Consider the following 144,179-nt stretch of genomic DNA (forward strand, 5'->3'; position numbering starts at 1 on the left):
CACCAATGGTCCACACCATAAGTTCCAATTACCAAAATGCCCTCAAAAGTCAATTGGTCAACCCCTAGGTCAAAGTCAAAGTTAACGGTCAAAGTCAACAGTCCATGTTGACCAAACTTCCTGAGTGCAGCTTTGCAACTCGTCGAGTTCTTCAGAAATTCGTAAATCCTTATACTTGACTCGCCGAGTTTCCAATAAACTCGTAGAGTCCATACTTGTCCAGATGTAGGGGAAACCCTAGATGACTCATCAAGTCATCTCCCAGACTCGCCGAGTCTGTATTAATGCCAATGACCGCAAACCCTCTTCGACTCGCCAAGTTGGATTATCCAACCCGCCGAGTTCATACCACCCAACACAGGTCCAGACGACCGATTCTAAGCTATTCAAACGTTCCAAACAATGGATCTAACATCCTGGGACATGTTTATCACATAAAGATGCAAGCTTTACGTGCATGCAAGGCCTTAATAGCCAAAATAAGGCTAAGGCAGTAGCTTGAAATAAGAAGAAGGCCATGGATTGACCAGACTGAAACTTTATGAGAATAAAGAGGTAAAGGAGTTCAGATCTGAAGTTGCAACCTCAAATCTGCTCCCAAATCGAAAGCATCACAACAACTCCCCAAAAAGGAACCCAAAACCCTAGATGGAGAGATCTAGCTAAAGGAGAGCCTAGGTAACAACTTGTTACCTCCAAAACGATGCCAAGACGGGATATATTCTAGATTTGAAACAACCCCTTGCTCTAAACTTCTTGAACTCCAACCTCTTTTCTCTAAGATCCTTCTTCTAAGCCAAGAAACACACACAAGTGTGGTGGTTAGGCACGATTTTAGGGTTTCTGAACTCAAGGGAGGTTGTAGGGACTAAGGGAGGACAATGGTTCCTTAAATAGGGTGTAAATCCCAGGAAATTAGGGTTTCACCCTTCACCTCCAACTCTTCGAGTCACTCTTCCAACTCGACGAGTTGGTCAATTAAACGCGTGACTCAATCCCGTTGCTACTCAACGAGTCAGGGCCTCCAACTCGTCGAGTCGACCTTGGAACTTGTAAATTAAGCCCGTAACAACAGTACTTGAGAATCGGGGCATTACAATTCTCCCCCACTTGAATTACACTTCATCCTTGAAGTCCGCTGCAGTAAACAATCCCGGATAGTGCTCCTGGAACTCAGCCTCCGGCTCCTACGTCCATTCGGATCCCCTCCGATGCTCCCACTGCACCGTCACCAAAGGTATTTCCTTGTTCTGCAGAATTTTCATCTTTCTTTCAAGTATGGACACATGCCACTCTACATAATTCAGGCGCTCATCAACCTGAATGTTATCCAGTGATACCACTGCCTCCGGATCCACAATTCAATTTCACAACTGCGACACGTGGAAAGTGCTATGGACTTGACTAAGCTCCTCCGGTAGCTCTAGCCTATATGCCACTTTGCTGACCCTGGCAATGATCCTGAACGACCCAATGTAACGGGGACCCAATTTCCCCCTCTTCCTGAAGCGGATTACACCTTTCCAGGGTGAGACCTTCAGGAGTACCATGTCGCCCACCTGTGTGACAACCCCAAACCTAATTCCGTTAAAAATCCCATTTTCACTAACGGAACGTGTCATTATACGTTATTTTATGTAACATTTGAAATCGTCAATATCCGAATGTATAAATCTAAACATGGCTTGATATTATTATAAGGAATATAACTCGTATGCGTTAACCCCGTTTAACCTAATAAAGTTATATTACCTTTTCAACCACTTCACCCGGGTAAAAAGTTTTAACCCAGTTAACTTTAAACATCGGGTAGCCGTGTATCGGGTGTGATTCCCGAGACATAAGCAATGGGTGTGCCCAACATTTGAACACTCATTTACTACACACCCACTCTCTCTCTACTTTCTCTCTCTAGACTCGAAATCGGCCCCGATTCCGCTAATTTCCGACCTCCAAACGTAAGTACTCATCCTCTATCTTATCCTAGACATGCTTCATTGAATTTGAGGGCCAAAAATCATAGGAATCAAGGACCATAAAGGAGTTTACGGCCTAAGAAGCTCCTTAGGCCGTAAACCCCCAAATTCATGCCCAAGACCATGTTTTTCCTTCCTTTAAGCTAGTACACTAATTAAGGCTTATGACTAGAAGGGTTTGGACATTAAAACACAAGAAAATGGTGCTTAAAAAGGAGTTTACGGCCCAAGCATGTGCTTAGGCCGTAAACACCACAAACACCCCATAAATCCATGTTTAAGGCATCAAAAACTCTTCTAGGGTGTTTAGTAACTTAGACTTGACAACAAGGAAGGCTTAAAGGCATTAAACATCATCATTTGAACATAAAAAGTGGAGTTTACGGCCAAGGCTAAGCTTGGGCTGTAAACACCCAAACTTTTGTGTCAAACAAGCCCCTAAACTACCCTAATGCATGAAAGGAATTTATCTAAGGCCTATGGAAGTGTGTTGTACCATTAAACACTTCATCTTGACACCAAATGAAGAGTTTACGGCCAAGGATGTTCTTGGGCCGTAAACTCCCCTTAAATATGTGCCAAATTGCTCCAAACTCACTATAGGGCCTTCTAGGATTTTTCTAAGCCATTTGGGACCATGTTGTACAAGAAAAACCATCATCTTAAAGGACTTATAGGAGTTTACGGCCCAAGAACAAGCCTTGGCCGTAAACTCCCCAAAAATATCACAAATTTAGATGTTTAATCCTTCCCTCTTGGTCCAAAACACACACCACTAAATTAAGGAAGTGATATAAGGCCTTAAACATACACATTGGGACACCACTTGAGTTTACGGCCAAGCCTAGGGGGCTTACGACTGTAAACTCCCAATAGATGGATTTTAGGCCATAAACTCTAAGGAAGTGAACCCAAGGACCCTCCCGTAAATCATTCATGGCCTTGTACCACTCCCGGGAACCCTTTCTAGGCTTTAAAACCCCGAAAACGACACTAGAATGTCCAAATTCTATAATGAAAAGCATAAGATGATTAACTCTTGCAAAATACATATTTCACATGACATTAGGGTCCTAAAAGGTGCTCAAGTGGTTATTTGGTACCAAACGCTCAATCGACACTATTACCCGATTTACCCGATTCACCCGATTTCCGCGATTTCAGGTGAGTTCATACCCCTTTAATGAACCTTTCAAGTGTTTTACATGTTTTAGGGGGGAGATAGAAGTTGCTTATAAATGTTTATACAAAGTTTTACAGAACGATTTCCGAGTTTCAAGGATTAATCACATGATATTCACTACTCTTAGTTCAAATCACATGTGATTTGTCCCTTTGCCTTAAAAACGGGTTTTACCCTTTTCAAACTATTTTTAAACAGTGAATCAGAATTTAAATGTTCTTTTGGAAAATACTTTTATTAAGTCAATTTGCTTATAAAATGTAACCACTCTGATACATTTATATAAATAAGACTTGGAGGACTTAGGACCGATATCTCGCCTTATTTCCTGTTCTTGTTTGATTGTGGGCTTAGGGTAGTAGTTATCCGTCCGACTGTCGTTGATTTCTTACTTATATAAAATCTGTACATCAGTATGGGATACGAATATTACTGCTTTCACTTAACGCTAAAGTCACTAACGTGCTAAGAAACATCCCCACCAAGATAACCATAATAGGTATGGTTAGGGTCGCTACCGCTACTACTCGCTAAAGTTATTACTATCTACACTATAATACTCACTATTACTCTATGTTACACTAGTAAGAGAATACACTATGACCAATACTAACGGATTATTACACTATAACAATAGAGAAAACACTAAACAAACAATAATACACTAACCCGCTACGAGATACTCTATTCGCTATTCACTACGCCCGGAGTGTTCCAGCAGGAGACGACTCTACATGTATAGATCTATACGGGGCAGACGCTATTACATCCCGACTGTTAATCTCAGTCCGCGCCGTGCAGGCCCAGGGATGCCACTACTTCACTATACTATGCATGGCCGGGAAGGTCATGGGATCCTCTATCATCCTCACTATTGGTAATATACAAGGAATGCCCTATAACTACTCTAAAATACTACATTAAATGCTAAACCGCATCCTGAAGTAAGTAAGTATTTATCACTAAAGGAAGCTCGCACCTCTATCATTGGTCACGGGCTTAATTTATCCTATCACATTTGTTATTTGGAGATTTGCCAAAGTATTTTTACAATAAATTGTTTTCAAAGAGACAAAGAATGCATACTTTTCACAGATTGCCACTTACAATGTATTTCCTGGAAAATATGGGATTTTCTAAGTTTCTATTACTTATGAACATAAATGATACATTTTTAAACACTAATGCTTTGTATACAAAAACTCACACTAAACTCTTATGAACTCACCAGCTTTATGCTGATAATTGTTTTCAAAATAACTTGTATCTTCAGGTCAAAGATAGACAGGTACAGACGCGGCATTTTTGGAGAAGGTGGAGCACACAAGACCCATCTCTTATTTTTGAATTACTTTTGAGTGATTGTTAAACATTACAAAACACGCATGTAATTAAATTCACTATGTAATACTATGGTTGTATGATTCTTGTTTCTACTATTATGCAATTGTGATGATACTGTTCACTACGTCATCCACCCCGAAACGTGTTCCGCCGTTATCGGTTTTGGGGTGTGACAACCTGAAACTCTAACTCAGATCAGCGTCTGTCGGCGTAACTCTTCTGCCGATTTTGAGCGGTCTACAATCGATACCTAATCTGCTGAATCTTCTCGGTAGTCTACAGAACTGCTTCTAGCAGTCCCATCACCCTGTGGCTAACCTCACCCCAACAAACCAGGGTGCGGCATCTCCGCCCATACAACAGCTCAAAAGGCACGTCGTCGATGCTGGAATGATAGTTGTTGTTGTAGGCGAACTCCGCAAGGGACAAGTGGGAATCCTAACTCCCATCGAAGTTGACCACACACGCCCTCAACATATCCTCAAGGGTCTGAATGGTCCGCTCACTCTGAACGTCAGTCTGCGGATGAAAGGCGGTATTAAAATGTAGCTGCGTGCCCAGTTCCTCATGGGACTTCTTCCAAAAACGGGAGGTAAATCTAACATCCCGGTTGAAAAAAATGGAGACCGGAACCCCATGGCGAGCGACAATCTTGCGGACATACATGTCAGCCAACTTCTCAGCCGACGAACTCTCCCATATTGCCAAGAAATGGGCACTCTTGTTCAATTGGTCCATGATGACCCATATAGCATCATATCCCTTCGACGTCCTTGACAACTTGGTAATGAAGTCCATTGTGATCTGCTCCCATTTCCACATGGGAATATCTAGAGGCTACAGCTTACCATGCGGCCTTTGGTGCTCGGCCTTGACCATCCTACAGGTCAAGAACCTCTCGACATACCAAGCGATTTCTCGCTTCATACATGGCCACCAGTAACTCAAACTCAGGTCTCGGTACATCTTGGTGGCCCCCGGGTGTATAGAGAAATGAGACTTATGAGCCTCCTCCATGACTGTTTGCCTGACCCCACCAGACATCGGAACCCAAAGTCGACCGCATCGGGTCAATAATCCCCAACTAACCTGAATAAACTGAGTGCTCTCGCCCTTGATCCTTTCCAACTTCCAGTTCTCCGGTCGCATGCCCTCAACCTGGGCATATCTGATCAAACCCACAAGCGGGGAATCCACCGCTGTCCTCATACACCTCGTTGAGGTGGAAGACGCAGCTGACTTGTGGCTCAAAGCGTCCGCAACCACATTTGCTTTACCGGGGTGGTAAAGGACCTCACAATCGTAGTCCTTGACTACATCCAGCCACATGTGCTGCCTCATGTTCAGTTTCGGCTGATCCATGATGTGTCTCAAGCTCTTGTGATCCGTGTATATGGTAAAACAGAGCCCATATAGGTAATGCCTCCAAATCTTGAGAGCGAATACCACCGATCCCAGCTCAAGATCATGCTTAGGGTATCTTGTCTCATGTGGCTTCAGCTGTCGCGATGCATATGCTATCATTTGTCCCCTATGCATGAGGACCGCCCCTAAACCTATGATGGATGCATCACAGAATACCACAAAATCCTCAACTCCCTTGGGGAGTGTCAACACTGGAGCCTCGCACAAACATTGATGGAGGGTCTCAAATGCCCTCTGCTGCTCAGGGCCCCACCAGAAATCCACCCCCTTCCTCGTTAGACGAGTGAGGGGTACTGCAATCTTGGAGTAATCTTGAATGAATCTCCGGTAGTACCCTGCTAACCCCAGAAAACTCCTGATATCTGAAGGAGATCTCGACACCTCCCACTGCATGACTACCTCAATTTTGGCTAGATCGAACAAAATCCCCTCCTGGTTAACGAGACGTCCAAGGAACTGGACCTCTTCTAACCAAAACTCACACTTCAAGAACTTAGCATACAACTATTCTCGTCTCAGAACTCCTAACAACTCCCTGAGGCGCTCCTCGTGCTGCTCTCGGGTCTTGGAATACACCAAGATATCATCTGTGTACACGATGATCGAGCGATCAAGCATCGGTCTGCAGACCTGATTCATCAGGTCCATGAATACTGCTGGCATGTTGGTAAGCCCAAACGACATCACCACGAACTCGTAATGACCATAACGAGTCCGAAACGCGGTCTTCTCCATGTCCTCCTCTCCGACCCGGACCTGATGATACCCCGACCTCAAGTCAATCTTGGAGAACCAAGATGCATCCTATAGCTGATCGAAGAGGTCTTCTATACTCAAGAGTGGATAACGGTTCTTCACCGCCAACTTGTTTTACTCCCTTTAATCAATGCACATCTGCTGCGATCCGTCCTGCTTCTTGACGAAGAGGATCGGTGCTCCCCATGGAGACCTGCTCGGGCGAATGAACTGCTTGCCTAACAGCTCCTGCAGCTGAGATGACATCTCTTGCATCTCAGGCGGTGCCAAGCGGTACGACACCTTAGCGATAGGGGCCGCACCCGGCACTAGATCGATCCTGAATTCGACCTGCCTCTCCGGAGGCACTCCGGGTAACTCCTCCAGAAACACATCAGTAAATTCTTTAAACACTAGAACCTCCGAAACTGGAGTCTGGTCCACGACCCGCATATCCATCACATACGCTAAATAACCCGCACACCCGTTCTGCGTATACTGCCGAGCCTTGGCAGCCGAACATGAGCCTGATCCCACTCTAGTGCTCTCTCCATATATAATCAGTTCTCCCCCACTTGGGGTTCGAACTACCACCCGCTGGCCCTCGCAATCTATCATTGCTCCAAATCGACTAAGCCAATCCATTCCCACGGTCATACATACCTCCCTCATGGGAATAGGAATCAAGTCTATCGGGAAAGACACCGCGAAGATCTCCAACTCACATCCTCGGTAGACCGAAGAAGCAGAAACCCCGTGTTCGTTGGCGATAGAGACTCGCAGCGGGCACTCTATCTCGCCACCTAGCACACTGAACTCCCTACTAAATGTATGAGAAACGAATGACCGACTCACCCCCGAGACAAATAAAACTAATGCAAGCAAGGAGTTCACTAAAAACGTACCTAATCACATGTACTACAGATAAGCATAACACAAATCAATAAATGAGGTTAGGAATAGAAACATACCAGCAACCACATCCGGTGCTACCTTGGCCTCTTCAGCCGTAAGCTGAAAAGCACGCCCCTGAGCCTTCGGAGGCTCTGCCTTGATTGGCCTCCCATCAACAATCCTCAGAGTAGTCGGTGCTAGAACCGGCGACAGCTTGGCGGTGAGCTGCAGACAGGTGGTCTTCACATGACCAACCTGATGACAGTGGTAGCATATCCTCATATCCGATGCAGGGGCGGACTGGTGACAATCCTTAGCATAGTGCCCCTCCTTGCCACACTTGTGGCACCCACCACCTGCTCGACAACCCCCATAATGACTCTTACCGCACTTCCCAAATGTGCAGCTCTGCTAACCCCAAGTCCTAGAATCAGCGGTCTTAGACCGCTTCGGCGCCGGCTGAGACTGTTTCGGGGCCTGATGTTGCTCTCTCAACTGCAAGTCTATCTCCAACTCATGCTGCCTAGTAGCTTCCTTAGGTCCAAAGAAGTATCATATCACTATGTGGCAACAAACTGACGGTTGTCAGTCTTGAGCATGCTCAGATAACGAGTCATCTGAGCCTGCTCGGAAGCAAACTCTAGGTAGAACATCGCCCTCTCTGTTAACATATGGGTGATCTCCATCATCGACTCTCCATCCTGCCTCAAACTCAAAAACTCCTAAGCCAACTGCTCCCGCTCCACTCGTGGAACATAGCAGGCGCGGAACATATTCTTGAACTGCTCCTAAGTAACAACAACTCTCTGATCATCAGTGTACGATCCGGTCGTCAGTCTCCACCAGTCCTTAGCCCCTAGCCTTAATAGGTTCAGGGCACACCTGACCTGCTGGTTAGTAGGACATGAACACGTGAAGGAACAGCCCTCCACGTCAGATAACCACCTCATGGATCCAATCGCATCCTGAGTACCATCAAATTTCGGGGGCTTTGTGTTATCAAATTCCCAATACTGTAAGCCCCGGCCAGCTCTAGCTCCTCCTGCCGCTGTTACAGCTGATGCATCTGCAATGGAAACCATCTTTGCAAGGACTGCGTAGTGCTCGTCAAAGTACTCAACCATAGCAGTCTTAATAGACCCAAACATCTCCGGTAGCTGTGCCCGAAACAATGTGGCAACCTCATCATGCAGGATCTCTCGAATCCTGGCGTCTAGCTCATTTGTCCCCATCTGTACCATAGGCTTAGGTGCTACAGGCACCTCCTGGCCTCCGTCTCCTGATCCTGATCCCGACCCGGATGCAGTCATAAAATATCTCGTCATAACTATACTGAAAACACACCTATAGATATCAAATGATTCACATAACAACAAGGAACCAACTTCCGACTAAACCATAGGGGTTGTGACTTCCTTGCTATGCGTATGGGTCCTGTGCTTTCAGTAGTACGGGCCCATACTACCTTCCACACCTACCCATATTTGTCTCAAGTATCACCACAATACCCTAACAATATACATAAACATAGGAGTAAATTACACAAATCGTCCCTCGTGTGTGCCAAATAACACGTTCAGTCCCTATTTTCAAAAATTAACTCGAACCGTCCCTTGTTTGATTAAAAGTTACACGTTTCATCCCTTGTTAGCTTAAATTTACATGCTTAATCCCTTGCGAAACATGAAATGACTATAATGCCCTTTTCAATTTTATTTTTCATTTATTTTTAACATTTCTGATTAAAACAAAATAAAATAAAAAGAATAAAATAAAAAAACCCACCCCGTACTATCCACATTTCTTCTCGTCTCTTTCTCCCTCTTCATCTGCTCACCCACCTCAAATTTTCACAAATTCATCTGGGATGCTTAACAGATACCACCAGATCATCCAAGAATGATCTCCTTTAACACATTTCTACAACTACTTCTATCGACATTTTTTTTCTTTTGCAATTACCTACGATATAAAATCCAGAGGAGATGCGGGTGCACACTGCCTGCTTCAATTTCCTCCCTAATGGTAATCTTCGTCTCAGATCATCTGGCAGTCTAATATAGTCGGTCATGGTGTCATAGTAGCTGCACTTAACGATTAGGTAACTTTGTTTTCAACCACCGCCACTAAACGATCTCCATTGAAAATCCACACACAGAGAAATTTACCCTCGCCACACTCCACCCCCGCTTTCAAACTATCTAGGAAAAAGCAAAAACCTAAATCTACTCCGAATCAGGGCAAAATTAGTTTGGTTAAATCCAAACCCTAAAATCATTTTGTTCAAATCTATTGAGAAAAAACACAGCCCCTCAACTAGAGTTTGAATCTAGGTTTACTGTGGAGGATTATTTCGAACGTAGAAAAGAGAAATTGAATCCTCTATCGGAAATCAAAACATAGCCCCTCACATCTTTCGCAAAATTAACTGATATCGTAGGCATTGAGAACAAAGGCAATATCGACTTTAGATTTCCAAGTTTCCGGCAAAGTTAACTACTCCAACGAGGGCTTGATGTGTAGATCGATGGGTTTAAGGCTGAGTTTAAAGGAGATATCAATGGCTTCAGGTCCGCAAGGTAATCGTCACTACGACCTCCTCGTTATCATCTTTCTCGCCAGTCTCATCTTCATGTCCACAATTTTGTTTAACGAGAGAGCTGGGGGAACAAAAGTAATCAGGGGGCAAGGGAAGGGTTGAAGTCTGAGGATGAAGTGGAGATGTTAATTTGTTTTAGATTTCTTTTTTGTTTAATTTAAAGTTTCTAAATAAATAAAAGAAAATTAAAAAATAAATTATTAAGGGCAAAATAGTCTTTTTTTTATCTGGAGGGATGAAGCGTGGAAAGTTACATAAAACGAGGGACGGTCCAAGTTAATTTTTGAAAATAGGGACTGAACGTGTCATTTGGCACATAAACGGGGGATGATTCGTGCAATTTACTCTAAACATAGTGAGCACTCAATTCTCACTCCTAGAGGAATGCTAAACTTTCTCATAACTGACCTCACGACCTCTCACTACCCACCCATCCAAGAAACTTCCACCAACCCTGCAGCACTACTGTATGTTAGCCATACATAACGCTCGACCCTATTGAATTTCGAATATCCAATCCTACCCTTAGGTCAAATTAAATATTCTCAGGCAATAAGATCATGATTATGTACAACCGTAATGCATACACTAGACAACTACAGTAATGATGTCAATTTCATATAAAGGAAAACCTAGGCTAGCAGGCATCATGTAATCAAGCATGTCTATCATGCAATTCCTGAAGATCCCTAGCCTAGCACTAGCATGTTGTTCTAACATATCGCATAATCAAATATTGTATGGTATTTTGGGGCTTACTTACTGGCTCCGGTTGATCGTACACAATGCATCCTCCTTTACTTATTTTGAAAACCATTTTAACTTATTTTATTTTAAAATCCTCTCGATGATTTGAGACCGGATTCACACGAGTGTTCCTCCAATTCCCTCAAACCAAGGCTCTAATACCAACTTGTAACACCCAAAAAATCAAGACAATTTTAACTTTTAAAAACATTCCAATCCATTAGTTATTACACAACCCGTTTTTAAAATGTATCAAATCAGAGTATCCCAGAAACAGAGTCATAAAAGTGAGGAGCGGTACGATCACGCCTTTGTTTTGAAACGATCTCCTGATGTACCTAAAACAATAAACCGAAACTGTAAGCCCGAGAGCTTAATGAGTTACCCCCAAAATGCCAACCCTAGCATACCCATAATCATATCAAGAAGTACAAACCAACATGCATATTGAGCCTTGAGTCTAGCTGGACCACCTTGCGGGTTCTACAGCCTAACTGGACCGCTTCAGAGCCTTCAACATGTCTGGAACGCCTCGCAGGCCTACAGTCTATCCGGACCGCCCACCGGGTATGTTGGCCTACAGCACAATGCAGGACCGCCTCGACCCAACCACGAACCAATCAAACAAGTGCACAAAAATATCATATGTCAACATATACAATAGTCAGACCGATCTAACGGATCACTAAGCATAGCAACAATCCTATAACCAGGATGTTGACCTAACGGTCACTAACATAGCATCATCCTATATACCAGGATACCAACCTAACCAGGTCACTAATCATAGCATATCACCATCCTAACTAACATGATATAAATCAGTAAACATAACATGCAATAATCTGGGCACAGTCCATAAAGGGCCGACCTTGGTACCTTAGACCCTATTGATATAGTGAGAATAACTCACCTCGAAAGTAGCTTGAAGATAATGTAGTCAACTCCTCCAAATACTGCTCCCAAACACCGACACCTAATTCCACCAATGGTCCACACCATAAGTTCCAGTTACCAAAATGCCCTCAAAAGTTAACTGGTCAACACCTAGGTCAAATTCAAAGTTAACGATCGAACTCAACAGTACATGTTGACCCGACTCGCCGAGTGCAGCTTTGCAACTCGTCGAGTTCTTCAGAAATTTGAAAATCCTTATACTTGACTCGCCGAGTATCCAATCAACTCATAGAGTCCATACGTGTCCAGATGTTAGGGAAACCCTAGATGACTCGTCGAGTCATGTCACACCCCGCTAAAGCGGAAACGCAAGGTATGACAACGATAACGGTTTCATTGCAAAAGATAATGATACATCACCATAGCAGTATTTAAAAGTTTACAACCCATAGCTTCAAAAGAAACAAAATACAAGTTTTTCCAAAATAACACTGTTCAAAGAAAACTCCACAAATAACTTCAACACGATGCAGCATGCTCTATGATGATGAATCTTTATATCCACTTACTAATTATTTCCTGAAAAACCATGTAAAACGAGAGTCAACTATGAAAATAGTTGGTGAGATCACAAGTTTATAAAATCGAGCTTGAAATAAGGGTTTTCGTAAATACAAGTACATTGCTTTAATGATAAACAAAGTTGATTGCTATAACGAGAACGAGTTTTGTATGTGTATGAGCAAACAATGAGTCTCAACCAAACCTATGACTGAAGCCCTATCGAGATCTATGCTTATCGTTCCATAGATGAATATGGTATCATGCACTCCAGCAATAGGGCGAGTGAGGAGTTGTCAATTCCTAATAGCGTTATCCATAATGACCATTGGCTCAAAGAGTTAATGGTTAGAGATAAGGGAATGGACTTAGTATAATAAGTTCTCATGTTCCGTGTTGCATAGACATACATAAAGAAACATAGCAATACAATAGCAATCGTGTTTGATACAAATCAATTTAAATACAACATACAAATAATAGTTTTTCTGGACATGCTTTTCCACCCCAAAACATAAAACTAAAAATAGGGGAGTGCGTGAATACTCACAACATTTCGAGTAGGTACTAGTGGTACTTCGGAATACACCAACGTCTTACTACCGGGATCCTACGACATCAAACACACACTAGTGAGTTTCCATGTCGAAATCTAATGCTAATATACTAAACTCTACATATAGTGAAATGCCAATTTATGTTTTAGTATTTGATTTTATATTAATTGGTTACACTTTTTCTGAAATAATGAAATTCTACAAATCGTGCGATTAATTACAACATTGGAATATAAATTTTCCAAATTTGTAAGTCCTTATTACAACATAAATTCACGAAAATAGCATTCAAAGGATAAAAATTCCCAAACTTTTTATTTAACTGTTATTACACAATACTAAGCTGGGAAAATTATAAAAATGGATTTCCAAGCTGTTTAATTATATTTTATGATTTTTGAGCATTTATTCCAATAAAAATTTAAATAAATAGAAAACAGTTTCCAAAATTACCCAAACTTTTTATTTAACTGTTATTATACATCAATAATCTGGTAAAAATATAAAACATATTTTTCAGTGGGTATTTCTATTTTTCCTTGTTTTATTCTTTTAAACAATCTTTAATTGAAGAAATAATATTAAACAGTTAAAATAAATTACCAGAAATTTTTGTAACATCATTTAAAGTATAAATAACCTGAGAAAAATGCCAAAATTGGTTTTCATATTGTATAATCCGGTTTTGGGTATTTATGTGTATTTAAGTGTAATTAACTTTAGAAATTAAGAGAAAAATAGTTTACAGCGGGGAAAAATCCTGAAAATTTTTATGTAACCTCCTAATGTACGACATGATGTGCTGGTAAATTGTCATTAATTTTGGATAATCATAACTATTTTTCCTATTTTTAATCCATTATAATTACCAAAAATTGGGAAAAATAGCAAGGCATGATGAAAAATGTTGACATTATGTTGCTGAGTCATTCATCACAGGTGAGATATGGGAAAATTGGTAGATAAAATTGTTACACACTCTAAGGTGGTTTTGTGATTTATTATATCCTAACAAAAAGAAAATAGGAAATCATACCAAACAGAAACAAAAATTAATGAAATTTAGTGAGGGGTCATTATCCATCATAAGTGTCATCCATGAATTTTTTCCGGATTTATTAACCTCTTGAAGTATTTTATGTGATTTATGGCCTTGGTTTCTAGCAATAATTTCAATAAATCAAAGAAATAATAAAAGCTTTTGGTATTTTACAGATTATCATATGCATGTGAGGGCTTTCAAAAGGAAAAATGTTCAAAATTTATTCAGAAGGGAAATAGGGGTATTGAACCCAAACAAGTTAAGAAATGTTGCATGCAATGGTGCATGAGATATAAATGTGGCTGAAGTTTATGAATTTATGTAGCCCATTCAGTGGGGTTTTAAGTCACGAAATTTCAACCATCATTCAGTGGATATGTTAAGTTTCTAAAGTATTTTTCCCCAGATTTATGGTTGGGTTTAAGGCCATTGATCATGCATGGAAAAAATGGTGATCATAGAAAAAGAGCTGTTTGCGCAACCATTTTGTAAAAATTGCCAAAAATCGGGTATTTAATATTTTACAGTGAGACCAGTTGGGTTTGAAAGTTAACTCATGGAGTTATCCAATGCGAAAAGAATATCATGATTTGGGTAAGTAATGACCGAGATATGGTCGTTCAAAGCTGAATAAAGTAATCTGGCAGATTGCATGTTTGCTTTGAGTGCATCCTTAGGACATTTTGACAAGAACATCATGCATGCCTTTGATAAGGTCCGATTTCTAGCACATGCATGGAGCGAATGAGCATCCAAGATGTACTAGAAATGGTTTAAATGCTTTTGATCATGAAAGAACACAAAAGAAATGGAGAAGAAGATGTAATACTTGTTTTTGAAGTCACATGAACATATATGCATCATTTTCACTCCTTGCATGGGTTTGATCCCGGATTTTCACCATTTCAAACACATGCATTCTGTTATGGTGAGAATCTACAAACCACAAGGGAAAAATAAATATTTATATCCATGGAAAGGCATAGAATCCGAAAAGAAGAGAAAACTAAGAAGAAGAGGAAGTAGAATCATGAAACTATAGGAGAAGATGTTGTTGTTTACCTTGGTTTTGATCTTGAGGGAAGTAAGAAGACTACAAGTCTTCTAAATCTCGAAATTTGGCAGAGGAATGAGGGGAATTTCGTGAGTTAGAGAGAGAGAGGAAAGAGTTTGTGTGTTAGGAGGGTGGAGTGTGAGGGAGTGAAGAGAGAAGAGGTAGAGTGAGGGAGAAGTTCTAATGATTAAGTTTTGGAAAGAGAGAGCATGGGGAGAGGGGAGATGGCCGGTTTTTGAGTGGATTAGTAGCCCTCTCTCTCCAAAAATTCAAATTAATAATTTCCCTCTTCATTTTATTATAAAAATCTAATTTTTATACAAGTGATTCTTTAAGAAATTTTTGATTTATTTAAAAATCTTGTTTTTAACTAATTAGTTATGATTAATGCATGATAATTTATAATTCTATTTCATTGGTATAATCCATAATTTGATTAATAAAATTTGATATTTGGAAGTTTATAGCCAAATTTTATAAAGTTTTTAAGCTTTAAGATTTATAAATTTGGATTTTGGGCTCTTTAGGGTTTTTGGAATATTGTTTGATGTTCATCATCATAATGAAGTATAATTAGAATATTTTAATTTATTTTTAGGGTTTTATACCATTTTCAATTATAACAAAGCTTGAAAGTTTCATTCAAATTATAGCATTGGCATTTCCTATTGTAGTTAAGCAACTTACTAGAATCGTAAGTGTCAAGTATATTAGTCCTAGGTCTTAGATGGATCCTAGTTTATGCAAGATTTTGACCTAATTTATACTACTAGGCCATGGCATGATGTGCATGAATGGTTATTATAAAGATGCATGAGTCCGAGAATGACCTAAATTGACAGTTGTCACAGTATCCCCCACTTTAAAAGAATTTCTTCCCGAAATTTATTCTATGTCATCGCTTGTCGTCGCATGGGAAAAGTTGTGGATACTTTTCCTTCATGAAGTCCTCACGCTCCCAGGTGTACTCCGGCCCGCGTTTTGAGTTCCATCGTACTTTCACAATTGGAATCTTACTCCGCTTAAGTTGTTTTACCTCCCTGCCAAGGATTTCTATCGGTTCCTCAACAAAGTTTAGCTTATCATTGATCTTAATTTCCTCCAGGGGTACTATCAATGTTTCGTCGGCTAGAAATTTCTTAAGATTGGAGATGTGGAATGTGTCATGAATGGCGCTTAACTCTTGGGGCAAATGGAGTTTATAAGCTACCGAACCAATCCTTTCAATGACCTCAAAGGGTCCAACATATCTCGGGCTTAGTTTTCCTTTCTTACCAAAGCGCACAAGCCCTTTTCAAGGCGACACTTTTAAAAGTACCTTGTCTCCTACTTGGAATTCTAATGGTTTTCGACGATTATCCGCATAACTTTTCTGACGATCTCTAGCAGCTTTAAGCCTATCCTTGATGATAACAATCTTGTCAGATGTTTCCTGGATAAGTTCGACTTTAGTCAACTGTCTGTCTCCGATTTCTGTCCAGCATAAGGGCGAACGACACTTGCGTCCATACAATGCTTCATACGGAGCACATTGGATACTCGTGTGGTAACTGTTATTGTAGGAAAAGTCAATTAGAGGCAAATGAGTATCCCAATTTCCTTTGAACTCAATGACACACGCTCGTAGCATGTCTTCCAATGTTTGTATTGTTCTCTCTGTTTGCCCATATGTCTGAGGGTGGTAAGCTGTGCTCAAATCTATCTTGGTTCCTAGTGACTTCTGTAACATCCACCAAAATCGAGATGTGAAACGAGTATCTCTATCAGAAATGATAGACAGGGGTACACCATGCAGAGAAACAATTTTGTCGATGTAGATTTGGGCCAATTTTTCCATCTTGAAATCTTCCCGAATGGGGAGAAAGTGAGCAGATTTCGTCAGTCGATCCACTATGACCCAAATTGAGTCATGACCTTTAGCAGTTCTAGGAAGTTTGGTAACGAAATCCATAGATATTTGCTCCAATTTCCATTGGGGAATTTCAGGCTGTTGCAACAACCCAGATGGTTTTTGATGTTCAGCTTTGACTATTGAGCATGTCAAACACTTCCCAACATACAAGGCAATATCCTTTTTCATTCCAGGCCACCAATAGTACTTTTTAAGATCCTTGTACATCTTATCCGCTCCACGGTGGATTGAGTATTTAGATCGATGAGACTCCTCTAGTACCATGTCTCTTAGATTGTTAACCCTTGGAATCCAGACCTTGTCCTTAAAATAACGAACTCCATCAAGTTTGGTTTCAAATCTCTCTTCCAAACCATGTAAAGTCTTGCCTGAAAGATTTTCCTTGCATAACGCTTTCTCCTGGGCATCAATGATTTGAGATTTCAAGCTTGTCTGAATTACCATTCCCAAAGCTCTTACACGGGAAGGTTTCACTCTTTCTTTCCTACTAAGAGCGTCGGCTACTACGTTAGCCTTTCCTGGGTGATATCGTATCTCACAATCATAATCACTAAACAACTCTACCCATCTTCTCTGCCGCATGTTTAACATTTTCTAATCTAGGATATGCTGAAGGCTTTTGTGATCGGTATAAATGGTGCACTTGGTTCCGTATCTTAAGAGCGAAAACTATTGCTCCTAGTTCAAGATCATGGGTGGTATAATTCTTCTCGTGCGGTTTGAGTGGTCTGGAAGCATACACAATGACCTTATCTTTTTGCATTAACACACATCCTAACCCTTGATGAGACGCATCACAATACACCATAAAGTTCTCTGATCCTTCTGGTAAAGCCAGAATTGGTGCATTGCATAGCTTGTTTTTCAGGATTTGAAATGCCTCTTCGTGTTTCTCTTCCCAGAGAAATTTTCTGTCCTTTTGGGTCAAAGATGTTAATGGTTGGGCAATCCTAGAGAAATTCTCAATGAAGCGCCTCTAGTACCCAGCTAATCCTAGGAACTGTCGTATTTCTGTAGGGGTTTTGGGGGCTTCCCATTTCTTGATTGCCTCAATCTTAGCTGGATCTACATGAATTCCTCTTTCGCCGATCACATGACCAAGAAAATGTACTTCCCGAATCCAAAATTCACACTTAGTGAACTTGGCATACAATTTCTGCTCCTTCAACATCTCCAACACTAGCTTCAGATGTCTATTGTGATCTTCTTTGGTTTGCGAGTAAACAAGTATGTCATCGATAAATACAATTACAAACTTGTCTAGGTATGGTCTACAGACCCTATTCATCAAATCCATGAATACAGCGGGTGCGTTCGTTAGTCCAAAAGGCATGACTAAGAACTCATAATGTCCATAACGGGTTCTAAATGCTGTTTTGTGAATGTCCCCTTCGTGAATTCTTAGTTGATGATACCCTGACCGAAGGTCGATTTTTGAGAAGTAGAAAGCGCCCTGCAACTAATCGAACAAGTCATCTATTCTAGGGAGGGGATATCGATTCTTGATTGTCAATTTGTTCAGTTCTCTGTAATCAATGCACATTTGGAATGACCCATCTTTCTTTTTGACGAATAACACTGGGGCTCCCCACGGCGAAGAACTTGGTTGAATAAACCCTTTGTCTAGAAGTTCTTGAAGTTGTCCGGATAGTTCTTGCATCTCGGATGGTGCAAGGCGATATGGTGCTTTTGCTACCGGTGCCGCTCTGGGAATTAAGTCTATCTGAAATTCGACCTGCCTGTGAGGGGGTACACCGGGCAATTCCTCCGGAAACACCTCGGGATAGTTTTGAACCACTGGAATCTCCTTGAGTTGCTTAACTTCAGGTTCTCTTTCTAGCATGTGGGCCATGAATGCAATACAATTCTTTTTCAGGTACTTGTGAACCTTCACGCTTGATACTATGTTTAAACTTTGTTGGGTCATGTTTTGTTATGTATTACGTCGATTGGGCTTGCTAGTTAGTCCAGTTTTGTAACTCCGGTTTGGGCCTGTCCAACCGTGAGCTTGATAGGGTTTATTATAAATATAGGTGCTTGCATGCATCTTAGGTTAACGACGGAAACGATTGTAACAATAGAATAGATCGATCAGAATAGTTTCATTATCGTTCTTGTAACCCTAAATCCTCTACAGCGGAAGTTCTTAGTCGAGCTCTGCTGAGGATTGTTTGAATCAATCATTCGACATATTGTGATTCAACTTTGTCTTGTTTATTGTTTATGTTCTTCATACTACCTGTTACAAAGATATAATCGATCTTCAAGTTTATTTAATTTCTTATCAATTGGTATCAGAGCAGGAGGCTGTGTAATTCATACACATCTTTTCTATGAAAAAGGTTGCGATTAGGGTTATTCCGCATTAATCAATATTTTGTTGAGCCGTCATCCCATAATTGACGTCACTCATCATTTATTTGTTTTGCCCTAATTTAATACATTACAAGTCTGATCTTTTAAACATGTTATTCGATCAAGCATGGACGAGTCACAATCCAATCCCATTAATATTTCTAACAGCATTGGATCAACGACAAAGATTCCCATTTTTTATACTCAGGATTATGAAGTCTGGGCACATCATTTTGAAGATTATGTCATCGGATCTGAGGACAATGGATACCTCATCTGGGAAGCAATCGTATCTGGACCATTCGCTCATTCAGCAACTTCAAGAATTATTAAAACTCAGAAGGAGTATAATGATCTTTTGAAAGACGTTAAAGATATTGCTCAAGACGAAAAAGATAAATTTCAGTGCAATATTAAAGCATTGAGATTAATCAGATTTGCTCTTCAATCTGACACTTTCAGGCTGGTGAGTTCACGCACAACTGCCAAAGAAATATGGGATAGGCTGCGAAAGTTATATTCCACAGACGAAGATCTCGAGCATTCCATACAGACTCTACTTTTGTCCGAGTTTGGTGAATTCAAGCAGGGTCCTGAAGAAACTGTGATCGCTTCAACCATCTTCTTAGCAAGATGATTAAACATGACATTGAAAGGAAGTTAATTGAACAGAAGGTTACGTTTTTAAACGGCCTCAGATCTGAGTGGAGAGCTGTAGTGTCCACAGTTAAAGCACATGAGCAATTTAAATCTTATTCTCTGGTGAAACTGGTAGGCATTCTGAAATCTCAAGAAAAGATCGTGTTACAGGAGAAAAATGTGGTTTCAAGCTTGGGTTCCATGGCCCTTCTGTCCAAAAGCAAAGTCGTGATGGAAGATGAAGACCTCAACCTAAAGGATTATGACCTTACCTCTGAAGACTATGCAATGATGGTGTCAAACCCAAAAAAGGTTCATCAAGAAAAGGTTCCCCACCAATAAGAACCAAAATTGGCAGCGAAGTTATAGTTCTGAAAAGGTCAGGGAAGAACCGAAGGTAGAAGAACCAAAGAAGGAACCGAAAGCTGAAGGAGATTTGGGAGTGAGCTGCTATTATTGTGGAGGAAAGAACCACTATGCCAAAGATTGTGTTCTTAAGAAAATGGCAGAAAAGGATGAGGAGAAAGATGAAGAAGAAGTGTTTTTGAAAAAGCTGGATGAGATCAGGAAGAAGAAAGTTGTCACTAACCCTTCTATGAATGCTTTAATTGTGCAGGGTTCGGTAGCGAATGATGAGTTCGAAGGCGTGGAGGTCTGGTCATCCGACTCCAAGGATGATGAAGTAAGGAAGCCTTCTCATGGAAAGGCTTATGTGGCGAAAGATGAAGGTAGCGGTGGCAAATGCTTGATGGTGTCAAATGTATCTCAGATGAGGGGATAGTGTCTGATGTATCTCAGATGAGGGGATACAACACAGATGGTGGGAATGAAGACTCGAAGGAGCAACAGGACTTGTGCTTTACAGCAAAACCGCTCAGCGTGCAGTTCAACGAGCTTGATGAACTGATCAAGAAGGTACAATCCGTTTTTGTTTCATTCAAAGTCCCACAATGTTCATATGAAAAAGAATTAAAAAATGTTAATTCAAGAATCTCTCATCTAGACAACAGTTTAACTCAAACACGAGTCACCAATTCTAACCTAACTGACCAAATAAGCAGGGTGTCTTCAAAGAGTGAGGAACGGAGGATGTGGATCGAACTGAAGGAGTCAGAGTTAATCAAAACCAAGGACGAAAACATTTATTTGCAAAGAGACAATTTAAAACTTTTAAAACAGAGAAATGTCTTTTGTTTAATTGCTAAGCGTCTTTATACTAATATCACTCAGCTTCATATGAACTGTGAAATAGGACAGAAAATTCATCGCATGATTTTGCCCTTCCTTGAGTTTAAGGAGGATGAAATTGATGCTGAAGCGTATAATTGTGAAAGTGTTGTTTCGTCTGAGGATGTTAATCCGACATATATGTATGGTCTAGACAAAATTGAATCTTTCATAAAGTCCAAGGACCATAAGGACATGCTGAAAAACCTTTTGGATGAAAATGATAAACTGAAACTAAGGACCGAAACCATACAAAAGTTTGACTCATTGAGTACCAACTTGAGCTCAAAAAATAAAATTGATGTTGAAAATGCATCTGAGCTTAATGATGACGATGATATGAGTGAAATTTCTGTAGAGGACGTAGTTGACTGTTCTGAATTTGTCAAAAGAGAACCCAAACACCACTAGAATCTTGTTTCAGAAAATTCAGTGGAGTTTGCTCGTTTGTCCCAATAAAAGTCCCCAATCCTTGAAGAAAAGGCTGTAGTATACCAAAAGGTTAGAACCACTCCAAATCAGGTGTATAAGGTCACAGGTGTAACTGAACATCAGACAGCTGAACTCACAACCATTGTAAACGAAGATAATGCTGATGGCTGTGATGAGTTCTTCTGGTCAGCTCCTATCGACAATGCTGACGAAACAATTGGTCTGTCAGAAAGGACATCATGGAAAACCAAAGGTAGATATGTGCCAGAACCTTTGAACAAGCCTGATAGCTTCAACACACCAAGTACTAGTGGTACAAAAGATGTTCCTAAAGAAAAATCAGATTCTACAAAAGAAGACACTCCTTCAAGCGAATCATCATCAGCTCAAAGTGAACCAGTTGACAGAAAGAAAAAACAAAAGGCGAATATCCATCTTCAGCCAAAGCAGGTGAAAAACCAAAAACAGCAAAGGAATCAGAGATACAAGAAGAATCTCTCTGAAAGAAAACAGTTTTGGCAATCTCAAAATGCCTATTTCTCATATCGTGACAGAAATTTAAAGTCAGAGAAAAATACTGTTAGACCATAAGAGAACAATATCAACCGAAAGCAGAGGTTCGGTTCAGAAAACCATATCAACCGAAAGCAGAGGTTCAGTTCAGAAAACAATATCAACCGAAAGCAGAGGTTCGGTTTAGAGAACACTATCTACCGAAAGCAAAGATTCGGTTCAGAGAGCAAAAGAGACCAAAATTCTAGGTTCGGTCCCACTGATGATCAAAAACAAAAGGGTCACCTAGAATCTCAAGTCAAGAAATCATCTCAGTCTAAATTCTCTCATTCTAATTCTTCTAATTCCTCTCAACCACATTCTAAATTCTATTCTGTTCACTCTCAAAAACCTAAATCATCAAATGATCTGAAAGGAAAATTGAAGGTTTCATCAGTTAAACCAGAGTCCAAACCAAAAGCAACAAATCCCAATAAAATTAAGGTTTTCACCATAAAAAAGAAAGATGAAACAACTCTAATAAAAAGAACATATATTGTTGACATCTCTCTTACTATTCCTGTTCCTGTGAAAGGCTCACGTGGACCCAAGAAACTTTGGGTTCCTAAATCTGCTTAATTTTTGCAGGCTATTAGTGATGAGCAGTTTGACGAAGAATGATACATTGACAGTGGCTGCTCACGTCACATGACAAGAAGGAAGGAAGAACTAAGGGAATTTAGGTCTCTTTCAAACGGTGGAAATGTCAAGTTCAGGAACAACTCCTTCGACACCATAAAAGGCTATGGAATGATTACAAACGGTGATTTCACGATTAGGAAGGTTGCATACGTAGAAGGACTACAACATAACCTCATCAGTGTATCTCAGCTTATTGGAGGTACCGGTCTCAAGGTTTCATTCGACGACGAGGGTTCAGAAATAATTGAGAAAAAGACGAAAAGAGTTATTCTCAAGTCGGAGCGTAAAGGCGAAATGTTTCCCCTAAACCTCAAACCCATCAAAGGGAACCCAGCTATCTGCCTGTTATCCAAAGCACAGTCTGACGAAAGCTGGTTGTGGCACCAAAGGCTCTCACATCTCAACTTTAAGGATATCAACAAACTTGTCACTGGAGGTCATGTTCGAGGTCTTCCATTGCTCAAGTTCGATAAAGAACATTTGTGTGCTTCATGTGAAATGGAGAAGCAGAGTCGTCAAAGTCATCCATCAATAATAAACACTAAAGTTGTTGAACCACTAGAATTACTTCATATTGATTTGTGTGGTCCATCATCTATCGAAAGCATCGGCGGCAGCAAGTACATTCTTGTTATTGTTGATGACTTTTCGCGTTTTACATGGGTGTTCGTTCTGAAGCTTAAATCTGAAGTGACTCACAAGCTAAAGATGTTCATCAAGCAGGTTGAAGTACAGCTGAAGAAAGCCGTTCGCAACATCAGGAGCGACAATGGGCTGGAGTTCAAAAATAAAGAATTCGAAGAATTCTTGGCAGAAAGAGGAACCAGTCACAACTTCTCAGCTCCCTACACACCTCAACAAAACGGAATTGTCGAAAGATGAAACCGATCTTTGTGTGAAGCGGCCCGAACCATACTAAGTTTTGCTTCTTTACCTTTATATTTTTAGGCTGATGCTATCTCTGTAGCTTGTTTTACACAGAACAGGTTATATCTCAATAAGCGATTCACGCTCACTCCTTATGAGATCATCAACAACAGGAAGCCAAATGTCAAATTTTTCCATGTGTTCGGTTCACGGTGCTTCATCTTCAATTCTAAAGAACACCGCAACAAGTTTGATGTCAAAGCCGATGAAGGGATTTTTCTGGGCTATTCTTTCACTTCTAAAGCATACAGGGTGTTAAACAAACGCTCGAGGAAAATAGAAGACACTTATTACGTGACTTTTGATGATACCTATGTCAAAAAGCTAAAGGCCAACGTAGACACAGCTGGAGAAATCTTTCCTCAAACAGGTCAAGTCACAGCCTCAATTGCAAATCTCTTTGAGAAATTCGTCGAGTTATTTGATGAACCCGAGAAGGCCATTCTCTCAGAAGCCAGTGCAGCAGACAACAAGGTAGATCATCTGAAGCAACTTGTCGAAGATGCTACAACGCGAATGAATGTAGGAGTATCCAGTTCCAACAAATCTCCACATCATAATGCTTCAGTCGAGGGGGAGGATCCATCTTCCTCATTACAGCGAAGCTCACATGTTGAGGGGGAGAACAGTTCTCAAGCTGCTCCCGAACGCTCTTCAACAACCGAAAGTGCCTCACCACCCGAAGGTGCATCAACACCCGAAAGCTCAGCACCACCAGAAACCTCTATAGCGCAAGACACTCAAGAAATACCTGAAAGCTTATCTGTCGAGGGGGAGAATGCCGATATGCTTTATGACGATGAAAGTCAATCCAAACTAGAAGAGATGGTAAACGCTGAATTGGATCCATCCTATGATCCAAATTACCCTCATCTCGTCAAATGGACCAGAGATCATCCTGTCTCTCAAGTTGTTGGTAATGTCTCTGAAAAGGTTCTGACCTGATCACAACTTAAGGCAAAACAAACTTCCTTATTTTCAAAAGTAGAATTCTGTATGTTTTTTAATCTAAAATGAAAGAAGAAGTTCGGGAAACCGTCAGGCCCCACTCAAACTAGCTGCCCTGCCACCTTAGAATTCTAAAGAAGCATTTCTTAAAAAAAAAGAAAGAAGCCCGAATGCTCAAGCTCAATATCATATGGGTTGTGTTCTACCAACGAGCAGCCAGGAGCCTAAAGAAAGCACTGAGAAAGAGATAAGTGTTCCGTATAGGTTACTCGCCTTGAACTCCGTCCCCTGAACATGACTGCTTATGCAACTACTGTGCTAGAAAAATGGCAGGAGACCACATACCAAGAAAGTGGTATTACGCAAAAAGGGGCAGGCTATATTAGCTAATGTCTCTCAGCAGGATGCCCCACACGGAACCAATCGAAGGAGATGAGAAGGTATCGTACTAGCGCCTGTCTCTAGTGATTATACTAGAGGGATCCTTTTTTCTTATTCTGACTAGGGTAAAGGCACTATCGGACATGGGATTTTTTATATAGAAAATACTCCTCGTGTAAATGGAAGTATGTCACATGGGTGTGGCCTGAAATTCATCCATGAACCACTGCTTCTCCTTCGTTTCAAAAGTTGAACCAAAGACAGTTAACACTGATCTTGATCACTCTGATTGGGTTCAAGCCATGCAAGACGAACTGAATGAATTCGAAAGGAACAAAGTTTGGCGCCTTATTCCAACTCCTTAAAATGCCTCAGTTGTTGGTCTCAAATGGGTATTCAGAAACAAAATGGACAAGGAAGGGAACGTGATACGAAACAAAGCACGTCTGGTAGTGAAAGGATAGTGTCAAGAGGAAGGAATTGACTATGAAGAAACTTTTGCTCCTGTAGCTAGGCTGGAATCCGTTAGAATATTTCTTGCCTATGCTGCACACAAAAACTTTGAAGTCTACCAAATGGATGTCAAGTGTGCATTTCTAAATGGAGAACTTGAAGAAACAGTGTACGTGGAGCAACCTCCTGGATTCGTAAATGAAAGGTACCCTAATCATTGTTATATTTTGGACAAAGCCGTATACGGACTGAAACAAGCTCCGAGAGCCTGGTATGAAACGCTAACAAAGTTTTTAAAGATGTCCAAATTCAAACAAGGTTCGGTTGACCCAACCTTCTTTCGTAAGAAGGAAGGTAACCACCTTATGATTGTTCAAATTTACGTCGATGATATCATCTTTGGCTCAACGAATCCTGGCTTAACGGCTGAATTCAGAAAGCTGATGGAGACTAAATAAATGAGCTCAATGGGTAGAATTAACTTTTTCCTTGGTTTAAATATTAGACAGGGACCTGAAGGCATCTTTATTAATCAGGAAGCTTACACAAAGACTCTCTTGGCAAAATTTGGCATGATGGGAGATTCAAAAGTCAAAGTTCCAAGGACGTTCGGCACCAAGCTCACTCTGATGTATCTTACTGCTAGCAGGCCTGATATAATGTTCTCTGTATGCTACTGTGCTAGATTTCAGGTGAATCCACGTGAACCTCATATGCTTGCAGTGAAGAACATACTTCGATATCTTAAGCGAACTACCTCTTTAGGTCTGTGGTATCCTTCCAACTCAGGCTTCTTCGTTCAAGCCTACTCAGATGCAGCCCTTGGAGGTTGTGGACTAGACAGGAAAAGCACCACTGGAGGCTGCCAATTCCTTGACGGGAAGTTAGTTAGCTGGCAATCAAAGAAACAAACCTGTGTGTCTTTGTCTACACCTGAAGTAGAATACATTGCAGCTGCCTCATGCACTTCTCAAGTGATTTGGATCCAAAGTCAACTCCGGGACTATGGACTCAATATGAAAAAGATCCCACTATATTGTGACTCTGAAAGTGCAATTAGGATCTGTCATAACCCAGTGCAACACTCCAAGACTAAGCACATAGCACTGAGGTATCACTTCATTAAAGATCATGTGGAAGATGGAAACGTTGAAATTCATTTTGTTAGAACCACTGATCAACTGGCTGATGTCTTCACTAAAGCCCTTCCTGAAGCGTCGTTCAACAAAATTCTACAAGGGCTAGGTATGATGGAATCAGAGTCAGTACCACAAACTACCTCTCAAACTCAAAAGAATGAAGCGAAATAGACCGAACGTTCGGGTTCGGGTCTTGTACTCATGTACCAAAATGAACCGAACGCTCGGGTTCGGTTGGATAATCTGCTTTTCGCTCATCAATCAAAGGTGGTTTTCTTGGTTGTAAATTTCATGAACAATTGTTCCAAACTCATTTATCTTATTGTCAAAAGTATTTCCTTTTTGAAAATCTATTTTCTTTGGTAACCGAAATAGACCGAACGTTCGGGTTCAGTTCCTAAATTTTTCTCACCCGAAACCAACCGAACGCTCGGGTTCGGTTCCAAAGTTTTTCACAACCGAAACCAACCGAACGCTCGGGTTCGGTTTCTCAAGGTTTTTCATAACCGAAACCAACCGAACGCTCGGGTTCAGTTTCTCAAAGTTTTTCACAACCGAAACCAACCGAACGCTCGGGTTCGATTTCTCAAAGTTTTTCACAACCGAAACCAACTGAACGGTCGGGTTCGGTTTCTCAAAGTTTTTCTCAACCGAAATAGACCGAACGCTCGGGTTCGGTTCCAAAGTTTTTTTTTTAAATTTTATTTTCTTTCTCAGTCTTATTTTTTTTATTTTTTTATTTTTTATTTTTTTTTTCTTTTCACTATTATTTATCAAAAATTTCAAAAATATTTTGTTCTTTATTTCCTTTTTGGCTTTAATTTTATTTGTGTGTTTGTTTATGGGGAATTGTTAAATTAGTTAAGTGTCCCTAGAAGCATGCTGTTGTATGTGTCCAAAGCCTCATCTGATTCTGAATAATCGCCTTAATGACTTTGTATACACAAACCTTGTCTTCCCAATTAGGCTATCACATTTATTCTAATCGTAAGCTACCTAACTCTCTTCTCACAAGAGATAAGAGTTTTTTGCTTAGTCCTATCTTTCACAGCAGAGGTACTTTTGCTTTCTTACACCATCTACATTACATTTCTCCATCCCACTCAGTTCACAAACGTAACCCTTGAGACTCTCAGAAATTACCACTGAGGTTTATGGTTACCCAAAAACTGCGTTCATGATCTTAGTTTTGTGCCACTACGAGCTGAGTGAAACCCAAAATTCAATACCCAATCTGAATTGACGGTGAGAAATTAATTTGCTCTAGTTTTCACTAATGAATTGATGGACGTATCTTCATGATATCTCAAAATTTTCTTTTGTGTGATTCCTATGAAATTGTTAAAAACCATAACATTTCTTCCCTTGAGATCCATTTTTTTAATTTTTGTTGAGATTTTATATTTCCCAGCCAATTTAAAATTATTACCAACCTACTTGTTCAACAGACTACACCGGTCTCCCAAGTACTTTGTTCACTTTCTATCTTATTTCAAGATTAGGACTGTTGAATCAAAGTGAAAGCCACCCTAAGAAGCCTAATTAAAAGAAGCCTTTCAACACTTCTTAATAAGTGTTTGATCGTTATTCAACGGGAAACCATACAAACACTTTAAGGTCTCTCTTGACTTTAAAGAAAGAGATTCGTGCCCGAGATCATTTGTTTCGTGTCTTAATTGACATCACAATTTTTCCTAAAAAATATTGATTTATTTCTTTTCTTTTACACCCTTAGCACGAAAATCTTTGATTTTCCAAAATTCTGGTTCTATTAATTACAGGCATTTTCATTGGATTGGTGATTGATTACAAGTTATGGTTGATTTTAATCCACGTGGGAGTATTCTTCAAAAGATGCTGTTACAATTTGAACGGATAAGATGATGACATGCTGACTCAGGCGGGAGTCTAATCGATTTGATTTCAAACGGCGCTAAAAGGCAACGTGTGCGAATTGGAAACGTCTTATCTCCAAATGACGTCGCAGAAGCGCGTGTGAATTTGAAATGGTTTATATTCAAACGGCGCTTGATGGGAGGCGTGTTCCTAGGGGTCTGCCACTCTCTCTCATGCGTGATCATCGGCAACCCCAACTGTCACGCATCAGTCAACTCCGAAAAACCCTTCCATTCTCAATCGAAGATTTGGGAAGATCTTTCTCTCTCCTTAAACCCCAGTATAAAAGGCAACACAATCCTTCATTTACCTCTTTACCGCCTTCAAAATTCCCAGAGAGCCAAAATCCCTTGATTCTTCCCTGTTCATCATCTTCTTCACTCTCTTCAAACAATGGTAGATTCATCTTCTGTTCACGCAACATCCCATATACTTCCCATTCGCCCTCAACAAAGCCTCATCATTGATTTAACTCCTCAGTCTTACGATGGCTTCATGTTCCCCATAATCGAGTGCTTGCGATTTTCTCCGATCGCTCCTGCACTTACAAGAGCTGAATCAGTTCCAATGGAGTTCTTGTCACAAATCTTTGCGACTCCTCATTATGACAAAGTGGTTGACAGAATCTTCTTTGACATTTTTCAGCACAAAGCCTCAATTTCCAAGCAACGATTTTGCTCCCTATTAGGGTTTGAAGCTGACTCTACGAGGGTTAATCCTGAGACGATTCCAATGGGGTACCTGTTCAATATGTTTTACAACATGGGTTATACGGAGGTGCTTACTTCAGTCGCCAAATTCAAGAAGTCGTGCCTGCCTCCACAGTGGAACGGGATGTTCACTGTGTTATTCAAAGGCCATTCTGAAAAGGAGTTCTGGCTCTGATGGTGCCAGTCGACTGTTTCTGCCAATCATGTATGGTATCTACAATGGCATCAATGTAGATTATGGGTCTGTTCTTTGGCAACAACTCATCCAGAGTCTCTCCTCTTCCTCAAGGCACTCAGAAGTTTCTTACGCTAGGTTTTGGACCTTAATCACGAAATGGGTGATGGACAAGTACCACGTCCCCATTGTCGCCGGTGCTCCGATGTCTTCGATTGGTACATTTCATACCACAAAGATCATTGTTTCAGATGCTTCCAAGTTTCCATTCAACGGTTCAATTCCGGAGTCTATGTATGGTGACGTTCCAGCTGATAGCCGGATTATAAAAACCTACAAAGAGTTTAAGCGTTCAGGTCCGAGGGATCTCACTCCGGAGATGTTGAAGTCTATTCATGATGCCGACAAGCCTGCTTCAAGAGGCAAGAAGGCTGATAAGGGGAAACAGGTGGTGAAAGGAGCTAAAGGCCCGTCTCCAAAGAAGAGGAAATCCACAAAGGCTGCTCAGTCTCTGCAGCAAAAGAGGCGAAAAATCCAACCCAGGAAAAATCTGGTTATCGCTTCCTCCTCAAGCGAGTCTGAGGGTGAGAGTTCGGATTCTGAAGACTCTCCAAGAGGCAACACTCCACCCAGATCTCCTACCCCTGAGATTCAAATCCCTCCTTCTCCAATTCCCTCTCCTCCTAAAACTATTACTACTTCCATTCCCACCATAAACCCCTTTACACACATTCCAAACACTTCAATCCCAATGCCACCACCAATATTCACCGATGCAACAACAACATCCACTAAAAATGTTAGAACCAACGTATCTGATACGGGGGTTCATACTGCTGCACCCGAAACCACTCAAGCACCCGAAACCACCAACGCACCCGAAACTACCAACACGCCCGAACCTACCCCCACACCTACACCTGAAACAACCCAACCCGAACCTACCCATACTACTGTACCACCAGCTTCTCCACCACCACCATCTCCCGGTCACGCCTTTGAGGGAGACGAAACATTCCTTGGCGGGGAAAACATGACCTTTGACTCGGTCTACTATAGTCCGTTTCAAGTCCAGAGCGATGATGATGATGACGCTCCGGTTACAAAGAAACATCTCAATGAGCTCAATGACAAGATTGACTTGCTCATCGCCTCTTCTTCCACGTCTTAATCATCACTTTCTAAAGCTGCAATTCAGAAGATTGTTGATGCTTTCTCAAAGGCTCAGCAAGATTCTCTCGCTTCTGCAACCTCCGCCATTGATGCCTCAACAAAAGCCTGTCAGGTTGCGACCGAAAAAGTCGATAAACTATTTTCTGATGCCTCTGTCCTGTTAAAGTCTTTACAGGAGAGTGCAAATGCTGCTAAGACTACGTAGGAACCAATTGTTCAACAGTTGGCCACGTCTGTCTCCACTGAGTTGAAGTCCTTCGCTTCATTTCGTCAATCGCTCTCAGACGACAACTCAGCATTTCGTGCTATTATTGATGAGCGTCTCTCAAAGCTTCAAGAAGATCTGGCTGCTGTGAACTCGTTGATGGATGTTTTAGCCCGGAAGACCACTGCTCTGAAGGTCAAGAGTGTTCAACTCTCCAATTCTCAACAAGAGGTTGACTCTCTTCGGACCGAAAGGGAGGTGATTAAATCGTGTGTTTCGGATGTCCACTCTGCCATATCCAACATCCTTGAAGCACATGATCCCATCCTGAACTACACTGTGAGGCGAGACCTTGCAGAGAAGCTCGCTCCTGCCCTTGCCCTGCTAAGCAAAATTGAAGGGCTTCTTGATTGCGTGTCCATTCCGAAACAAGGGGGAGAAAAGGAGTCCATGTCTCAACCACCTCCATCCTCAAATGCAACTCACACAACCGAACCTCCTCCCGTAGGCCAAGCTTCTAGTTCTGGTGTGAAAGATAAAAGAAAGAATATTGCTGAAGATGAAGAGGAAGACAAAGAGACTATCGCTGATCTTTTAAAGCGAAAACGTCGAGTCGATGATGCTGATATGAGTGCTCGTGTGGCTAAAGAAGCTGAAGAAGCAGAAAGAAAACAGAAGGAAGCACACGACCTTCTTGAGAGTAGGAAAATTCTTTTTCCTGTCTGGACTCTCGAGAGGATGATAAAAGAAGCCATCGATACTCCAAGCATCTTGTGGCTGGAACCTGTTATATCGCTTGATTGTTCCAACACTGTCGATTCTCAATTCAACATGCCTCTGACCCGAAAGGCGTTCATCTTTCACGCCTTCGCCAACGTTTCAGAGTTCCCTCATCCTCATCCACAGGTTGATCGGGACTTGATTAATTTCTATCTGAAGGCTGCTCTTCCTCCATATTAGACTTGGAGCACTCAGAAAATTGTAAACGTTCGGATCTTGAAGCCGTACAGTGAAGGGAGCTTCATCAACGTTTGGTTCAAGGTGCTTCGGGGGTTTGCCAAAATCGAACATGCCATTTCTTTAGCAGATCTTCCGAACCTCAATCCCCATGATTGGATCATCTTACACAACATCCTTCTAACCAACGAAGCTGAATACAGTCCGATTATCAACCATTTCAAAAGGATGATCATGTGCCACATCATGGAAGTTGCATTGATGGATCAGGAGATAGCGAGCATCTTCAAGAAGAAACCAACTATATCTCCTGTTGGCTCGGCCAGTGATCTGAACCAAATGCAGATGGGCAAAATTGACTCGAGGCGGAACTCAGTCATGTTCACTAGGAATGAAGGACAGAAATGTCTTTTTGCCTTAGCTGATAAACATCTGTACACCACTGCTTGCCTAGAGCATGTGTTGGGGATCATCCATAGATGCAAGCAAAACTCAGCGGATGATATCAAGTACTTCGACGACATGATACATTGGTACATTCGGTTCAGACAGACAATCCTTGCGCTAATCTCTCGTTTGTTTGATACCACGAAGAAAGTTCCCGCTGCTGGCCCAAGCAAGAAGAAGAAGTAGTCTCGCTCCAATTTGACGCAAAGGGGGAGATTGTTGGGTCATGTTTTGTTATGTATTGCGTCGGTTAGGCTCGCTAGTTAGTCCAGTTTTGTAACTCCGGTTTGGGCCTGTCCAGCCGTGAGCTTGATAGGGTTTATTATAAATATAGGTGCTTGCATGCATCTTAGGTTAACGACGGAAACGATTGTAATAAAAGAATAGATCGATCAGGATAGTTTCATTATCGTTCTTGTAACCCTAAATCCTCTACAGCGAAAGTTCTTAGTCGAGCTCTGCTGAGGATTGTTTGAATCAATCATTCGACATATTGTGATTCAACTTTGTCTTGTTTATTGTTTATGTTCTTCATACTACCTGTTACAAAGATCTAATCGATCTTCAAGTTTATTTAATTTCTTATCAAACTTCTTCCTGGCTTCTCACCGTGTATGATAAGGGTTTCTCCATTAGGAAGAGGCACTCTAATGACTTTCTCGTAACAACAATTGTCCGCTCTATTTTTGGATAACCAATCCATCCCTACTATCACATCAAAACTACCTAGCTCTATAGGAATTAGGTCAATGCTAAAGATTTTATCAGCTAAATTCAGAGTATAACCAGGAATTATATCATTAGCCCTAATTTCATACCCATCAGCAAGTTCAATAGCATAAGAATTCCTCATCTTTCTCGATTTCAAGCCAATTAATGGTCTAAATGCTAAAGAAACAAAACTCCTATCTGCTCCCGCATCGAATATTACTGATGCAAAATGGTTGTTCAGGAGAAACGTACCTGTTATCACTTTAGGGTTCTGATGAGCTTCTTCTGCACCAATCACAAAGGCTACACCTCTTGGCCGTCCAACTTGATTTCTTTGAAAGTTTTGCCTGGCTTGGCCTTGTCCATTGTTACCAGGTCCATTGTTCAATTTGGGACATGCTCAACGGAGATGATCAGTACTCCCGCACTCGTAACATGTCCTTTTTCCCTCCTTATTCACCTTACAATACTTCGAGTAATGGCCTGTTTGCTTACAGTTTTGGCACACTGGGCAAGCTCCCTTGTGATGGAAGTTACACTTATTGCACTTCGGAAGCGGCCCTGAGTACTGCTTTCGTTCCTGCACTTCCCGTTCTTGAGTTTTCACTGGTTCTTGCTCCTAGGCTCTTACCATAAAGGTTCTTGAGACTTTCTGCTTTCTCCCTGACTTGTCTCCATATTTCTTCTCTCCCTGATCTGCTTGCTTCCTCTTGCTACTAGAGCTTTCCTTTGTCGATGCTCCCATCCTTATCACATCATTGGTTACTCAATTTGCTAGGCTTACTGCACTTTGAATAGTAGTTGGGTTTGCTGAGGTAACCATTCCCCGAATCTCTGGTGCCAGACCCCAGATGTAATGATCTATTCGTTTCTCCTCAGGAGTAACCATGTGAGGTACCAATTTTGCTAGTTCATGAAATCGGACTGTGTACTTCTCTATTTGTGTTCCAACCATAGAATGGTTCCAGAATTCAGATTCAAGCTTTTGAAGTTCATCCTTGGGACAATACTCCTCTATCAGTAGCTTCTTTAGGTCTTCCCAAGTTAGCTGATATGCCGCTGTACGGCCTCGGGTTTGCACTAGAGTATTCCACCAGATTAATGCTCTATCTTGGAATAGGCAAGATGCATACTCAACTTTGTTGCGCTCGAGGCATTTGCTAATGTGAAGGACTGACTCCATGCTGTCAATCAATTTCAGCAACCCGACCGCACCTTCCTTTCCATGGAACTCCTTAGGTTTATAGGCCATAAAGGACTTGTAGTTACATTCTCTTTCATTGTTTCCCCGGTTTCCTCCACTACTTCCTTGGTTAGCATTAAGTCCTGCAGTTACTTGAGTAACAATGTTTGGGATTGCTTCCATGAGTTGTTGTGCTGCAATTTGAGCAACATCGGGTGTTTCGTTCTGTGGGCGCCCGCAATTAGGCCTTCCTGACATGGTTCTATTACACAGGAGAAGAAATACGTATAAATACATAAAATAATGTATAATATTTAGTTCACTACTATTTTGAAAACCGTAAGTGTTGTCAAATCATTGGTTTGCATTAATACTAGGCATATATATTTTAGAAAGAAAAGAAAAGAAAAAATCTCTTTATTCGACCATTTACCAAATAAATTCTAGGGTTTGACCTCAGAGTAAAAGTTTTCAAACATAAAATAAAATTCTTCATTATCATTTGACATTGTCTTAAAAACCAAACCAATACATCAAATCCAAAATAAAGTTTCAAATGTTTTTCCCAAAAGACACCCAACATGGGTTTTCATTTCATGACAAAATAAAATAAAATACTGAAATCAGAACCAAACACTAATCGCTATCCCAACAAGAAACATCAACACCACAATCAGTAATAGCCCAACAAGCACATAATATGCGGTCATCGCACGACATGCCACTCGTCTAGCAGTACTAGCATTGTCAGCAGTCTCCATCGAATGCTGAAACAGGATTTCCATTCCTGTCAAGACTTCATCAAAACCTTAGCGATGTCCAGCTATCACAGCGAGACTGTGACGTAGGCCCGCTGCTATTGACTGCAATCTCCGGGACTCCTCCGGGGTCATACCTGGCTGTCTGACAGGTATCCCTATGACTCGCTGTGGTGAGGGTGCTCTCGGTCCTGCATCGTTGGGTCCTACCCCGCTAGGTCCTATCGTGCCATGTCCTGCTGTGCTGGTGGGTATCCTTCCTGGAATGGGAACACTCTTCCTCACTGTCCTCCGAATGCGAAGTCCATAAAGTGGTGGCTGTGGCAACACTGATGTTGGTGATGCCTCGCGTCGTTGACTCGGGGCGTTGTCATTGCTGATCTCCACCGAGTTCCCTGTATCTTCTGTATCCTCTGATGGGTCTTCTTCTACTGAGGCGGGGGGATTACGTCGAGGGATAATACTGACGTAGCCGGACTCATCGGCTGAGGCGGCAGCGTGGGAAGATGACAATGTTGACATAGTGGACTGAGACATAATTTCAATGAGATATGGAATAAACAACAATGTATACCTATAATATGCAATGCTTACACACACCAAAATTTAATCTTTTTGAATTTTTTGAAATAAAGTTTTCTCAAATTTTTTTGTTAAACATATTCCCATTATAATTAGCTCAAGCTTTGTATAAATCTTTCCTTAATTAAACATAGGTGATCAGGCTATGTTTAATCGAGGTCCAATAATACAACTCCCGACCTAATTATACTAGTAATATGTTTGATGTAAAAAGAATTTCTTTGTAAGTTTTAGTTATAGGTTGTGTTTTCTTAACGGAAAACCGATGTTCTCTATAACTTTAGCTCTGATACCACTTCTGTCACACCCCGCTAAATCAGAAACGCAAGGTATGACAGCGATGACGGTTTCATTGCAAAAGATAATGATACATCACCATAGCAGTATTTAAAAGTTTACAACCCATAGCTTCAAAAGAAACGAAATACAAGTTTTTCCAAAATAACACTGTTCAAAGAAAACTCCACAAATAACTTCAACACGATGCAGCATGCTCTATGATGATGAATCTTTATATCCACTTACTAATTATTTCATGAAAAAGCATGTAAAACGAGCGTCAACTATGAAAATAGTTGGTGAGTGCACAAGTTTATAAAATCGAGCTTGAAATAAGGCTTTTCGTAAATACAAGTACATTGCTTTAATGATAAACAAATTTGATTGATATTAATGAATACAAGTTTATTGCCATAACGAGAACGAGTTTTGTATATGTATGAGCAAGCAATGAGTCTCAACCAAACCTATGACTGAATCCCTATCGAGATCTATGCTTATCGTTCCATAGATGAATATGGTATCATGCACTCCAGCAATAGGGCGAGTGAGGAGTTGTCAATTCCTAATAGCGCTATCCATAATGACCATTGGCTCAAAGAGTTAATGGTTAGAGATAAGGGAAGGGTCTTAGTACGATAAGTTCTCATGTTCCGTGTTGCATAGACATACATAAAGAAACATAGCAATACAATAGCAATCGTGTTTGATACAAATCAATTTAAATACAACATACAAATAATAGTTTTTCTGGACATGCTTTTCCACCCCAAAACATAAAACTGAAAATAGGGGAGTGCATGAATACTCACAACTTTTCGAGTAGGTACAAGTGGTACTTCTGAATGCACCAACATCTTACTAATGGGATCCTACGACATCAAACACACACTAGTGAGTTTCCATGTCGAAATCTAATGCTAATATACTAAACTCTACATATAGTGAAATGCCAATTTATGTTTTAGTATTTGATTTTATATTAATTGGTTACACTTTTTCTGAAATAATGAAATTCTACAAATCGTGCGATTAATTACAACATTGGAATATAAATTTTCCAAATTTTTAAGTACTTATTACAACATAAATTCACGAAAATATCATTCAAAGGATAAAAATTCTCAAACTTTTTATTTAACTGTTATTACACAATACTAAGCTGGGAAAATTATAAAAATGGATTTCCAAGCTGTTTAATTATATTTTATGATTTTTGAGCATTTATTCCAATAAAAATTTAAATAAATAGAAAACAGTTTCCAAAATTACCCAAACTTTTTATTTAACTGTTATTATACATCAATAGGCTGGTAAAAATATAAAAGATATTTTTCAGTGGGTATTTCTATTTTTCCTTGTTTTATTCTTTTAAACAATCTTTAATTGAAGAAATAATATTAAAAAGTTAAAATAAATTACCAGAAATTTTTGTAACATCATTTACAGTATAAATAACCTGAGTAAAATGCCAAAATTGGTTTTCATATTGTATAATCCGGTTTTGGGTATTTATGTGTATTTAAGTGTAATTAACTTTAGAAATTAAGAGAAAAATAGTTTACAGTGGAGAAAAGTCCTCAAAATTTATATGTAACCTCCTACTGTAAAACATGATGTGCTGGTAAATGTTCATGAATTTTGGATAATCATAACTATTTTTCCTATTTTTAAACCATTATAATTACCAAAAATTGGGAAAAATAGCAAGGCATGATGAAAAATGTTGAAATTATTTTTCTGAGTCACTCATCACAGGTGAGGTATGCGAAAATTGTTAGATAAAATTTTTACACTCTCTAACGTGGTTTTGTGATTTATTATATCCTAACAAAAAGAAAATCGGAAATCATACTAAACAGCAACAAAAATTAATGAAATTTAGTGAGGGGTCATTATCCATCATAGGTGTCATCCATTTATTTGTTCCGGATTTATTGACCTCTTGAAGTATTTTATGTGATTTATGCCCTTGGTTTCTAGCAATAATTTTAATAAATCAAAGAAATAATAAAAGCTTTTGGTATTTTACAGATTATCACATGCATGTGAGGGATTTCAAAAGGAAAAATGTTCAAAATTTATTCAGAAGGGAAATAGGGGTATTGAACCCAAACAAGTTAAGAAATGTTGCATGCAATGGTGCATGAGATATAAATGTGGCTGAAGTTTATGAATTTATGTAGCCCATTCAGTGGGGTTTTGAAGCCACGAAATTTCAACCATCATTCACTAGATATGTTAAGTTTCTAAAGTATTTTTCCCCAAATTTATGGTTGGGTTTAAGGCCATTGATCATGCAAGGCAAAAATGGTGATCATAGAAAAAGAGCTGTTTGCGCAACCAGTTTTTAAAAATTTCCAAAAATCCGATATTTAATATTTTACAGTGAGACCAGTTGGGTTTGAAAGTTAACTCATGGAAGTATCCAATGAAAAAAGAATATCATGATTTGGTTAAGTAATGACCGAGATATGGTCGTTCAAAGCTGAATAAAGTAATCTAGCAGATTGCATGTTTGCTTTGAGTGCAATCCTTAGGACATTTTGACAAGAACATCATGCATGCCTTTGATAAGGTCCAATTTCTAGCACATGCATGGAGTGAATGAGCATCCAAGATGTACTAGAAATGGTTTAAATGCTTTTGATCATGCAAGAACACAAAAGAAATGGAGAAGAAGATGTAATACTTGTTTTTGAAGTCACATGAACATATATGCATCATTTTCACTCCTTGCATCGGTTTGATCCCGGATTTTCACCATTTCAAACACATGCATTGTGTTATGGTGAGAATCTACAAACCACAAGGGAAAAAAAAAAGATTTCTAGTCATGGAAAGGCATAGAATCCAAAAAGAAGAGAAAACTAAGAAGAAGAGGAAGTAGAATCATGAAACTATAGGAGAAGATGTTGTTGTTTACCTTGGTTTTGATCTTGAGGGAAGTAAGAACACTACAAGTCTTCTAAATCTAGAAATTTGGTAGAGGAATGAGGGGAATTTAGTGAGTTAGAGAGAGAGAGGAAGAGAGTTTGTGTGTTAGGAGGGTGGAGTGTGAGGGAGTGAAGAGAGAAGAGGTAGAGTGAGGGAGAAGTTCTAATGATTGAGTTCTGGGAAGAGAGAGCATGGGGAGAGGGGAGATGGCCGGTTTTTGAGTGGATTAGTAGCCCTCTCTCTCCAAAAATTCAAATTAATAATTTCCCTCTTCATTTTTTTTATAAAAATCTAATTTTTATACAAGTGATTCTTTAAGAAATTTTTGATTTATTTAAAAATCTTGTTTTTAACTAATTAATTATGATTAATGCATGGTAATTTATATTTCTATTTCATTGGTATAATCCATAATTTGATTAATAAAATTTGATATTTGGAAGTTTATGGCCAAATTTTATAAAGTTTTTAAGCTTTAAGATTTATAAATTTGGATTTTGGGCTCTTTAGGGTTTTTGGAATATTGTTTGATGTTCATCATCATAATGAAGTAAAATTAGAATATTTTAATTTATTTTTAGGGTTTTATACCCTTTTTCAATTATAACAAAGCTTGAAAGTTTCATTCAAATTATAGCATTGGCATTTCCTATTGTAGCTAAGCAACTTACTAGAATCGTAAGTGTCAAGTATATTAGTCCTAAGTCTTAGATGGATCCTAGTTTATGCAAGATTTTGACCTAATTTATACTACTAGGCCATGGCATGATGTGCATGAATGGTTATTATAAAGATGCATGAGTCTGAGAATGACCTGAATTGACAGTTGTCACAAGTCATGTCCGAGACTCGCCGAGTTGGATTATCCAACTCACCGATTTCATACCACCCAACACAAGTCCAGATGATTCTAAGCTATTCAAACATTCCAAAAAGTGGATCTAACCTCCTGGAACACGTTTATCACATAAAGATGCAAGCTTTACGTTCATGCAAGGCCTTAATAGCCAACACAAGGCTATAGAAGAAACTTGAATTAAGAAGAAAGCCATGGCTTGACCAATACTGAAACTTTATTACAATAAAGAGGTAAAGGAGTTTAGATCTGAAGTTGCAACCTCAGATCTGCTCCCATATCGAAAGCATGACAACAACTGCCCAAAAAGGAACCCAAAACCCTAGATGGCGAGATCTAGCTAAAGAAGAGCCAAGGTAACAACTAGTTACCTCCAAAACCATGCCAAGATGGGATAGATTCTGGATCTGAAATAGCCCTTGCTCCAAACTTCTTGAACTCCAAGCTCTTTTCTCCAAGATCCTTCTTCCAAGCTTAGAAACACACACAACTGTGGAGGTTAAGCACGATTTTAGGGTTTTTGAACTCAAGGGAGGCTGTAGGGACTAAGGGAGGCCAATGGTTCCTTCAATAGGGTGCAAAACCCCGAAAATTAGGGTTTCACCCTCCATCTCCAACTCGTCGAGTCACTCTTTTGACTCGGTGAGCTGGTCAATTAAACGCTTGACTCAATCCCGCTGCTACTCGATGAGTCAAGACCTCCAACTCGTCGAGTAGACCTTGAAACTTGAAAATTAAGGACATAACAACAGTACCTGAGAATCAAGGCGTTACATAGAATCTAAGCTTGCTTGGGGACAAGCAAAGTATAAGTTTGAGGTATTTTGATGTGGTCATATTTATACATATATTTTAGGCCATTATATTAACATATTTAGATATAAATGCTTAATTTAAAGATAAAATATACTTAAAATGCTTTGAAATAGATAAATTCAGATAGTTTTATGGCTTGGAGTAAAAGAAAGAGATTGGAGTTGATTTGAGTTAATAAGAACCAAAAACAAGAAATTGCCAAAAATCTCGTGAACTCGCGCCATACCTAGTTATATGACGCACTGCGCCTAGCTGTGGTGTTTTATTACCGTACAGATTCTCGATCCCATGACGTATTAATGCATTTAACGCGATGTGACATCGCTGGAATCTCTAAAATATCCAAGATTTTCAACCCTAATTCGATGTGCACACTTGGGAACCTTTCCCAAGGGGTTAGAAGGTGTTCATAACGTCCATAAACTCTTTTGATTCCATTTAGAGGTTAGAGTAGGACTTTGTAGCGAAGATTTGAAGAATCATAAGCTAGGAGCATTATAACTACAAATAGGTGTGCTTAATGATAATATTTAGAAATTTCTTTATGAAGTTTTTTTGTTTTTAACAATTGATTATGGGGTAAATTCCTTATGTTTTCACTAGAATAGATGTAACATAATGACATAGGGTGATCCCATTAAGATATTTAGTTTTATTTAATATAGTATGTTTGTTTGATCAAATACATTATGAGTTAAATTTTTTATTTTTATTACATATTGTTGAGTTAGTAGAATTTAGATGACCAATCTGATTTTATTAGCTCGAACCATAGTTGTCAACCACCAGTTGGCGATTGTGACTAGTGATTGATCAAAACCTAGGATTAGGTGATATAATCATAAACTTAAATGTCTAAAAGAGCATTAGAGAATAAGTTATGTTTGTAATTTACTTTGTGAAACATCCAGATTTTCAGGTTCATTGTTGTGTATCTTAAATTATGAGATTTTAAGAGACTCGATGAGTTGAGGGTCTAACTCGCCGAATCGAGTCGAGATGCTCGTGTGGAATTAAGTAGTGGACTCGACGAGTCAGAGACTGACTCGGCGAGTGGGTGCTGGGTAGAGAAACCCTAATTTCTTGGGGTTGGGACCTATATAAGGGAACTTATGCCCCCATTTAAGTCTCATCAGTTACCCTACACCCCTGAGAGCAAACCCTAATTGCTATTTGAGCTAGAGAGTGAGAGAGAAGCTCATATTGTGGTTCTTGTACATCATTTGAGGAAGAGGATAAGGTTGTCAAGCAAAGAGCTGGAGGTGAGGTTGTTGGATCCAGTGATTTCTTGTCCAGAGCTCCCGAGGAAGGTAAGAAGTCTTCACCTTTCTTCTGATTTTGGATATATCTCATATCTATAGAGTTTTAGGGCTTTTTGCCATCTTTTGTTGGGTTTTTGAGTAGCATGAGTTATCAATGAGTCGAGACCTCAGATTTGGACCTTGTGAGGTCCTTAGAGTCTAGGTGTCCCAACTTTATTCATCCATGTGAGGGTTTTTGGGCTTAATAATTCATGAAGGGCATGTGTTAGTATTTTTGGAGCAATAACATCATGCATCAACGTAAAGATTGAAGCTTTACGTAACCACTGAGCCTTGAGATGACAGATCTAGTGTTTGGAGTGATAGATCTGTTTGAAAATGTCTGAAATAACTTTGGGTCTGAATGAACTCGCCAAGTCAATGAGCCGACTAGACGAGTTGGTTAGGGTTTGTCCCGAAGAGATGAATCGTGCGATATCTCGGCGAGTTGGGGGTCAACTCGACGAGCTGAGATGGACTTTCACGAGACTTCTGGGGAATGGGTAGACTCGACGAGTCACTGGGGTGCACTCGGCGAGTCGGGTCAAACATGGATTGTTGACTCGAGTTTGACTTCGGTTGACTTTAGGGTTGGGTCAACCATGAGTAATGAAGACCATGGATGGGTAAAATGGTCCTTTATCCACTTCAAGAGTTAGACAAAGAAAGAGAATAGTCCTTGTCGTATATGAGTATGAATAACGTATTAATTATAGATGTTTGCTTTATGTGTTAGGCGGTGGCTAGTTCGAGATTCAAGTACGAGGATAATTGCTTGCTTGCTGGTGAGTCTTCTCACTATACATACCTAGAGTAGTAACTAGAGTTGTGTGACCATAGTATCTTATATGTTATTTGTGATACACTGCATTATTTCTATGTGATTTATGCTATGTTTACAGAGTTAGGACTGAAAGGTCCACAGAGTTAGGACCTGTGGGTCCGTCAGAGTGGTGGGACTGGAGGGTCCCACTGAGACACATTGACTAGAGGGTCTTACAAAGTTATAGACTCGAGTGGCTAATTATTGTATGTGGTATTTTGGGGAACTCACTAAGATTCGTGCTTACCGTGTTGTGTGCTATGTATTTCAGGTTTTTCTCAGGATAACGGGAAGGCACCGGCTTGATTGAACACACCAGTGATGGAGTTTTGTTTTGAGGATTATGGGTTCTAATCATACAATTATGGAGTCGCGATTTGTAAAATGAGATTTTATGAAAAGTGTGCTGAGAATCATATGATCCGATTTTAAATGAAAATTTTATTTGAAAATTTACGGTGTTACAAGTTGGTATCAGAGCCTTGGTTTGAGGGATCCGGATACACCTTCGGGTAAGTCTAGACTCAAACTGAGGATTTGAGAAAAGTTTTGAAAAAGAAAAGATTTTCTAAAACGAGTAAGAATTTTTAAGAGAAAAACGAGAAGGACCAGTTGTTTACTTTATGAGATATTGATGAGATGTTAGGAGATATTATTTATGCATGCTAGAAGATAGGCTAGGTATTTCATATTTTAGGGCTAGAGTTGCCTTATTTGTGATGCCTTAGCCTAGGGGTTGTTGCTATCTGTTATGTGCCATGAGTATGTGCTTAGTAAGAGTATCTAGCAGGAATCACTTAGAGATGGAGTTATGAGTCGAGAGATAATCTAGAAGAGATACCCATATGAGCATTTGAGGAGTCTACTGATAAGAGTAATTAGATACCATGAGAGGTGAGATAGCATGAGTTCAGTGATGCCTTTTCGAGTTGTGAATAGAGTAAGTGGAGTTGTGTGCTCGAGTGGTGTGTTAGTGCCAATAGAGGTTATTCGATGTCGAATGCTACTTGCTTTGTGCTTTGTGGAACTCTTTATGATGGGAGTTAGTTACCAAGTGAATATGATGATATTCAGGAGGTAGATGGTTGGCGTTATAAGGAGTTCTTCAACAACTAATGGCAGAGAGGTGAGAGAACATGGGAAGAGCCTAAGGGGTGACCCTAGTCAGGTGAGTATGTTGACAGAGTAGAGCATTTCATTGGGGAGCGAACACATGTGATGGGATTCGAAATTGAGAAGGTTGAGTAGCTACTTAAGAACTCTGGGATGATCCATGTAGAACGTATGGGTAGATGTGGTAAGTAGTATGGGCCCATACTACTGAAAGAAGAGGACCCATACTCGATGCAGGGAGCGTTCCAGACGTTTTAAGTAGCAGATCGAGAAGTGATGTCATGGTCCGATTACCATGATTTGAAACAGATTAGGAATAGAGAACATGGCTCGGATACCATGATTCATGGCGGATAGTGCTTCTGGTTTTACCAGTTATCCAGATGGGATTGATTAGACCGGGACCAGATGTGATGGAATGTGGGGCTTGAGGGCCATGTTAAACTAGTATCAACGGAGCATACCTTCAAGGGGAAATCGAGTTGGTTTCCAAGAGATTTAGGTGAAATATCTAGGTGGTATTCATGGCGGCAGAGCAGGTTGACCTTTTATGTATTTGGAAGTTCCTATTGGTTTCATATGTCCACTGGGAAATATATCTGGGTGGTATGATGTCTTTTCAGTGGTGCGTTCGGGTTGTTGGGTTCGATCTATGAGTTGTGAAGAAGCGATTTCGAGGGCGAAATCTATTTCAAGTGGGGGAGATTGTAACATCTTGATTTTTAGGTTCATTGTTGTGTATCTTAAATTTTGAGATTTAGGGAGAGACTCGATGAGTTAAGGGTCTAAATCACCGAGTCAAGTCGAGCTGCTCGTGTGGAACTAAGGAGTGGATTCGATGAGTCAGAGAACTGACTCGTCGAGTGGGTGCTAGGCAGAAAAACCCTAATTTCTCGGGGTTGGGACCTATATAAGGGAACTTATGCCCCCATTTCCGTCTCATCGGTTACCCTACACCCCTGAGAGCAAACCCTAATTGCTATTTGAGCTAGAGAGTGAGAGAGAAGCTCATATTGTAGTTCTTGTACATCATTTGAGGAAGATGATGAAGTTGTCAAGCAAAGAGCTGGAGGTGAGGCTGTTGGATGCAATGATTTCTTGTCCAGAGCTCTTACGGAAGGTAAGAAGTCTTCATCTTTCTTCTTATTTTTGATAGATATCATATCTATGGAGTTTTAGGGCTTTTTCCATCTTTTATTGGGTTTTTGAGTAGCATGAGTTATCAATGAGTCTAGACCTCAGATCTGGACCTTGTGAGGTCCTTAGAGTCTAGGTGTCCCAACTTTATTCATCCATGTGAGGGTTTTTGGTCATAATCATTCATGAAGGGCATGTATTAGTGTAAGTCCCAAAACTAAGGATCCAATTTAGTAATCAATGAAGTTAATCGCAATTAGATTGAGATTGAGATGAAGAAGAAGTGGAATCAAGCATGCACACATCTATATTCAGTAAATGTCAAGTACATCTTGAGAAAAGTACAACTGCTGCAGAGTTCTGACACCTAGCCAAAAGTACAGACTGACACAACTCAGTTGCTATAAATAGTACTCCTCTTACCAGCACAAGAGAGTGCGGCCAAACACATGTGTGCGGCCGCACACACATGTGTGGCAACACACATTACATAACAAAACACAAACACTGCAAAATGACACAATTATCTATACAAAATGATGCCTAGCTCAAACCACAAATTGTGTTCTTTCAGTCTCTTACTTGGTTTGAGACTAGCATAGTCTTGTCATCATTCCTTTGGCTCCTCAGCAGGCTTCTCAAACAGCCTCAGATCTGATCTCCCCATTGATCCCATCCACAATCTTCCATTTATGATTGTAGCTACCATTGTAGTGTATTCTTTAGCAGCAGCTTCCATCACGTCTTTTCTGCAGATTATCTGGTGACGGGCCAAAGTCCGGATATCCCTTTCTCGAAAACGAAGAAGATCTTTTGCATTAATCAGCCTCAAAACATGTTCTTGATCTTTGAATTTGATAGCGGCAGTTGCAGTTTCGTCATCGTATGCCCAAAATTCCATGTTGTCAAGATATCCCTCCTGGAAGTGCTGAGGGATTGGAATTTCTTTTTGCTTCTTTGTAGCAGGCCATAAGATAATCTTCATAGGTTTGCCTGTTTCTGGGTCGAGAACATCCTTCTCCTTTCGATAAAGGGCTTTGGCAGTCTTCATGCTGGGAAAATTTTCTTTGACCTGCCTATCAAGGAACCTCTTAAAGTTTGATGCACTTGGATCTTGCGAGGGATTGTGAAAGGGAACTCTAGATAATTATGCTAAATCAGTCTTGGTCCAAGAATTGAAATCATGGGTGCTTTTGTAACATTCAGATATTCCTGAGTTTCGCTTCACCACCCACAAATTCGTTTCTGGATCGAAAGCCCACATACGGATACCAGATCTGTCACCATACTTATCGCCAAACTTTCTCTTTTTCAAATTTGTTACAGTTAGAGCAGGGTCTTTTGCTTTGCGATTCTCATTTGTATTTTTCATGAATAGAAGTCCTTCGCGTTGATTTGCAGTCACAATCCTTTTACCCTGTTTAATTGTGATTTTGGCTCTGCTTCCTTCTGGTTCTTTTTCAAATCTGTCAACAATGGTAGTTGTTCTTGGAGCAGGTGGGTCAACAGGTAGATCATCAGTTTCAGCAGGTGATTGAGCAGAAGGAGGATCAACTACTCCATGAGGCTGTTGGAAGAGGGCTTTGACTTTTTCACCAAAAGCATCATACAAAACGCTCTTGAGATTGACATAACTAGCTAGAATGGATCCAAGACTTGTTTGTAGATCTTTGATTTGTTTGGTCTTTTCTTCATCCTTTGCCCTGAGCTCAAAGACATATGCAGAAAGTTGATCCATTTGAATTGATTTTTCAATGAGCTGTTGGCGGAGAACTCCAATTTCCTCTCGAGGATCAGACGAAGAGAATTTGTCATCATCTGTCCGACCCTCGTTAAATGATATTCCTTTCCCGCGTGAAGAGGTTGGACTAGATTGAGCCAAATGTCTTACTAATCTGATAGAAGCTTCATCTAGAAAAGGTGGAGTTGGAGAATATTCTGGAATAGAAGAGGATCCACCAGTCTCAAATATGGTACTTGGACCTTCATCAGTTTGCTTTGGAGGAGAGTGAGCGGAGGTTGCAGTGATTGTTGAGGTAACTTGAGGAGCACTTTTTACAGCGGGAATCACCAGACTTTCAAGAAATTGGCTTGTTCTTGTGGAAGTCTGAAAAATTTGAGGTTTCGAAAAGTCAGAAATGATTGGAACTGATGTTGAGACAAGTGACACAGAGGGAGGAATCTCTGATGTCACATCTCCTTGGCTTGTTGAGACCTCCAAGGGCTTCGAGGTGGAGAGTAGAATTTTGAGAAAGTTTCCTTCATCTCTAGTCTTGGTTGCTAGAGAAGCAACTTCATTGACTTTATTTGCACGACTGTTGGGAATATTGAGAAGAGAATCAAAATCTTCATCACCAAGATCAAACTCTATGTTTGTTGGAATGTCATCATTGAATCCTGTAAAGTCAATTTCTTTCAAGAATTCTTCATCATCATAAAGATTATCGTCATCATCCCCTCGAGAAGATTTTGAATCATTTGCCTTCTGATAATCATGTTCATCAGCTACACAAGTTGTGGGGGAGTGATGAATCTCTTCCACTTCAGGTTCGGAGGAAGAGTGATGAATATCTTGATTTTCAATTGGCATAGATTGATCTTCTGATTCTTCTCTATCATCCTCTTTAAAAATTCCAAATTTTATCAAAGGGAATTTTCCTTCAAATACAAATTTCCCACCTCTCTTTTGTTTCATTAGCCGAAAGGCACTTGGACCAATGGATTTGAAATCCAATATATCATTTCCTCTCTGCAGCTCGGCATGATTCACATTGAGGATAATTTGCAAAAATCTTGGATACATCCAAAATTTGTCTGTTTTGCTCCCTTCAAGATTTAAAATCATTTGATTTAGAATGAAGTTTGAGAAATTATACTCAAAACCTGCAGCCAATGCTGCAATGGCACCAGTGTTGGCTAGAGAAATCTCATTTGCTCCAGATCTCTTGCCGGAAATACAGCTTACGAACAAATGAGCCAAATACTTCCAACATGGAGGAAGCAATTTCTTGATTGTAGGGGGAAATGTTCCCTCATAGCTCATATGCTCCAAGACATCCTGAGTTTGATGAATATTAATCTCCATGGTATACTCAGGTTTGTCCGATATTTGAAGGGATTCTCTAATGATGCTCTCTATTACTTGGATTTTCTTGTCTTCAATTGTTGCTTCAACAAATTTGTCACCCTGACCATTTTTCTTTACAACAGCATTTCTCCAAAATTCTTTAATCAAACTCTGGTAGATAGCAGGACTTGTAGTTAGGGCGTAAACCAAGCATGATTTCTTCAAACCATCCACAATGAATTTCAAGTCACTGTGGGCTGCAAGAGGGTCTTCAAGAGAAATTGCAGAATTATGAGCTTTAGCAAACTCCTGGTCTCCCATTTTAATTTGAAAGTAAACACATGAAAAATTAGGGCAACAAGGAAATGTTCAGCCGCACACGCAGATACATACAGCCGCACATCCACAAAATCATGCAGCCGCCCACGGTCAGCCGCACACGCTTGTGTGGCAGCTCACGGTCAGCGCACACTCTTGTGTGGCAGCACACGGTCAGCCGCACACTCTTGTGTGGCAGCACACGGTCAGCCGCACACTCACATGTGCGGCCGCACACACACAGAGTGTGGCTACCCAAACAAACAAATTTTATGAAAAATTAACAGCAATTAGATTGAGATTGAGATGAAGAAGAAGTGGAATCAAGCATGCACACATCTATATTTAGTAAATGTCAAGTACATCTTGAGAAAAGTACAACTGCTGCAGAGTTCTGACACCTAGCCAAAAGTACAGACGGACACAACTCAGTTGTTATAAATAGTACTCCTCTTACCAGCACAAGAGAGTGCTGCCAAACACATGTGTGCGACCGCACAAACTTGTGTGGCAGCACACATTACATAACAAAACATAAACACTTCAAAATGACACAGTTATCTATACAAAATGATGCCTAGCTCAAACCACAAATTGTGTTCTTTCAATTAGTATTTTTGGAGAAATAACATCATGCATGAATGTAAAGATCGAAGATTTACGTGAACATTGAGCCTTGAGATGACAGATCTAGTGTTTGGAGTGATAGATCTGTTTCAACACGTCTGAATGAACTTTGGGTCTAAATGAACTCGCCGAGTCAATGAGCCGACTCGACGAGTTGGTTAGGGTTTGTCCCGAACAGATGAATCATGTGATGGGGGTCAACTCGACGAGCTGAGGTGGACTTTCACGAGACTTCTGAGGAATGGGTGGACTCGACGAGTCACTGGGGTGCACTCGGTGAGTCGGGTCAAATATTGACTGGTGACTCGAGTTTAACTTCGGTTGACTTTAGGGTTGGGTTAACCATGAGTAATGGAGACCATGGAGGGGTAAAATGGTCTTTTATCCGCTTCAAGAGTTAGAGAAAGAAAAAGAATAGTCCTTGTCGTATATGAGTATGAATAGAGTATTAATTAGAGATGTTTGGCCTATGTGTTAGGCAGTGGCTAGTTTGAGATTCAAGTACGAGGATAATTGCTTGCTTGCTTACGAGGTGAGTCTTCTCACTATACATACCTAGAGTGGCAACTAGAGATGTGTGAATAGAGTATCTTATATATTATTTGTGATACACTGCATTATTTCTATGTGATTTATGATACGTTTACAGAGTTAGGACCGGAGAGTCCACAGAGTTAGGATCAGTAGGTTCGTCAGAGTGGTGCGACTGGAGGGTCCCACTGAGAGACATTGACCAGAGGGTCTTATAGAGTTATAGCCTTGAGTGGCTAATTGTTGTATGTGGTATTTTGGGGAACTCACTAAGCTTCATGCTTACCGTGTTGTGTGTTGTATGTTTCAAGTTTTTCTCAGGATCATGAGAAGGCACCAACTAGATTGTACACACAGGTGATGGAGTTTTGTTTTGAGGATTCTAGGTTCTAGTCATACAATTATGGAGTCGCGATTTGTAAAACGAGATTTTATGCTGAGAATCATATGATTTTATATGAAAATTTTATTTGAAAATTTACGGTGTTACCCTTTGACTCTTGGATCGTGAGATTCTATAAGAATGAAATCATAATTGCAAAGACATATTTATAAGAACATATCAGGGTAAAAAAGATCTTATTTGCATTGCACTGTAACATCCAAAAATTATGAACCAAAAATTTCATTTTTTATTTAAGTAAAAACACTAATCCACAACATTGTTTATACATCCAAATAAATCAAGTATGTCAAACATAATAAAAATCAGAGTATGTCCCTTAAACAACATTCATATGGTGTGTACGATGCAGGCAACCCGAGCCCTTACCTTGGAACCGGATGTACCTAAAAAATAAACTAAAAACTATACCACATACCATACATATCATATAACAAGCCCTACCCAATAATATACGGGCCGCTCCTACACTCGCATAACGGGCCCCACTCAACGTGATATGGACCCTGCCCATACTCGCATAATGGGCCCCGCCTAAATAAGATAAGGGCCCCACCCACACTCGCATACTATGCCCCGCCCAATAAACATACATATACAAGCACATACAAGTATCACTTAGACAACAAGTATATCAACATAACCAATCAAGGATCGGCCTTGGTGCCTTGGACCCGCTAAACCCTGTGAGGAAACTCACCATGAATGCTGAGTCTCACTGAAATAAATCCCTAGCTACTGCCTTAACGACTCCCCCAAGCTAACAGTACATAATAACACTCAATTAACACTTGGGTCCCACATTATAACCAATAATTCATACTTGGGGTAAAATGACCATTTTACCCTTGGCCTAGCCTGATCCAAACAAAGGCCCAAATCCACGATCTAAAAGGACCAAAACCAAAAATTCATCCAAGGCCCACTTATGGCTCAATTTTCAAAATTCGGCCAAAAACCCCCAAATAGGCCTCACCCTAAAGCAGACTAAAGTTCCATAGACCAAAGGCTCGATTTCAGATGGCCCACTAAGGCCCGAAACAAAAATGTCGAATGAAATAGCCCAACCGATGCCCAAAAGACGCAAAGCCCAACTCATTGAGTACGCGGGGCATACTCAACTGTACGCTAAGGGTACAGGCTGCATGGTTTGTACGCCACACGTACGAGCTTGTACGCAATATTAATATCCAAAGCATCAAGCGTAATCTAGCATGCATATTTTAGAGTTACGGCATAAAACAAGTTAGATGAATACCTCTTTGTTGTAGCTAGTAGAACATGGCCTTACAAGAGCTTAGTACCTCAAATGTGATACCTCAGATAAGTCACAAACACCAAGAACAATGAAGGAATGTGAGAAAGAGGATATGAAGAACCAAAAACGGCTAGGGTTTCTTCTTGGAGTTCTCTTGGCCGAATTTAGGAGCTTAGGGGTTAAATACATAGTTGTTGAATTCCAAGGGTCAATTGTAAACCATAATTCATTCAATTAGACTTTTGATCCAATAACTATTTGATAGCTTTTTAGACTAACTCTTTATGGACTCTCACATAAACTTATTCCATCACTAAGCAATCATGGATCATTAGCCCAAATTATATGTATCACTGATTTACATAATCATTCCGCGCAAATTTAATCTGTCTCTTTTGATCATTAAATTAATTCCAAATTAATTCTTGATCAATACCAATTAAATAATATGATTTCTAAATTAATATATTATTCTTATAATATATTAATATATCATAAATAACCTGTTTCTCAAATATCCATCCGATCAAATTTCTCCGGTGAAGGCAACCCAAAAGGACCATTATACTATCGGGTCATGTACATACCAATTATAGTTATGGGCTTAGACACCTAATCCAACATTCTCCCACTTGGATAAGTCTAATAACTATAACTACAGATACACCTTCAAAATCCGATTAGCAATCGTAGCTCTTAAAAGCCGTTGTCGAACTTTGATATAATCAATGATGCGTCCTTTAGATAAGGGATCATATAATCCTCTGTTCTACAAGATATCGTGTGGAAAAAGACATGGAACATAATCATACTTATTATCCAACAATTTGTTTCCCGATTTCTGATTTGTTTGACATAGAAATTAATTGAACACGTCAATTGAGTCCTGATCGGTCCCAACACATAAGTCAAAACAAAATCATCGAGGGGCCCATGATATCGATTTTAATCCTCTTAGGATAGAAGGAACATGTAAACTTCAATTTATATGCTTGTGCTAATTACTTGTTAAATTATGCACAACAACACTTTTTGTAACATCAAGTGACTGACGCATTTTTGTACTATCAATGCACAACCAACTCGTAATCAACAACTCATATATCTTCATTTGAAGACTATATGATATTATCATCTCCCAATCACTCGTGATAAATTCCATGAAGTGATTCATGTGAGCGTGGGTTAATCCAATACTCGAATCTTATTTTAGGAGTACTCATGAACGTTGTAGCAAATGTTTGCTATGTCTAAACACTTTAGACAATCTACAAGCCAATTCATGATATTCAAACTTCATAACCTACTTCCAAAGTATGATCGACCGTGCATAGTTCGAATAATCACATTATTCTAGAAGTCAAAACATGCAAAAACTGAAACAAAAAATAAACAATTGACAAAAGACAATAAACTTTACTTATAAATAAGACCTTTATTATTTAATCATCAAATGTCAATTACATTTATTTATTACAAGTTTCTAACTGTCTTCCTAATCACTAAAACTAATATCGTCTCTTAGACCAATGCTCTTAGCATGCTGCAAATGCTTAACCCTACTCAGTCCCTTCGTAAGGGGATCTGCTGGGTTATATTCTGGAAATATCATCTTCACTATGAGGAGTTCCTATTCTACTCGATGTCTTATGAAGTGATATTTTCTATCGATGTGCCTGGATCTGCTATGATCCCTCAGTTCCTTGGTTAAGGCGACTGCATCCACGTTGTCATAGAAAATATCCATAGACTCCTTTACAACTGGTACAACTCCAAGGTCTCCGATGAAGTTCTTTAGCCATATCGCCTCCTTCGATGCTTTGGTTGCTGCTATGTACTCTGATTCGCACGCTGAATCAGCTACAGTATCCTGTTTGGAACTTTTCAATGTTACTGCCCCTCCATTTAGGGTAAGTACCCAACCTGACTGAGACTGGAAATTATCTCTGTCGATTTGAAAGTTAGCGTCACTAAACCCTGTCACTCTCAAGTCATCACTCCCACCGAGGGTAAGCACCCAGTCCTTAGTCCTCCGCAGGTACTTAACAATGTTCTTTACTACTATCCAGTGACTTCTACCAGGATTCCCATGATATCGACTGACCATGCTCAAAGCAAAAGCCACATCAGGGCGAGTGCATGTCATAGTATACATGATCGAGCCAATGGTAGAAGCATATGGTACTCGATTCATTTCGGATATTTTGGCATTGGTACTAGGACTCTGATTCTTACTCAGATTGGTATTGCTCTGGATTGGAAATTTTCCTTTCTTGGAATTCTACATGTTGAAACGTTTCAACACCTTGTCCAAGTACTTGACTAAGTCCTATTAGTCTTGTACTCCTATTTCTCAATATCCTTATCCCTTGAATGTAAACAGCTTCCCCGAGGTCCTTTATAGCAAAACACTTCCCAAGCTAGGACTTAACCTCCTTCAAGGTTGGGACGTCGTTTCCTGTGAGTAGTATGTTATCCACATATAATACCAAGAAGCTAACTATACTTCCACTAGCCTTGACATACACACATGACTCATCCTCGCTTCTTGAAAATCCAAACTCTTTGAATTTCTCATCGAAACAAAGATTCCATCTGCAAGATGCTTGTTTCAATCCATAAATGAATTTATCAATCTTGCACACTGTATTAGGGTATTTGGCATCCATAGAACCTTCTGGTTGACACATGTAAACATCTTCATCCAGCTTTCCGTTAAGGAAAGCGGTTTTGACATCTATCTGTCAAATTTCATAATCATGAAATGTAGTGATGGCCAACATAACCCTAATGGACTTGATCTTGGCCACTAGTGAGAAGGTCTCATCATAGTCAACCCCAGGGGTTTGATTAATGCCTTTCGCAACCAATCGTGCCTTGAACGTATGCACTTTCCCATCCATGTCGGTCTTCTTCTTGAAGATCCACTTGCACCCGACTGTCTTGCGACCCTATACATTTTCAACCAAGTTCCAAACATGATTATAATACATGGAATGAATCTCACTGTCCATGGCCTCTTTCTATTTTGCAGACTCAGGGCCCGCCATTGCCTCCTTGTAGTTATTAGGTTCATCCGAATTTATCAGTGTGCTATCCCTGATAAATGTATCACCTTCACTTGTTATATGAAAACCATACAACACAGGTGGAGCACTAACTCTACTGGAACGTCTCATAGGTACATACTCGTTAACTAGTTCAACATGAGTTTCCTCCTCGGGTTGAGCGCTGGTGTTTGAGGTTCCTTCATCACTTAAATCTTGAAGATCTTCAAGGTCAATTTGCCTCCCACTATCCTCTTGGCATATGATTTCTCTTTCGTGGAAAACCCCTCTCCTCGCAACAAAGACAACATTGTCACTCGGTTTGTAGAAGAGATATACAAAGGACTTCTGTGGATAGTCGATGAAAATACACCACTCACTACGAGGTTCAAGCTTGTCGTGGGTCTCTCGTCTTACAAAATCCTCACAACCCCAAACCTTGATATGTGCCAATGAGGGAACCTTCCTTGTCCTTATCTCGTGAGGTGTTTTGGCAACCTTCTTAGTTGTGATGAGTTGAATAACTCTTTGATTATTTAGATCTTAAACAGGTTAATCACAGAAACGTAAACAGAAATATAAAACACAAGAGTGAATCAAAATACGTCGAATGATTCAATAGATTCAAGCCTCATCAGAGCTCGACAAAGAACTTCCGCTGTAGAGGCTACTAGGATTACAAACGATAAAAAGTAATATCTATGAATGATCGACTCCAAAATTCTAACGTACTAAGATGCATGCAAGCATCTATAAATACTAAACCCTAGAAAATAACTCACAGATGGACAGGCCCAATCCGGAAACAAAATTGGACTAATAAACAAGCCCAAGACGTAACACATATCGGACCCTACAATATCCCCATTTGCGTCAATTGGAGCGAGATCCTACTTCGGCTTGCTGGGTCCAGCTGTAGGAACTTTCTTAGTGGTTTCGAACAGACAAGGAATGAGGGCAAGGATAGTTTGTTTGAAGCGAATGTACAACTGGATCATATCATCAAAGTATTTCTTGTCATCATCAGATTTCTGCTTGCATCGATTGATGATCCCCAGAACATGTTCCAAACACGAAGTGGTGTATAGATGCTTGTCTGCCAAGACGAACATGCATTTTTGGCCTTCGTTCCTTGTGAACATGACCGAGTTCCGCTTCGGGTCGATTCTCCCCATCTGCATTTTATTCAGATCGCTTGCAGAGCCAACTGGAGAGATGGTGGGCTTTTTCTTGAAAATACTGGCGATCTCCTGATCCATCTTGGCGACCTCCATGATGTAGCAGACTAACATCCTTTTGAAGTGATCTATGATTGGCCCATATTCAGCTTCGTTGGTGAGGAGGATGTTATGCAAGATGATCCAATCATGTGGATTCAGGTTGGGAAGATCAGCAAGTGAAATAGCATGTTCTATTTTAGCAGACCCCCTCAGCACTTTGAACCGAACGTTTGTGAAGTTCCCCTCCCAAAAAGGTTTGAGGACCCGAACGTTTATGATCTTTTGAGCACTCCATGTCTGATACTGAGGCTGAGCATACCTCAGATAGAATCCAACAAGCTCCCTATCAACCTTTGGGTGAGGATGAGGGACATCAGCAACATGGGAGAAAGCATGAAATATGAAGGCCTTTCGGGTCAAAGGCATATCAAACTGAGAGTCGACAGAATTGACCCTGTCCAAGGAAATCACCAGTTCGAGCCATAGGATGCTAGGAGTATCAATAGCTTCTATGATGAGCTTCTCTAGAGTCCACGGAGGAAATAGAGTTTTTCGACTCTTAAGAAGATCATGAGCCTCCTTCATTTTTCTTTCGTTCGCCTCGGCCTCTCTGGCAACACGAGCACTCATATATGAGTCCTTTTCCTAGCCTTGTTTCAACAAGAGATCAGCGATGGTCTCTTTATCATCATCACCATCACTGTCTTCAACAATCTTCTTCCCTTTATCTTTAGTACCCAAACCTGAAGCTTGACCTGTTGGAGGAGCTTCGGTTGCTTTAGTTGATGTAGAAGTAGGAGGCGGTATAGACACATCTTCTCCCTCTTGTTTTGGATGGGCCACGAACTCAGGAAGCCCTTCAATTTTGCTGAGTAGGGCAAGGGCGGGAGCAAGCTTCTCAGCGAGAGTGCGCCTCACAGAATAGTTCAGGATGGGATCATGTGCTTCAATAATATTGGAGAGGGCGGCGTGGAAATCCGAAACACACATGCAAATGACCGCTCTCTCAGATCGGAGAGACTCAACCTCCTTTTCTGATTGGAAAAGTTGAAGACTCTTGACCTTTAAAGCAGTGGTTTTGCGAGCAAGAGCATCCATCACGGAATTCTCTGAAGCGAGATCTTCTTGCAGCTTCGTCAAGCGCTCCTCAACAGTCGCCTGGAAGGTTTTATTGTCAGCTTCAAGAGACTGACGAAGACTGGCAAAGAATTGTTGTTCTGATGCAAATGAAGTGGCCGGCTTCTCGACATGAGAGTCAACCTTCGCTTCATTGGATTCAGTGGCTCCTTGTAAAGACAGAAAAAGATTGTTAGCATCGATAAATAGTTTTTACGACTTTTTCGGTCGCAGCAACACATGCCTTGGTAGATGCGTCGATAGCAGCAGTGGCGGAGTTAATTGAGGCTTCATGTGCCTTGGTGAACGAATCAACTAGCCCTTGAATGGCAGCCTCTGAGATAATAGACCGAGAGGAAGAGGAGGAAGCGATAAGAAAGTCGATTTTCTCATGAAGTTCTTTGAGATGCTTTTTAGTGACAGGAGCATCATCGTCATCATCACTTTGAACCTGGTACGGACTATAGTAGACCAAGTCGAAAGTCATGTCTTCTCCTCCAAGAAAAGTCTCATCATCGGCTGAGTGATTGGGAGATGAAGGCGAAGGTGTAGGTTCGGTTGTGGGAGTAGGTTCGGGTGTGGAAGTATGTTCAGTGGCGGGTGTATGTTTGGGTGCTGAAGTATGAGCCCCCGTATCAGATACGTTGGTTCGAACTCCAGTGGTGGTTGTTGTCGTAGCTTCTGAGAAAATAGGAGGTGGTACGGGGATAGAGGTGGGTGGTATATGAGTAGTGGAGGTTATGGGGGGAATGGAATTAGAGATGGAGATTGGGGGAGGAGAGACAGGTTTAGATGAAACAGGTACCTCAGGAGAAGGCGAAGGGGAGGAGTGTTACCTCGAAGTGACTCCTTTGAGTCTGAACTCTCATCCTCTGATTCACTGGAGGAAGAGGAAAGAATTAGTTTGCACCTGGGCTGGGTTTTCCTCTTCTTTGGTGGAGGTGATTGAGCTGCCTTCGAAGGTTTTCGCTTCTTTGGAGAAGGACCTTTCGCTCCTTTGACAACCTTCATGTCTTTCCCCTTGTCTTGTTTCTTGCCCCTGGGAGCAGGCTTGTCAGCGTCGTGGATAGATTGAATCATTTTTGGAGTGAGCTCTCTGGGGCCTGAATGAAGAAAATCCTTGTAAGTCTTGATGATGCGACTATCCCTTGGAACACATGCATACATTGACTCAGGGATTGAGCCAACGAACTAAAACTTGGAAGAATCAGTCACAATGATCTTCGTTGTGTGGAAAACACCGATTGAGGAGAGTGGAGAATTAGCAACTACAGGGATATGATACTTGTCCATTGCCCACTTGGTGACTAGTGTCCAGAATCTGGCATAAGAGATCTCAGAATGGCGAGAAGTAGAGGCAAGACATTGGATCAACTGCTGCCACAACACAGAGCCATAGTCAAGATTAAGGCCATGATACAACCCGTAGAGAATCGACATAAATAGACGGCTCGCCCCGTCAGAACCAACACTTCTTTCTGACAAACCCTTGAACAGCACCGTGAAGAAGCCATTCCACTGTGGAGGAAGACAGGATTTCTTGAACTTTGTAACTGTAGTTAGAATCTCAGTGTATCCCATGTTGTAAAACATGGAGAACAACTGTCGCACAGGAATAGACTCAAGGTTAACCTGTGACTCATCAGGTTCAAACCCTAGAAACGAGTAGAATCACTGTTTGGAGATGGAGGTTTTGGTATCAAGAACGTCAAAGAAGATGTGATCGACAGACTTGTCATAGTGGGCAGTTGAGAAGATCTGCGACAAACACTCCATTGGAACGATTTCAACCTTGTTTAATGCTGGAACCAGTGGAGAGTGTTTAAGACACTCCATAATTGGGAACATAAAGGCGTCGTAGGCATGTGGGGTGAGATCAATGATCAGGCTTTGCTGAGGTCGGATAGGCAGAATGTGGGAGGTTTTGTGAACAGAAGAAGAATCTGCCATTGAAGAGTGTTGTGGAGAAGAAGATGAATAGTGGGAGAAAGTAATCGTTTCTTGCTCTCTGAATTTTGGGTGCATAGGAGAGAGAAGAATCTGCCCCCAAATCTTCTTGAAAATCGAAGCATTTCCTGAGTTGATTGATGTGTGACAGTTTAGCAACCCCTATGATTACGCATGAGAGAGAAAAACTCTTCTGTTTTGCACGCTTTCCCATCAAATACCCTTTTGAATTCCTGAACCGATAAGCTCCCGGCTGAGTCAACAGTTTATCCTTAAAATTAGTTGTCTTCACTAAATAAAAGCGAACACGTGTAGCATTAACAACAACATCCCGTTTAGAATGTAGCATTAAATCCCAGAGCCAAAAAAAATAGCTTGTAATTAAGGAAATCAGATTTTTGGAAAAGCAAAAAGATTTTCATGCATAGAGTGTTAAAGATAAAGAAATAAATCAACATATATGAGGGAATTTGTGATGTCAATAAAGACACAAAACTGTGGATCCCGGGCACGAATGTCTTCCTTCAAAGTCAAGAGAGACCTTAAAGTGTTTGTGTAGTTTCCTGTTGAATTACGATCAATCACTAGTTAAGAAGTGTTGAAAGGCATCTTTTAATAAGGCTTATTTGGGAGGCTTTCGCTTCAGTTCAGAATTCCTGATCTTGACATAAGACAGAAATCGACTGAAGAACTTGTGAGACCAATGTGGTCTATTGAACAAGTAGGTTTGGATAATGTGTTAGTGACAAGTGGGAAATACTAGGTGTGAAATCTCAAGAAAATTAAAAATTGGATTCTAAGCGAAGAAATGTTATGGTATGTAACAATTTCATAAGAATCACACAAAGAGAAAATTAGAGATTTCATGGTACAACCACTTGGGTGGATTCATTAATTCGTGAGTGAAAACTAGATCAAATTTAATTGTTCACCGTCAATGCATAGTAGGTATTGAATTGCGGGTTTCACTTAGCACGTAGTGACACGAAGCTAAGATCACAAACATAGAGATTGTGTAACCATAAACCTTAGTGGTTATTTCTGAGAGTCTTAAGGGTTACTTGTATGAAGCGAATATGAAGGAGAAAAATATTTGAGGAGGTGTAAAGAAACCAAAGTACCTCTGCTATAAAAATAGTCACCAAGTAGAAAACTCTTAACTCATATGAGAAAAGAGTAAGGTAGCTCATGATTAGAATAAATGTAGTAGCCTAATTGGGAAGACAAGGTTTGTATATACCAAGTCAATAAGGCTTTATTCAGAATCAGTTGAGTCTTTGGACAACATGCAGCAACATGCTTCTAGGGACACTTAGCTATTAAAAAGCGTGAGAATGATACCTGCCCCATCGAGAATCCATAAACGGTGAATACAAACAGAAGTAGAGACAAAAAGAAAAAGAAAATATTTTTGGAGTTTTTGATAATTTGGTAAAGAGAAAAAAAAACAAAACAAACCAAACAAAAAAATTTGGAACTGAACCCGAAATGGACCGAACGCTCGGTTCATTTCGGTTCAAAAAAAATTTTGGAATGAAAAATTTTTGGAAAAAAAATGTACAAAACTTTACAACCAAAGATACCACCTTTTTGAGATAAGCGAAAACAGGTGCAATGGGACCGAACCCGAAATAGACCGAGCGTTCGGTTCATTTCGGTTCCCATGTGAACCGAACCCGAAATAGACCGAACGTTCGGTTCATTTCGCTTCTAACTTTTAGTTTTGAGAAGTTGTTTTTGGTACTGACTCCGATTCCATCATACCTAGTCTTTGTAGACTTTTATTAAAACTTGCCTCAGGAAGGGCTTCGGTGAAAATGTCAGCTAGTTGATCAGCGGTTCGAACAAAGTGAATCTCTACGTTTCCGTCTTCCACATGATCCTTAATAAAGTGATACCTCAATGCTATATGCTTTGTCTTGGAATGTTGCACTGGGTTATGACAGATCCTAATTGCACTTTCTGAGTCGCAATATAGTGGGATCTTTTTCATATTGAGTGCGTAGTCCCAGAGTTGGCTTTGGATCCAAATCACTTGAGATGTGTAGGAGGCGGCTGCAATGTACTCTGCTTCGCCTGTAGACAGAGAAACACATGTTTGTTTCTTAGATTGCTAGCTCACCAACTTCCCGTCGAGGAATTGACAGCCTCCTGTAGTGCTTTTCCTGTCTAAACCATATCCTCCAAGGTCTGCATCTGAGTAGGCTTGAACAAAGAAACCTGAATTTGAGGGATACCAGAGACCGAGAGAGGTGGTTCGCTTCAAATACTGGAGTATATTCTTCACTGCCAGCATGTGTGGTTCACGAGGATTTGCTTGAAACCTGGCACAATAGCACACAGAAAACATTATATCAGGCCTGCAAGCTGTGAGGTACATCAGGGAACCAATCATTTGGCGATATAGCGTTATGTCAACTGCCGGTTTTTCCAAAGATGGTGTGAGCTTGGTACCGAACGTCATAGGAACTTTGACCTTTGAATCTCCCATCATGCCAAATTTATCAAGAAGAGTCTTGTTATATGCTTCCTGGGTTATAAAGATGCCTTCGGGTCCCTGTCTAATATTTAAACCAAGGAAAAAGTTAATCGGACCCATTGAGCTCATTTCAAATTTTGTCTCCATCAACTTTCTGAATTCAGCTGTTAGGCTAGGATTCGTTGAGCCAAAGATGATATCATCGACATAGATTTGAACTATCATAAGGTGGTTAGCTTCCCTTTTACGAAAGAAGGTTGGGTCAACCGAACCTTGTTTAAATTTAGACATCTTTAAAAATTTAGTTAGAGTTTCATACCATGCCCTAGGTGCTTGTATCAGACCACAAACCGCCTTATCTAAGATGTAGCAGCGATTTGGATACTTTTCATTCACAAAACCAAGAGGTTGCTCGACGTACACAGTTTCTTCAAGTTCCCCATTCAGAAAACCGCACTTCACATCCATTTGGTAGACCTCGAAATTCTTGTGTGCAGCATAGGCAAGAAATATTCGAACATATTCCAACCTTGCTACCGGAGCAAATGTCTCTTCGTAATCAATTCCTTCTTCCTGGCAGTATCCTTTTACCACTAGCCGAGCCTTATTCCGGATTACATTCCACTCATTGTCCATTTTGTTCCTGAAAACCCATTTGAGACCGACAACCGAGGCATCTTTTGGTGTTGGAATGAGTCTCCAGACTTGATTTCTTTCAAACTCATTGAGTTCGTCTTGCATTTCCTGGACCCAATCAGAATGATCAAGGGCAATATTGACGGTCTTCGGCTCAATTTTGGACACGAAAGAATTAAACATGCAGAACTCTACTTTGGAGAGTAAAGCAGTTTGTTTCGCCTTCAGTTGTGAACGAGTTAGAACTTTCTCTGATGCGTCACCCACTATTTGAGATACAGGATGTTCTCTGGTCCATTTGGTGAGAGGAGGATATCTTGGGTCATAGGACGGATCCAATTCAGCATTCACCATTTCTTCTAATTCTGATTGTGTATCATCGTCATAGAGCATATCAGAATTCTCCCCCTCGATAGATGATGAATCATTTGGATTTGACCCAAAAATCCTTTCTTCAACTGGACTTTCGGGCTGGTCCGGACTTTCGGTTGTCACTGGACTTTCGGATGTAGCTGGGCTTTCGGGTGCTACTGGACTTTCGGATGCTACTGGACTTTCGGGTGTAGCTAGGCTTTCGGGTTCGTCAAAGATTGGATTCTCCCCCCTGAATATGTGAGTCCTGTTGTTTTGAAGAGAATTGATTCTCCCCCTCGACCGAAGAACCACTCTGGGGAGGTTCGTTTCGAACTGGTTCTCCTTCTCCCATTTGTTTGGCTGCATCTTCGATAATCTGCTTAAGGTGATCGATTTTGTTGTCTGATGCCTTGGCTTCCGAAAGAGTGCCTTTCTCAGGTTCATCAAATAAGTCTATGAACTGGTCAAATAAATTGGCGATTGAAGTTGTGACTTAACCTGTTTGACAGAAAATCTCTCCAATTGCTTCTTCGGTAGACTTTAGCTTTTTGACGTAATTGTCATCGAACGTCACATAATAGGTTTCTTCAATTCTTTTAGAACACTTATTCAAAACCCTGTATGCCTTTGAAGTAAGAGAATATCCCAGAAAGATTCCTTCATCAGCTGTGACATCAAACTTGTTGCGATGTGCTTTGGAGTTGAAGATGAAGCACCTGGAACCGAACACGTGAAAGAACTTGACATTCGGCTTCCTGTTGTTAATAATCTCATAAGGAGTGAGAGAGAAATGCTTGTTGAGATAAGACCTATTCTGGGTAAAACATGCTACAGCAATAGCGTCAGCCCAAAAATATTAGGGAAGAGAAGCAAAACTTAGCATGGTTCGGGCCGCCTCGCATAGGGATCGGTTTCGCCATTCGAATTCTTTGTTATTGAATTCCAGTCCATTGTCGGTCCTGATGTTTCAAATTCTTTGTTATTGAATTCCAGTCCATTGTCGGTCCTGATGTTTCGAACGACTTTCCTCAGTTGTAGTTCGACTTGCTTGATAAAGATCTTCAGCTTGGGAGTCGCCTCAGATTTGTGCTTTAGAAAGAATACCCAAGTAAACCGTGAGAAGTCATCAACAATAACAAGGATATACTTGTTACCACCAATGCTCTCGATTGATGATGGACCACATAAGTCGATGTGAAGCAACTCAAGTGGTTCAACAATTTTGGTATTTATGATGGTTGGGTGACTTTGATGACTTTGTTTTCCCATTTCACATGCAGCACATAAGTGCTCTCGATTGAACTTAAGCAATGGAAGACCCCGAACATGACCACCGGTGACAAGTTTGTTGATGTCTTTGAAGTTGAGATGTAAAAGCCTTCGGTGCCACAACCAACTTTCGTCTGAATGAGCTTTGGACAAAAGACATATGGCTGGATTACCTTTGATTGGTCTGAGATTCAGAGGGAACATTTCACCTTTTTGATCTGATTTGAGAATGACTTTGTTGGATTTCTTCTCTATAATTTCTGAACCTTCGTCGTCGAACGAGACTTTGAGACCGGTACCTCCCACCAGTTGAGATACACTGATGAGATTATGCTGCAACCCTTCTACATACGCCACCTTACTTATTGTAAAGTCTCCATTGGTTATAATCCCATAACACTTTATTGTTCCATAAGAGTTGTTACCGAACTTGACATTGCCACCATTTTGAAGTGACCGAAACTCCCTTAACTCTTCCTTCCTTCCTGTCATGTGACGTGAGCAGCCACTGTCTATGTACCATTCGTCGTCAAACTGCTCGTCACTGATAACCTGCGAAAATTAGGCAGATTTAGGAACCCAAAGTTTCTTGGGTCGACGTGAGTCTTTTACAGAAACAGGAATAGTAAGAGGAACATCAACGAGATATGTTCGTTTTATTAAGGTTGTTTCATCTTTCCTTTTAATAGTAAACACTTTGATTTTATTAGAATTAGATGCTGGTATTTTGCATTTAGGTTATGGTGTTTGGACTTTAGCCTGCTTTCGGTCTTCATTAGCTAAGGAAATCTTCCTTTTTCCTTTCAAATCCTTTGACGATCTTGAATTTGGTGTAGGGCCAGAATTAGGCTTAGAAGAAGATTGAGAACGAGAAGAATTGGAGGAAAAGAAATTAGAATGAGAATCTTTCCTGACTTGAGGTTCGAAATGACCCTTTCGGTTGTGGTCATTTGAGGGACCGAACCTGGACCTTCGGTTGCTGTTTGCTGATGAACCGAAGCTAGATTTTTGGGTGTTGTAGGTTGGTGGCCCGAAACTGGGTCTTTTATTGTAAAAGCTTGACGGGCTGAAATCTGGTCTTTGCCTGTTGTTGTTTGGCGGACAGAAACTAGCTTTTCGGTTATTGTTGCTTTCGGGACCGAACCTATCCTTTCGGTTTTGTTCTTCCTATGGCCCGAAAGTCTTCCTCTGGTTCTTTTGAATAGGTGATTCGAAGTCCCTTTGACTCTTGTTTTCTTCTCCTTTTTAATTAGAATTTTTGTCAAAGTGAGTGTAGTGAGGATTTTGGGAGACCCAAAACTGCTTTCGCTCAGAGAGATTTTTCTTGTATCTCAAGTTTCTCTGCTGCTTTTGATTTTTCACCCGTTTCGGTTGTCTGTGGATATTTGCCATTTGTTTTAGCTTCTTAGCAACAGGTTCACTCTTCATGGAAGAGGTTTCGCTAGTTGAGGTGACTTCTTCCACTGGAATCTCTTCTGTGCCACTGGAACTTGGTGCGTCAAAGTTGGTAGGCTTATTCAGAGGTTCAGGCACATATCTACCTTTGGTCTTCCATGATGTTCTCTCCGAGAAACCGATTGTTTCATCTGCGTTGTCTATCGGTGCAGACCAAAAAAACTCATTACATCCATCTGCATTATCTTCATTCACTATGGCAGTGAGTTCGGCCGTCTGATGTTCGGTTACTCTTGTAACCTTATATATCTGATTGGGAGTTGTTCTAACCTTTTGAAACACAATGGCCTTTTCTTTAAGGATTGGGGACTTAGTTTTGGACAAACGAGCGAATTCCACAGAATATTCAGAAATCAGGTTTTTGTGGTTTTCAGGTTCGCTCCTAATAAACTTGGAATAGTCAACTTCATCCTCTACAGAAATTTCACTCATGCCATCGTCCTCATTAAGTTCAGATGCATTTTCAACATCTATTTTATTTTCTGAACTCAATTTGGTACTCAATGAGTCAAATTTTTGTATGGTTTCGGCCCTGAGTTTCAACTTATCATTTTCATCCAAAAGATTTTTAAGCATGTCCTTATGGTCTTTGGACTTTATAAAAGATTAAATTTTGTCCAGACCATACATATAAGTAGGATTGACATCGTCAGAAGATACAACACTTTCACAGTTGTATGCTTCGGCATCGATTTCATCCTCCTTAAACTCAAGGAAGGGTAAAATCATGCGATGTATCTTCTGTCCTATTTCACAGTTTAAATGCAGCTGAGTAATGTTAGCATAAAGCCTTTTGGCAATTAAACAAAAAACATTCCTTTGTTTTAATAATTTGAGATTGTGTCTTTTCAAATAAAAGTTTTAATCCCTAGACTTAATCAGCTCCAACTCGTTCTGCTCTATCCACATCCTTCGCTCCTCACTCTTGGATGACACCCTGCTTATTTGGTCAGTTAGATTAGAATTCATGACCCGTGTTTGAGTTAAACAACTATCTAGATTTGAAATTCTTGAATTCAAGTTATTTAATTCCTTTTCATATGATTTTTGTGGAATTTTAAATGAAATGAAAATAGATTGTACCTTCTTGATCAGTTCATCTAGCTCACTGATCTGCACACTTAGAGGTTTCGTTGTAAAGCACAAGTCCTCTCGGTCCTTAGCCTCTTCGTTTCCACCATCAGTGTTGTATCCCCTCATCTGAGATACATCTGTCACCATCAGCCATCTTCTATCAGCTTCACCACTCTTTGCTACATAAGCCTTTCCATGAGAAAGCTTTCTCACTTCATTATCTTCTGAGTCAGTCGATCAAACCTGCATGCCACCGAACTCATCATCATCTACCAAACCCTGCACAATAAGAGCATTCATAGAGGGATTAGTAGCAACTTTCTTCCTCTTAATCTCCTCCAGTCTTTTTAGGAGACTTGCTTCTTCATCTTTCTCTGCCATCTTCTTTAGCACGCAATCTTTTGCGTAGTGATTTTTCCCACCACAGTAAAAGCAACTGACACCAGAGTCAGCTTCACCCTTCGCTTCCTTCTTTGATTCTTCAACCTTCGGCTCCTCTTTCACTTTTTCAGAGCTGTAGCTTCCCTGTCAATTTCGATTTTTGTTGGTAGAGAACTTTTTATTAATGAACCTTCTAGGATTTGACACCATCATAACATAGTCTTCAGCTGTCAAATCATGGTCTCCCAGATTAAAATCCTCTTCATCTTCTGCTGCACTCTTACCTTTGGATAGAAGTGCCAAAGACCCCAAATTGGAAACGACGCTTTTCTCTTGTAGTACTGTCTTTTCTTGCGATTTCAGAATCCCCACCAGTTTCGCCAATGAGTACGATTTGAACTGCTCATGTGCTTTAACCGTTGACACAACAGCTCTCCATTCGGATCTTAGGCCATTCAGGAAAGTGACCTTCTGTTCGATGAGCTTCCTTTCAATATCATGTTTGATCATCTTGCTGAGAAGATGATTGAAACGATCAAATGTTTGTGTAACAACCTCTTCTGGTTTTTGCTTGAACTCTCCAAATTCAGAGAGAAGTAAGGTCTGAATTGAGTGCTCCAAATCTTCATCTGTGGAATACAACTATCGCAGCCGATCCCAGATTTCCTTTGCTGTACTGCAAGAACTCACCAATCGAAACGTGTCGGATTGAAGAGCGAATCGAATTAGTCTCAATGCCTTAATGTTGCATTGAAACTTCTCCTTTTTGTCTTGAGCAACGTCTTTCGCATCTTTCAACAAATCATTGTACTCCTTTTGAGTTTCAATGATTCTAGATGTGCCTAAATGAGCAAAAGGGCCAGATATAATAGCTTCCCATATCAGATACCCATTATCTTCAGATCTAATAACATAGTCTTCAAAGTAGTGCATCCACACTTCGTAGTCTTGAGTGTAGAGAATTGGAATCTTGGTTGTTGATCCTATAATGTTAGAGATGTTAATAGGATTGGATTGAGAATCGTCCATGCTTGATCGTTTAACCTGTTATACGATCAGACTTTGTAATACGTAATATTAGGGCAAGGTGAATAATTAGTGAGATACATCAATTATGGAGTGACGGCTCAATAAATATCAATGAATGCGAAATAAAACCTAATCACTTCTTTCACAGAAGAGATGTGTATGAATTACATAGTCTCCTGCTCTGATACCAATTGATGAGTTGAATAACTCTTTGATCGTTTAGATCTTAAACAGTTTAATCACAGAAACGTAAACAGAAATATAAAACACAAGAGTGAATCAAAATACGTTGAATGATTCAATAGATTCAAGCCTCAGCAGAGCTCGACAAAGAACTTCCGCTGTAGAGGTTAGTAGGATTACAAACGAAAAAAAGGAATATCTATGAATGATCGAATCCAAAATTCTAACGTACTAAGATGCATGCAAGAATCTATAAATACTAAACCCTAGAAAATAACTCACGGATGGACAGGACCAATCCGGAAACAAAATTGGACTAATAAACGAGCCCAAGACGCAACACATACCAGACCCTACAATTTGGGACTAGATTAGGATATGGGCGGCCGTCTCTAAGTCATACCCCCAGAACGAGTTAGGTAACGAAGCTCGACTCATCATGGAAGGAACCATGTCAAAAATAGTTTGATTGCGCCTCTCAGCCACACCATTAAGCTGCGGTGTCATAGGTGGCGTCAATTGTGAAACAATTCTACATTCTTTGAGATAGTCGTGGAACTCGATACTAAGATACTTACCACCTCAATCAGATCAGAGCATCTTTATCTTCCTACCCAATCGATTCTCCACTTCTTTTTTAAACTATTTAAACTTTTCAAAGGTTTCCGACTTGTGCTTGATTAAGTAGATATATCCATATCTGCTATAATCGTCAGTAAAGGTTACATAGACATGCTTAGCATCCCTTGTGGAGGATCTGAAGGGCCCACACACAATGGTGTGTATGAGATCCAACAAACCCACACCTCTTTCACAAGTACTAGTGAAAGGTGACTTGGTCATCTTTCCAAGTGAACAAGATTCGCTCGTGACATCCGAATTTAAGTCAAATGACTCTAACACTCCATGCTTTTGGAGTTGGGCTATGCACTTCTTGTTGACATGTCCAAGATGACAATGCCACAAGCATGCCTTGTCCAAACCATTGGACGAATCAATATGCAATATATTAGTTTCTAAGTTGTGTACAACCATCACAGTTTCATATATACCATTACAAGGCAATCCTTCAAAATAAAATTTACCATTATGAAAAGCATTAATAGAACCAATTTCATTATTAAATGAAAATCTAAAACCTTGTTTATACAAACATGAAAAGAAATAATGTTTCTCGCCATATTTGGCGAGCAGCAACAATTATTCAAATATAACTCTAACCCATTACTAAGCAATAAATAATAAACTCCAATCTTGGTAACATGCAACACTTTCCTATTCCCCATGATTAAGTTCATCTTCCCGTGCTCCACATCCCTACTTCTTTTTAGACTTTGCAATTTAGAACAAATTTGAAAACCACATCATGTATCAAGGACCTAAGAATTAGCATGCGATGAGTTATTATACAGAATAGTATAAATACCTACGAAGGTGTGCTTTATCTTCCCATCCTTAATGTCCTGCAAGTATTTAGAGCAGCTTCATTTCGAATGCCCTTTTTCATGACAATGGAAGCACTCTGCTTCCTTTGGATTGGATGAGGGAGCAGTAGAACCACCTTTGGACCCACTTGAAGAGGATCCGTTATGAGACTTTCCCTTGTGATTCTTTAGAGGAAGGTTCCTCTTCTTTCCCTTCCCATATGCAATTTACAGGACTGGGGTAGTAGTAGGAGTGGGTACAACAGACTTGCCTTTTAAACTACTTTCAGTAATTCTCAGAAGGCCTTCAAGTTTGTTTATAGTGACCTCCTCCTTGTTCATATTATAAGTCATATGGAACTAATCATAACAAGGAAGCAAAGAGTGTAGGATAATGTCAATAGCCAACTCTTAGTTGAAATTGGCATTCAACTTTAGAAAGCGGTCCACATATCTTTGCATCTTTCGCAAGTGGGCCGTGATGGACTCTCCCTCCTTCATTTTTGTTGTTATCATGGAGGAAATGATTTCATACCTTTCTTATCGAGCGCTCTGATGGTACCTTTCCATCAAATTTTGGTGAATCTCGAAAGGCCAGAAGTCCTCATAGGACTTCTGAAGCTCAGAAGTCATCATAGCTAGCATGATGCATGACACCTTTGTCGCGTCCTTCACATGAGCTCTACACTCAACCAATTTCTCAGGAGTAGTAGTATCTTCATCAATCTCCTTTAGCTCTTTGTCGAGGACATATTCCTTTTCCTCGTAGCGAATGGCGATGCAAATGTTTCGAATCCATTCATTAAAATTCGACCCATCAAATATGACCCTCCCACATAAGTTCATGAGGGAGAAAGAGTCGGAAGAGTTTGAAGCGTTGTTTGAATTAGACATTTGAAAAGAGAGACAAATTTTAGATTAGATAAGAATCCTTAATATAATACCCAAATGAAATATTAAGGCTAGGACGCAACACAATATTCTACAATTTGGTAGAGGGATGCCGTAATCTAATTGCAAAATATTTGAAGGTAGGTAAGCGACGATTTACTAGTTTCCACCATGAAAAACGAAAATGAAGATTAGGTTTTAAACGAATTGAATTTCCTAGTTTCTTTGAGATTCGTTGAACTTTTCAATGGCATATTTAAATCTCGATTATGCCTTCAAGTTTGGGACTGGGATACCCATGTTCAGAAACAAGGTGTGAATAACCATGCAAATGTGCTTGGTACTCTCGATGTCATTTATCACCTAATCAATGTTTTGGTTAACCACAAACACTCCATTGATCTATGATAAACATCGAGCTACCCTTTTCCACCCTTTCTAGTCCAAGTTAGTGTGCCGTTAACGCTCCACTAATGGCTTGGCAAGGTGCAAAGTGCAATTTAATAGAATAGCACCATTTTCACATTTTTCCTAAAGTAACTAAGATTGGGAATTTATAAAAAACATTTAGTTAATTTATAATTATCATTATACTTTTTAATGAGAATTAATGTCCTATCCTACCCCTTCGGCTAACGACCCTCCGCCAATCAAGGAAGCGGTGGGTGAGAGTGGACACCCATTCAAACGTCATTTTATAGGTAGTTTCCTTCTACCCCTTTTATAGATCGGCTTCGTGAACGAGGCCTACCAATGGTAAGACTAACTATCTTACACACACACACACACACACATATATATATATATATATATATATATATATATATATATATATATAAGTATTAAGCTTTTAATATTATAATAGTATAAGGGTTGAATTTTAAACTTTTAAAACTCTAGGGTTTTAGAATTTAATGTTTCATAAAGGTGACTTTTTTCAAATTCCCAAACTTGAGGGCAAGTTTTAAAACTCTTCAAAACCTCTTAGATCAATTTGAAAACTATTAAATTAATCATATAATTTTTCTATTACCAATTTGACCTAATTCAACTCATATAGCAAGATAATTCACATCAAATAATAGAAATAATTGGCTTATCATATAATCTAGTAATTATCTTAAAAATTGACAATTATCATTTAATTTGATGAAGAGAATCACTACCATATCAGAAAAATTGAATTTTATGATTCAAAATAGTTTGTGGTAATGATCCTAATCCAATTCTGGCCAAAAACCCTGAAAATCTGCAAACAGATGATCCAACTCGTCGAGACTGGAAATGGACTCGTCGAGTTGGCTCGACTCATCAAGTTCCTTCATCGGACTCGTGAAGTCCACCAGTCAGAGAGTAGTTTTCATTTTGCTTCAACTTTGAACAATCAACTAATGCATCAATATAACAGAAAACACCATAGGCTTTGATACCACTGATGGGTTTTGAGCACTATAACATCCCTATGGTGCACATATGATCCTAATGCTTTGGATCTATGTTTTCTCAAGTTATACATGCAATATTGAATATCCAAAGCATGAATCCTAATCTAGCATACAATTTTCAGAATTACAACATAAAACAAGTCAGATGAATACCTCTTTGTTGTAGCTAGTAGGATTTGGCCTTACAAGAGCTTAGTACCTCAAATATGATACCTCAAATAAGTCACAAACACCAAGAACAATGGAGGAATGTGAGAGAGAGGGTAGGAAGCACCAAAAACGGCTAGGGTTTCTTCTTGGAGTTCTCTTGGCCGATTTTAAGAGCTTAGGGCTTATATATATATATATATATATATATATATATATATATGTATATATATATATATGTATATATATATATATGTATATATATATATATATGTATATATATATATATATATATATATATATATATATATATAGTTGTTGAATTCCAAGGGTCACTTGTAAACCCTAATTTATTCAATTGGGCTTTTGATCCCATAACCATTAGATAGATTTTTGGACTAAATCTTCATGGAATCTCGCATAAACTTATTCCATCACTAATCAATAATGGATCATTAGCCCAAACTATATGTATCATTGATTTACATAATCTGTCCCCGCAAATTTAACCACTCTCTTTTGATCACTAAATTAATTCCAAATTAATTCTTGATCTATACAAATTAAATAATATGATTTCTCAACTAATATATTATTCTTATAATATATTCATAAATCATAAATAACCCCTTTCTCAAATATCCATCCTATCAAATTACTCCGGTGAAGGCAACCCAAAAGGACCATGCTAGTATTGGGTCAAGTACATACCAATTATAGTTATGGACTTAGACACCTAATCCAATAGCAGGGCCACCAATAATCAGGATGAAGATCCTTATGTTGGATTAATGTCTAAGTCCATAACTATATTTGGTATGTACTTGACCCGACCCGGCATGGTCCATTTGGGTTGCACTTCACCGACACAATTTATATGGATAATCTTTTAAGAATAGTATGTTTATGATTAATATTAATATATTATAAGCTCTAATATATTAATATGGAATCATATTATTTAATTAGTATTGATCAAGAATTAATTTATAATTAATTAAGTGATCAAAAGGAACTAATTAAATATGGACTCTTATATATATGGAGTGGGCCAAGTTCATTTAGGTTGGGCTAAGCTTTCATGGATAGTCCATGGAGTGTTTAACCCATGGATCCTAAGAAATGAAAGGTCATGGGTATTAGGGTTTAACCCTAATCCTCCATACTATATAAAGATGTCTTTGGTTGGTGAAATTGGCACTAGTGTGATACACTAAGAGGGCTAGCCGATTTCACTAAGAGAGAACCAAGTATTCATATTCTCTAAAGTCTTCCAAGGTGTCTTGGTGATTTGTGATTCCACTTGAGGCTTCCACAGTATTGGGGCTAAGCTCTTAAAGCTTGAAGACATCAAGCTACATCAAAAGGTATGTCTTCTAACTAGTACTTTGTAGATTAAGAACATCATAATATGCTAGTTAGGATTAAAGCCTTGGAAAGTTCTTATTTGCATGTATAATAGAGAAAACATAGATCCAAGGTTTATAGGGTTGCATGTACACCATAGGAGTGTTAGAATGCTCAAAACCCAACAGTGGTATCAGAGCCACGGGTTGTTTTCTGTTATATTGATGCAAATATTTTATTTTCAAAGTTGAAAAAAAAAAACATGAAGTTTGTCAAATTTTAAGATAATTACTTGTTCTTGTGAAAAACTAATTATTTGTAAAATTTGAATAATTTGCTTTATGAGTTGAATTAGGTCAAATTTAATAAAAGATAAAATAATATGATTATTTTATTAGTTTTAAAAGTTTGATCTAAAGAGTTTTGTTTTTGAAACCTCCATAAGTTATGGATATGAAAAGGTTTTAAAAAAAAAATTGATTCAAAGTTTTTATGGAGTTACAAAATTTGGTGTTAATGTTTTAAAGGATTCCATAACTTAATAATAAGTTATGGATCACCAAAAGTTTTTTGTGTTACCTTGTTTTATGAGTGAAATTAGATTAATGAATAAAATTATGTGATAGTTGGTTTTAATCCAAATTAATCTAAGAATTGATTCTAAAATGTGTTTTTCTAACTTGTCCTCAAGTTATATGAAAAGTCACATTTATGAATCATAAAACTCATAAAAATTGGCAAAGGTTACAAAAATGAAGAGTCTAGTTCTAATTAAATGGTTTTATGACTCCATAACTTGTCCTCAAGTTATGGAGGACCAAGAGTCTCTTCATTTAATAAAATAAAATAAAATAAAAAAAGGTGTAACCTTAATTAATTCCATAAGTTATAAAATAAAGAAAAGTTAATTCTTTTATTTGTTTAAAGTCTTCCATAACTTGTCCTCAAGTTATGGAACTTGAAGAGTTTTTGGATTAAAACTAGTTTAAACACATAAGTTATGGAATTAATTAGTTTTGAATAGTTTCAAAACTTGCCCTCAAGTTTTGGAATTTGTAAAGTTTTCTCTTATGAATACTTTAATTCCATGTTAGCCCTTAGAATTTTAAAAGTTAAAATTCAACCCTTATACTTTATAATATTATAAGTTAATAATATATATATGTATAAGAGTAAAGTCAGTCTTACCGCTAGTACGCCTCATTCACGAAGCCGGTCTATAAGGTGGGTATAAGGTTGTTGCCTATAAAATGGCAACTTAATGGGTGTCCACTCTCACCCACCGCTTGCTTGACTGGTGGAGGGTCATTAGCCGAACAGGTTTGACAAGACTATAATTCTCCCTTCATTAAAAGTATTAATGATAAATACTAAGTAACTAAACACTTATAAATACCCAATCTTAGTTACTAAGGAAAATGTGAATAAGGTGCTAATCCATGAAATTACACTTTGCACTTTTTTTAAGTCGGTTAGTGGAGCGTGTGTGGTTAACCGACACACTAACTCGTATTTAACAAGGTAGGCAAAGGGTAACTTAATGTTTATCATAGTATCGGTGGAGCGTGTGTGGTTAACCGGCACATCGATTGAGGGGTAAACACTTAAGGGTACCAAGTAATTTGCATGGTTACTTCACACCTTGTTTTCTGATCCTCGGCATCCCAGTCACAAAACATGAAGGGCACACTCGAGATTGAAACATGCCATTGAACAGTTCAATGAATCTCAATAGATCTAGGAGTTTCAAAACCAATTAAAACCTAATAATACATTTCGTTTATCTTGGTGGAAATTGGTGAATCGTCATTCACCTACCTTCAAATATTTTATAGCTTGGATTACGGCATCCCTCTTCTAAGTTATAAAATAGTTTGTTGGGTCCTAGCCTTAATATTTCATATTGGGTGTTATATTAAGGACTTAAGATCAACTATCTTGAATATCTCCCAAAAGATGTCTGGTTTAGACATTTATGATCTTCCTAAATCTCTTGAAACAAGCTTTCCTAAATGAAGATGATGTCCCATGGAAATCATACTTCTTTCACCTCCTCCAATTATTCTCCCTAACCCACAAGTTCAAGGTCACTCAAGCCCTATTGTCAATGCAAGGTCTAGGTGTGATCACATCTTGGAGATGTAGTCACATATTGACAAGCCGGGAGAGTTGGGTGTCAAAGTCTTGAGAAAGTTGGTGGTTCAATCACTTTCTAAGTCACATAGTGAGTTCCTTTGGGACACCTATGAAATAGACTATGACAAGACCCTTAATGATCTTATCTATTTGTTAAGATCAACTTCCTTAAAACTTGATGGACATTGACAATAGTGACACAGGAAATCCATAAAAGCATTCTCTTCCCAATGGTAAAGGGATCGGCCATAGTCAACTCGATTGACCAAATGGTAAAGAGAAAAGCTAAGTCTGTGATAGTCCCTTGTACCATTATCAAAGGGTCCATATGTTTATATTGCCAAAGGAAGGGGCATTGGTTGCGAAGCTGCCAAATTTACCTAAGGATGTTAAAGTCAATAAGTTTGACTCTACTTCAGGTAAATTCCACTATCTAACTCTGCTAAGTTTCTATTCTAAGATTCCTGATACATGATGTGACTGGGTCACATGGGGATGTTTTAAGAATGAAAGAAAAGTGAAGAAACTTAAAGAAAGAATATGTTGAATCTGATGGCGTAGATGGATTTCTATCGCATAGTTTGAAGATCGGATTCTTGAGCTACTTCTTAGGAGTTATGAGATATTGCTTAGGAATAGATAACAACAAGTTTTGATATGGATTGTAAGGACAAGTTCTTCCACAAAGTTTTTAAAATAAAAGGAAAATTTTTGATTTTATTTATTTTAAAATATCCTTACAATGGCATCTGTGGAAATTTTTGTTGCTTATAAGATTCCATTAATAGCAAGAGTGGAAGTATGAAATTGATTCTTTCATTTGTGGTAATGTCTAAATTTACCAAATAAGAAAAGATTCTCATCACCCAAGTTTCAATTGGACCGGAACTTGGAATCATGCAAGTTGTATAGCATGATGAATGAGAACTTTCAAGTATTAGAAAATTAAGACTAACTACTTGTTCACATGGATGTGTGAGTCAAGTAACGGACTAAGGGATCGAGTACACATTCTTGTGCACTGATTAAGTCCACCACAAAAGATCGATAAGATTATTCGTCATAATTTACTAAAGCTTAGTAAATATGGTTATACTTACAGGCTAAAGTGTAATTCTGAGACATTGGAAAAGTTTCAATATATGGCAGAGCGAATAAGAAGAATCAAATTAGGTAGAAGGATAAAAGTTTCTCAAATCTGAAAATATGGGAGAGAGTACTTTCGTATCAGTTTTGTGATCATCTTAATGATTTAGAGACCTTATCACAATTCATCCTCTAAGAGCCTTCTTATAGCTAAGAAGAGGAACTTGAATTGTTGAAGTGGTTAAATCAAGAAGATGATTCATACTTCGTTCTAAAAACAATTCTTAGAGTTATACTCTAAGATTGTAACTTGAGTGACATGTCTTAAAGAAGGTTTAAAACTCTTGTACATTTGAAATTGGTAAGTTGTGATGTTTTGGATAAAACAAAGACCAACTAAGGCCAATTGTGTGAAGTGTTTGTCTTGATTAGAATCCACACTATCTCTTGGATGTTTGACAAGGGCGTCTTATATGTCAAGAGGACAGTGGGAGTCTTAAAGGTCTTGAAAGTCTCAAGAACTAATCAAGAATAAACCTGAAGTTCTTCACTAGCACACGACTTGAGGTTTATAACCTATCGTGTTGACATATTCTGTGCCCATTCCAGTTAAAGTTGGCTTTGCATATGAGTTCTTAGAATTCTCAATTTGTTGCACAACAACTTGGAAGCAATGGCAGGCCCTTAAGCTGCCAGGTGGTAAGAAGTTAAGATTGAGTTCAGTCCATATGAGATTGGATTTGTCATTACCCTTGCCCTGTGACTAAGGTTTTGACAATTCACATGGATAAGAACACATACACCATTAAATCTAAGTGTCATAAGGTTTCTCTCCGATTCATGAAAATGATGGTGAGGAAACACTTTCACTAAGTAGATTTTAGCTAGATAGCAATTGTGATATTTGCATTCTCAAAGTCGTTAGTGGAGCGTGTGTGGTTTACCGGCACACTAACCTGGACTTGTGAGAAGTGGCAAAAAGGTCTAACCATTATGATTATGGCATACCTCTTCATAATTGTTTAGACACACAAGTGTGCTATCTAAGGGAAGGTGTATGTTTTTGATAAAGTCTTATCAAAACAATCTAGTATCAGAAATCTGAACTTTGGTAGAAAGTCAGCTAATTTCTGAGTACATGTCAAAGCTAGTGGGAGCATAAGTGTTATGCTAATAATCATCATGTTAGTGGGAGCATGATAATTATGATAAGTATTGCAAGTTAGAAATGTTAATTATAGAAAACAAAAGTTTCAATTGGGAAAGAGTTGTTTTGCTATAATTAAGGGAGATAAAATTATACTTCATCTCAAATGTATAAGCTTAGATCGTGAGGTTTTAATCATTTAGTCAAGGATATATATATGAATTTCATGTTGGAATGGCTCAACATAAGGAAATTCTGTATATGGGTCCATTATTTGCGTTCTAAAATTCGATTATGATTACGGCATCCCTTTTCATAATCTGAATTATGAGAACTTGGCAAATAGAAATGGAAATGTTATAGCAAAAGACTGGTTTAGTCTTTATGTGAGACATCATGAATCGTGTCCCATATGCTTCGGATATATGATCGATTACATGTGCTATATTTATCCTTTCTAAAATTTTCCAAATGCATGGGGCATTAATAAGGGAAAAGATTGATTGCTCAAGGATAGTCGGAAGTATAGTGATAATTCTAGAAGGATTATATTGACATAATCTGTAAGGAGGCAACTCTTTTTCAGATGTGATAGTCAAAATGAATCTGGAAATGTTTCAAAGTTAGTATTTTCAATCTGTGTAAGATTAAAGGTTTACCAAAGATTGATTGCTCAAGGACAGTCGGAAGTATAGTGATAATTCTAGAAGGATTATATTGACATAATCTGTAAGGAGGCAACTCTTTTTCAGATGTGATAGTCAAAATGAATCTGGAAATGTTTCAAAGTTAGTATTTTCAATCTGTGTAAGATTAAAGGGAACTTAATGCAAGAAGGATGTTTCCAAAGGAGTTGATCTCCTTTGGAATGCTCTGTAATGTTTGTTGTCAAGTCTTTATGACTTTGTGCATAATCATTACAAGAGGATCAATGCATATAAGTTTAGAATCTAACAGATTTCAGTAAATTGCATGAATTTGGAATTCTTGCATTTGCAGTAAGGATTTGGGAGTGTGAAAAGAGAATCATTGAAGTTATGTTCAATTGATCTAGTTCACAAAGTAAAGATCATAGACAAACATAGTATGCATACTTGGTGTGTGGTATGACTAGTGTTTTGAAAAAACATAGTCTCCATGCTTGGAGCATGGGACAACTATTGTTTTAAATTCAAGAATAAAGTTGATAGCTGAAACAGTATACAATGAATAATGTGTAATCATATGGTGATAAATAAAAGGTGTTTTATTTATGTTCAAAGGGTTGATACCATATTGGATTCAATTATTATTGTGTTTCATTTTGCATGTTTTGACTTCCCGAATAAACTAGGTTATTCTTTCGGAATGACTAAGTTATTCAAACCATCCACAGTCGGTCATATGTTGGAAGTAGATATGAATTAAGACTGTCATGGGTTGGCTTGTAGAGGTCTAAGGTGTTGGACAAAGGGCTACAACACTCATGAGTGCTCATAAGTTCTGAGTATTGGATTCAACCCGCGCTCATTGGAATCACTTCATGGATTTTATCACGAGTGATCATGAGACGATAATATCTTATATTCTTCAAACCTAGAGATATGAGTTGTTACTATGAGTTGGTTGTACATTGATTGCACGAAAACGCATTTGGTAACTCGGTGCTATAAAACGTGCCTTTGCGTATGATTCAACAAGTAGTAGAACAAGCCATATGAGTCGAATTTTATCCATTCCTTTTACCTTCGGGATAAAAGCGATATATGTGGGCCCCTCGATGATTTGATGATGACAAATGGAAGTGCTCGGCCGGGCCAGGACTGATTTGATTTGTTCAATTAGTCAGTCATCATAAATCGGAAATCGGGAAACAACAAATGGACAGAGAGAATGATTATAATCCATGTCTCAGTCCATATGATATCTAGAATGGAGGAATATATGATCCCTTATCTAATGGACAAGTTCGTTGACAAGATCAGAGTTCGACAGCAGCTTTAAGAGCTACGATTGCCAGTTAGGTTTGAAGTCATACGCAATAATAGTTTTAGACTTATCCAAGTGGGAGACTGTTGGATTAATGTCTAAGTCCATAACTATATTTGGTATGTACTTGACCCGACCCGGCATGATCCATTTGGGTTGCACTTCACCGACACAATTTATATGGATAATCGTTTGAGAATAGTATGATTATGATTAATATTAATATATTATAAGCTCTAATATATTAATATGGAATCATATTATTTAATTAGTATTGATCAAGAATTAATTTATAATTAATTAAGTGATCAAAAGGAACTAATTAAATATGGACTCTTATATATATGGAGTGGGCCAAGTTCATTTAGGTTGGGCTAAGCTTTCATGGATAGTCCATGGAGTGTTTAACCCATGGATCCTAAGAAATGAAAGGTCATGGGTATTAGGGTTTAACCCTAATCCTCCATACTATATAAAGATGTCTTTGGTTGGTGAAATTGGCACTAGTGTGATACACTAAGAGGGCTAGCCGATTTCACTAAGAGAGAACCAAGTATTCATATTCTCTAAAGTCTTCCAAGGTGTCTTGGTGATTTGTGATTCCACTTGAGGCGTCCACACTATTGGGGCTAAGCTCTTAAAGCTTGAAGACATCAAGCTACATCAAAAGGTATGTCTTCTAACTAGTACTTTGTAGATTAAGAACATCATAATATGCTAGTTAGGATTAAAGCCTTGGAAAGTTCTTATTTGCATGTATAATAGAGAAAACATAGATCCAAGGTTTATAGGGTTGCATGTACACCATAGGAGTGTTAGAATGCTCAAAACCCAACACCTTATACATCTTCTTCGCCCCAGAATGAATGGAGAATCTTGACATGTGAGCCTCCTCTATTTGAACATGGTGCACACCGCCCTAATATGGAACCCAGACTCTCCGATCCAGAGTCAACAATATGCATCTATCATAATCGAAGGAAGCCACCTGACCCACAATATGCTCGCTCTTCTGGTGCTCTTCCTTCATAACCTCAACCTATGCCTCACGAATCCGCTGCAACAATGGAGTAATCACAGTCATCCTCAAACATACGTCTCTAATCGGAGCTGCGACTGCCTTACAGCTGAGAGCATTGTCCACCACATTGGCTTTCCCTAGGTGTTAAAGGAGCTCACAATCATAATTCTTCACCACATATAACCAAAGAAGATGCTTCATGTTTAGATTCAGCTGATCAATCAAATACTTCAAGCTCTTGTGATCCATGTAAATAGTACAACGAACCCCATAGAGGTATTGCCGCCAAATTTTGAGTGCGAAAACAACAAACCCCAACTCCAAATCATGCGCCGGATAATTCACCTCTTGTGGCTTCAGATGCCTCGAAGTGTAAGCTATTACATGACCCTGCTGCATCAATACTGCCCCCATATTGGAGATCGAAGCATCACAATAAACCAAGAAATCATCAACACCCTCAGGAAGGGTCAGAATCGGCGCCTCACACAACCGCTGCCGAAGAGTCTCAAAGGATGCCTGCTGCTTAGGCCCTCATCAAAATGTCACTGACTTCTTGGTCAGTTGGGTCAAGGGAACAACGATCTTGGAGAAATCCTAAAAGAATCTCCGATAATAACAAGCCAGACCAAGAAACCTCTGAATCTCAGATGTAGACCTTGGAACGTCCCACTGCATCACGACCTTGACCTTGGCCGAATCAAATAGAATACCCTTCTGGTTGAGATGGTGCCCTTGAAATTGCACATCGCGCGACCAGAACTCGCACTTGGAGAACTTTGTGAAAAGTCTCCCCCTCTTTAATGACTCTAGCACCTCCCTCAAGTGCTCTTTATAATGTTCCTGCGTCTTGGAATAAACCAATATATCATTAATAAATACAATCACAGACCGATCCAATATCGATCTGCACACACCATTCATGAGATCCATGAACGCAGCTAGAGCATTGGTGAGCCCAAAAGGCATCACCACGAACTTATAATGACCATATCGAGTCCAGAAATCTGTCTTATGCACATCCTCATCCCTGACTCGCATCAGATAATAACCTGATCACATATTAATCTTGGGAGACCAAGATGCACCTTGAAGCTGGTCGAAAAGATCATCAATCCTCAGGAGCAGATAACGGTTCTTCACCGTTACCATATACAACTCCCAGTAATCGATACACATATGATGAGACCTGTCCTTCTTCTTCACAAACATAATTGGGGCTCCCCATGGCGAATTGCTCAGCCGAATAAATTATTTGTATAACAGTTCCTACAGTTGTGTAGACAACTCCTGCATCTCGGGAGGAGCCAACCGATACGGTGCTTTGGCTATCGAAGTCGTACCTTGAACCAAATCATTCCTGAACTCCACCTATCTCTCTAGAGGTACCCCAAGAAAATCCACCGGAAACACATCAGGATACTCCCACACAATCGGCACATCATCCATGATCGCCTTACCCTTATCCCGAGTATCCATGACATAGGCGACAAAAACCGAGACACCCTGATGAAGCTAGTGTTTGGCCCTCGCTGTATAACACATAACCGACCCACATTGTGGTCTCTCACCCTGAATTACCAATTCTGCCCCACTTGGGGTTCAAAACCGATCTAAATGCTACTCACAGTCGATAACCACCCCATTACGGATCAGCCAAATAATGCCCACGATGACCTTGATCCCGCGCAAAGCAATAGGGACGAGATCAACCGGATACTGCTGACTGAATAACTGGAGAGTATGTGACAACCTGAAATTTCCAATCGTATGAACCTCATCTATTCAATAGAAGCTAGTTCAGTTTCTGTGATTTTCAAGCTTTTCCGAACAAGTTTGTGTACATTAGGGTTATGTTTTAGATGACATCATGAGAGTGGATACTCCTGGTTTTGTGAAACTTGGGCATTTCAAGTTTCATACTGTTACAGTCCAACATCAGGAATGAAAATATTTTCTGCCAAAATATTCCAGGACTATAAATAGTTTTCTGAATTAAATTAATTCATTATTCACAACTCCAAATAGAGAAAAGCCATATTCTCTCTGACAGATCTTCGGGTTTTCATCCCAGATTGTGAGTCTACTTTTCTATATGTGTTTCAATACTTGTTTAATGCATATTAGCAACAATAACATGTTTAGATTACAAGATCCGGGAGTTTACCGCCCAAGATCGTTCTTGGGGAGTAAACTCCAAAATGGAACATTATGGCTTCCTAGTCCCAATTCCTTGTTAGAAGACTTGTTTAGGAGATAGGCTATGACATTTATGGATCAAAAAGCAACCAAGAAACATAAGTTCTAGGAGTTTACGGCCAAGGAACTCCCTTGGGCCGTAAACCCCTTTTCAAGGGCTTAAATGCCCTAAAACTTTCCCCAAATGCTTAAGGACTTTAACTACTAGTACTTGTGCTTGTTTAGAACACCAAAAGCTCATCAAAATCACAAGTTAGTAGGAGTTTACGGCCAAGAACCCTTCTTGGGCCGTAAACCCCTTTTTGTGGGACAAAAATCATTCCAAGCTACCCTTGAGCCTTTAGACAATTTACCTTGCACCTTTGGGACTAGAATGGAGAGTAGAACACATAGAAATCACTCCTTGAAAGGAGTTTACGGCCAAGGAACATGACTTGGGCCGTAAACTCCAAGTGAAGGCACCAAATTGTGCCTCTTGTCCCCATTAGCCTTAGATAAAATCATGGATGCCATTCTTGATGTTTAAGAGCCTCAAATCAATTAAATTCCTAGAGTTTACGGCCGTAAACTCTAAGGTGAAGGACCTTAGGCCGTAAACTCCCATATGGAGTGTTCTAAAGCCTTAAAACTACTTCATGCATTATTCCAATAAAGATAGGAGTGTTCTAGATGCAAGATAACACCACAAAACACCCAAAAACACCATTTGAGGAGTTCACGGCCATAAACCTATGAGTTTACGGCCGTAAACTCCAAGGTGTGGGATTTGTTGGATGGTGAACTCCTATACAAGGCTATTTGATGTTTCAAACCCTTTTGCCTTGTCCCGTAGCAACTTAGATGCAACCATTTGGACCCTAAACACTCACAAAAGTGTTTAAATGTTTTCTAAGTGTCTTAACTTATTTATTTAAGTTATTATTTGTCTAATTAGTTATATATATGCTTATTATATGATAACTAGGCTCGTGCGTGTAAACCAGTCTCCGTTTGTCACCTAGCACGGTAGCCGAGACTGCAATTCAGACAACTCACCACAAGTGAGTTCATACCCCTTGAATCAACCTTTGAAATGAGTTTAAGTGTTTTAAATACTTTATGGGGGGAATACAAGTCAAATACTTATAAGTTATTGCTTCAATCACATGTGATTGCATTTAATCACATGTGATTAATAACTAGGAAAACAACGATTTTTACCACTGTTCAAACTGTTTATCAAAATGCCTTACTCTGAAATGTTTTACAAACTGTTTTACTATTCAAACTTACTTATAGACTGTGATTTAAACAAATGCTTCTTATACTTAAACTGTTTTATTAACTTATGCCTTCAAATTGTTTTATAGATCGACATCAAGTCGATCTCCTCTTGATATCATATTTATGCTTCAAATGTTTTATAAAAACTTACTTATGTTTTATATATTCAATTGCATGCCCATATATGTATAGATGTATAAATAATGTTTAAAGGACTTAGGAAGGCCATCCGCCCTATTTCCTTTTCGCGCCTTGAGATGTGGTCTGGTGGGATTTCGGGTGACCATCCGAAGGTCGTTTCAATATTACTTATATATCATATATACATATATAGATATAAAAGTACTTCCATATTCATACTCATCAGTACATAATTAGCTGGTTACCATCGGGGTAACGCAGGACAATACATATACAGATATACTAGAAACAATACATATACAGATATACTAGAAACAATACATATACAGATTTACTAGAAACAATACATATACAGAGATACGAGAAACAATACATATACAGATATACGAGAAACAATACATATACATAAATATGTAATAATTGTGATCCACTGTATCGGGCATGCCTTAAATGTCATGGCCCGAGTTGTAGCCAGAATTCTCTTGGAGGGAGAGCGTGAGTTTGCGTATAGATCTATACTGGATTGACTATCCTACACCTTGCTGCTAGCTACAGCCGGACCTGCAGGTCTGCGGGTGCCAAACGTCAGTTCTTTTATTACGACCATTCATTATGTCGTTGTTACCAGTCGATAGCATGGTGCAATTTATCACATTATGCTTTAATATAAATCCGGTTTAAGGTAGTAGTATTTGGTACAACAGTAGTCTTATTATACAAAGCTACGGTACTACAATGATTTACCCATTACATATTTTAGTGATAATCTCACTTAAGCATTAGTGTACAAACTATATTTTTAACAAATGATAGTTATATTTGGGTAATCACACACTTTACAACAGACAAGTTTACAAAACAGTTTAGCCTTGGTAGAAGGTTACTTTTATAGAAAATATAGGATTTTCTGAGAGATTCAAACTTTTACAAACACTTTCAAACATTTGTTTACATTTTTACAAACTTATACTTTGAGACAGATTCAAACGTTTTTACAAGAAACATTGACACTAAAATACTTATGAACTCACCAGCTTTATGCTGATAAACTCTTTCAAAATAACTTGTATTCTCAGGTCATCAGTAGACAGGTACCGAGGCCAGCTTTTGAGAAGATGGAGTGCGTTCAAGACTCATCTCATATTATTTTGTGTTTCATTATTTTTGGTGTCTATAGCTGTACAGAACACACTTGTATTAAAATTATATATTTAATGCAATGGATGATGTTGTTTGCTTATTTACATTTACTGTGTTGTGATACTATACATGACGTCCTCCGCCCCAGAACGTTTCCGCCGTTCTTGGTTTTGGGGTGTGACAGATTGGTATCAGAGCATTGTTTATAGTGAATCGAGTATATCAACCCATAAAAGATATACTAATCTATAAACCCAAAAGGGACTAAAACACTCTGACCAAGAGTCTATACTTTAAATAATAAAATATTTAATTAAGTATACTAGTCTACATTATACTAAAATCAGTGTCACAATGACAAGAACAAAAGTATTACGATTGTTGAATATCACAAGTGAGCTCGGGGATGTATGGTCAGTCCTGGGAATGGCATAGCCTGATCAACTATGCTGGTCCTAGGAGTGATTAGCATATGCCCTAGAATGGTTGCGATATGTTAACAAGTCTAAAAACTTACCAACAATACCACAAGAAGATCAGTAGAACTTAACCTTAAAATACTATAGGAGTATTTTGTGCTATTAGTTACACGTATACTATATTCTTATACCTCTCTTCTCGCGTAGATCTAAATGGATGGATTTCATCATGGTGACCCGTACTTCCCCAATGAAGGCAATGCCGGGTGGATCGATGAAGAGCCTGAAGATGAGCATCCAATCCCTTTGGATGATCACCTCGCAGAAGGCTTTTCAGATGGATCAGACTCCGAGCCTGAAGTCAACAACCTACCGCTTGTAGGTCAAGCCCCGAACAACAACCCTCGACCAGCGTTTCCAGGTCCTACTCCCATGTGGGCAAACAATCTGAATCGCTGGAGTGATGAGCAGGGTCAGCCCTTACCATATTTTGGGGACCGAACCTTTTACAATGTTAGCGATGGTGGCTCTGCTGACAGAGCTCTGCCGGTAATCATCCGCAGGATAGCTCGTAATGTCGAGCAAGGTCGAGCAGCCATCGACCGGGTCATGGAAGTTGATGCCAACTCAGGTGTCAACACCGTCCGCATTCGCCGTCTTGAAGAAGACATGGAACGGACCCGGAGAACCAACGAAACTCTGCAGCAACAGCTGGCTGCCTCCCGTGCTGAAGTCTTAGAACTTCGAGCTCGTCAGAGAGCTCAGGACCGACACCTTCAAGAGGTGTTTCGCCAAATGTCCGACCTCAGGGATCGCCCGAGGAATTCCCATCGCCATTAGATGATGTCTAGTGCATCTCTGTCTTTTGATTTAGGGATAGCCTTGAACTTATGTGCTCTAAGTGGCACTTGTCTGTAAAATATTCCTAACTTTCGGTACTCTAATTAGGAATCTAGGACTGTCAGTATTGTCCTTATGATATGATGTAAGACCTACTGTTAGGTCGATTTTCCTTGAACTTATTACATCAGTAATACCCGTACTATTGAAATCTACCTAATCTGTGGGAAAAATTTGTACACTTGTGTATTCCTACTAATATTTCTTATTGTGATTTCAAACACTCATTCAACGGTTGGGCTATGGTTATTTAGTCCATGGGTCACTCTCACTTTGCTTACAAATTGCTTCTTATCATCCTTCTTGTTTTTATAAACTTATAGCTGAAGGATGCCTCCTCGCAAGTCTCCCAGAAATAGGAATAATCCTGTACCTCCACCGCCTCCACCACCTGCAGTCATCGATACTGCAGCCCTGAATGCTGCCGTAGCTGCAGCAGTGGCAACTGCCATGGCTCAGTATCACTCGTCTGATGCTAGCAAAGGTGGAACCCCTGTGGAATCTATCCCAGTTGAAATCCCTGTGCGCTCGAGGGAGTGATCTTACAAGGATTTCACAAACTGCAAGCCGAAGCCTTTCTATGGCACCGGCGGAGTCATTGCTCTCTCGCAATGGTTCGAGAAGACGGAATCAGTCTTCGAAATCTGTTCGTGCCCTGCAGCATTCAAAGTGAAATATGCCGCATGCACCTTCGAGGATAAAGCCCTAACGTGGTGGAACGGCCACGTCAAAGCCCTAACTCTCGTCGTGGCTAACGACATGGGCTGGGCAACAATGAAGGACCTCATGACTGAGGAGTACTGCCCTAGGGGCGAAGTTCAGAAGTTAGCACATGAACTCTGGAATCTGACTATGAAGGGCACCAACGTGATCGCTTACACTGCCCGCTTTAGTGAACTGGTGGCCCTATGCCCCAACATGGTTCCCACTGAGGGGAAAAAGATTGAGCGGTATGTATGGGGGCTAGTGCCTCCGTACCAGGGGAACGTCTTAGCATCCAACCCTGCTACTTTCGACAGTGCTAAGCGATTGGCACAAAGACTTATTGACCATGGAGTCAAGACCCCTGCAACTACAACCACTCTAGCCATCCCAGAACCCTCTAAACCCGCTGGCAACAAGCGGAAGCTTTGGGATGAGAAGAAGAAGCAACGAGCTTCAAAGAAACAGCAAATCGTAGCAGTACATGCTGCGGTAGCCCCTACTGCTGTTACTGCTCCGGGGAAGCAGTATTCTAGAAGTTTGCCGAAGTGCAATAAATGCAACTTCCACCACAACGGCGCCTGCCGTGAATTGCAGTGTACTAACTGCCACAGGAAAGGACACATCGTCCGATTCTGTAGGTTCCCGGCGCAACCGATCTCCCAAGTTCCTGGCTCTGGCGCGAGCCCAACTTGCTATGGATGTGGCAAAGCAGGCCACTTTAAAAGGGACTGCCCTAAGGCGAGGAATACTGGAGGAGCAGGGAGGGTACTAGCAATGGGCCACGGGGAAGCAGTTGCTGACCCGACAGTGGTGACTGGTACGTTCCTCCTTGATAACTCCTATGCATGCATTCTGTTCGATAGTGGAGCGGAGCGAAGCTTCGTAAACCACAAATTTGCTCGCATGCTTAAGCAAAAACCACACGCACTTAATGAACAATTCACAGTAGAAATGGCCAATGGGAAAACTGAAAGTACTAATAGCATATACTTAGGTTGCCTTCTAACCTTAGATAACCATTCATTCCCAATTGACCTTAAGCCGGTCTCAATAAAAAGTTTCGACGTTATTATCGGCATGGATTGGTTAAGTGTTCATCGTGCCGACATCATGTGTTACGAGAAAGCAGTCCGACTAAACCTCCCGTCTAACGAAACTCTTATAGTCTACGGCGACAAACCTGGTGCGAGTCTTCGCATTATTTCAAGTATTCAGGCTCAGAAATATCTGCGCAAAGAATACCACGCATTTCTTGCCCACGTCGTCGACACGAACCTAGAAACGAAAGAACTGAAGAACCTCCCAGTAGTGAGCGACTTTCCCGATATTTTCCCAGAAGAACTACCCAGGTTACCTCCGCAACGACAAGTCGAGTTCAGAATAGACTTAGTCCCAGGAGCTACCCCAGTAGCCAAGTCGCCCTACCGTTTAGCACCAATTGAGATGCAAGAACTCTCTGGTCAACATAACGAACTGCTCAGCAAGGGCTTTATAAGACCAAGTTTCTCACCTTGGGGAGCACCGGTCTTGTTCGTTAAGAAGAAAGACGGATCATTCCGTATGTGTATTGACTACAGAGAACTCAAAAAATTGACGATCAAAAATCGTTACCCTCTGCCACGCATAGATGATCTATTCGACCAACTGCAAGGGGCGAACTATTTTTCCAAGATTGATCTGAGATCCGGATATCACCAGTTACGAGTGCTCGAGGAGGATGTGCCGAAGACAGCCTTCCGAACTCGTTACGGACACTACGAGTTCGTGGTGATGCCATTCGGATTGACCAATGCGCCCGCAGTCTTCATGGATCTGATGAATAGAGTATGCTGACCTTACTTAGATCAGTTCATCATCGTTTTCATTGACGACATCCTGATCTACTCCCGAAGTAAGAAAGAGCATGGTGATCATCTGCGACAAATTCTAGAGACACTACGGAAAGAGAAACTTTATGCGAAGTTCTCGAAATGTGAATTTTGGATCCGCAGAGTCGAATTCTTAGGACACGTGGTGAGCGAAGAAGGAATCCACGTGGACCCATCCAAAATAAAAGCCATTGAGAACTGGTCAGCACCAAAGACACCTACAGAAATTCGCAAATTTCTAGGTCTCGCTGGCTACTACCGCAGGTTCATTCAGAACTTCTCCCGAATAGCGAAGCCTCTTACGACCCTAACCCAGAAAGGCGTGGCCTTTGACTGGGAAGAGAAGCAAGAAAGAGCGTTCCAAACACTCAAACGAGCCTTGTGCACCGCACCAATACTATCCCTTCCTGAAGGAATAGAAGACTCCGTAGTCTATTGCGATGCATCCAATCAAGGACTCGGATGTGTTCTGATGCAGCGAGGTAAGGTCATCGCCTACGCCTCGATACAGTTGAAGACACATGAGGTTAACTACACGACCCACGATCTTGAACTAGGAGCAGTAGTGTTTGCTCTGAAGATCTGGAGACATTACCTGTATGGAACGAAGAGCACTATCTTTACCGACCACAAGAGTTTACAACACATTTTCGATCAGAAGGAGCTCAACATGAGACAACGACGGTGGGTCGAGCTACTCAGTGATTACGAATGCGATATTCGTTATCATCCGGGTAAAGCCAACGTAGTAGCAGACGCCCTAAGTCGGAAAGAATATTCTGGTCGCAAAGTCAAGTCATTATTAATAACCATCCATTCACACTTGACTAAGCAAATTCAAGCGGCTCAACTTGAGGCCATGAAACCTGAAAATGTGTCGAGTGAATCCCTTAGGGGAATGGACAAGAACTTCGAAGCCAAGGGTGACAGAGCTTTATATTTCATGAACCGGATCTGGACACCGAAACACGGTGGGTTCCGAGACTTGGTCATGACCGAGGCGCACAACACTCGGTATTCCGTCCACCCAGGTTCAGATAAGTTGTATCTGGATCTTAAAAAGCTATACTGGTGGCCTAATATGAAAGCAGAGATTGCTACCTTCGTAAGTAAATGCCTTACTTGCGCAAAGGTTAAGGTCGAGTACCAGAAGCCCTCTGGTTTACTGCAACAACCAGAGATTCCAGAATGGAAGTGGGAGCGGATCACTATGGATTTCATAACCAAGTTACCCAAGACGACGGGTGGACTTGACACCATATGGGTCATCGTTGATAGTTTGACCAAGTCTGCACACTTCCTACCTATCAAAGAAACCGACAAGATGGAGAAACTTATGAGAACATACATTAGGGAAATTGTACGGTTGCATGGTGTACCTATTTCCATTATCTCCGATAGAGATAGTAGGTTCACTTCAAGATTTTGGCAATCCCTACAACATTCCCTAGGAACAAGGCTGGACATGAGCACAGCCTACCATCCACAGACCGACGGAAAGAGTGAGAGAACCATTCAAACATTGGAAGACATGTTGCGAGCCTGTGTGATTGATTTTGGGAAGGCATGGGATACTCATTTACCCCTGGTCGAATTTTCTTATAATAACAGTTATCACACGAGCATCAAGGCTGCTCCATTCGAAGCTCTCTACGGCCGCAAGTGCAGATCCCCTCTGTGCTGGGCTGAGGTTGGTGATACCCAACTAGCAAGAGGGCAAGCTTCCGACAGTACTCTCACTGGTCCGGAAATCATTCGGGAAACGACAGAGAAAATCGTTCAAATCCGTGAACGATTGAAAGCCTCTAGAGACCGACAGAAGAGCTACGCCGATAAACGAAGAAAACCTTTGGAATTTCAGGTGGGAGACCGAGTCCTTCTCAAAGTCTCACCCTGGAAAGGCTTAATACGCTTCGGCAAGCGTGGGAAGCTTAATCCTAGGTACATAGGGCCTTTCGAGATTCTTGCCAGGGTCGGCCCCGTAGCTTACAAACTTGATCTACCCGACACACTTCGCAACGTGCATTCTACATTCCACGTATCTAACTTGAAAAAGTGTCTGTCAGACGAGACTCTCGTAATCCCACTCGACGAGATCGAGATCAACGAGAGCCTCAACTTCGTGGAAGAACCTGTAGAGATCATGGACCGTGAGGTCAAGCAGACGAAACAAAGCCGTATCCCTATCGTGAAGGTTCGCTGGAACGCTAAGCGAGGACCGGAATTCACTTGGGAACGCGAGGATCAGATGAAGTTGAAATACCCTCATCTTTTCGCTTGATTGTTTGTAACTTTTATTTGCTTAAATTCTAATTTCGGGACGAAATTCCCTCTAACAGGGGGATGATGTGACAACCTGAAATTTCCAATTGTATGAACCTCATCTATTCAATAGAAGCTAGTTCAGTTTCTGTGATTTTCAAGCTTTTCCGAACAAGTTTGTGTACATTAGGGTTATGTTTTAGATGACATCAGGAGAGTGGATACTCCTGGTTTTGTGAAACTTGGGCATTTCAAGTTTCATACTGTTACAGTCCAACATCAGGAATGAAAATATTTTCTGCCAAAATATTCCAGGACTATAAATAGTTTTCTGAATTAAATTAATTCATTATTCACAATTCCAAATAGAGAAAAGCCATATTCTCTCTGATGGATCTTCGGGTTTTCATCCCAGATTGTGAGTCTACTTTTCTATATGTGTTTCAATACTTGTTTAATGCATATTAGCAACAATAACATGTTTAGATTACAAAATCCGGGAGTTTACCGCCCAAGATCGTTCTTGGGGAGTAAACTCCAAAATGGAACATTATGGCTTCCTAGTCCCAATTCCTTGTTAGAAGACTTGTTTAGGAGATAGGCTATGACATTTATGGATCAAAAAGCAACCAAGAAACATAAGTTCTAGGAGTTTACGGCCAAGGAACTCCCTTGGGCCGTAAACCCCTTTTTAAGGGCTTAAATGCCCTAAAACTTTCCCCAAATGCTTAAGGACTTTAACTACTAGTACTTGTGCTTGTTTAGAACACCAAAAGCTCATCAAAATCACAAGTTAGTAGGAGTTTACGGCCAAGAACCCTTCTTGGGCCGTAAACCCCTTTTTGTGGGACAAAAATCATTCCAAGCTACCCTTGAGCCTTTAGACAATTTACCTTGCACCTTTGGGACTAGAATGGAGAGTAGAACACATAGAATTCACTCCTTGAAAGGATTTTACGGCCAAGGAACATGACTTGGGTCGTAAACTCCAAGTGAAGGCACCAAAGTGTGCCTCTTGTCCCCATTAGCCTTAGATAAAATCATGGATGCCATTCTTGATGTTTAAGAGCCTCAAATCAATTAAATTCCTAGAGTTTACGGCCGTAAACTCTAAGGTGAAGGACCTTAGGCCGTAAACTCCCATATGGAGTGTTCTAAAGCCTTAAAACTACTTCATGCATTATTCCAATAAAGATAGGAGTGTTCTAGATGCAAGATAACACCACAGAACACCCAAAAACACCATTTAAGGAGTTCACGGCCATAAACCTATGAGTTTACGGCCGTAAACTCCAAGGTGTGGGATTTGTTGGATGGTGAACTCCTATACAAGGCTATTTTATGTTTCAAACCCTTTTGCCTTGTCCTGTAGCAACTTAGATGCAACCATTTGGACCCTAAACACTCAAAAAAGTGTTTAAATGTTTTCTAAGTGCCTTAACTTATTGATTTAAGTTATTATTTGTCTAATTAGTTATATATATGCTTATTATATGATAACTAGGCTCGTGCGTGTAAACCAGTCTCCGTTTGTCACCTAGCACGGTAGCCGACACTGCAATTCAGACAACTCACCACAAGTGAGTTCATACCCCTTGAATCAACCTTTGAAATGATTTTAAGTGTTTTAAATACTTTATGGGGGGAATACAAGTCAAATACTTATAAGTTATTGCTTCAATCACATGTGATTGCATTCAATCACATGTGATTAATAACTAGGAAACCAACGATTTTTACCACTGTTCAAACTGTTTATCAAAATGCCTTACTCTGAAATGTTTTACAAACTGTTTTACTATTCAAACTTACTTATAGACTATGATTTAAACAAATGCTTCTTATACTTAAACTGTTTTATTAACTTATGCCTTCAAATTGTTTTATAGATCGACATCAAGTCGATCTCCTCTTGATATCATATTTATGCTTCAAATGTTTTATAAAAACTTACTTATGTTTTATATATTCAATTGCATGCCCATATATGTATAGATGTATAAATAATGTTTAAAGGACTTAGGAAGGCCATCCGCCCTATTTCCTTTTCGCGCCTTGAGATGTGGTCTGGTGGGATTTCGGGTGACCATCTGAAGGTCGTTTCAATATTACTTATATATCATATATACATATATAGACATAAAATTACTTCCATATTCATACTCATCAGTACATCATTAGCTGGTTACCATCGGGGTAACGCAGGACAATACATATACAGATATACTAGAAACAATACATATACAGATATACTAGAAACAATACATATACAGATATACTAGAAACAATACATATACAGATATACTAGAAACAATACATATACAGATTTACTAGAAACAATACATATACAGAGATACGAGAAACAATACATATACAGATATACGAGAAACAATACATATACATAAATATGTAATAATTGTGATCCACTGTATCGGGCATGCCTTAAATGTCATGGCCCGAGTTGTAGCCAGAATTCTCTTGGAGGGAGAGCGTGAGTTTGCGTATAGATCTATACTGGATTGACTATCCTACACCTTGCTGCTAGCTACAGCCGGACCTGCAGGTCTGCGGGTGCCAAACGTCAGTTCTTTTATTACGACCATTCATTATGTCGTTGTTACCAGTCGATAGCATGGTGCAATTTATCACATTATGCTTTAATATAAATCCGGTTTAAGGTAGTAGTATTTGGTACAACAGTAGTCTTATTATACAAAGCTACGGTACTACAATGATTTACCCATTACATATTTTAGTGATAATCTCACTTAAGCATTAGTGTACAAACTATATTTTTAACAAATGATAGTTATATTTGGGTAATCACACACTTTACAACAGACAAGTTTACAAAACAGTTTAGCCTTGGTAGAAGGTTACTTTTATAGAAAATATAGGATTTTCTGAGAGATTCAAACTTTTACAAACACTTTCAAACATTTGTTTACACTTTTACAAACTTATACTTTGAGACAGATTCAAACGTTTTTACAAGAAACATTGACACTAAAATACTTATGAACTCACCAGCTTTATGCTGATAAACTCTTTCAAAATAACTTGTATTCTCAGGTCATCAGTAGACAGGTACCGAGGCCAGCTTTTGAGAAGATGGAGTGCGTTCAAGACTCATCTCATATTATTTTGTGTTTCATTATTTTTGGTGTCTATAGCTGTACAGAACACACTTGTATTAAAATTATATATTTAATGCAATGGATGATGTTGTTTGCTTATTTACATTTACTGTGTTGTGATACTATACATGACGTCCTCCGCCCCAGAACGTTTCCGCCGTTCTTGGTTTTGGGGTGTGACAGAGTACAACCTCGATGAACCCTTGCAACCAAAACATACCTATCATCAACAATCTCAACATCTAAAGGATAATCTAACTCCCCCGGAACTCCAACAAATCTCTTGCTAAGCACAAGAGATACAAACGATCGCGTCGCCCCCGAATCAAATAATACCAAAGCAGAGATAACATTCACAAGGAATAATCCTAGATTAAAACACATAAACATAAGAAAACAATTAAATATAAATAAAGAGATAAGGAGAAGATACATACCCGTCACAACATCGGGAGCTGCACGCGCCTCTTCTGTCGTCATCTTGAAATCCTTGCTCTTCGCCGCAAGCGCATACGCCCGACCCTGACAGCCATTAGTAATCTAAAGAGTCGCAGGAGGGGGTGCTGACACTAATTCTGTGTTGGGTATAGTTCAAAAATAGTTTCAAAAACTAGAAAATATGGAAACGGAAGACTTAAAAATTTGAATATGACATAAAAAATTTATACCCACCAAGGATCTTCTTGCAAGTTATAGAAAGATTAATTACCAACCATATAAAGGATGAATAAATAACAACATTTGTTGTTCATTGGATCCTCTTGGGAGGCTTGGAGGCTGATGAAGAATGTGGAACCTTTGAGACACCAACAATGACTCAAATTGATGATGATGCTAGTCCATAAACTCGTAAGAACTCTTTAGCTTTAGTTTATATCAAAATATAAACCAAAGAGAGTAAGGAAATGCAAGTAAACATCAATGCAAGAACAAAAGAAGAGAGAGTCTCATCTCTCTCTCTCTCCCCCTCTCTCTATGTTACAGTTTTGGTGTATCAAATCCAAGACCAAATGAAAGCATCAAGTCTTGTATATATAGTAGAAACAATACCCAACTTTTTGAATAAACTAATCAAAAGACCATGCCCTTATTTAAATAATCAAAGAGCCATTCTCTCATTTAAATAATCAAAAAGCCATACTCTTATTTAGATATTTAAAGATTCATTCTATAATTTAAATAATTAAGAAGCCATAATCTTCCTCTTTGACTCTTATTTTAAAAAAAAGAAGGCAAAAGCTTTATATTTTATAAACTAAGTTTATAAAATATAAACTTTAACCTATTGGTAAAAGAAAAAAGAGTTTGTCAAGTCCAAAATGCTGTGCTAATGAAAATTATTATTTCCTAGAAATATATATAATTTCCAATTTAATTATTAGATTTTATTGAGTATTTATTAAAACCAATTTCAAATAAATAATCAATTTTATCAAGTTGTTGTTAGTGTGACCTATTAGTATCATATGTTAATTATCAATATCACTTTAATATGACTCTTGATCATACTAGACCTTTCAATCTCCCATGTGTGCAGGACTCATATTACACTCATATAGACAGTGGTGAACGTCTAGCAACATTTCACTACCCCCAACAACATATGACTTTGTGCCATTCTAGGAATGCCCAATTTCCAAAAATCTCAAAGCTACAATTGGTGTATAAGGTAAGTTTATTAGTAATCCCTTTGCTACAGACATCATGTTGAACAAGAGATACAGATCACGATCAATCTCATTAGTTGTTCAACTTATGGTAAGGCTCCTTAGATGTCTAATTCTAAACACATAAGAGGAACAATTCCGATATTGACTACACAAGCCTCTTGCATAGTTCACACTATACCTGAAAATGGCTTTTATCAGGTGTTAAGGATACAAAGATAGTACCTTTTAATCTAGTATCATTCACGATAGCTATCTATGAGATGAGCTTGATGTGGGTCAGTTCAATACTTGTTCTCTGAAAAGTACCTATGAAACTTGGTTACAACCACTTGCCTACTTTCATATAGTGAGAGTCAACCAATCCAATTCATATTAGTCTTACTTCATAACTGCTCCCACAATTATAACCGACTATAAACTTTTAGAATAATAACATTGTTCATGGATTAAACATGTTTGTATAGAACACAACAAGTATTAATGTGATGACTATATCCCAATATATCATAACATTTTCTAGTAGTTGTTATAATGTTCCAATATCCAAATATTAAATCCAAATCAAAATCCCATTTCTAGAACAATAAAGTCTTGTAGTTGAAGTGTGACCATTAATACTTAGCTTAAAAGAAGGACTTTATCAATGGGTCTGACAAAATTTAGTTTGCGTGAATTCTGTGAATACTATCATCTCCATACTTAATTTACGCTAATTAATGTTAAATTTCTTGGACAATATGATTTGTCTTCTTTCATGACATAGAGTCACTTAGCTAGATTAAGTAGACTCTCAAAGTCACAAAGAATTCTATGTGATCCTTGAATGATAGAAATCAACATAGTTTTTCAATAATCCCATTCATCCAATCATATTTGAATTCAACTTCTAAAGTACTGTATTCTTATTTTTGTAGTAAACTGTGTCATTATGTTTTGCTTGGACCTCATTCAAACAAGACTTACCCTTCATTCCATAATGAAGTCAAAGTCTAATTATAATTCATAATTTTTATATCTGTTTAGAAATTAAAATCTAGAGATCCTTTCTAAATTTATTGTCTCATATAAATTCTCTTACTTCTTCCAAATTATTCTTGGAATGCTCTTATAGTCATCTAGTTACTTAACCATGTATTCAATTAGTATATTATGGCATGCTTACAACATGATCAAATACCATGTCCTATGCATAATATGGCGTAAATGATGAATTCATTTTCCAAGAAAATAGAATATGAATCATTTCATCTAGTTCAAGCCTATGAGCTATGTACTTTTGTGTCTAGCTTAAAATAGTGCCATATGATAATGCCAAGAATTCTATAAAGGATCTTGTGTCTTGATCCCTTTCAAGATATTGCCAATATATGTATAAGGATATGAAAATGTTAACATTAATTTTATCTATCCCTTATAGATTTTACATTCCAAGAATGTATCTTCTCCTTCTTAAGTCTTTCATTTTAGAATCACTTTCCGAGTTAAGGTGAAAACGACCTTGCTTAGTCAGAATGTGATTTCAAATGATTAAGTATGTCTCATTCATACAAGATTAGGAATTTCACCATGCTCCCACTAGTTCTTAATAAACACATATGTTCTATTCATTTTGATATAAAAACATACCTTGTGGTTTTACATAAAATGATGATTGTAACATTAAGATGTTTGCTTTTATATCAACAAGTGGATCTCAAGCTCTATAATTTTCCTAGGATAATCATGGATTAAGAAAACCTCCAGGCTAATCTATATAGACATCTTCTAGTAGATGTCTATTAGAAAAAGTAGTCTTTCTTGAAATCTACTTGCTATATCTAATATTAAGAATATGAATTTATAGTAAATAATATCCTTGTTGATCTAATCATAACTACTTGTGAAAAAAAGGTTTGATCACAGTCAATGTCATGAGTATGATGAGGATCATAGTCAATGACATGAGTATGAGAGAATCCTTTTACTATAAGTCCTGCTTTAAGTGTGTATGGTTATCCATGTATATTAATTCTTTCTAGAAGAATCATTTTCTCCTTCTAGCGTTGCTATAGGGATAAATTTTAATCAAGCCCATAATTGGTTCTCATGCATGGATTACATCTCATGTTCATGACTCTAAGTCGTTTATCAAATTCGAGATCTGACTTAACATCTTGGTATTTGATGGATTTTCCAGAAACCATCAATAAAAGTTCATCAATGAGAGATTCCACATTTCTCAAGTCATATATGATTTATACAACTAATGTGAACAATTTATGTTTGTTAATAGCTAATATTTAATTTTAACAATCCTTGTTAAAACTAGTGCCAGCTATTACTACATAAGGTTATGGTTCTTGAGCTGCTTCAAGTTCCATGTACCTCCTACTTGCTTTGTCATTAAAGGCTTTCTTTCTACTAACTTAGCTTTCACAAGAATAATATAACTTATTCTTGGTGGTTTTTCATATGATAATCTAAGCCACATTTAGAGTATTACACAAACATGTATTTAGCAAATTTTAGGTTTAGAAACTTTAGTCCAACGCTGGCTTCAAATCCACAAAATATTAAGTAAGATGAGGATGGAGCCTTTCCATACTAAATCTTATAAAGTGTTTAATCTACTAATTAGTTGGTATATGTATTCAAGATACAATTAATAGTGATTGAAGTATTATCCCAAAAAGATTAAAGGAGGATATTTCTACCGATTAGAAAGTAAATCATGCCAAGTAAGATTTAATTCATCCTTTATTATCATTAAGGCCTTAGATGATTCTTACTGGTTTGTTTCTCAACTTTTGAAACCCTCAACAAAGATTTCACAATTATTCTTTACCATGTAAAATATAATTAAAACTACTATAGGTGTTCATTAAGTTGATTTGATATCTTTTGCTTAAACTCATACATTCTTTAGAAAGGAAGTCATACGCCAAAGTGTATAGTTCCTTAATTATTTTCTCTACACCTTAGTGAAAATATCATTAGGAATCCTTTACATATAAATAAGGTTCACATATGTCAAATGAACTACATTATTTGCCTTTAAAGATCCCTTTCTTGAAGTTGGAATATGTGAACGTCATTTATATAACAAAGATAACAATGTCAAAGATAAGCTTGATTAAAAACAATTTTAAGTCAAAAGTGCTTGTATATAGAACTTGATTTTATTTATAAAATGTAGATATTTACTTTAAAATTCTATTAAGAGGTCTAGTCTCATAAATATAAGTTAATCATTTCAGAATATGAATATTATCGTTATGACAAATGATTAAGTAAATGATCAAACATTTGAATAAAATAACTGAAATATAAATTTAGACATGCTAAATTAAAACATACAGTGTTCCAAAACAAATATTATTTTACATTATAACTAATTTATGTTCTAAACATTAATAATAAACTAAACTTCGAGAGTGTAGTTCCAACTTGGTTGTGCTCAGCTTGGTTACTCTTTAGTAAATATCTACAAGTCATTTACAAATATTGGATTAACATTTAAGTACCAAGTACCTAAGTGTTATATGTAAAGTATGAGTTCTATCTAGTAGATACTAGAAGTACTAGTCTCTTACATACTTTAATTCTAAATAAGAGGAGTAAATCCTCTTCCAGTGTCCAGTTTCTTCACAAAAGAAACAAGATCCATCTATGTGGGCTTTAGTAGATTTCTTGGGCTTAATGGTGTTCATTCCATATAACATGGGCCTCTTAGATCACAGTAGGTGAATCTTTTAGCCTTGCATTATTTCAGTGTTTAAACTAGCTTCAAAATAAAATATCAATGTATTTGTTGGAATATTGCTTGACCTGTTATATCATCAGAGATATTCTTAAATTATCCAAGACTTCCTAGAAGTCATGAATAACTATACCTAACATGATGTTAGAAACATCTTTAGCATCACAATGATGCCTCTACTAGGTATCATGTTTAGGTTTATTTCTCAAAAAAAAATAGTTTAGCACTAGGACCTTTAAGTGTATACAATTTCATATTTCTTACGAGATTGTTTCTTAAGACATTAACCCATTCATTGAGTTTGTATCTATTGAATGTTATTGTTTCATTAATTCATTAAAGAAAATGATAATTTTATGATAATGAGAATGGATTATGTATCTACAAAATTTTAATAAAATTCATTTAGTATTTTCAATATTTAATCTTCAATAATGAATACCCTTTTAGATTCCAAAAACATTAATTATCAAAGTTTACGATCCAAGTTGCAAAACAAATAAATGGTAATGTATCCTTTATCCCATCTATTTGAATTCTACTCCGTAGATATCTATTATCAATTATATCTTGCTATATAATTCCTAGATTTATGGGATCTCTAATAACAAAATTAATTAGACTTGTTTGATCCCATCTATGCCTCGAAACTCTCTTGCTTAGGTATCCTTTATCACAAATAATTTTCGATCAAATCATCCAATTTGAAAAACTTGTGTAATTAGCCTATAACTTGGTTATAGAAATCGCGAAGACACACTGGCCATCAACAGATAACACTAAGCAATTAGGTATCATTTATCCCACTAGTGCATACAAGAGATGTGTGGCTATTCTTCAAAAGGTATTGCATAGATTCAAGGTTTGTAAAAAGGGTCTTTATATGTTTTATAATTCTAGTTGAAAAACATACGATATCATGTTTATTACATGCACATAATAAACCATGGTATCAATTTTTCAAAAGAAAAATCATTTTAAGGGCTCTATTTAAAAATCTAGTTTTTATGTAATCTAACGCAATTCAATTTTAATAAACGGAATTAATTTTGAGTGCATTTGAACTTTTTATATCTTTAATAAAACTTTATTTTATTACATATATATTTTGGATTTTGTATAAGTTACCATTTTAAAACTTATAATGCAGTATTTCAAAACTTGTCGTTATTAACAATTTTATAAACCGTGTTTTATATTAAAATAATAATTTGTTACATCTTATGTCCAATTTTGAAAACCAAACTCCATGTGATGTTTATTTTGTCCAAAATTATTTTAGCATGTGAAAAACTAATTTATCAACCACACATAATAATTGCATAAAATAAACAACACAAACATAAAAAGATATGTGCATAAACATAGCCAACTAATGACATTTTTTGTGAGCCAACAAAAAAAGCCAAGTCCATTCCTAAAGGGACATTTAAGGGGACCAAAAATCTTCTTGTAATGTTGTTGTAAAAGCTCCTACTTGAGTAAACACACATTGCTTGCAAAAGATTTGATGAACTTCTTTAAGGAAAAAACAGTTGCATTCATGAAAATTTTCAGAAACTGTCATCTTTCTGTTCAACACTTGTTTAACACATGTGTAGCATTCATGACACTTTTCAGAAAGTGTCATCTTTTTGCCCAGCACATGTTGAACTCGAAAATTGCCCTTTTGTCTTAAACAAATGCCTCCAACTTCATTTCTTGTTACATCTTTGTACAAATAAATTATTTCTAAAAACTAATCTATTACTTTACAAAAATAAACAAGAAAACCTAATATACTTATTTACTACATACCATATGAATAAATAAATTATTACAACCATTTATTTAATAAAAACAACAAACACAACAACAACAACAAGCATAATGGTCCTTGGCTAGTTTATGCACATCATACACATCAACATACATATCAAACAACCTTTGTTTTTCTAAGACAACTTTTCAATGACAAAAGTTGCATGAAAACTTTTGTCACATAAAATAACAAATATAAAGTTGTCATAGAAAATATGTATGAACTTATATTTTATACAAAAACAAGTTATCCGAAAAACTAAGATTTCCAAAAATCAAAAAAACTAACCAAACTTGCTAGGCGGGTCTTCATACCAATTGTTGGGTTTTAGTTTAGAAAAATATAGCAATAGAAGACTTAAAATGTTGAACATAACATTAACATTTTATTCCCAATAAGGATCTTCTTGCAAGTTATAGAAAGATTAAATACCAACCATAGTGAGGATGAAGAAATAACAACCTTTGTTGTTCTTTAGATCCTCTTCGGATGCTTGGAAGTTGATGAAGAATGTTGAACCTTTGAGACACCAACAATGACTCAACTTGATGAAGATGCTAGTCCATAAACTCTTAAGAACTCTTAAGATTTATCTCATATAAAAATATGAACCAAAGAGAGTAAGGGAATGCAAGTAAACTTCAAGGCAAAAATAAAAGATGAGACAATCTCATCTCTCTGTTTGTCTGTCTGTCTCTCTCTCTCTCTATGTTACGATTTTGGTGTATCAAATCCAAGACCAAATGAAAAGCATCAAGTCTTGTATATATTGTAGAAACAATACCTTACTTTTTGGATAAACCAATCAAAAGACCATGCCTTTATTTAAATAATCAAAGAGTCATTCTCTCATTTAATAATCAAAAAGGCATACTCTTATTTAAATATTCAAATAGCCATTCTCTCATTTAAATAATCAGAAAGCCATATTCTTCCTTTTTGACTCTTATTTTATAAAATACTAAAAGGAAGAAGGCAAAATCTTTATATTTTATAAACCAAGTTTATAAAATATAAACTTTAACCTTTTGGTAAAGGACAAAAGAATTTTTCTAGTCCAAAATGTTGTGCATAACTTATTAATTCATACCATATAAATTATATATAATGTTACTTGCTAATGAAAATTATTATTTCCTATAAATATATATGGTTTCCTATTTAATTATAAGAGTTTACTGAGCATTTATTAAAACCAATTTCTAATAAATAATCAATTGTATCAAGTTGTTGTTAGTGTGACCCATTAGTATGATATGTCAATTAGCAATATCAATTTAATATAAGTCTCTAACATACTACACCATTCATCATGTTGTGGCCAAACTCGGACAGTGGGCCTCCTTGTGGGCCCTTTGATTGCACTGAAAGCAAATAATATCAGATACCGGGGTGATGGTGGTGGTAGTAGTACAATCCCTGCCGATATGACCAGTCCGGCCGCACTTGAAGTAGCCAGAAGCACCCACCCTGCACGTCCTCTCGTGCAACCTGCCGCACTTTCCGCAGCGGTCTTGGACCTGTTGGCCCTTCCCTCTTGAATCAACCACCTTGGGCCACTTTCCCGAACCCTTAACACTAGACACAAAATCTGGCTTCCTCTTCCTCTCAATCTCCATCTCTAGATCAATCTCTCTCTCTTTACCCCTCGTTATCATGTCTTCCAACGTCTTGCAGCTGGATCGGCTAACAATCTGCCGAATCTCACTCCGCAACATCTCATGATATCGGTCTTTATTTATCTCCTCATCCTCCACGTACTACAAAACCAGAAGTGATATCTCCCTGAACATAGTGGTGGTCTCAACCACCATCTTAGTAGTCTGGCGGAGATCCTGGAACTCTCGCGCCAACTACTGCACCACAATCACCGATGCGAACTCCACTCGGAACCTGGTCGAGAAATCACCTCAAGTCATCGAATCCACAACATCATTACCCATAGTATGTCGTACCTTATCCCACCAATCATGTGCCCTGTCCTTCAAGAGGCAGGAAGCTGGTCTGGCCTTGTCCTCATCGGGACAACAACTGGTACGGAAGGCGTTAGCAACATCTGATAACTACCTGCTTCTCGCAATAGGATACCTCGCCTAGTGATAATCTGGTGCTCCACATTCCCGTAACTCGCTGAAAGCCTGAGATCTCATCCCGACCAAAGCAAAAATCTCAGTGCAAAAGGCGGTTAACTGCTGATCAAGAGTCTCCAGAATACCCTACTTGACCGTGCAAAAGATCACATGAGTCTGCGCAAGGATACTACGTATAATCTCAGATGAGATGAACCCTCTCATCTGGTCATTAAGCTGCCCGACTCCAGAACCCAAGCATGAACCCTCCCTGACACCTGTACTGCCCACTGGTTTGCTTGGAAATACCACCATACTAAAAATAGACCATAAAATTATCAGAATACACATCAAAATATTCCAAGGAAGCACAACCCTACCAGCTCCCTGATTTCACCACAACTCTCCTTGAATCGAGTACGGATCCTCTACTTCCAATATTACAGGACCATACTACCTTCCATATCTATCCTTACATTCCTCAATAATTTATTTGACTCAACCAAGTTACTCTAAATCCATATAACCTTCCCTCACAGATAAGGCTCCCAACACTAGAACCCATCCTAGGTTTTCCTAGGGCTAACTCTATATCACTCTCCACCATCAGTTGCAGAAGGAACTCCATCTAACTTCCTCTAACTAGCTCGCAAATACCATTGCATATCATTAAAACTAGATACTTCTTCGAATGAGGGGTCTCACACTACAACAGTTGGACTCAAACAAGAGCTGAACAATAGAGTTAAAACCTAACCTTCTAAAATTATTTAGTTCCTATAATATGTAACTTAGCATATCTGTTTTGTATTTAGATGAAGCTAGTTAGAACTTCTAAAATCACCAAGCAAGCAGCATTTGAGCATCAAGTATTAGAACCAAGGTTAACCTAATCAGGTCATCCTATCACCAACTGATCAGTACTAGCATGCAAATCTACAAGCTCATACAACAGGTATACAAAGGCATTTCCCCTAGTATTCTATCATGCTAAAACTGAACAAATCCTTAGACCTAACTATCATGTGATTCACCAATTCACAAATCAAAGCATATCAAATAATATGTATGGGTAATTTGGGAAAATTTACTTGAGCTCGGATGATTGCATGCACCACAAGCTTTCTTATTTTAGAAAACCCTTTTGTCTTATAAATATTTTTTTCTTTTGAAAAAACTTTACCAAATCCTTAGTTTGAGTTTAGACACACCCGAGAGTGTGTCCAAATCCCTCAAACTAAGGCTCTGATACCATTTTATAACATCCAAAAATTATAACCCAAAAAATTCATTTTTGATTTAAGTAAAAATAGTAATCCACAACATTGTTCATACATCCCAATAAATCAAGTATGTAAAACATCATAAAAATCAGAGTATGTCCCATAAAGTGCATTCATATGGTGTATGCGATGCTCTAAAACCGAGCTCTTCCCCTTGGAACCAGAATTACCTAAAACATAAACTAAAAACCGTAAGCATAAAGCTTAGTGAGCTCCCCAAGACACCACATACTATACATATTATATAATGGGCCCCACCCAATGAGATACGGATGCCGCCCACACACGCATAACGAGCCCCACCCAATGAGATACGGGCCCCGTCGACACTCGCATAATGGACCCCGCCCAAATGAGATACGGGCCCCGCTCACACTCACATAATGTCACACCCCAAAAACCAAGGCGGAAACATTTCCGGGGCGGACTCCACGTTGAGTATCAAATCCAATGCACATAGTAAGCAAAGTAAACAACCATTACATTACATACAGGAATTTACATTTGTTCAAAAGTAAAGTTGTACAGTGTTATACATATGTGTATATAGACAAAAGCAAGACGTGTCTTCAATGCACTCCGTCTTCGACAAAACGATCATCGGGTACCTGTCTAATACGGACCTGAGAATACAAGCATTTTTAAAATCAGCATAACACTGGTGAGTTCATAAGTGTAACAACCCGAAGTTTTTCCATCGCCGATAACCCGTTCTACCCGTATAACTCGTCGTATATCGAAACGTCCCGATGTCGTTTTTGGGTTTAGTTAATTAAATTTATATGTTTATTATGATCCAAGGAGTGTCCAAACCCTTTAGGAACTCATGATATTAGCCCAAAACATTTATTTTATAAGTTTTAGAAACGTCCCCGTCGGGTGACGGAAACTTAATCGGGTACGACCTAAAGCCTCGTTTAAGGCCGGTATCGGGTAGAATTCCACCGTGTCCAAGTTTTCGGAACTATATAAACGTGTTAAACCTTTCATTTGAAGCTTTTTCCCTCTCTCTCTCTACTCTCTCTCTAACCTCTCTCCTAAATCCAAAGCTTAAGGGTCCAAAACTCAATTTTAAGGCCTCAAATCCCTAAGGAACCTCGTGCATTTGCAAGCCCCGGACCAACGTTTAGCATCCAAAATCGTCACGTTTCTCGTCCGGTGAGTTCATACCCCTACCCTTTTTCACTGTTTTTAACTGTTTTCAGGGGGGAATACAAGCAAAAGTACAAGTGTATCTTGTACTTAAATTGATTTACAACTAAATGATTTTAGTTTCTAAATGTCATGATTTCCAAAGAATATGATGACTGATGTTTCGAATTGCAGGTTAATTATAGATTTCTTTTGAAAAGTGTTTTAATCTATATTGTCTTTTGTAAAAGAAACCATACTAATTATAACGAATGTAATCTAGAACGAATACGAATGTAATCTAGAACGAATACAAATACGAATGTAATCTAGAACGAATACGAATACGTCTACGCATACGAATACGTCTACGAATACGAATACGTCTACGAATACGAATACGTCTACGAATATGAATATGTCTACGAATACGAATACGCCTACAAATACGAATACGCCTACGAATACGAATACGTTTATGAATACGAATACGACTACGAATGCTAATACGACTACGAATGCGCAATGACGCCTTTGGTTGACACTAAGACTTCGAATATACAGTTAGTGTACCCCTTGAGTGTCACCAGAGTTTCGAATTTAATACGAAAATACGCCTTTGGACCTCTTCTGAGTTTCAAATATATACGCCTCAGAATGTTGAAAGAGCTTCGAATACACGCCTAATATACTCCTTTGGAACTTAGCAGAACTTCGAAAATACTATAAAGTACGCTTCTGTGTGATTCCAAATATTCGAAATTACAACTAAGTTAGTAGATTATAGTCAACCGATTGTAGAATAACTAAGGAAGTAGAACACATAACTAATACTACTCACATGGTAATTACTGGTATTTCGAAATCAGAACTAAGAACAAAACACCACACATAGGAAAATATGGGATTTTCCTGGGATAACATTAAAATCAGTAACGAACCTAGATACTAATAGATAACTCAACACATAGGAAAATATGGGATTTTCCTGGGTAACACAACAGCACATAAACGGATAAAGTAACAAACGAGTAACTAAAACTATAAGAAAATATGGGATTTTCTTGATCAACATCTTTTCCAGAACGTAAAGGAACTCGTCTTTTCAAAACTAAACCACTTATGAACTCACCAGCTTTATGTTGATTTTCAAACTGCTTGTATTCTCAGGTCAGCGATAGACAGGTACACTGCAACCTTTTGGAGAAGACGGAGCGTCCTGAAGACTCGTCTTTACTTTTGTCTATATTACATATGTATAAAACTTGTACAACTTTCCTTTTTAAACAGATGTAAATAATATTATGTAATGTAATGTTTTGTGATTACTACTTTACTATGTGCATTGGATTTGATACTCAACATGGAGTCAACCCTGGAAATGTTTCCGCCTTTGGTTTTCGGGGTGTGACAGATTGGTATCAGAGCCCTTGTTTATAGTGAGCTGGTATACCAAAGCTTACATGGTATAAGACTATAAACATTAAAGGGCCTAAGTGCTCTGAACTAAAAGTATACCCTACGAGTATAAGTATTTTCTAAAAGTATACAAGTATACCGACCGTCGAGATCCGTAACTACAAGTAGAACGAAACATAAGTAAATGGGTGTGTACGCTGCGGTTAAACCTGGGCACTTATGTAGTTGTGTCTAGGATCAATATAGCCTGGCCAACTATATTCATTCGAGACACGGCTAACATGTGCCCGGGAGTGACTGTGGTATGCGGCATGCCTAAAACTTACCCTAACACCACAAACATCGAATCAGCGTCGTAACAAATCACGAAATACTTTGGGAGTATTTCTCGAGCCAATCCTTGGTAGAAATCCTCGTTCATGTCCCTTAGCGATAATTTTCCCGCTTTGATAACTCTTTCCTGCTTTATCGCTTGTTAGCATATATCTGTCATATCTCTTGATTCAATTCAGAGGACTTATCATCCTCTCTTTCTTGATCTTATTAGATCAAGATGCCTCCAAGAGAGAGACCCAGCTCTAAGACCAACAACCCTCCGCCACCTCCTCTTCAAATCGATCTGGAAACACTTCAGGCAACCATTTCTGCCACCATATATGCTCTCCTACCTCAACTAAACCCTAGTGGTTCAGGGGGTAGTACCCCAAACCCGGAAGGTAGTCAAGGACACCGGAAGGAGTGTTCTTATAAAGACTTTATGAATGCAAAACCCACATTCTTCGATGGCACAGGGGTGTCATTGCTCTAACTCGGTGGTTAGAGAAAATCGAATCTATCTTCGAGATTTGCGCCTGTTCGGAATCTGATAAGGTGAAATTTGCCACCTGTACGCTCACCGATAAGGCTTTGACTTGGTGGAACGGTCGAGTCAAACCCTGACTTTACCTGTAGCCAATGATATGGGATGGGAAGTTATGAAGGAACTACTACGTGCAGAGTATTGCCCTCGGGGTGAAATCCAGAAGTTGGAAAATGAGCTGTGGAACCTGAAGATGAAAGGTTCTGATGTCATCTCTTACACTTCAAGGTTTGATGACCTGGCACTCCTTTGTCCGGGAATGGTTACCCTGGAAAGCAAAAAGATAGAAAGGTTCATCTGGGGATTAACCCAGCCAACAAAGGGGAATGTTATAGCAGCAAAGCCAGATACCTACGACAGTGCAAAGTGCCTGGCTCAAACTTTGATCGATCACAGTGATGTGCAGGAAGAAGCAGACACTACACCCGAGCCAACAGAAAAGATTGACGAGAAAAGAAAGTTTTGGAGAAAGAAGAAGAAGAGTCAGTCTTCCCCAGAACCTTCTAAGAAACAGCAAATAGTGGCGGTCCACGCTACCACTGTTCGTGCCGCTGTTTCTGTTGTCAATTCCACATCTCAAGCACCTATTACCGGATATGTCGGTACCCTCCCGTGGTGTCACCGATGTAGCTACCACCATCGCATCCCTGGCCCTTGTCGTGAAAAGTTCTGTAGGAGTTGTGGCCAGGAAGGTCACCTCGCACGAACCTGCAAGGCCCCAACCCCGTCAACTAGTCAAGCTTCCGGAGCAGGTATCGGTCAAACCTGCTACAGCTGTGGAGAGGTCGGGCACTACAAACGAAACTGTCCAAAGACAGTAACGTCTGGAAACACCGGGAGAGTCCTAACTATGGTACAAGAAAGGACAGCCGCAGATCCCACCATTGCCACAGGTATACTTCTCTTCGATAAAACTTATGCCCTTAATCCTTTCGATTCTAATGATGAAAGAATTGCTAATCATTCATTTCAAATATCTATCTAAACTAAATCCTTTGTCGATAATCGAAACGTGCACCGTCAAGATAACTAACCAGTGAGATAGAGAACACTAACTTCGTACCCGTAGATTGATTCATCAGTCCGGAGGATTATCCTGTTCCATTCGATCCAAATGGGAAACTTTTCACAAAACATTTTGATGCTATGATTGACATGAAATGACCGAGTCTCATTCATGTCGATATCCTTAGATTTGAAAGGGTCGCCCGTTTAGATCTTTTCCTCGACCCGACTCTTGTGATCTTCGGCATCAAACATTCGTATCATTCCATGCCTTAGAACTCAAAATTTTTCCCGGTATGAATTACCACGCATCCCTCGTTTCTGTGATTATTGAGAAACGGGAAGTTAACAGCTCTTTCCTCTAAATGTCTTTCCCGAAGGATTCCCGGGAATTTCTTTCGAACATCTAGTTTGGTTCCACATCAGACCTTTTGAGATCTTCGTAGAATTCGATTCTACAATCTTCAGATTTCGGATGCCCTTAGAGCTTGGTAACGTTTATCTAGACCATCATATCTCGAATCCTTAGAAGCATCTATCCAACGAAACCCTAGTGATTCGTTGAGGAAACCGAAGTCGTCCTGGGTTGGAACTTCCATGAGAAAACCGACTAATATCATAGATTGAGAGAGAGTCAAGGTCTGAATCAAAGACACGTTCCGATAGTGAGAATTCGCTAGAACGCCCTGTAGAGACCTGATTCCACTTGAGAAAGTGAAGATCCAAGGCAACAAATCCATCCGTGTCTCATTCCAATTCATGATCAGTATCTTATTCTTTGAATTTCGGGACGAAATTCCCTCTAACGGGGGGATAAGGTAACAACCCGAAGTTTTTCCATCGCCGATAACCAGTTCTACCCGTATAACTCGTCGTATATCGAAACGTCCCGATGTCGTTTTTGGGTTTAGTTAATTAAATTTATATGTTTATTATGATCCAATGAGTGTCCAAACCCTTTAGGAACTCATGATATTAGCCCAAAACATTTATTTCATAAGTTTTAGAAACGTCCCCGTCGGGTGACGGAAACTTAATCGGGTACGACCTAAAGCCTCGTTTAAGGCCGGTATCGGGTAGAATTCCACCATGTCCAAGTTTTCGGAACTAAATAAACTTGTTAAACCTTTCATTTGAAGCTTTTTCCCTCTCTCTCTACTCTCTCTCTAACCTCTCTCCTAAATCCAAAGCTTAAGGGTCCAAAACTCAATTTTAAGGCCTCAAATCCCTAAGGAACCTCGTGCATTTGCAAGCCCCGGACCAACGTTTAGCATCCGAAATCGTTACGTTTCTCGTCCGGTGAGTTCATATCCCTACCCTTTTTCACTGTTTTTAACTGTTTTCAGGGGGGGAATACAAGCAAAAGTACAAGTGTATCTTGTACTTAAATTGATTTACAACTAAATGATTTTAGTTTCTAAATGTCATGATTTCCAAAGAATATAATGACTGATGTTTCGAATTGCAGGTTAATTATAGATTTCTTTTGAAAAGTGTTTTAATCTATATTGTCTTTTGTAAAAGAAACCATACTAATTATAACGAATGTAATCTAGAACGAATACGAATACGAATGTAATCTAGAACGAATACGAATACGTCTACGAATACGAATACGAATACGTCTACGAATACGAATATGTCTACGAATACGAATACGTCTACGAATATGAATATGTCTACGAATACGAATACGCCTACGAATACGAATACGCCTATGAATACAAATACGTTTATGAATACGAATACGACTACGAATGCTAATACGACTACGAATGCGAAATGACGCCTTTGGTTGACACTAAGACTTCGAATATACAGTTAGTGTACCCCTTGAGTGTCACCAGAGTTTCGAATTTAATACGAAAATACGCCTTTGGACCTCTTCTGAGTTTCAAATATATCCGCCTCAGAATGTCGACAAAGCTTCGAATACACACCTAATATACTCCATTGGAACTCAGCAGAACTTCGAAAATACTATAAAGTACGCTTCTGTGTGATTCCAAATATTCGAAATTACAACTAAGTTAGTAGATTATAGTCAACCGATTGTAGAATAACTAAGGAAGTAGAACACATAACTAATACTACTCACATGGTAATTACTGGTATTTCGAAATCAGACCTAAGAACAAAACACCACACATAGGAAAATATGGGATTTTCATGGGATAACATTAAAATCAGTAACGAACCTAGATACTAATAGATAACTCAACACATAGGAAAATATGGGATTTTCTTGGGTAACACAACAGCACATAAACGGATAAAGTAACAAACGAGTAACTAAAACTATAAGAAAATATGGGATTTTCTTGATCAACATCTTTTCCAGAACGTAAAGGAACTCGTCTTTTCAAAACTAAACCGCTTATGAACTCACCAGCTTTATGCTGATTTTCAAACTGCTTGTATTCTCAGGTCAACGATAGACAGGTACACTGCAACCTTTTGGAGAAGACGGAGCGTCCTGAAGACTCGTCTTTCCTTTTTAAACAGATGTAAATAATATTATGTAATGTAATGTTTTGTGATTACTGCTTTACTATGTGCATTGGATTTGATACTCAACATGGAGTCAACCCTGGAAATGTTTCCGCCTTTGGTTTTCGGGGTGTGACAATAAGCGGTTTTGTTTTGTGAAAAATGTACAAGTTCCTTTCCATTTCTGACAATGTTACACACCAAGAAAATCCCATATTTTCTTAAATGTTGGTTATTGAATCCCAAAAAGTGATGTAAAGATGTACACTGAAAACATGTTTACCCTTGTGAAATGTAAAGTTTAGTTATCTGGTTTGTTACACTTTTCTGGTTATGTACAAATGTTCCCCAGGAAAATTCCATATTTTCCTAAATGTTGGTTAACAAATGTGAAATATGTATACTAAAAACCTGGTTATCCTTGTGAAATGTATTAGTTTTAACACATATATAAAACTAATATTTACAAAGTAAATTAATTACTTTATTCACTATTACTATTAAGTAAATCTTTGTTATCCTAATTGCGAGTTCCATAACCATACAATAGACTAGTTATGGCAAAAAATAGTCCACATCACCTTATGACTTTCATCACCCTTGAACCATTTCGGTTCGGCTGTAGCTAGCAGCCAGGTGCGGGGTAGTCAGCCCCGTATAGATCTATACACTCAAGTCACGCTCCCGATCTAAGAGATTCTGGTTACATATGCGGTCCTCCAATCGCGTATCTCTGTGCAGTGTTCACCGAGGACGTGTCTCCAATTATATAGGATTAACAATTTTACTAGTAATAATACAAGAATCTTCCACTCACGTATCTCTGTGGAGTGTTACCAAGGACAAAATAGTGTACTAAATTTTATGATAAGGGTTCAAATGCCATGCTTTTAACTGATAAAATATGGAATACCATTTGTGAAATATAAAACATAATAGTTTATAACTAATTTCACAAATAATGTGTATGATTATCTTGCAAGTTTCAAACGGTTATCTGTTACGATTATTAGTGTTAAAAACATATGAATTATGAAACGCACACATGTAAAACAAGTTTATAAGTACAAATATCCCTTGTACTTTGCTTGTATTCCCCCTGAAAACAGTGAAAACATTGAAAAAGGTTAGGGGTATGAACTCACCAGACGAGAAAACGCGACTGTTTGGATGCTAAACGTTGGTTCGGGGCTTGATAACATGCAAGGTTCCTATGTCATATGAAATAATATTCAAATGTATCTAATTAGATTTTAAACAACTAATTAGATATGAATATACACTCCAATGAGCGAAAACACTTCCAATCAAGTGTTTGGAGTGACCCAGGTGACATCTACGGACGTGTGGGACTTGGGAATTGAGTTTACTCTTTTGAGAGTAAACTCCTTATGGAGTTTTCGGCCCTAAGACCATAACTACATGAGTTCACGGCCGTAAACTCATGGTTGGGGGTTTTATGGTGCAAAATGGCATGCTAACACTTGGGAAAATTAGGTAGGTTTAACTCTATGGCCTTGGAATGGATTAAACTCACTTAAGGACCATTTATTGGAGTTTACGGTAGTAAACATGGAGTTTATGGCCGTAAACTCCCCCATGCTCAATCCTTAATTTATTTGGTGATGATAGGATAATCACAAGTGATTCAAACTATTTTTCCAAGCCTTGGGATGGATTTTTGGCACCATTTGACCTATGTAAAGGAGTTTACGGACCTGGAACTTGTTCTTGGGGAGTCATGGCCGTAAACACTCAAAAGGAAGGTATTTATCATGTTTAAGGTCCCAAAACTAGTTTTGGTTGGTTCTAGGATTTATTCCAAGGCTAATGGTGTGTTTACACGGCTTTTTAACACTGGAAATTGAGTTTACCACCCATGAATGATGATTTTACGGCCCAAGCATGTTCTTGGGCAGTAAACTCATGTTTACTCTTCAAAATTCATGCTTAGGGTGTTCTAAGTCCAGAATGGTAAGCCATATAGTCGTATCTAAGTCCCAAAATTGGTTTAGAGGGGTTTAAAGGCATAAAAACCCTCTTATTAGGTGTTTACGGCCCAAGCATGCTCCTTGGCCGTAAACTCATATTTGAGGTCCAAAATCAAAGTTTAAATTTGGATTTGAAGGCTAAGGAGTTTGAGTAACAAGTTAGGGAACTTAACTCAAGGATTTGGAGCCTTAATTCTATGTTTTTGGACCTAGATCTTTGATTTGAGGAGAGAGCTTAGAGAGAGAGTAGTGAGAGAGATCAAAAGCTTCAAATGAAAGCTTAAACCTCTTTAAATAGGTTCCAAGATTTGGACACTGTGGAATTCTACCCGATACCAGCGTTAGACGGGGCTTTTTGTCGCACCCGATCAAGTTGTCGTAACCCGATATGGTTGATTCTAAAAAATTTCCGATTACTAGAATGGGGTGGTAAAATGAGTTCTAAAGTCGTTGGGACACCCATTAATTCATATTAATAAGTTCAAATTATTGACTTAATTAAATGACGTAAACGAAACGAAAAGAAAACGGCGAATAGATTAATACAAAAGGGTTACGAAAAGGGTTACAATTGATGTGCAAACTTTGGGTTGTTACATTATCCCCCCGTTAGAGGGAATTTCATCCAGAAATTCAAAATTAAGATACAAATCATGGATCTGGAAAGTGATGTGGATACTTCTGTTTCATTGAGTCCTCACGCTCCCAAGTAAATTCCGGTCCCCGCTTGGCATTCCAGCAAACCTTCACTATCGGGATGCGGCTTTGCTTTGTACGCTTGATCTCTCGATCCATGATTTCGATCGGCTCCTCCACGAAGTTCAGGTTTTCATTGATCTCGATCTCGTCTAAGGGGATCACTAGGGTTTCATCGGATAAGCACTTCTTGAGATTTGAAACATGGAAGACGGGATGGATGTTACTGAACTCGTGAGGTAATCGAAGTTTATAGGCTATCGGACCGATCCTGGCGAGGATCTCGAAGGTTCCAATGTACCTCAGATTAAGTTTCCCATGCTTCCCAAAGCGTACCATGCCTTTCCAGGGCGAGACCTTCAACAGGACACGGTCTCCAACCTGGAATTCCAGAGGTTTCCGCTGATTATCTATGTAACTCTTTTGACGATCTCGTGAGGCTTTCAATCGTTCCCGGATTTGAATGATCTTCTCGGTGGTCTCACGGATGATTTCAGGACCTGTGAGAGCACTGTCTGGGACTCGACTCTTGGCTAGCTGTGTGTCCCCTACCTCGGCCCAGCACAGAGGGGATCTGCACTTGCGACCGTAGTGGGCCTCAAATGGGGCAGCCTTAATGCTGGTGTGGTAACTGTTGTTGTACGAGAATTCGATCAAAGGTAGATGTGTGTCCCACGATTTTCCGAAATCAATGACACATGCTCTAAGCATGTCTTCCAGGGTTTGGATAGTTCTCTCACTCTGTCAATCGGTCTGAGGATGATAAGTCGTGCTCATGTCTAGTTTGGTTCCAAGAGCCTTCTGGAGAGACTGCCAAGATCTGGAGGTAAACCTGCTATCTTGATTAGAGATAATGGATACAGGTACACCGTGCATTCAGAATACCTCTTGGATGTAAATTCGCGCGAGTCTTTCCATCTTGAATGATTCTTTGATCGGAATGAAGTGAGCATATTTTGTCTAACGATCGACAATTACCCAAATGGTGTCGAACCCACTCGGACACTTGGGTAACTTGGTGATGAAGTCCATGGTAATCATCTCCCATTTCCACTCGGGTATCTCGGGTTGCTGGAGTAGACCCGAGGGTTTCTAGTACTCAACTTTCACCTTGGCGCAAGTCAAGCACTTGCCCACAAATGTAGTGATCTCAGCTTTCATGTTGGGCCACCAGTATTGTTTCTTAAGATCTAAGTACATCTTGTCCGAACCTGGGTGAACAGAGTATCTGGTCTTGTGTGCTTCCTCCATAACAATCTCCATGAATCCTCCGGACTTTGGAATCCAAATTCGGTCCATGAAACAGTAGACTCCGTCACCTCTGATCTCATGTTTCTTATCCATTCCCCTCAAGGCTTCGCGTGACATGTTCTCTGGTTTGAGGGCTTCTAACTGGGCGTCTCGGATTTGTATGGATAAATGGGAATGGATAGTCATCATCAGTGTCCTCACTTTACGGCTCGAAATTTCCTTTCGGCTAAGGGCATCTGCTACTACATTGGCCTTGTCAGGATGGTAGCGAATCTCGCACTCATAATCGCTAAGCAGCTCTACCCATCGTCGTGGCCTCATATTTTGGTCCTTCTGATTGAGGATGTGCTGCAGGCTCTTATGGTCAGTGAAGATCGTACACTTGGTTCCGTAGAGATAATGTCTCCAAATCTTCAATGCAAAGACTACGACTCCTAACTCCAAGTCATGAGTGGTATAGTTGACCTCATGTGCCTTCAGCTGTCTCGAGGCATAAGCAATTACCTTTCCTCTTTGCATAAGCACACAGCCTAAGCCTTGATTAGACGCATCACAATAGACCACGAAGTCCTCTGTCCCTTCGGGTAGGGACAGAACAGGTGCGCTGCATAACGCTTGCTTCAATGTCTGGAACGTTGTTTCTTTCTTTTCACTCCAACAAAAGGGTACACCTTTATGTGTTAGAGTGGTTAGGGGTTTGACAATTCTAGAAACGTTCTGGATAAATCTCCGATAATAGCCGGCAAGACCCAAGAATTGACGGATTTATGTGGGTGTTTTTGGTGCCGACCAATTCTCTATCGCTTTAATCTTGGGAGGATCCACATGAATACCCTCCTCGCTTACCACGTGACCGAGGAAAGTCATCTTCCGAATCCATAATTCACACTTGGAAAATTTCACATACAACTTCTCGGATCTAAGGGTTTCCAACAATAATCTCAAGTGTTGTTTGTGATCTTCTTCGCTCCTGGAGTAGACAAGGATGTCGTCAATGAACACGATGACGAATTTGTCTAAGAAAGGACGACACACCCGGTTCATCAGGTCCATGAACATTGCCGGTGCATTGGTTAGACTGAAGGGCATCACTATAAACTCGTAGTGTCCATACCGATTCCTGAAAGTTGTTTTGGAAACACCATTCTCCTGAACTCGTAGCTGATGGTACCCTGAACGAAGGTCTATCTTTGAGAAGTAGCTGGCTCCCTGAAGTTGATCGAAGAGGTCATCTATTCGCGGAAGAGGATATCGGTTTTTGACGGTCAACTTGTTCAGCTCGCGGTAGTCGATACACATCTGGAAGGATCCATCTTTCTTCTTTACAAATAAAACCGGGGCTCCCCAAGGTGAGGAACTCGGTCTGATGAACCCTTTGCTGAGTAACTCGTTGAGTTGGATGGATAACTCTTGCATTTCTGCTGGAGCTAGGTGATATGGAGACTTGGCTACGGGGGTAGCTCCAGGAATTAGGTCAATGCGAAATTCGACCTGACGTTCGGGAGGAATCCCTGGGAGCTCTTCCGGATAGACATCAGGAAAAGTTACAGACTTCGGGGATGCTCGCGAGGTCTTTAATTTCCTGTTTCTCGTTGATTACATGGGCTAGGAATGCTTGACATTACTTTCACAAGATTTTATGAGCTTTGATGTAGGAAATGATGCGAAGGTTGGAGCTGAGTTTATCACCATAGATCATAAGAATTTGACCCGTAGGAAGATTGAGACGGATGGCTTTTTCGTAGCAAAGGATATCAGCGTGATTGGGACTCAACCAATTCATGCCAATGATGACATGAAAGCTCTTTATGGAAACTGGCATAAGATCGATGGGAAATGAATGATCGTTCTAGGTAAGGGTACAACCTATGAATATGTCGCTAGCATTTTCTTTCTCACCGTTGGCCATCTCGACGGTAAACGTTTCGGTTAATGTTTGGGGATTAGATTTTAGATTATGTTTGAAAGAATGACTAACAACACTTCTTTCAACACCCAAATCGAAAAGGATACTAGCATATGAGTTGTCGAGAAGGAACGTACCCGAAACAACGGTGGGATCGACGACTGCCTCCTCCCGTCCCATGGCTAGGACTCTCCCGGTATTATCAGATGTCACCTTCTTGGGGAAATTCCTCTTGTAATGCCCAACTTCTCCACAATTATAGTAGGCTTGACCAACACCTGCTCCAGAAGATTGATTTGCAGATTGGGCTGGTGCCTTGCAAAATCGAACCGTGTGCCCCTTTTTGCCACAGTTGGTGCATGTTAGGTCATGGCAGGGGCCAGGGTTATGATGGTACTTACACTTTTCACACAGAGGAAGGTTACCACCATATCTACTGGTAGGGGTCTAAGCTGTAGATCCCATAACAGAAGCAACAGCAACAGGGGTAGTAGTAGCATGAACTGCTACTGTCTGTTGTTCCTTTGAAGATCCCTGGGAAGGTTGGCCTTTCTTCTTCTTCCAGAATCCTCTTTTCACCACTGGTCTTGGTCGGTTCGGTGGCGGCGGTTGTTCTCTCAACTTCATCACTGTGATCAACCAGGATCTGAGCTAAACTTTTGGCACTGTCATAAGTATCTGGCCTCACAGATAAGACGTTTCCTTTGGTCGGTTGGGTCAGCCCCCAAAAAAATCTCTCTATCTTCTTACTCTCCAGGGTAACCATTCCCGGACAGAGTAGTGCCAGGTCATCAAACCTCGAGGTGTATGCAGCAATATGGGAACCCTTCATCTTCAGGTTCCAGAGCTCGTGCTCTAACTTCTGTATTTCGCCCCGAGGGCAGTACTCAGCCAGAAGGAGTTCTTTCATGGCTTCCCAACCCATAGCATTGGCTACAGGTAGGGTCAAGGATTTGACTCGACCATTCCACCAAGTCAAAGCTTTATCAATGAAGGTACAGGCTGCGAACTTTACTTTATCGGACTCCGAACAAGCACGATTTCAAAGATGGATTCAATTTTCTCGAACCATCGGGAAAGGAAAATGACACCTCCAGTGCCATCAAAGGATGTAGGTTATGCTGTCATGAAGTCTTTATAGGAACCCTCCTTTCGGTGTCCCTGGCTAACATCCTGGTTTTGAGGCTGGGGACCACTTCCTGAACCACCGGGGTTCATTTGTGACATGGCGGTTGTCACTGCGGCAGTAATGACTGTCTGAAGTGTTACGATATCAATTTGAGGAGAAGGTGGTGGTGGAGGGTTGTTGGTCTTTGAGCTGGGTCTCTTTCTTGGAGGCATCTTGATCTAATAAGACCAAAAAAGAGAGAGGATGGTAAGTCCTTTGAATTGGATCAAAAGATATCACAGACATATATGTTCCGAATAAGCGATAAAGCAGGAAAGAGTTATCGAAGCAGATAAATTATCGCTAAAGGAATGATCAAGGAACAACGCTTGAATGAGATTTTCTACAAAGGGTTGGCTCGAGAAATACTCCCATAGTATTTCATGATTCGCTACAACCATGGTTTGATGTTTGGGATATTAGGGTAAGTTTTAGGCATGCTGAACCCCACAGTCACTCCCAAGCATATGTTGGTCGTGTCTCGAATGAATATAGTTGGCCAGGCTATATTGATCCTAGACACGACTACATAACTGCCCAGGTTTAACCGCATCATACAACACCCATTTACTTAAGTTTTGTTCTACATGTAGTTACGGTTCTCGACTGTTAGGTATACTTATATACTTTTGAAAATACTTATATTTTGAAGTATACTTTTAGTTCAGAGCACTTAGGCCCCTTAGTCTTTATAGTTTTATACCATGTAAGCTTTGGTATACTTCATTCACTATAAACAAGGGCTCTGATACCAATCTGTCACACCCCAAAAACCAAGGCGGAAACATTTCCGGGGCGGACTCCACGTTGAGTATCAAATCCAATTCACATTGTAAGCAAAGTAAACTACCATTACATTACATATAGGAATTTACATTTGTTCAAAAGTAAAGTTGTACAGTGTTATACATATGTATATATAGAAAAAAGAAAGACGTGTCTTCGATGCACTCCGTCTTCGACAAAAGGATCATCTACGTGTTTAATACGGACCTGAGAATACAAGCATTTTGAAAATCAGCATAACACTGTTGAGTTCATAAGCGGTTTTATTTTGTGAAAAACGTACAAGTTCCTTTCTGTTTCTGAAAATGTTACACACCAAGAAAATCCCATATTTTCTTAAATGTTGGTTATTGAATCCCAAAAAGTGATGTAAAGATGTACACTGAGAACATGTTTACCCTTGTGAAATGTAAAGTTTAGTTATCTGGTTTATTACACTTTTCTGGTTATGTACAAATGTTCCCTAGGAAAATCCCATATTTTCCTAAATGTTGGTTACCAAATGTGAAAGATGTATATTGAAAACCTTGTTATCCTTGTGAAATGTATTAGTTTTAACACATATATAAAACTAATATTTACAAAGTAAATTAATTACTTTATTCACTATTACTATTAAGTAAATCTCTATTATCCTAATTGCGAGTTCCATAACCATACAATAGACTAGATATGGCAATAAATAGTCCACATCACCTTATGACTTTCGTCACACTTGAACCATTTCGGTTCGGCGGTAGCTAGCAGCCAGGTGCGGGGTAGTCAGCCCCATATAGATCTATACACTCAAGTCACGCTCCCTATCTAAGAGATTCAGGTTACAGATGCGGTCCTCCACTCTTGTATCTCTGTGGAGTGTTCACCGAGGACATGTCTCCAATTATATAGGATTAACAAATTTACTAGTAATAATACAATAATCCTCCACTCACGTATCTCTATGGAGTGTTACCGAGGACAAAACAGTGTACTAAATTTCATGATAAGGGTTCAAATGTCATGCTTTTAACTGATAAAATATGGAATACCATTTGTGAAATATAAAACATAATAGTTTATAACTAATTTCACAAATAATGTGTATGATTATCCTACAAATTTCAAACGGTTATCTGTTACGATTATCAGTGTTAAAAGCATATGAATTATGAAACACACACACATGTAAAACAAGTTTATAAGTACAAATATCCCTTGTACTTTGCTTGTATTCCCCCCCCCCCCCTGAAAACAGTGAAAACATTGAAAAAGGTTAGGGGTATGAACTCACCAGACGAGAAAACTCGACTGATTGGATGCTAAACGTTGGTTCGGGGCTTGATAACACGCGAGGTTCCTATGTAACATTAAATAATATTCAAATGTATCTAATTAGATTTTAAACTACTAATTAGATATGAATATACACTCCAATGAGCGAAAACACTTCCAATCAAGTGTTTGGAGTGACCCGGGTGACATCTACGGACGTGTGGGACTTGGGAATTGAGTTTACTCTTCGAGAGTAAACTCCTTATGGAGTTTTCGGCCCTAAGACCATATCCACATGATTTCACGGCCGTGAACTCATGGTTGGGGGTTTTATGGTGCTAAATGGCATGCTAACACTTTGGAAAATTAGCTAGGCTTAATTCTAGGGCCTTGGAATGGATTAAACTCACTTAAGGACCATTTATTGGAGTTTACGGCAGTAAACATGGATTTTACGGTCGTCCAAGGCCTAATTATGGCCCAAATTTCCAAATTCGACCTGAAACCCCCAAATGGGCCTTACCCTAAAGCCTACTAAACTTCCCTAGATCAAAGGCTCGATTTCAGATGGCCTGCGAAGGCCCAAAACAACAATGTCCAAGGAAATAGCCCAACCGAGGCCAAAAAGACGCAAAGCTCAAATCATTGAGTATGCGGGGCATACTCAACTGTATGCTAAGCCTACAGGCTGCAAGGCCTGTATGTTGTGCGTACGAACTTGTACGCCCAACATACTCACTCATTAAGCCATTTCTCCAATAAGCTCTTAAATCCTTAAGTCTAAGGTTCCCAATCACCGACCTGAGTCATATACAATATCTTAAACCATATAGTCGTAAACTTGGTGCTTTGGATGCTCCAAATGAACCGAATCTATGAAATACAACACTCTACTTCCATATTATGAACTCAACCTCATTCATGGATGGTTCAAAGCTTCAAAAATAGGAACATTATGACTTTAGGACAAAAAGAACACCAAGATTAGCAACTCTAAGCTTCAGTAATGACAATAATCGACAAGGTCACATCTATGGGACCAAAAAGGTCCAAATACTCAAAAAAAAAAGGAGATATAAGCATTAACAAAGCAATTTATGAGCTTTATACCTCAAATGAGTGCCAAATGATGACGATAACCCGGATCTTCAAGCTCAAGTTCCAACAACTCTTCTTCATAAACTTCTTCTATTTCCTTCCAAGGCACCAAACTACAAAAAATGCACTCCACAAGGTCAAAAACACACCATGATGCTATAGGGTTCGATATTAGGGTTTCTGGACAATAGTGGATGATAAGGAGGCTAACACTTGGGACTTAATGACATTACATAGGGTAACACTAGAAATTAGGGTTTTGAGTATTGCCATGTACGTTGCACGTACTACCTTGTATGTTGCGCGTACATGCATGCCTCCACGTTTCCTTGTGATCCTTCTACACCCCGCGTACACTAGGCTTACGCCTAACGTATGGCCTCAGCTAAGCCCACTCATAAAGGCCCAATCCTCTAAGCCCAACATAACTTACATGATTTAGACAATTAAATAATTAATTAACTAAATAATACCTTGGAACCATCAGGTTTGACATGGACAGTAAAATCACTTGATTAAAAGGACGTAAGAACACTCTCAAAAGGCTTTCTCACCAACTATCTACCCTTATATAGGAAATACAAGGAATTCATTTAGGACATGACCAATGAGGTCATGATACCAAAGGTAATACAACTATCAAAACAAACTGACACAAACAGAGAAACTTTAGTACAAAAAATACGAACACAAACATACGAAACCATACAAAACATTTCACATTGAAAAATGAGGAGTGAAACATACAAACTACAAAACCTATTTTGCATAAGAAATCAAACAAAACACTATCTATTCTGCAAGACCCAACAATCACCCTGTAACACTCTAAAAATTCCAACCAATTTAAACTTTTCAAAAACAACCCAGTTTCAGTAAGTTATTACAAAAAGGTTTTCAATACAATTATTTTCAGAGTCTTCCCAGAACCATATCATAAAAACATAATCATGAGGATCGGTACGATCACGCCTTTGACTTGCCACGGTCTCCTGAAGTTCCTGAAACATTTAAACCACAACTGTAAGCCCGAAAGCTTAGTGAGATACCCCCAAAATACCAACCACATATACCATACACATAACATGCCATATCATAACAGAACACAAAACAGCCATGCACTTCGGGTCTACTGCGTGACTGGTCCGTTGCACCGGGCCTTCAGTCCACCTGGTCCACCCTCCGAGTCTAGCCATATCCATCGAGTCTGCAGTGTGGTTGGTTCGCCCGCACCGGGCCTTCAACCTACCTAGTCCACTCTCTGAGTCTACAGTATGATTGGTCCACCCGCACCGGGCCTTCAGTCGGCCTGGTCCACTCTCCGAGCCTCGGCACATCTGGTCCGCCCTCGTGGGGCCTACAGCCTATCCGAACCGCTCGCTAGGCCTTCGGGATAACCGGTCCGCCCTGGGTATGTTGGACTACAGCACAAAGCAGGACCAATCAAACCGATCTAGCAGATCTCATAACATAACCTCATCCTAACAAGGATACCGACCTAACCGGTCACTAGCATAGCATCATCCTATATTCCTGGATACCGTCCTTAACCAGGTCCCTAACATATAGCATCCTAACTTCCCGAATATTAACATATCAAAGCAACAACATAACAACAAAACTCAAATTACAATCCGATAAAGGGCCGGCCTTGGTGCCGTAGACCCTGTTGATATAGTGAGGATAACTCACCTTGCAACTGCTGACTGAAAAGGACAAGATCACGCTCCTCCAACCTCCGACACGAACTCCACCACTGATCAATACCAAAAGACAAAACTCAATAAATACCCATAATTACCAAATTACCCTTGGAAGTCAACTAGTCAACCCTTGGTCAAAGTCAATGTCAAAGTCAACCTCCTGACTGACTCTACTCACCGAGTCAACCCGATGACTCATCGAGTCCCCATGCTCAGAACTTCCCCAAACCGCGACTCAACTCGCCGAGTCACCCTGAGACTCGCCGAGTCCCACAATTTTGAGTCCCCTCACACTCAAATCACTGAGTCATCCCTTAAGTCACCGATTCACGGCTCAACCAAAAGAATGTTAGGACCTCACGACCAGACTAACCGAATCCAAGAATAGACTCGCTGAGTCCAAGGCTATCTTCAACCAACTCGCCGAGTTGTTCTTCCAACTCGTCGAGTTCCTGCCCATCTTCAAGCAACTCGCCGAGTACACCCTTGTGACCCGCCGAGTACCCCTAGATCTTAATCCATACAGAAGCTTTCCAGACCATGCAGATGATCCAAACCATAGATCTACCATTCTACAACCCATCCATCACATAAAGTGGCAAACTTTACGTGAATCCAAAGAGATCTAAGCATATAACACTCTAGGGTTAGGGTTTGGGACAAGATGGCTTCACCAACCACTCAAGAACAGGGACTTTAATGCACTCTAGACCTTCTCCATTCCAGATCTGAGGTAGCGACCTCAGATCTAACCTCTAACTCAAAATATCACAAGCTATTCTTTCCAAATACTCCAAAATGATGAATCTAGATGAATAACAGCCCAAGCAATGAAATAATACCTCAAAGGAAAGCTCCAACAAAAGAGAAATCTGAATCCTTGCAAAGCCCCTTGCTCCAAGCCTCTTAACTCTCCAAGATCTCATCCAAAATCTCTTCTCCAAGGTTCAAATGCTCTCAAATCACTCACAAATGCGCATTAGGGTTTTCTGGACTTCAAGAGAGGGTAAAGAGGCTGGGGAGAGGGTATAATGTCCTTTATATAGGGCTCATCCTCCGAAATTAGGGTTTTCTCCACACAGCACCAACTCGTCGAGTCCAGCCACCGACTCGCCGAGTTGGCCACTTAACACATGACCAGAATCGCGACCCTACTCACCGAGTCTACCCATGGAATCGCCGAGTTGCCCATTCACATTTTCACTTTGAACCCTGAACTTGCACTCCTGAATTCGGGATGTTACACACCCCCATTTGTGTTGAGTTGCGAAAGTCTTCTTCATCTTGATTCTTCAAAAAAATTTGTAGTTTCCAAGAACTATTATACGAACTTTCAACCACCAGTGAAGCATATCTGAGACACACATAAGATATGCTTTAGTGTTTTTTCATTTTGCAAAGCTAAGCTTTTGTAATGATCCCAATCAGTGTAGCAAATTTATAGTAATGTTTATTTTGAAGAAAGAACGTGTAATTCTTCATTGTGTGATCATCATGAACTTTGTAAACAATCCCCCATGGTTCTTTTTCAATGAAACCTTCTCGCATTACTTCAATATTATTTTGTTTTTTACATGGTTTAACACTTGTGTTTTCATTTGCAGCTCTTGCCTCTTCAACATCTATCTTGCATAATTCAATGAAATATGATCTTATCATTTGTTTCAAATGCTAAAGTTGAGATGTGAATTTAGATTCTTTCTACTTGAAAAGACTAAACAACATAAACCAATCATAAGGATTCATGATCAAAAGATCAACAAATGAGAAATCAGATACTTCATTATTTAATCCTCTCAGCATAGTGAACTTATAGTTCATATACCCATCAATCTTTTCTTCTTTGTACTTCTTGACTGCAACAATCTTATTCAAGCTCCAGACTTCATTCTGTGGCTATGAATGTGTAACATAAAATGTGAAAGGTTTCTTATTCATAGGACTGTTTGATAAAAGAACTCCTCCAATATTTTGAGAGCTTCTGAACAGAAATGCTCCCGTGGTCATTGGAAGAACTAACTGAAAATCAATCATATTTTCAATCATAAAAGGAGGATCCTGGATCAAGCCAATACTTCTTAACATTCTTAATAGCCTCTTGTTGAGTTCTCTCAACTATCCGTTGAGGCCATAAAACATTTAATGCTGCTTTAGTGGCTTCTTTTTCTCTATTATTCGCTTCTTGTCAATCAAATTCAATATGAAGTTGTTTTATTCTTTCTATTTCTTCATCTTTCTTGAGTTGAGCTTCCTTATCAGCCTCTTTATCATTTGGATCAACCTCAAGTTGTGAAACAATATTCATATAACTAGTTCCCACATTAACTTCGTAAATTTATTAAATAATCTCTTCTAAACTCCATTTTAAAGATCTTTCATCAATTGAAATCTTTGGAGCATCATACTTGTCACACCCCCAAACCGGAACGGTGGAAACGTTCGGAGGTGGAGGACGTCATGCGTAGTATCACTATAACTGTATCATAGCAAGCATAGTAAACACAACCAGACATTGAATACATATGCAAAAAAGGTTTACATTGTTTAATACATAGTTTTGCTCTTATCAAAAGTAAAATAGAAAGGTGCGACTCTAACGCTTCGACTTCTCCAAACTCCTGGAAATACCTGTCTACTAATTCCCTGAGAATACAAGCAGTTTTGAAAGAATATCAGCATAAAGTTGGTGAGTTCATAAGCAGTAGTTTGTAATGAAACTTGTTTATAAGCTAGCAGAAATGTTTGTATAGTTTTAAGAAAATCCCATATTTTCGTTAGTGAAAATCTAGCGTTATCGATTCCGTATAAAGCCATGAATGTTCGTTACTGAAAACTGTAGTGATATGCGAACATACTATTTCATGTGACTAGCTAAATCTAATCATGAAGTATAAGTATTTTGTATGTAAATCCATTGCATAATTGGTTCTGTTTGAAAACCCTGGCCTTGGCCAGTATACGTAGTGTGGTTTAGTTCTATTTAGTATAAATAAAATCGTTAAAGAGTGTCAGATTGTAAACTAAAGGTGATATATACATAATATGAGTCGTATAACCATACTTGATATGACTAGAGACCTTTCCAATGCTCGTCAGACGTCGAGTTAAATGACATTTGTCACCCTGGGCCTACCTGCCCAACTGTAGCTAGCAGTTCGGGTGTGGGATTGTCAGTCCCAAATAGATCTATTCACAAATCTCACGCTCTCCCTCCAGGAGACTCTGATTATACTATGATAAGATTTATCCCTGTACACCTAAGGGTACAGTAGTGAAGTAGCGCCTCACAGTATCGTACAATCTAGTTTACATGTAGTGTAGTAGCATTCTACCATAGTGAAAATCCGAATGTATATCGTTCGTAGAGATAATTACAGTAATGAAAAACGTGATAGAGTAGTGGTGCAAACTGCAAACTATTCCTGTTCTTAGTGGATACATTTAGTAGTGATTGTTTCTATACTTGTTATGTTTAGAAAATCCCAAACTATACCGATTATAGTTTTCATGAGTAACGTAGTGAATAGAGAATCCGGAAAACTATGAAATTTCAGTGAAAAACGACCCTTATGCTCAACACAGTACAAAAGGGTTAAAGTATGAGAATTTCATTAGTTTTGAAAACATTTATGTTTAGCTTGTATCCCCCCTGAAAACATTAAAAATACAGAAAAATGTAGGGGTAGGAACTCACCTCGGGTGATTTGAATGAAGGATCGACACGAAATGCTGGATGTTCAAGTGAAGCCTTGAACACGATTTGATCCTAATTAACATGTAATGACACGTAACGGAGTCAAATGAAGGTATTTCATCACTAGATGTGACGAAGAACCACTCTAAGAACTTAGGACTACTCACACTAAGTGTTAGAACCTTATAGGATTGCATGAGGGGAGAGTATGGCCACCTTTATGGTGTGTGCGGCCCAAGGGGTGTGCGGCTGTACACTCATAATGGAAGGTATTCTTGGGGTGTTTCAAGGTCCATACTTGCAATACAATAAGTGTTCTTGGTCCAAACTCAATTGTAGTGCAACTTAGGGTCCTAGAAGTGTGTTTGTGGTCCTAGAATGAGTGTGTGGTCGCACACTTGGGTGTGCTGCCGCACACTTGGAGTGTGCTGCTGCACAAGGATGTGTGCGGCCATACACAGGTGTGTGCGGTCGTACACCCCACATAAAAATGTCCAGATTATCATTTACAAGGTGTAGCAAGGCTATGGTCATGTCTAACTCGAAGATGGAAGTCAAACTCTCACTTTGGAGGGCGTTTTAAGAGTGTGCGGCCAACCTTATGAAGGTGTGCGGCTGCACTCCATCAATGGATGAAGAACATGATGAATCTTGATGAATCAAGGCTTAGATGAAGTGGTTCTTCATGTATAACAAGCTAAGGGATGTATTACTCACGTTTTTAAGCCTTGGGAGGGTTTACAGTTGAAGATTCTTGAGAGAAAAGGTGTTGTGTACTGCCAGGATGTTAAAGGAATGAAAGGAAAGGGGTCTACCCTTTATATAGGGTGGGTGTGCCGCCTAGGAGGAGGGTGCTGCCAGGAGGTGTGTGTGCGGCCGCACACCCATGTGTACAGTCGTACACTCCCTCTAAGGGTGTGTATAGCCCTGTTTTGACAGTATTTGACTTGCTGACTCATTCTTAAACTCACCCTTGGTTGTAGTCAAACTTGGAATCGCTTAAACGAACCCTCAAACAGCGCCAGAAGTCAACGAAACATGTTTAACTTTGATTGAAGTGGCTAAGTGTGCGAGACAGAAGTTTCGGGTTGTCACATCATTCCCCCATTAAAGGGAATTCCGTCCTGAAATTCAAGAATAAGAATATAATTCATGGCCTTGGAAAAAGGATGTAGGTACTTAAGGTTCATGGGACTCTCGCGCTCCCAAGTGAATCCAAGTTCCTGTTTGACATTCTAGTGGACCTTCACTATCAGGATGTGACGTTGTTTCGTTCGATCGATATCCATTTCTCAATCCGTGAGATCAAACGATTCTCTCACACAGTGTAGACTATCGTTTAACTCGAGGCTATCGAGGGGAAATCGTAAGTGTCTCATCGGCCGGACACTCATTTGGATTTGGAACGAGGAAGACGAGATGAGCGTTGCTAAGCGCTCGTGGTAACTGGAGTTTGTGCGCTATGGGACCGATCCTAGCAAAGATCTCGGATGGTCTAACGTATCTTGGATTTAATTTTCTATGCTTTCCGAAGCGTATCAGGCTTTTCCAGGGTGAAACCTATAAGAAAGACACATTCACCAATCTGGGACTCCAATGGGTTTTGTCTATTATCGACATAGCCCCTTTCGTACGATCTTTTTTGCCGTCCCTCGGGTGGTTTCAGGACTCGTGAGAGTGTTGTCGAGGACTTGACTCTTGTATATTTGTGTGTCGCCCGCCTCAGCCCAACACAGATGGGGTCCGTACTTATGGCTGCAGAGGGCTTCGAACGGCGCAACCTTGCTATTGGAAAGGTCGGCGTTGTTGCAAGAAGGTTAAATTAAGGATAGATGTGGGTCCCATGACACATCTTTAATTGTCCGGATGGTTCTCTTACTTTGTCCTTCTCTTTGCGGATGATACTCTTCGTATGAATACTTTCAGATTTCAAGGAGAGATGAATTCTTTGAAGTTCGCATCTGGTTGTCGTCACGAGCGACGGGAGTTTTGCGATCGAACGATTTAATACAAAAGGGTTTGGTATAACATAGACTCAGTCGAGCTAGACAGGATGGTGTCGTAGAATTGTGTGTCAGGTTAGTCTGGGAGGATCGTTTTGCTAGCATATTGGCATCCCTAAATGAATATCTCTGGTATTTTCTGCGTTTGATTTGGACTTGGTGGGTACTACTAATGCGAGGGTCCAGATGTTTTGAAACTATGGGCTCTCGATGGGATGGTTCTTACTAGATTTTCCTATGATTGCTTGGCGTATACGAGTCATGTATAACTACCACTGACCCCAACGCATTCACTTAAGCTATCATGATTAGCTTATTAGGGCTTTAAACGTTATAAGGATTACGTGGTTCAATCCGGACGAGAATGTAATCACAATTATGAACAATTATTGGGGTTTTCGAAAACGTACCAAAATAAGGCAGGGTCCTTCGATGCTTCCTTCTTCACTAAGGTCAGACTCCTCCGGTTTCCTCTTGTTCTTTTCTATTGGGCAGGATATTGTGAAGTGTCCCATTTCGCCACATGTACCACACACTTGAACTATGCTAGCGTCGGTAGTGGAAGTGATGTGTTGAGTCGGGGTTTTCGCGAAGCGAGCCTTATGACCATCCTTAGCCCCTGGACAATTTCTTTTGAAATGTACGGGTTCGCCACAATTGTAGCAAACCTGACCCACCTTTTCCCCAGAAATCAAAGCGTTTGACGGTGCTAGTTCTCTACAGTAACGAGCGGTGTGTCCTTGCCTATTGCAGTTCTTACGTTTCGATTCACAGCATTTTCTTACGTGGTGGAAGTTGCATTCCTCACAATTTGGAAATTTTCCAGCATATCGTTGCACTGATGTTGGCACCGGCCTGGTGGATGTTGTGGTTGTAGGAGTTATCACGAGTTGTTGTCTCTTGGCAAGTTTCTGAGACAACTTGCGCTCCTTATTGTTCCAAAATTTTCGTTTGGTGCTCTTAGGTTTGGGAGTTGGAGTGTCCTCCTGGATAAGCCCTTGTTGGTTTCCTGATGTGTTGCTACAGTTCGAGATGTGGAAACTGTTTCCATTCCCACTTGGGTTGTTAGCGTTAAGAACAGCTAGGGCGGCTGCTACGACTGCTGTGATAGTAGCTTGGAACGTAGCTGAATCCATCTGAAGAATTGGTTTCTTACTGGTGGATTGGTTACGTTTCTTTGTAGGCATGATCTGCTACATGTCAAGAAAAGAAGTTTGTGAGCAACAATGGCTGCCTCTGGATGTATCCTAAATGTTCATCAATGCATTGGGATTTTCTGCATTGCTATCTGACTCTCATTGATTCGACCAACATCCCCATGATATGGTCTTAGCAAGAATAGAAAACAATCTGAACACAACAGAGTTCGCATAAAATAAGGTTACGAACTCCTGATTGCTCAGCTCCTTGCGTTGGTTGGATAACTCTCACATTTTCTTTGGCTCTAGACGATATGGAGATTTAGCTATAAGGATTGTTCCGGGGATCGAGTCGATACGGGATTCAAATAGACACTTGGAAGAAATCCTTTGAATGTCTTTGGGGAAGACATCATGAAAGTTGCAGACTTCGGAGATGCTCCTAGGCTTGACGCAGGAACTGATACGAAGGTTCGAAAAATCTTGTCACTGAGATCAGTGAGGATTTCGTTGAAGGGAAGATTGAGACGAATCGATTTCTCGAAGCAAATGATATCAGCACGATTTGAGGCTTAACCTTTCCGTGTCGATTAGGATATTGAAGCTGATACGAAAATGATGGGGATAAGGAATAATCATCTGAATATATCTTATGATTCACGTTTTGAGGACAAAACAGTGATGGGACCTTGATAAAGTTGCTTACTTTTTATGCTATCGATCTAAGGTATACTTTTGACAATGAAAATCAGCAACTGAAATATGATAGTTGCCACCATTGTCGATATCAAGATAACACAGAGTTTGGAAAAATTTGACCTAGGAGTAGGTCTACTACATACCAACAGAGGAACAATTTGACAGCACAAAGAACTAGTGACTCGGTATTTGCAAGACAACAATGCCTACAGAGAAAAGAGCTACTTAGAACATAAATAGGAAAGTTATCCTTCAAATCAAAAGGAAGGACAAGCAAAATATTTCCTACTGGTGATGGGCACTTCTCGAGCAGAACCTTAGGTTAGTCAACTGGCGCTCCATTTCAAGCAGGCGACCCTCGTATACTAATTAGCGTGCTCGAAGCTCTACGACCTCAGCTAGAGTTGCAGCTAGCTCTCACTGTTGGGCTTCATGATCTCTCAAAATCCTCCCATGAGCAACCTCAATACTACAAATACGATTTTTGTTGGCATCCAAGTCTGCCTCGAGTTCCACAGTTCGGTGAATGGCCGCCATGTTCATTTCGACATTGCGGGCCACTCGGTGGACTATGATTGGAAGGGCTCTATATGCGGATCCTCCTCCGTCCACATTGTAGAAGCGGCGATACCCATTGTACGAGCGGGGTTGGCCTTGTTCGTAAATCCACCTATCCAGGCTTCCGACCCAGATAGGCGTTGGGCCTTCGAGTACAAGCTGAGGGTTGGGATTTGGTATTGGGGCCACTGGGGGTAAGTTCTCGACTTTTGGTTCCGAGTCAGTCTCTCTAGGAAATCGTTCGGCCATGCCATCGTCAAAAGGGATTTCATGGTTTCCTTCTGGCTCTGGTTCGATCCATCCATCATCTCCTTGGTTAGGAAAGTACGGGTCGCCAGGATGATGGAATCCAGCCATGTTATCTACGCGAGGCGAGGGTAAAGGAATAGTTAATACGCATCGAATCTATAATACTTCTAATGTATTATAGTTACATGATTGATTCTCCTGGGTAAAACTCTGGTTCGGTTGTTATAGTATCCTAAAATACTCCTATAGTATTTTAATCCTTATGTTTGGTTCTAGAACTCTTCTGCTATCTAGGTAAGTTTTAGGCTTGCTGCAACACCTCAGTCACTCTCAAGCACATGTTGGTCATGTCTCGAATTAATATAGTTGATCATGCTATATTGACCCTAGACATGATTACATAACTGCCTAGGTTTAACCGCGAAGTCCAACGTCCAAATACTTTTGCTTTGTTCTACTTATGACATGGATTCTGATACTCGGGTATGCTTATATACTTTTATAAAAATACTTGTATTTTTGAAAGTATACTTTTAGCTTAGAGAACTTAGGCCCCTTAGTATTTATAGTTGTATACCAAGTAAGGTTTGGTATAATTAGTTCGATATAAACAAGGGCTCTGATACCAATCTGTCACACCCCCAAACCGGAATAGCGGAAACGTTTGGGGCTGGAGGACGTCATGCGTAGTATCACAACAATTGTATCATAGCAAGCATAGTAAACACAACTAGACACTGAATACATATGTGAAAAAGGTTTACATTGTTTAATACATAGTTTTTCTCTTATCAAAAAGTAAAATAGAAAGGTGCAACTCTAATGCTTCGACTTCTCCAAACTCCTGGAAATACCTGTCTACTAATTCCCTGAGAATACAAGTAGTTTTGAAAGAATATTAGCATAAAGATGGTGATTTCATAAGCAATAGTTTGTAATGAAACTTGTTTATGAGCTAGCAGAAATGTTTGTATAGTTTTAAGAAAATCGGATATTTTCTTTAGTGAAAATCTAGCGTTATCGATTCCATATAAAACCATGAATGTTCGTTACTGAAAACTGTAGTGATATGCGAAAACACTACTTCATGTGGCTAGCTAAAGCTAATCATGAAGTATAAGTATTTTGTATGTGAAGCCATTACATAATTGGTTCTGTTTGAAAACCCTGGCCTTGGCCAGTATACATAGTGTGGTTTAGTTCTACTTTGTATAAATAAAACCGTTGAAGAGTGTCAGATTGTAAACTAAAGGTGATTTATACATAATGTGAGTTGTATAACCATACTTGATATGACTAGAGACCTTTCCAACGTTCTTCAGGCGTCAAGTTAAATGACATTTGTCACCCTGGGCATGCCTGCCCAACTGTAGCTACCAGTTCGGGTGTGGGATTGTCAGTACCGAATAGATCGATTCACAAATCTCACGCTCTCCCTCTAGGAGACTCTGGTTATACTATGATAGGATTTATCCTTGTACAACTAAGGGTACAGTAGTCAAGTAGCGCCTCACAGTATCGTACAATCTAGTTTACATGTAGTCTAGTAGTGTTCTACCGTAGTGAAAATCCAAATGTATATCGTCCGTAGAGATAATTAAAGTTATGAAAAACGTGATAGAGTAGAGGTGCAAACTATAAACTATTCATGTTCTTAGTGCATACATTTAGTAGTTAAAGTTTCTATACTTGTTATGTTTAGAAAATCCCAAACTATACCGATTATAGTTTGCATGAGTAACGTAGTGACTAGAGAATCCAGAAAACTATGAAATTTCAATGAAAAACGACCCTTATGCTCAACACATTACAAAAGGGTTAAAGTATGAGAATTTCATGAGTTTTGAAAACATTTATGTTTAGCTTGTATCCACCCCCCCTGAAAACCTTAAAAATACGGAAAAATGTAGGGGTATGAACTCACCTCGTGTGTGCGGCCAACCTTATGAAGGTGTGCGGCCGCACTCCATCAAGGGATGAAGAACATGATGAATCTTGATGAACATTTTCTTGAGAAACACCATCTCCCCCTTATTGTGATGTATCCTCGCTACTTGTAACACCTACAGAAGCATGTGGTAGCGAAAGGATGGGTTGTAGCTTTTCATCGAGCATCCATGGCATATAATTCAAAAGAGGAGTGTCTTTATGTTATATGATGCAATATAATCTCTAATTAATCTCAAACTTCACTCCTTTGACAAGTAATAAATCATATTCATTTTTCTCAAAATCTCTCTTCATTTATCTCAACTCCAAGTTCAAATATTAAATCTTATTATGCTTCTCTGTAATAATGTCCGCCATTTTTTTATTTATCATAATGACCAATATGAGTATTAATAGCCCCTGTGATTTTATGATGATGACCAATGTTCTTACATAGTATTGGAGCTATAAGAGTTTGAACTTCATAGAGAACAATATCCACTTTTGACAATGCTTAAGTGGCCTAAGAATAGACTACATAGTTGATTCATGAACAATCATCATGTTTTAAAATTTTGTTGGTGAAAAAGAATCGGCTATGCAAGCAAGGACATTGAACTTCTTGTTCATTAACTTGTACTCCTTCTTTGTGATAGGAGTAGCTTTCGTGGATTCATCTAAATAAATCGCTCTCATCATCAAGAAGAGATAGAGCTAAAATTCGTTTAGTAAAACCTTGAAAAGATCCTATAATTTCCACTCCATCTACATCATTAATGGCGAACTCATCATCACCCCTTGATGGTTTTGTATCATTCTCAACTAGAGAATTCTGAATTGGTTCCGAAGTTGGAATATTTGAGGATGGTGGTGGAACTGTGGTAGTTTGTTGTTGTGAAATAGTTGGTGGAGTAGTAGAATATGTAATGATTGGAGTTTGAAGTGGAATAGTGGTTTGAGTTGATGAAAATGGATCTGAACTGTTTTGGTTTAATCTTAGGAAGTTTTTTTAGGTGTTTAGAGAGGTGGGACATGTGGTGATTGAGATTCTAAAATAATAACAACCGGTTTATTAATGATATTTTGAAAAAATTTCATTCTCAGTTTGAACTGGTAAATGAGATGAAGAAACAATAGATACCTTGAGAATTTGCAAAGAGTCAGGCTTCGCAGTTAGAGTAAGCACAACTTTTGTAGTAGGTTGCTCGTTTGACCGAGGAGGATCAAAAGATGTCGCAGTATCTTAACTGGAAATATAATCCTTTATGCAAACATCACTCATAGTTTTTTTTATCATCATCTTCATCAACCACATAAACCTTGGCCTTCGTCTTTAGTTTCCTTTGAGTTTTAGGCTTCGTAGGAACATCTTCCTCAACCACTTTTGCCTTTCGCTTCGAAGCATCAAGATCTGTAATCATGTTTTGATTCTACTTGACAAAGAGATGAACAGATGAAGCAGATTGATCCATGAATGAAATATGATCAGAAAAAGAATCCATTTATGAGCATTGGAAAAAAGAACACCGAGAATTGAAGAATATAGGAGAATTACTTACAATGATCGTGAATCGTCTGATAGCGTAAATAAGATAATTGTAGATAACTTTAGGTATTTATATAGATTAGGAATTGGAAACGTTTATTTTGAATTTGAAAAGAACATTAAAATTGGAGAGAGAACCTATCAATTTAACGCAATAAATTCCCATCCACTCCCACATCATATTTACACCCACGCACATCATCCCTTATGTGTGGTCTAGTAAGAATATGCCAACTTACAATGTAGAAATGTCTTCCCAGAAGAACCACAAATGACCTTCTCATAATGTAGAAACATGTCATTTCAGTTTGCAGCACTTTCGTAATCACTGACTCTACCCTCCAATATTGCATACATGGAAATAGTATCCATGGAATTATGATCAAAATTACCCACTAAGAAAATTCCATTTCATAATCAGAATCATGGTAAAGTTTGTGGCATTTCATCACAATCATGGTGAAAATGATTGGAATCACAAACACAAAATTTTAAAATCTTGGTTCAATTTGTTTTCACTTGAGACCTCAAGGTTTTTAAGTGTATGTGTGTGATTATGCGAGAAAAATGTATAGAAAGAAGTAGGTATTGATAAGAGCCTCATATATACCACATTGACAATAATATATAATCATTACCTCATACTTTGTAAAACCATGGTTTCTTGTTTGTTTATACCAAAAACATTATGGGCTTTAAATCAAGTGTATGATTGTGTTAGAGAATTGAGATTTGGAAAACATTGGCCATGTTGTGAATTACAAGATCATCAACACATAATTTATAAAACATAAGTTTCATGTTGGAATTAACCTGAAACTAAAGGGTTTTAAATGAATTTGCGATAGAGATATGAATGAAAGAAATATATAGAGTGTAGTTGGTACAACGGAACATAGTTCGTTCCTTCCGCCAATTCGTAATTTCATGCTAGAATTTTGCAATTCACCATCAATTCATAAAACGATAAGTTTTTGGTAATTTACCCTAGCCATGGTGACAATAACTAAAGTTCATTAACTAAGAGTTGTGACTTGTAAAGCATATGTTCAAGTTGTTTTAAACCTGATACGTCAAGGGTTTCTAATATTGGCTAAAGAAAAAAAAATCATTGTACCCTTGAAAATATATGAACCAAGAAAAAATTTCATAACTCCAAACATCAGTAGAGATGGGTAGCTCTGTAGTTTCTAAGAAAATAGCCTATTGGGAAGAAATTCTTAGAAACAAGAAATTTCATTAAAGCTTTTACAAACAAATGACTTGGGAGGCTTAGGACAAAATGTTGTAGAATGGTTCCAGGAACATTCGATGTTCTTGTTATTGTGAAACGCATAATGTTTGTTATCAATTCCTTAGTTGTATACTTGAACAACATGCGTTCACCACCAATTTCTTCAAAATTTAAAAGAAAATATTTTATATTTTTCAAATTATGCTATTTTATTTACTTATTTTTATTAGAAAAATATCCTTTTGAATTTTTGAAAGTTTTTAGAAAAACAAAATCTTCTTGAAATTTTTTAAATACTTTAGAAAAATAAAATCATTTTGGAATGTCAGCATTCTTTTAGAAAGAAACAAATAAGACTACGATGTTCTACGATGGTGTAACGCTCACAATTTTGGGCTAGACGTTTAGAGTATAATAGGATTAATTATATATTTTATCAAAAAAATTAAAATCGTTAATTAAAATAATTGTTTTTCATACGTGTTATAAGATAAAAAATAATTATCGTGTACTCATTAAGTGGACAAATACTAGTATATAATATTTGTAGAAAACATTATTATAAAATTTATTGTTAAACGATAAAATAAACATTAAAAATAAATGATTATTTTGGATAAATAATCTTAACTAAAACTATAGTAGTTGTGACGATGATTCCATCGATATAAATAGCATCTAAATCTGACTTCATATGGGGAAGTTATGATTTATCTAAGTTTCACCTTCAAACCGATACGTCAATGTGCTTCATAAAAAGTCAATCGGAGATAAGTTGCTTTTTAGCCGAAGTGATCTGAATGAAAGTCGTAGTGCTCGTTAATAGGAACTCGTCAATATAAAGAACGCCAAAATCTGAATTTGTATAAGGAATATATGATTTTTCAAAGTTTTGTTGGCGACATAGTACTACATTGTGCGACACAAGAATCAAAATCAAAATCGGTTGATTGTTAACCAAAACATTCTAAATAAAAGTTATACCTCTTCAATATAAATTCAAATATATAGATAACGTTGAAAATGGAACTCATATGAAAAGGTTATGATTTTCGCAGCATTATTTACAGTCCAACTGTAACATCCCAAAAATCATTGTAAAACTTTTCATTAAAAAAACATATAATAATCCATAAGTCATACAAAACATGTGTTCCAAAAGCCATAGTCATAAATCAGAGTATCCCAAAATCAATCTATTAACAAAATATCTATGGATGATGTGCAAAATCATGTCTTCGCCTTGCCTCTATCATCTGAAGTACCTGAAACCATAAAATCAAACTATAAGCCAAAGCTTAGTGAGTTTCCCCCAATATAACACACACAACCAAACAAATAACAACATGCATATATGATCCTTCAGCCTGAGTGGACTGCCTCGCAAGACCTATAACTTATCTCCATCGCTCTGTAGGCCTACAGCCTGACCGCACCACCTTGTATAGAAGGATATTGCTAATAAACATGATCCTATAGGGTCACACCTTATAACAAGTTACTAAAAATTGATTATTTATTATGGTAATTGAATTATTAATAAATATAAAAACTACTTGTATTTAACTGGAAAAACATTATTTTATGAAAATAATAATTTCTAACATATTGAGAATTATTGTTACTAGGAAATTACAATAAAAGAGTACAAAAAACTAACTTAATATCATATGGTATGAATGAAAATGTTGTGCATAATGTTTTGTTGGAGTATCCATTTAGTCAAAGAGTAACTAACTAGTTATTGGTAAAGTAAAATAGACTTCACCTTTGTCTCTTAAAGCAGCATGACCAAAAATGCGAGGAGCATGGGTAAATGGAGTTTTTGCACTGTTTATTCACTATTAAATTCTTGTAACAAAAGGCTTTACTTTTAGTTAATTTTCTAGACTTTATCACACCTTAGATGTATAAAAGAAAGGCAAAACTAGTATGAAATAGTTATTTCTTTTGCTCATATTTTGCTCTCTAATGTGGTTGCGAAAACTGTAGGTTTTGGAGCTTCTCCTCCCCTCTTCTTCTTGAAAAAAATATTAGATATGAAGGTAAATAACTTGTTTCTATTAAGTCTTATTTGGATATGTCCTAATAGCTTAAAAGTAACTTATTTACAAGTGAAGACTAGCATATTTGGTAGTTTATTCTTGCCATGGTGGATACATTATAGAAGACTTGTTCTTTGGAGTTAATGTCATCTTCATCAACTTCCTAGTTTCTAGAATGAACCAAAGTCTCAAAAGGTTTTAAATATCTTCTTTCCTTTTGTTATATTTTAATCTTTATGAGCTTTGCAAAATGATCCTTGGTGGGTGAAATTGTTTTAGTTTATTCAAATCTAAAAATGTTTCTGTTGCTAATTACGTCGAATTTTTCACTATAATTAGCCTATTTTGAATAAAAACCTAATAGAACTGAGGATTTAGATTGGTGCACTAGTGAGTCCTCGAGGTGCTTCCTAGTTGCTATCAAATTGAATAATCATTAGAACCATCCCAAGGATTGTTCCATGGAAGCATGCTCCGACGATCAAGTTAGATTCGATATGTGAGATGAGATGGTTTCTCCTAGCTTGAGAGAACCATCTTGTGATGATGGGGGAGTGTACGAGGATGATGGAGGCTAATATCTTGAGGTGGAACGGGTATGAGGGACATCCTTCTCCAAAGAGGATGATATGTTATTTTTATAGGGATAATTAGGTTAAGGGAAATTAGGTCAGGTCGTGGGCCAACCTAGATAAGGCCCAATAAGCCAAGGGCTAGGAGAAGTTGTTAGGCAGGCTGGCAGGCGAGCACCAGGAAGGGAAGAGTCAGGAGCACCAGGTACGGTTGGCAGGCGAGCTCCAGGTAGAGGCGCTAGGAAATGTTGGTCCGCTAAAGCTTCTAAGCAGTGGTATATATATGTTGTTTGGAATCAGATCGATTACAAGTGTTTTGCCAATTTTTTGGTGAGGGTTGGGGTTTGATTTGGGTTCCACTTCAGTTTTAGTGTTACTAGAGGAAGTTGTTTCAACTTTTTTTGTCATGCTAGTTTTAGAAGTTTGACCACATTCTAATATGATTTCTATTGTCATACGCCTTTCTTTTTTTTTTCTTTTTCTTTTTTCAGTTTCGGGGTTATATACTAATGTACCTGTACGAATAGAGATAGGAATAGATAACAAAACTTATTGAAAATAAACCAATCTACAACAACGCCAAAATTTGGTGGTTGTAGAGACGAACAAATAAATAACCCTAATTATTGCACACTAAATAATGTTAGTGGTAAAAGGGTCGAATCCACAAGGATTGATATAATTTGTAAACTCTGTCAAAATCTTACCATAAAGATGCATCAGAAACAATAAAAAAAATATAAATGGGAGGGGGGTGGGGTGTTAACATGTGTTGTTATGAGTCTAATTTAACCAACACTAATAAAATTCAATGTGAATATATAAAAGTAGATGTGAATCAATAAGTGAAAATGGTTGGCATTCAAGTTGCTTCAATTGAACATTTGTTTAATTAATCATTACGACTTATAGTGTAATACCTGTGACAAAAACCTAATTTGGCTAAAAGGACTTAAAAATTAACATATCAGTTAGAGAAGCTCATAACATATTTTCTTACTGCAAGTTACAAATCAATGAAGTATGCAATTTTAGAAAATCAACTAGCATTATGGTTTAAAAAGACACCAAATCCAAAATGACTTAAAATGCTTTCATTACAAGTTTGGAGGAATACTTTCATGACTTAAATGAAATGAACAGAAACACATAAACTATTTGTTGCTTATTAATTTTAAGATCTATTACTTAATTAAGAAATTAACCAACTAATATAACATTCACATGCCTAAACTCTTGACTAAAGATATATGAACATGAAAAGATGTTTTACTATAATATACTTCCACAGATTTCAACTATAAGTTCATAAATTTCTTGAAAACAAACCAAACATTCAAGATTACTTCCAATATCAACCAAGGATTAGTTTATCTTGACATGGTTAAACTTAACAAAAGAGTGAAGGAAATTGTACGAAAAGACTATAAAAAAGTAGAAATGTTTTCCAAAAGCTCAAGAACTCCAAGGGGAACCGGTTCAATGTTCAATGAAAGAGCTCACTAAACTACCCACAAATAACACTTAGGCTGTGTTTGGCGTGTCACAACTAGTTTTATATATTTCAGCTAGTTTTTTAAAAAATTTCAAATACACCTCTTAATTAATTATAGATACATATACTTTTACATGTCCTTTTATGTAATTTTATATATTTCAGCTAGTTTTACCAAACATTATTTTTTATCAGCTAGCTTTTTTTTTAACAATTAGCTTTTCAGCCATCAGCTAGTTTTTCAGCTAACAGCTAGCTTTTCAGCTAGTCCGCCAAACATAGCCTTAGAAGCGAAAAGAAAATACTACCACTGCAGAGGTAACACCGGCACATGGTCTTAGGAGTAAAACCTCACGCAATTGCGTAAGTGATCTTCGAGAACTTTGATCACATTCTTATGTAGCTTTCACCTGTGATCTTGCTTGTTGCTTCCCTCACTAACCCAAACTTCTTAAAAACATAACCAAGAATTGCTTAGCTCATATATCAAACCCAATATTAATCATCATCTTTGTTTCTAGCCCACGTCATCTCATTCTTCACTCAACACAAACTAAAATATGTTCCAATCTCCCACCCTATTCTCTTAAATGGCCCGAACTATAATTCATCCCGACTTCACAAAAATCAATGAACGATCTTATTATATCTGCACTAGTCCCGTTTGTCTTCCGAATCTTCCCCGCACCGCGCTATTCTTCTAAAAATCAGCAATTAGACACAAAAAGGTATATAATACACAATATACATGCGAAATAACAAAAAATAAAATATGCATTAAGATTAACTAAAAATAAAATAAAATATATTAAAATAAACTAAAAAAAAGTAAATAAAACGAATATGTCGGTGGTGTTTGAAGTCCAATATGACTTTTTTTATAAAATAAGTATCTGTTGGCTCAAATGGAGAAGAGGTATGTGTTGTATGACAAAGTAGGAAATTAAAACATAACTTTTATAGTTTTTAACTTAATGAAATGGATTAGAATATTAGTTTTGGTAAATTTTATATTTCGGGTAAATTTCATATTTTCAAAGTGTATATAATAGTTTGGGTAAAATATTAATCTCCCTATCCAGTAGTAAACTAGTAATAGTATTCTTGATTGGTTTTGGCATTTACATTGTTACTTTTGTTTTAATTTCACCTGGGTTTTCATTCATTATCCGTGGTTTTGATTTGATCACTGGAATCACTTTAGGATTGCATTTTTATTGTTGTTTTAATTTATGGATCGACTTTGTCTACTCTCTGATTTTGATTCCATCATTTTCTGGCACATTTTTAGGACGAAAATCCTGCTTCATCGTCTTTTTTGGTAGTGCTTTGACTCAGATCTTAGATCCGTTCACCCTTCACTTTCGGGTGGTGCTTACTTTGACTGAATTATTTACTTTTACCCACATTTTTTGTAAGCAAATTCCTATATATAGTTTCAGGTTTTAAAACTAGAAATCTCAATTATATATATATGATCATATCCCTACCCCACGAACAAAACTAAGCAATATTGGCCATGGGGGAGCACCACCCTCCAAGTAATCTTCCACAGGAGATTTTATTTTTCCAGATACTTCCAAGGCTTCCCGTCAAAGCTCTACCCAATGTAATGTGTGTTTGCAAGAAATGGTACTTTTTCCTAAATTCAGGTGCTTTTGCCACCACCTACCACCACCACGTAACCGCCAACGACCACCATGAAAACCACCACAAATATATCGTCTTAGCTGCCACAAACCATACAAGAAACACCATACAAGAAAATTTCTTTAAGTTTGACTGTGAAACACCAGAAGATGGTTTAACAGGAAACCTTCGTTTACCATTTTATGTACCAATCAATTATAAAAACGTGTCAATTTTAACATCTTTGCATGGATTATTATGCGTAGGCATAAGCGAGGTGGAATGTTCTCCCAAATATTATGCTCTAGTTTTATGGAATCCTTTGACAGGTGACAATAAGAAGTTGTCTACAAAGGGTTCTCGGGATGAATGTTACGATATCTCTGATGGTATATTTGGGTTGTATTATATCTCTTCTGATGACGACTACAGGCTTCTACGTGTGAAACGTTATCCCAGTGCTTGTATTTATATATACTCATTAAAATCCGACTCATGGAGAAAGGTCAGGTCAACAGAGGACTTCCGACAAAGGGCTTCCAACTGGGCTTCACTTGTAGGTAAGTACCCGCAGCAGCCAAAGCATATACTGTTAAATGAAAAACTCTATTTCTTAAAACAAGTTGATAGAGGAGAAGGGACCTTTATTCATTCATATTCAGTTATGAGGTTCGAAACAAAGACCGAAAAGTTCACAGAGATAGTGATGCCTTCTTTCGGAAATCAAATGACAAGCTCTTTGGATTTCATGGTTCTAAAAGGGTGCATTCACTTCTGTGTTGCAATTCTCATCGAGGACACAAGTTATATGGAAAACCAACGTTGTTATGAAATGATCGAGTTATGGAGAATGGATGGAGATGGAGATTGGACGAAGGTGTTAACTTATGGCCCGATGTCATTTTTTCTTTGGAGTCAGTCGCTACTGCACGTGATGAGAAATGGAAATTGGCTCATTCAAAACGAAGTGGATGTTTACGTATTAGATATGAAGAAGCATACCAAAGAAATGGTGTTTACATGTAACCCAATCTATGCCCAGCGTATGTCTAAAGAAGCATACGACAGAATGGGTTCAAAAAATATCACTCCAAGAGGGAAATACATCGAGACTACTGTGTCACCCAATAAATATTCTCTATACGTATGTACATCTCCATCATACTCTTTAAACCTAAATATTGTTTTTTTCTTTCAGTTTTATATAATTAATATCTCTATCATACTCTTTAAACCTAATCGTTTTTTTTCTTTCAGTTCTATATATTTTTATCCGTATATGAGTCTAAAAATGTGCCATTGACTTCGATTCATTTATATCTAAATCTAGAAAATATTTTTAGTTACAAATAAATCACAAATTTCGTTATCATGCATCTGCAGGCGCGGAAATGGAAGTTCAAAATAAATAGCTTAGAATGGTGTACTGTTGGGTCGTGGGCGGAATATGTAAGTTATATTTATCATTTTTTATATATAACATTCTCAGCTTTTAGTTCAATAACAAGCATATTGTTTTGATAAATTTCAGGAGGCATATGAAAGAGTCATGATTGAGAAGCATGGGAACGATGTCACTCAAAATCCGGAGGAAACTGTTGAGTTACGGGTGCAAAGTCAGGGAGGAAGATCCTCAGATCTTAAGTTCGCGACAACAGGAACCCCTCTGGGGGGTGTGCCATGTCCTCCATTAAGTACAAAGAGTCACAAGAACAGGTATATATACTAATTTAATATATGCATTGAGTTCTTATAAACAAATAAATACGGTTTGTTTAACTTTTAAAAAGGAATTAGGTTGTCTATGTTACTAAAAAATTAAGTATTTTTGTTATTATGGATAAATAATCAAATACGCCTCTATTATAGATAAAATGTAAAGTGCATTGCTATTATAGATAAAATGTAAAATATGTTACCTTTTATAGATATAAAATGCAAGTACATTATTTCGCTAATCGGTACTCGTTCGGTCGACCGAGGAGTAGTAAGTACTTGACCTAGCTAGGTCGAGAATACTTGAGGAGTACACTTACAAGGTAAATTATACAAAATTTGCCAAAATTGTATATATAAACGGAAAGTTCATTAAAGTTTATAACAAAGTAGCTGGAATATAAGTTAAAATGATATATATGCTCTATAAGACAAATATCATGAGGAACTCAAGAATATGGAATTACTAATAAAAGTTTGCATATTAGATTGTTAAACTAGTTAAAAGTAAACATTTAACATGAGGCAGAAATTACGTCAAATGGCATATGAAGGACGAGTAGGATGAGTTTCACAATTATAAACTAGTGAAGTGTTTTGATATTATGTACAATTATAATTATAATGTATATTGT

General features: G+C 38.9%; 1 protein-coding gene across 1 annotated transcript in view; it reads left to right on the forward strand.

Moving 5' to 3' along the window:
• Positions 1-141,719: 141,719 nt before the first annotated feature.
• The window catches only part of LOC145094818 (F-box/kelch-repeat protein At3g06240-like), a 2,757-nt gene continuing 297 nt past the window's right edge, over positions 141,720-144,179 (forward strand). The window contains exons 1-3 of the mRNA XM_079032843.1: positions 141,720-142,972; positions 143,212-143,277; positions 143,360-143,544. Of these exons, the coding sequence (XP_078888969.1) occupies positions 141,812-142,972; positions 143,212-143,277; positions 143,360-143,544 (1,412 nt within the window). The 5' untranslated portion in view covers positions 141,720-141,811. The remainder of the gene's footprint in view (positions 142,973-143,211; positions 143,278-143,359; positions 143,545-144,179) is intronic.

The sequence above is a fragment of the Lactuca serriola genome, chromosome 3 (genome assembly GCF_051521515.1).
Source record: "Lactuca serriola cultivar US96UC23 chromosome 3, Lser_US96UC23_V15, whole genome shotgun sequence".
In the NCBI taxonomy this organism is placed as follows: Eukaryota; Viridiplantae; Streptophyta; class Magnoliopsida; order Asterales; family Asteraceae; genus Lactuca; species Lactuca serriola.